Source organism: Plutella xylostella, chromosome 17, assembly GCF_932276165.1.
Source record: "Plutella xylostella chromosome 17, ilPluXylo3.1, whole genome shotgun sequence".
Taxonomy (NCBI): Eukaryota; Metazoa; Arthropoda; class Insecta; order Lepidoptera; family Plutellidae; genus Plutella; species Plutella xylostella.
Genome location: NC_063997.1, coordinates 8770235 through 8911174, shown reverse-complemented (window position 1 = coordinate 8911174; position 140940 = coordinate 8770235). Strand labels below are relative to the sequence as shown.

The 140940-nt window shown below is 38.4% G+C and overlaps 6 protein-coding genes across 7 annotated transcripts; 4 read left to right on the top strand and 2 right to left on the bottom strand.

Annotated features, from left to right (window-relative positions):
- The first annotated feature begins 7742 nt into the window (after positions 1–7742).
- LOC105390645 (PDZ and LIM domain protein 3) lies at positions 7743–13407 on the top strand. 2 transcript variants are annotated; one of them, XM_038109100.2, is made up of 7 exons: positions 7743–7768; positions 8117–8284; positions 10583–10734; positions 11972–12017; positions 12484–12564; positions 12763–12866; positions 13249–13407. In XM_038109100.2, the coding sequence occupies exons 1-7, from the start codon at positions 7748–7750 to the stop codon at positions 13337–13339; spliced, it is 663 nt and encodes a 220-aa protein (XP_037965028.2). In that variant the 5' UTR covers positions 7743–7747; the 3' UTR covers positions 13340–13407. The 2 variants fall into 2 exon arrangements, with proteins under 2 accessions (XP_037965028.2, XP_048482933.1); XM_048626976.1 differs by lacking the exon at positions 7743–7768 and adding an exon at positions 7793–7933.
- An 18017-nt stretch (positions 13408–31424) lies between these two features.
- LOC105390625 (cathepsin F) lies at positions 31425–32019 on the top strand. Its single transcript, XM_048626993.1, has one exon. It carries the CDS (start codon positions 31483–31485, stop codon positions 31861–31863), a length of 381 nt encoding a protein of 126 aa, XP_048482950.1. The 5' UTR covers positions 31425–31482; the 3' UTR covers positions 31864–32019.
- A 4103-nt stretch (positions 32020–36122) lies between these two features.
- Positions 36123–39956, bottom strand: LOC119691591 (uncharacterized protein K02A2.6-like). Its single transcript, XM_048626913.1, has one exon. The coding sequence runs from the start codon at positions 39954–39956 to the stop codon at positions 36123–36125; it is 3834 nt and encodes a 1277-aa protein (XP_048482870.1).
- Positions 39957–42690: 2734 nt separating this feature from the next.
- LOC105390646 (sodium-independent sulfate anion transporter) lies at positions 42691–71159 on the top strand. Its single transcript, XM_048626822.1, has 13 exons — positions 42691–42892; positions 57291–57501; positions 59488–59683; positions 61379–61518; positions 61921–62001; positions 64115–64278; positions 64788–64942; positions 65514–65675; positions 66050–66162; positions 66616–66789; positions 67688–67838; positions 68235–68408; positions 70705–71159. The coding sequence occupies exons 1-13, from the start codon at positions 42876–42878 to the stop codon at positions 70890–70892; spliced, it is 1926 nt and encodes a 641-aa protein (XP_048482779.1). The 5' UTR covers positions 42691–42875; the 3' UTR covers positions 70893–71159.
- A 3087-nt stretch (positions 71160–74246) lies between these two features.
- Positions 74247–83482, bottom strand: LOC105390647 (protein bfr2). The gene is made up of 9 exons (XM_048626912.1): positions 83333–83482; positions 83024–83241; positions 81664–81765; positions 81109–81555; positions 77158–77362; positions 76523–77009; positions 76069–76203; positions 75057–75240; positions 74247–74841 (listed from the first exon to the last, which is right to left on the bottom strand). Exons 2-8 carry the CDS (start codon positions 83232–83234, stop codon positions 75109–75111), a joined length of 1719 nt encoding a protein of 572 aa, XP_048482869.1. The 5' UTR covers positions 83235–83241; positions 83333–83482; the 3' UTR covers positions 74247–74841; positions 75057–75108.
- Positions 83483–100941: 17459 nt separating this feature from the next.
- LOC105390649 (heme peroxidase 2) lies at positions 100942–140707 on the top strand. The gene is made up of 24 exons (XM_038108831.2): positions 100942–101175; positions 114506–114667; positions 115028–115185; positions 122984–123150; positions 125765–125834; positions 126771–126900; positions 130202–130394; positions 130916–131053; positions 131836–132065; positions 132346–132471; positions 132877–133029; positions 133407–133582; positions 133938–134076; positions 134377–134651; positions 135755–135928; positions 136316–136492; positions 136756–136959; positions 137259–137501; positions 137738–137922; positions 138173–138441; positions 138818–138967; positions 139308–139454; positions 139820–139976; positions 140447–140707. Exons 1-24 carry the CDS (start codon positions 101159–101161, stop codon positions 140633–140635), a joined length of 4029 nt encoding a protein of 1342 aa, XP_037964759.2. The 5' UTR covers positions 100942–101158; the 3' UTR covers positions 140636–140707.
- Positions 140708–140940: the final 233 nt, after the last annotated feature.

The following is a 140940-nucleotide window of genomic DNA, read 5'->3' as shown; positions in this document are numbered from 1 at the left end:
AAACTTATAGGTAGATACTTAATTTTACACATAACAGGCATACAACATAACGGTGTGTGTTGTCCAGCACCGAAAAGGCCCGCGCCTCAGCTTACACCGCTTCAAGTGAGGTGGCATCCACCCACCTGACGCGGCACTGATTTTCAGTCGCGTCCTTTGTGACTATCTCCCATCCATGAGTAGGTACCAAGGCGTACACAATATAATAAATACATAATATATGTGATACTAAAATAGCAATACTAACCAAATACAATATAATATACATTAATATAACATACAAGTGAAAGCTATAATAGGACATAATGCAGAATATCTATAAATAAAATATTACCCAAATTGAGGGTATTAATCGAAAAGTTCAAAACAGCCATCGGCGTTTCAGCGGGCGAGCGAGACCGGTTTAACGTTATTAATGTCACATGCTACGACACAAAAATAATGCAGGGTGAAATAATATTATGAACTTGCTTTCGGTTGGCCAATGTACCCGACATACAAAACCAAAATCAAATCAAATAACCTACATCGTTAGGGAAAACTATTCCATAACCGTTTTTTGTTGATTTGAAGTTATGAGGGAAGTGTATTTCAGAATCCTAGTCGTGTAAAAATTTACGTAAATGAGCTTAAGTATCTCAATGAAACCTACCGAGGGACTAGTCTTGAATATCCCTTTACAGGAATCCAGATACCACATCTCTATTATAACCACTATATCTAAGTCTCCAGAGATCTTCAATTATGATTCTAGCAAACCTAAATCGACTAGTACTTAAATATAGCTGTTTCTATTTAAATAAATAAACAGAACTGTAATTAAACGTTATTACATAATTTTATTATGAAAGCTAGACTTTGCTTAAAGGGAATTCATTTGACGAAGTGTAGATATGAAAAATAATATATTTCTCGCTTTTAATACTTAGTTACAGACACAACAATAGTATAATAGTATATCATAACTGCTCATCGTGTAATAGCTATTTTATGGAGTAGAGCAGGCTAACAGTTCCAAACTTTTAAGTGCTATGAAAATTTTAAGTGGCTAGTGTGTGAAAGTTTACATGCAGTTATACCAGGATATTATAGTGAGCCGAAAGAGGATGACTCAGGGGGTTATTTGAACCACTTTTGCTGTTTAACAGTACAATTAACACCCTGTATAGGTGGTAGTAACTGGACACCTTGATTGAGGCCTATGCACAATTACACAGCAGTAGCTGAAAAATCAGCTAATAATTTACAACCGAACTATTTATTTGTCAACACCACCACTCACAGCGTAAGTTCTCTATTTTGCATAGGGCGGTAACTCTGGCTTCACAATAACTATATTTCGAATCATTGCTGAGCTAATCTCGATTCTAACACGTTGAGTTACAGCTCCTCAAAACTTCGTATGTAGGTATTTCGTCAAGAAGCAGTACAGCCCTCCAGTTTAAACGCAATGCCAAGTGTTGATGTTTATTTATCTCGACTAAATAGCGATCGATCCAGCCCGCCCATATATTTAGTACTGCCAATCACGGATTCCGTGCTGTCATCGTGAAGATCAATCTCACTTTAAATATAGACTACAAATAAACGGATGGGGGTAGAACATTGTCGTTGACGCCATTTTTTTACTTTTTTCCTTTTTTCCTACTCAAACACTCGCGAGCAATGAAAAAGTTTCACTTACAAAATTTCCAACACTCAATGCCCTAACCCAATTTTTTTAATACAATTTATTAAAATTTTAATACAATATTTATTTTTTGGTTGGTTATATTCTGGTGCGCTCTTAAATAAATGTAAGTACTTCAATACTGCAGACGGTGTCATTAAGCTAAAGTTTTTCGTTTAGGAACAATTTGGTACTTTTCTCAGTGGAACTTTTTCATTGTTCGTTAGTGCTTACCTACTTAGATCGTTTGTATCCGTCCATGTTTTTCGAGAAAATGACTGTGGCATGATTTATGAAATTTGACACTGAGGTACTGTAAGTACTAACATCTTCCACAAAATTTCCTTCAAAATAAATTGCACGGGCAATGAAAAAGTTCCATTGAGAAAATCATCAAATTACGCGCCTTCTGCAATATTTAAGTACATTTAACGGCGCATCAGAATATAACCAACTAAATATTTTATAAAAAAATCCTATTAAATATTTAAAAAATGGGGTCTATTTGGTGTCTGTATTTTGTAAGTGGAACTGTTTCTTTGCCCGTACAAGTGTATTTATTAGACTGTGTCTTGTTTGTGTATTTAAGAAACTACTATATCTGCTACCTAGATATAAACTTATTTATATCTAGTAGACAGCTCAAACATTTTTCAACAGAACGGTTTCAGAGGAAATTGAAAAACAATACGGAACAGGAAAGTTATGGAACAATATTTTTCATGTGACGTTCGGAAAACACAAACATTACATAATGGATCCCTGTCCAACTTTAGTCCACAGTTCCAACAACGTCTCTCTCAGTTTGTGCAAAATATTATTTATACTATACTACAACATTGTTGTTCTGAATCTAAAAAACAGTCGGAACCTAAGTAATGTAATGGTAATAGTTTAGATAGTAACTGTACTACCGCAAAAAACTTTTACCACTGTTTAATAAGTGTTTAAAATGAAATTTGGCAGCCCTAAACACCTGTTAAATACTGTCTAAGGTTTTTTGGTAAGGCTAAGAATCTATGGAAATTTTAGTAAGTTTTACTTAGATACACTTAAGTAAAACTTACTTATCCCTTAATTCGAGAAAAAAATCCCGCACCCAATAGTTACATTTCGCGCAACCGAAAAAAAACATACCAATCATTCAAATGACATCCGACAGTACTATTTTTTGCCATTTGCGGTTATTGAGAGCGCCCACTTACATTTTCTGCGTCATTGGCATGGATTGGATGGTGACGAACTGACGAAGTGTATATTTTTTCTTCCAAAGGGTCGAAACATGCCATATGTATTCATGGCATGCGGGCTGCGGGTTCATATCGCTGAATGTTGCAGTTTGGCGAGGGAGCGACACTTCTTTTTGACGCTTATTAGCTGCCTTGTTAAATCGGCATAGTTTTTGCGCATCCTCAGCTACTTCCGCGAATATAATACAATCGCGATCAATGGAAAAGTTCTACTTACCCGAAAATGCCGTCACCAAATGGTAACCATTTTTTAAAACGTTAAGGGCGTCTTGCACAACAAAGTTAAATAAAATTAAATAGTTTGTCTTAATTTAATTTAACTTTGTTGTGCAAGACGCCCTTAATATAAAATTTGAACACAATAGGGCAAAACACCCAGTAACTGACCACCTTAAGGGAGTTGTTCCAGTAATTTATCTGTAGCGGGCTCAATTCTTATCGCTTATTAAATTCGATTTTTGTTTTAGAAACTAGAATAACTGAGCTACATTCCTGAGTAAATAGCAAACATGTAGAAGTTACTAATTTTTTTATATATTTTTGCAAACAAAAAGTAGTGATTTTCCCAGTAACTGACCACTAAAATCTAGTAACTGACCACACTCGATGCCAGTAACTGACCACCAATTTAAAATGGTTTAAAAATGGAATTATGATTAAATCTTATTATTATTTATTTATTTGATTACTTCATGTAATAGTACCGATCCTCTGGTCTCTTTTAATGTGTGACACATCACTTTTGCTCAAGGTTTCTTAACTGAAAAGTGCATTAAATTAATTAATCAGATTAATGCATAATTTAAATGATATATTATCCTAATAATCAACCATTTATTTATTAAAAACACAAGTTAATGCATTTTTGTTAAATACTAAAAACAAAGGAATAAACACACATGCACATAGTGAACACGCATTTTAAATTTACAGCTTTCAGGGAGATTAAGTGGCCCCAATGTAGTACCTTCAGATAAGTCACAGAAAGGGCGATTTTGTTTGTCCGGAACAAGCCAGGATCAGTGGGACAGGCCCATGAAGCATTCATGGTGCCAGAAACGAGCATTTTCTTAAATATAAAGTAGCGAATCCAAGCGCTAAAGCCGGTCTTTTCCATATTCGGTATCAACTGATGAGGAGGAGGAATCGTGGCAGATTGTATTGTCGGCCTGGGAAAACATAAATTCTCCGCCGGAAAAGTAGGCCCTTTCCCCGCCGGTCCTTTCAAGGATGTAGGACCAGAGACAGATGGTTTTCATTATTGCTGAAACCCCACCCAGAGACTTTCAGTGCGGCTAAAAGAGTCATTGAGCCTAGCCATTGTAATTATGCCCGAATCAGATATTGGGGGTTGGTTTTTCAGGATACAAAGATGGATGCCTTGACGAACGGGATTTCAATGACTTTGTTGAGGATTCAACTGGAATATTTAGGATGCTGTTGAAACGTGCTTTCGTAGGTAAGTATTTGGCCAAAGACAGGAGTAGTCATTTCTGCAAGGGGGACAGGGAATATTTGCCTCATTGAAGAGGCGTCACTGAAGCAGAACATCGCTGTACTTTCTGCATTTTCCGCTGCTGGACTAATGTGTCTGTCAATGATAGTATAGCGTTGCCAGTGGATTCCGGAGTTGTGGTATCGGTTCCAAATGGCTGGGGTGTTCGTCGTGGTAACAACTTATAGAAGAATGCCCCATTTCTTGTGTGCCAATTTTACCGTTCTGTTTGAAATCCGCTAGCCGTTCATAATGCCATTGAAGGGCGTGTTGGTGCACCGGCTGAGGGTGCTAGCATTGTAGTGATGCTTTCTTTTTCCTATTTTGCTGAAGTGGCTTTGCCTGTCTTTCGAAAAATGTGGAGGCGCGTTTCGTCGGTAACGTATATTGGGGTTGGGTCATTAATAGCGTCATTGAGGTCTTGTTCGCCAAGTGCTTTTGTGCTCGGGGAACCAATTTCATCTGGTTCACAAGCGCTGGCATTGGTTAGGTACGCCTTCAGCTGTTCTGAAGATAGCATTTGAGTATCTTTTCATAGAGTGAGATGGTGAAAGCCATTTGTCTCCTGGTCTTGCATTCTTGAAGGGACTGCTCCAAGGATTATCTTTAAGGAAAAATGGTGACATCTGTCTTTATCCTGGAGAATCCACATTATCCTAGGCTGATAGCGTTTTTATCTTCCTCGTCAGCTAATACCGAATCTGGAACAAACTTGGACTTTGTGTTTGAATTCTCTATAAGTATTTTAAAAGGTGCTTGCATGTCACCCTGAATTATTTTGGAATGTCTTGTTGATCCTAGTTTGTCTCAGACAAGTGGAATTGCCTTTTCTATACTTTTTTTGCTATCTTGGCGCTTCTTCATCTCGCTGAAAGCTGTAAAAATATATCATATATAATAATACCAGTAACTGACCACCAATTTACCCAATAACTGACCACCTATGTCAGTAAATGGAAGGAGTGAAGATAGAATGCTCATATTTTGACACAAGAAAATGGCACATATGAGCTTTAATATTACGTACTTATTTTGCCTAAATTCAGCTTCAACCAAAAATCCCAATAACCGACATAGGTGGTCAGTTATTGGAAAATCGCTGTTTTGTCGTCCAGTAACTGTCCACCCCATTAAAAACAATAAAACGGGAAATAACAAGCTGAATCTTATCAAAAACGTAATCTTTATAATTAAATCTATATAGTATAATTTTTTCTTTCAATGATTTCAATTTTTTTCATGGTAAATTTTACGATCTAAAAATTCACTTACCTTAACAAATACGTTAGTCACAACTGCAATTTAATCGGTTCGCGCGCCATCTGAACTTTTTCGATCGCTCACTATCCATCTGTTGGCGGCTGGCAAAATCTTTTGTATCAGTAATGCTCTCAATGAACCACAAAATAGACTGGATGTTCACTAGGTGGCCCTGCTTGGCTATATTTCTTATTTATTGGAGTTGAAGAGGAAGGTGGTCAGTTACTGGCACATGGTCAGTTACTGGGTGTTTTGCCTATAAACATTTTTAGTTGCTAATATTCTTATGGTGTCAGCCCCACACTCCTCGGAGGAGTAGCGAGATTGAAGAAGAAGAAGAATATTCTTATGAGATCATAAATGTACTTCGGCTGTCCAATTCAAAACACAGTAAGCGCCAACTTAAAAAAAAACGGGTCTTTGATTTATACATTATTTTACGCGATTCCGCACATTCCTGCATTGTCAGAATATCAAAAAACGGCTTAGAAACGAAAATAAAATTTCTAAAAACCTAGTAACTCCACCCTGCGAAATCAAAAATGCCACGAAAACCATTTTAAAACACAGTAAGAGCCACCAACCATTTTAAAACACAGTAAGTGAAAATGACTTACTAGGTTTTAAAATTGTCAATGGCGCTTACTAGGTTTTGAAATGGTCAGCAAAGGTCAATTTTTACCCGTTAATTTTAGTAAGTCACAAATGGCATACCTACATTATTACAAACACTTTTTTCGAAAAAATATCAGATATTTCAGAACCTGTATCTTTGAACCAATGAGACCTAGAGAGGTGAATTAAAAGTAGAACATAAGGAAATTTTGTCTTCTTTATAAAAGCCATAGAGACCTTTCTCTTCAGAACCTTTCTACTAGCCCTATTTTGCATAAACCAAAAAAAACTCACATTGTAAACTAATTTTAGCTCAAAATTTAGGAAATATTGTCTAATTTATGGCAGCCATAAGTAATGTCCACCAACCCGCACTAGGCCAGCGTGGTGGACTAGGCCTAAACCCTTCCTTCATTGGAAGGAGACCCGTGCCCCAGCAGTGGGGACGTAATGGGTCGTGATGATGATGATGATGATGATAAGTAATGTTCGTGTCAGACATGCCTTCTTAATATGGTGATTTGGTTCATTTAGATAAAACTTAAAAATATGCCGGTATTTCAGCTATTACTTAGTGCGGTCGTGTAAAAGTGCTGCAAAATTTGATTTATATTATGTGAATGATCCAAAACATATAAAAAAATAAAAAACATATAAATTATTACGTTATTATTGCAATTTCAATATACTTTACTTGTCTTAAATTACACAATAATGGCTCTTACTAGGTTATAAAATGGTCAGTGAGGGCGGTTTTAGGGTGAGAAAACCATTTAAAACCTAGTTAGTGTTTTCTTTTGTGCATTACAGCAACAATATTAGTCATATTTAAATGAAATAGTATTGTATGTAAAGCCTAGGTTCTGCCGGTTCTTTTAAGCTTACATTCGTTTAGATATGTATCATAGTTTTACCAGGGCATTGAAATGAAGGGACAAAAACGTTTTTTGGCTCTCCTGAACATTTTGTCTCTTGGCTGTTACTGTGTTTTGAAATTGGACAGCCGACTTCAATAATGCAGATAACATCAGCAGATTTTCACACTGGAACTTTTTCATCACTCGTGCGAGTGTATTGAGTGTTGATTATATATTACGATTATATAGATACTTTTATTTTGTTAGTGTGAGACTTATAAGTTTGGCTTATATCATTATTTTAATTTTGTTATCTGAAACATTGTATTTTGTGATTGGATTTTAAAGAGTCGAGTTTTTCAACGAGTCCTAGTTTTCCACTGCGTTTGGTACCTACTCACGTAGTAACTAGTCTTCGATACGTACACGGAGTATATTTTAATTTTATCGACCAATTAGAGTCTCGGCCCCTCCCTCAGTGCATCACATTGTTTTTGTTTCTGAGAGGTGATGGCAGTTTTAATTGATTATTCATGAGTTAGTCGACGCAAACAGTGTTTGCGTCGAGAACTCTGAAATACTCTGAGAAGTAAACAACAAAATGGATGATAAAATTAAAAATGTAAGTTGAGTTTGTTCGTCGCTAGTCTACATCAATATTATTATTGTTTCATTCGTTTTTGCTAAAGTCATGTCTGCAATATGCAAATAAACACAAACTTTGAAATAAAATCAAGCATGTTTCTCGGCTATTGAATACCGCTCTACTACATAGTTCATCAATAAGGTAAATTTTACCGCTCTCATTTCATTATACTTCAATCACTCACTTTCAACATCGCTTCCAAAAACATTAACCCTTCCACGGCTATGGCTATTTTGGTATAATATGTACTCAGAACATTAACCCTTCAACGGCTACGCCTATTTCGCTTATACTCAGAACATTAACCCTTCACCGGCTATGCAGATGAAGCTGCCCTGGGCGCTGGAGGAGGAGCTGCGCAAGGCCCGCGCCCGGCCCTCCTGGGAGTCCACCAACGTCGGCGTGCACGAGAGGGTTAACTTCGACGACACCATATGGGGGTTCCAGTTGGCCGGCGGCATTTACTACAACACGCCACTCAGAATCACTTATGTAAGTTTTTGAGATTGTGTAAGTTTATTTTTATTGCATTCTATTTCATGAAAGTTATATTTTGTATCAGGTAGGTACTTAGATACACTTAAGTAACTCTTCGAAACCTAACGTCAACTCCGTGGGTGAGACTATAGATTTTTAATTTGTCTGGTTTCAGGGACCTTAACCAGTCAATTACTTACCACAAGCAATTAGGTTTTACTGAATCCATTATTCAAATTCAAATCATTGTTCTCACTGTGTATCAAATCAGGGACTGTAAGATGAACTTATGTACCTACTACTACTACTACTATGTACCTACTGTAAGTACATACTTTTTAGTTACAGTAGAAAGTATTCGACATGACTGCTTCAAAAGACACAAAATACATAGGTATGTAGGTAAGTACCTATACGAATATCCGTTCGTAATATACTGTACGTATCACATTCAAACAATTTATCAATGATCAATGAATGAGAACTTTGAACACAATTAGATCTTTATGTTGTATTCGAATCATTGGCTGGTGATTTATGATAATGAAGAATGAAAGACGTCTGTCAATCTTAATTTTATTATTTAATTCAAACGATCCTATAAATAAAACTCATTCAACCTGTTGTTCATGATTCATCGAAACATTCTATCTACATACTAATAAACTTGATAATGTTGTGAAGATAGACTCATTTTATTCTTTGAAAAGATAATCAAAAACTTGTGATTAGGTAAGACAGTCTTGCAGCAATATATGTAATCCTCATGAGAGAACTAGATTTCAGGAAAGTATGTGTAGAATCTAGATTCCAGATGTTAAAATGGGAATGGGTCTTTTGCGAGTGGCTCCCACTCCAGATATTAACATTACACTGTGCTATTCAAGGCACCAATTTGTAAAATTGGTTTGTGTATTTTTAATTTTTTTTAATTTCAATTTCATTTTATTGCTGATATAAATATCCACAGAAAATGTTAATAACAATTTTAACTTACGCTAACAAATCTTAAAACAACAAAATAAGTTAATTATCCGCTTTCTATGGACGTTTTGTAGCTTTATGAAAACGAACATCCGTCAGAATCTCTGTGTAGGTACTAACCACATGTAAAAAGAAAAGAAAATTTACCAACCTTCCTTTGTCGCGGATAATAGATAAGAAAGTTATGTAGGTACAACAGAATTCCATTTGTACCTAGGCACTTATAGTGTACCTATCTCTATCTATCTACATGTTTAAAATATATCCAGGTCTTAGCACGTTCAGTGGACCATCCCCAGAGATTCGATTTAGAGCACTTAGACCGCATTATACGGCACCACGCTTACTGTAAAAATATATGGAGCTATCTAAGAGGTGTTACTTTAGCTCTACATTATTGCGAAGTATTTCTTTGTAAGACTAGCTTTCAAAGGGAATTGTTTAGTTCCGAATTTAGGTTTATGATGCTGAAACAGTTTTTGAATCTAATCTTTAGGAACGAAGTCTTAATACTTACAAATAAACATGCAGTTAATAAAATATACAATATTAGTTTATAATGTATGTAGGTACTTTTCGAATCCATTTGTGAATCACAGTTTGGTGTTAAATATGACATACACTTGATATCTTTGATCATAATAATGTACGTTTTAAATTCTTAAAAAAAACCCAGGTAGCTACACAGCTTACCAACCAACCTACAAGTCGAATACTATACTACAATTTGTGGAAAATTCAACCTCAGAAAGAGTTTTTACTACGACAATTTTATACCGCCGGCGACGTCGAAATACGAAAAGTAAAGTAATACAGTCGGTGGCTCTCAGTTGTGCGCCCCTGGGGACTCCCCGCTGCACAAAGACGCGGGTTAGACATACAGTTTGAGGACCACTGCAAGGAAACTTAAAGTAGCGATTGTGTTTGTTTTTATACGTGCGGACTGTTGAGCAGCATCCCAATGCATAGCGGACTAGCTTATGCTCTTTAGTTTGTGCTTCTTTAGGGGGTTGTGTTTTTAGAGTTCAAATTGTAGATGTGTTGTGTTCACGTGGACTATAGGTATGGGTAAAGTCACTAGTCATTAACTCATAACATAGAGATATTTGATAGATGAAAAAGGTTTTCAGTACAGGAGGCAATTTAGGAACATTGTAGTTTTGTAAAAAGACCATGCAATGAACGTCCTGACCCGCATTGCAAACAAAACACTTCACGTATAAACCCCCAGATTTGAAGATTATGCCCCCAATCCCCGAACAACACATCCTTTCTCCAGCGTCTACAAGTCATACCACACCAGCCATTCAAAACCCCTTCCTCCTTCAGGTGAAAGAAGACAGTCGCGCGGAGCACGCGGGCATCAAGCCGGGCGACGTGCTGAGGAGCATCAACGACATCGACACCTCCACCATCTCTCTGGAAGACGCGCACGCCATGATCCTGGAGTCAGGGCTGCAGATACGGCTCGCTGTCTCCGCGTAAGTCTGAAGGCTGGAGAAACTTTTGAAGTTAAATGATAGCCATAGCAGCCGTAAAGCCTGGTCAGAGGCCTTTGGGCAGCTAGAAAATATCTGACAGTCGGGCTATCACTTACCCGACAACTCACTTGAAAGCTTGCTTGTGGTGGGGTCCCCACTCTCTACACTAGGTCAGCGTGGTGGACAAGGCCTAAATAAGCCCTTCCTTCATTGGAAGGAGACCTATGCCCTAGAAGGGTGACGTGATGAGTTGCGATGACATCACCACGCTTGACTGCGGGTTGGTGGTTTCACACAGCTAGATGTTCTAAGATGTTTCCTCGCGATGCTTTCCTTCACCGTAAGACGTCAGCGCGGCATTTGAACCCGAATCTCTGGTTTGAAAAGCGGGCGCTTACCTGACTGAGCTACCACCGCTGATGAAACCTTCAAATATTAACCAAGTCTCTGATATTCCATTTAAAATATTTATTATAGAGATGGTATGGTGATTGAAAATCCCTTTTTAGGGTTCCGTAGCCAAAATGGCAAAAACGGAACCCTTATAGTTTCGTCATGTCCGTCTGTCCGTCTGTCACAGCCGATTTACTCGGAAACTATAAGTACTACAGTGATGAAATTTGATGGGAATATGTGTTGTATGAACCGCTACAAAAATATGACACTAAATAGTAAAAAAAAAAATTGGGGGTGGGGCCCCCCATACATGTAACTGAGGGATGAAATTTTTTTTTTCGATGTACATACCCGTGTGGGAATCAATGGAAAGGTCTTTTAAAATGATATAAAGTTTTCTAAAAAACATTTTTCTTAAAGTGAACGGTTTTTGAGATATCAGCTCTCAAAGTCGTAAAAAGTATGTCCCCCCCCCTCTATTTTTATAACTACGGGGTATAAAATTCTAAAAAAAATTGAGGTGATGCATGCTAATTAACTCTTTCAACGATTTTTGGTTTGATCAAAGTATATAGTTTTTGAGATAGGTTGATTTAATTGCTGCTACGGAACCCTTTGTGCGCGAGCCCGACTCGCACTTGGCCGGTTTTTAATGTAAGAAAAGTCTCGCTTTTCTCATTGCCCTCTAGGCAATCAGTACCCCATGGCTCTAGATGTCACTTTACAAGAACTATACAAAATTAAACTTAGCTACTCAGAGCACTAACTTGTAAGAGCATCGCTAGTTAAAGAGTGATTAGCATAGAACTTGGAGCTAACGATGTTTTAACTTTAATTCCAGACCCGACGTGGAAGAAACGACGTATTTCGTTTACCAAGACGAAATTGTAAGTTTGTATTTAAAGTTCTTTGTTGTTTTATTCTCCAATTTCGTACTCTAGCATTTATATTAAACCTACAATTCTGCGACGAAGACAGTATAGCTCAGTCGTTAGTAAATGTAACTGTTGTTCCTCGATCCCAGGTTCGATCCCTATAGCCGAGGCAGGGATTTTGGCCTCAAGTCTTAAGTTGTGTTTGTATTTTGTGATATATCCAACCCGCCTGCGAAAAGAGGAGATTATGAATATAACCGTCTAGTTTTGGAGGAGGCCCATAGGCTTCAGTAGTATACCTACATATTTATTGTTTGCGTTTACCTACAACTAGTTACCTTCGTGAAGGTAAATTTAAATTAACCTACCGAAAGTACATAGAATCTAAGTTATTACAATATTTTATTAAGTATATTCATATTTTAATCCGATTTAGGTACGAAGTGAGGAACTAAATTGAAATTAACTGTATTTTCAGGTAGAGCAACTGAGAGAAGCAAAACGACAAGCAAGCATTAAGGCAAAGAAACAACACAAGAAATTCAATGGAGCTAAAACGGTAATTGGACAAAACTTACGAGTAGTAATACTTTTTATTCATTCTTACAAAAAATTTCGTTATGTTAATTTGACAAGATATAGGGGCCCTATCGTGAAGACAAAACGAACATTCAAAATCGAAAATCTTTGTCAAAACAAGTTCGCGGTAGGTACTTATAAAGCTTACCAAACGCCTGCTGAACCAATTTTGTTGCAGAACGACGCGTGGAGCCTGGCGTGGCCGTGCAGCAAGAAGCGTGACGTCACGTACCGCGAGTCCAACTGCTTCCTAGTGCCCAGCCGCTTCCAGGAAAAACACCCGTAAGACGACGTTTTCTATTTACTTTATGTTAGGTATATTTACGAGTAATGAAAAAGTTCTACTTACAAAATGTCGACACCAGACGCAGGCGGCGTCGTTTAGGAGTAATTATTTGATGATATTCTCATTCGAACTTTTTCATTGCTCGTGAGTGTATTATTATGCAGATTGTTGCACCAATCTTAATTAGAATAAAGAAGATTACTTATAGTATGGCAATACATTTTTATGTTAACTTTATAGATAAGTAAATACCGTGCCATAAAAAAAGTAAATGTAAAAAGACAGTGATTAAGTAAATTTTCTAGAACAAAAATGGCAACTCCTCTGAATTTTGTTTTAGAATTTTAAAAAATCTTGTATGTTTTCCCCGTGTTTCAGAGCTAAATTGGAACCACAAGGCCACGATGAGAAGATTGAGAAAATTGTATCTTCAGAATCAGAAAAGATGTCGCCTGAACAAACTATTTGATTATTTCACATAAGTATTATAGAGTTATTAAAATTTAATTAGTTGATTAAAAAGGCAAGTATGTTATATAAAAGCAATTATTTTCATATATTTACTTCTGAACAATGTGGGATGTTTTATTTCATGAATATCTGAACAAATAACTAAACTATAACGAAATAATCACTCCCACTCTTAATTCCCTTTTCAGCAGATATAAAACGAAATATTGTCCTACTCCAGATGAAAAACAATAAGAAAATGTTTCTCCAAACAATGTTATTTATAGAGGTCGAATCATCCCTACTTCCCAGACAGAAGACCTATTTGTTTGTTATTCAATAACACAGAACCTAGAGACGAATCGGCCTATAAATCCGATATTATCGTAAGTGAGAAGTATTGTTTGCATCTGCTGATCGCACGCTTACAGGGCCATAATTTTGTTTATTACATAGATTGACTCTTAAATGTGGGATTGATCATAAGCTAATGTACAGAAGGGATGTCGGAAAGCTTTCAAATTATATCACAAAGAAAGTCAGAGCACGGAGCGTCGCGGCGTTCTCATAAATATCAAAAGTTCCCGGACACGATTCTCACGCCGTAAATCTAACAGTTATTGTTGGGCGGCCGATGTTTGTTCGCAGCCGGATTTTCATGTAAATCCCAGCCTCGCAAACTCTTCATAGGCGGAGTAGGGGATTCCTAAGCGTGACATTTTGCCTTTGTAACCTTCTTCATTCGTACCTATAACAAAGTTCCGAATTGAAGAGTTCAATTCGAGCTAATTTTATTTAATGGTTCTTGAACTACACTTGAAGCTGTAGTAGGTAGTCGAAATAGCTATCTGTGAAATTATAAAGCTACGCTTATCCATTCTGTCCCTACGAATTTAACCTCCTCGTAGAACTAGTGCCGATGATGTACATAATAATAATATTTATTGTCTTTGGATGGTAAGGTCGAAATAAGATTTTTAACATTTATAATATTTTCTGTATCCAACTCGCGGCCCTCGCGCGGTGGCGGCGGCGTAGCAGCAGGGGGGTACATGACGAAAAACGAAGTTTCGGAGCACTGCTGCGCGAGCCACGACTCTACCTCGTCGTATTTAACGTGCCGTTTGCACGACAGCTGCTCTCGTTTGTTAGTTTTTCGTCAGTATAGAGTAACCCTCCAGCGACGGGCAGCGGCGGCGCGGCGCGCGGCGTGCCGGTGGCTGGCACTGATTAACGAATAGCAAGCATACCAGCCGAACAGTCGATGGACCTCGATACACGATGAGTTTAGTAGGTACGTATATACATATACGTAGTACCTATATACGTATACAGTATACATGGTGGAAATTTATTGTATGTAACTACACTATCTAACTCTAACAATCAATCTAAATAGGTAGTATTTAGATTTTAGTTGTGTTGCTAATCTCGCATCACACCAAAACCCGAACAAACAAGTGGCATATAATTACAAGCTAATAAACAGGAAGCCTTCCCAAACACAAATCAAAGAACACCCAAAATAAATGTCAAACAGTGAATAATGAAGTTGGCCCCTTTGTTCTAACTTTAGTCCCAAACAAGTTCTTTATCATGATTACAGTGTGGCAAATTTGCGGTCAAGATAATCTTTGTTCAATGATATTGTGATAGGAAAAAGTTTCCTCTCTATAACATTAATTACCAACATTTAGTTCTCGACCTCAAAGTCTTTTCACTCAAACTTTTCCAATTCTGTGATAGAATTACGGGAAATTTCGTGAAATTACTTTCTTACAGCCATGAATAGCTCTAATATCCAAATTTCGCGATCTGAAAAAATTTATTTTATTGCACAAGTTGTCTTAACGAAGTCAGCCAGATCAATAAATGTATAAATTGGAGAGGATAACGCATAATGAGACATCGAAATCGGAATTAAGTATCTTTATTTCCTTCAGACTTTTCTAGAAGTCAACCCGGTGGTGGATAATTGTACTGAATACCTAATTCTCCTTAATACATATATGGCGCACTATAAAATGTTTGAATTTGGTCCATCCATCCGCCTCAGCGGATTGACTGCACTGCACAAAATATATCTTTTTCAGTTAAAAACTTTCGCATCATCAAAATAAAATTTATTCATCAACCCGTAAGCCACTTCTGGAAATAGTCCTCCATATTAAAATGCATATTGCCATTATTATGCAGTTTGTTGCTTTCGACAAATCTCTATGAGGGTTATAGTAAGCCGCCACCTGTTGGCTTCTAGCTTCCCAACACATTTTCATATTATTATAGAGTATCCGAACACCACTCAGAGCAGGTAGGAAGTGGTGCCTACTTATTGGGAAATATTACAGGAAAGACAAACTATGGGCGCGTGAACCTAAACTAAATCCAATATATTTTTAATTAGGTATTTATTATTATTAAACGTTTATTACGGACCAACGATCCAAAAAAGTAATAGGTACTATTACATTTATCTTAACCTAATGTTAGTTATTTATACACAAATAAAATACAGAATACACTCTATTTTTAATTTGGTAGGAGTGACAAGTGAACGAATCTCAATCAATAAAAAAATCGACGGACACATGGTGTAGTGGTTAGTGATCCAGGCTGCTATACCGAAGGTCCTGGGTTCGATTACCGGCCAGGGCAGATTATGGTTTGAAAACAGATATTTTTATTCGGATCTTGGGTCACTAACAACGTAACAACTACAGCATTCGGTCTTCGTATTAGTTTCGAACTGTTATACGATGGTTCTCGGGAGCCTTTTTAAAAAAAGAAAACTTTATTGACACGGATATTTATTGATTTTAAAAAAAGGGAATAATTAAGAATGGTCGCAACCCGCGCGGATGAAGTGTCTAAAAGGACTGACTAAGAGCGGTCATAGCGCAATACATCTGTAAGAGGGGGGGCTGCTGATCAAGCGGCCCTGTAAGCCAATTAGCTTACATATCAAAGGTATAACAACCCCCCGCATAAGAATAAACTTCGGGGTTGAAAGTCGAAGTTTATGTTAGGAAATTTTATAAGTCATTACGAAGTCTCGGATGAGGAGCTGGACTGGTTTCAGTTTGAGTACTAAGGGTGGAAACATTAATATTTTCAGGAGAAATTTCAGCGTTAAGGGGATAATTATTCAAATAGCGACTGCGACCAAACTTGAACATAAACACAAAAAAGAATACAATTACAAGTACAAGGGTTATCCAGAACATAATTGAATAGTGGGTCCCGTATTTCACCATATGTTGCCTGTTTATCATTTGGTCCAGGTCTTTTAAAATAGGTTTAACTTGAATTTCTGGGAATTCTTTTATTTTTTCTAAATTATAATTATTTAGAGAATCACGGGGCACACTTGTTTTAAGGAATTTTTCCATATTACAACAACTATCATTAATAATATTAAAATTATTCTCTACACGAGTAATGTTCATGCTGTACACAGGGATTGATGGTATAAGTTGGGTGTTTTTACAAAAACCTACACATTGATTGGGCAAGGTTAGTATGCCAGTACCAAATACATTTAATTCGTACATGTTTTCGTGACATTGTATAGATAGTTTGGAGGGTACTGATTGTGTGAAAATCCATTTACTATTTTTCATTGGTTGCCATATATCTATATATCCATGAATGAACTTGATATTACATTGCTTAGGGACAGTTTTCATAGGTTTCGTCAATATTTCAATTTCACAAATAGGATTAGTGCTAGAATCGTGTATTACAAAAATTTCACAAATATAATTTTGATTTATCATATGTTTGCAATGTTGAAGGTCGTCGAAATTAGAATAACGTGTTTTATCCAGAGTAACAGCTATATACTTATAAGTAGGCACAATCATCACAAAAGAATCAGTGAGATTTAGGTTGTGAGGCAAAGGTAACGGTATGCTGTGGTACAGATTATAAATTTTATTTCTAACTAGTGGTATTTTTAATACAAACACAACCTTATTGTCCATATAATAACATAATAGTTTCGAAATGTTTATAAGAGTATTCATATTTTGTAAATACAAATCTATAGGAAGGTGTTTAGAGGTCGGTATATGATGGTGAGTCTTAACCAAATCTTCATACAATTCAGCAGGAGTTATAACAGAAGGGTGCAGAACATTACTACTGATTAATGCTATACTATTAACTACATCTTCAATTTTAAAAGATAGGGTTAATAAACTACTTTCTAATAAACTAAAAACATCGTTAATGGCTGCTCTATAAAGCAGCTTGTTACTTACGAGAGTTAAATTACTAAGTAAAGTAGACATCTTATCAAGAGATATCTTAAGTTTAGCTTCGTTCACATTAATTACATTAAAAGTGTCTTTATAGTTTTGTAAAACACTGTTTGTTACTAAAATATTATTTTTCATTATTGAAGCTATTTTAGTTTGATCGCCTTGTATGAGGTTAATGGCGTCGTCGTATCGGGCTGCGTCGTTCTGATCCAAAGTGCCGAACACATGCTTGAACACGGTGCCTATGCCACCGAACCAAGCAGACCGTTTAACAGGGTTTGGCATAAGATGAGCGATTGCCTCGAAGTCTCTAATGGCATCATGAAAACGCACCGTTATTGGTTCTAACATGTTGTGACATTCCGTGTTGTCAAGGACATCACGGCATAAGAAACGGGTAGTTCCAAGAACTTCATTGAGGTTATTTATATGGGGCCTAATATAAGAAACGTCTATGGGTATAACTACGTCTAGGTAGCCGCCTTGAATTTTCATTTGACCCATGTGGTCGAAATATATTCCAGGTTCTCCAGAGACTGGGTGAATGAAATTATCAGTACCATGCACTTGGGTTATCGCCCACCTGAAAGGTTGGAAAAAAAAACGATTTACGTTACAACAGCTGGTTTTATTTGATCGAAATGATGTGTGACATGTTTCCTATTAATTAGGAGTGTGACGGTATGATTGTTATTTACTTTTATTATACGGAAAGGTCCTTTCCATAAAGGGGACAAGGCTTTCCTAAATCTGAGGTGGTTTTTCAGGTATACATAGTCACCCTTTTTGTATTGTGGAGGTGTTTTTGTATGGGAATCATAATAGGTTTTGGAAGACTGTTTCGACTGGGCGATATTTTCCATGGCCTTTTTCCTTGAATGACGGAATTTATGTTGGAGTTTTTTGATGTAATCTGGATATGTAGTGCCAGAATGAGCATCATATAGGGAATTCGGCAAGAACGGCTTGTGACCGAAAACAAGTTCATATGGCGTGAACTTGGTGGTTGAGTGGACAGTTGTATTATAGGTTAGCATAGCTGTATATACGTAGGTAGGCCAGTTATCTTGGTTGCTATTGACGAAGGATTTTAAATACTCCTTTAGAGTGGAATGGCTGCGCTCTAAGGCGCCCTGAGTCTGTGGATGGTAAGGGGACGACCATAATTGGCGAATTTTGAGAAACTGACACGTGGTTTTGAAGAGATCTGATGTAAAGTTTGTACCTTGGTCGGTTAAGATAGATTTGGGTATTCCGAACAATGAGATAAAATGAATGAGACAGTCACTTGTCTCTTCGGCAGTAGTACTGCGGATTGGATACGCAACGGAGTATTTGGTCAGATCATCTTGTATGGTTAAGATATATTTTAACTTGGCAGTGCCAGAGTCTGGAAGAGGCCCGACTATGTCGAGGGCAACGCGTTGGAAAGCTTCGGATGAGGTGGAAGTGATCTCCATAGGAGCTTTATTTAATTTCCGAAGGGCTTTGTTCTCTTGGCACGATTTGCAGGTTTTAACGTAGGATTCTATATCACTCCGCATTCCCTTCCAGTAGAATTGTTCCTGAATTCGACTGTACATGCGGGACGAGCCTAGATGTCCAGCGATAGGGATATCGTGATTCTCTTTGAGGATTTTAGCTCTTTCGCTTAGTGACGGATATATAATTTGATTGAAATAAACGTGGACAACGATTTCTGTGTTGTGAAAAAGGTAAGTAAGGATATTGTATATTTTTGTATAAGAAAGGGTTTTTGAAATCAGAAATGGAAATATCTGTTGGTTTTTCACTTTCTCTGAGGATATCGTCTCTTGTATTTTTTATTGTTTTGTATATATCCGGATAAGAGGATTCGTCAAAATGGTTGACTTTAGTGAACATTAAGTAGATTATTTTGTTCTTGTACTCGAGTTTTTTGAAAGAATGGAGTTCTCTTTCTGAGTTAATGATTTCATTTTTATTTTCTGAATCTAGGACGATTTCTGTGATATAGGGATTGGATTCGTCAAGGTCGAGTGAAGTAGGAATCAGAATTATCTTATAAGGTGACTTCAAAAGAGTCTCTTTGTGTTCTTTTTGGACAGTGTTGGAATTGGTCTTTGGATCGGAAGTAAATCTCAGGAAGTCAGAATAATCATCGTTATTAATGGGATTGTTTTCCGTATTCGAAGGTGTCGACTCTACAGGGGCCAGTTCGATGAGTTCGGCTCCAGAAGATGGGAGGAAATCATTTGACACTGTGGGATCTACGGTCACAGGCGATGGAAGATATGGAAGGATATTTTCAAGATCTATATTTAGGTCTGGGTTTACTGGACTGACATCTAGATCGAAAAGTTGAATAAGGTCTTCGTCGGGAATAGGAGGGTCAATAGGATTTGGAGTCGGTGTTGGATTTGAGCTGCCACGGATAAGGGGTTTGCCTCCTATGAGATTGTCTTGTACAGGATTTACAGGGTAACGAGATAGTGCGTCTGCATTGCAGTTGACTTTGCCCTTTTTGTACAGGATTTCATAATCATATTCTTCCAATTTCAGGCGCCAGCGCACCAGTCTCGAACCAGGATCTTTACAGTTGAAAAGCCACTGTAAGGGTCGATGATCAGTGACGATCGTGAAGCGGTGCCCGTATAGATAGGGTCGGAATGTTTTGGTGCCAAAGATGATGGCTAGGCATTCTTTCTCGGTGACACTGTAGTTGGATTCGGCTTTATTCAAGTTTTTCTTTGAGAGTGTCGAATGCTAATTGCTGTTCGTTTTTCCACTCGAATGGGATTTCTTTTTTAAGGAGCGATGTTAGTGGCTTTGCCGTTTTGGAAAAATCAGGGATAAATCGTCTGTAATAGGATACTAGCCCAAGAAAGGATTTGATATCTTTAGGGCTTTCAGGAATCGGGAATTCAGCAACAGCCTTTATCTTGTCGGGATTAGGTTTTACACCTTCGTCGCTGATGACATGACCAAGGTATGCGACTTCTTTGCGTAAAAATTCGCACTTATCTGGTTGCAGTTTCAGGTTAAACTGACGGATTCTCTCAAAGACAGCGGATAAGTTATCAATGTGAGTTTGAAGATCATGCGAGTATATGACTATATCATCAAGATAAACAAAACATCTAGTACCTTGAAGACCGGAAAGACAAGTGTTCATCAGCTTCTGGAAAGTGGAGGGTGCATTTTTAAGCCCAATTGGCATCCTATTAAATTGAAAATGTCCTTGAGGGACGGAAAATGCAGTTTTCTTTCCGTCGGATACTTTAATTTGATGAAAACCGGAAGCAAGATCCAATGTGGAGAAATATTTACTTTGGCCTAATTGGTCTAGGATTTCGGAAATTTGTGGGATAGGATAAACTTCTCCAATCGTGACATCATTCAGTTTACGGTAATCGATCACGACTCTCAATTTTTTCTGACCAGATGCATCTATTTTTTTTGGTACAACCCATATGGGTGCAGACCAAGGGGAGACTGAAGGGCTGATTATTTCCTGTTCCAACATTTTATTAATTTGGTTTTCCACTTCTCTCTTATGACATTCTGGAAATCTATATGTCTTGGTGTGAATAGGGTTAGAGGTGGTAGTTTCAATGGAATGCTCTATAGCAGAAGTACATGTCAGTTTGTCTTCTGGCAGGTGGAAAATGTCGGAATATTGTGCGCACACGTCAAGTAGCAAATTGGATTCTTCATCATTTAAGTGATCTGTGCGAAGTTGATCAAGTACTTTTTTAGTACGGGGTCCTACACTTGGGGCGGACGTCGTACAAAAGGATAACATGGGAAATAGTTCAAGAGGTTCAAGGGATAGCTTGAGGTCGGAGTGGATTTCAACTGGTTCCTCGGAAGTATTTATCACCGTAATGTTAACTCGGTTGTTTTCTTTCACTCTGACTATGCAATTTGCCACGAGTAAAGAGTCGGAAATATGTTGATCGACAATTATACCCTCTTTTAATTCAGGGTTGGAAATAGTACATTCAATGACTGTCTCTGTCCTTGGTTGGATGGAATAAATCGGATTTGTGAAAATTAACTTGACTGTATGTTTATCTAGTTTAAGCTTTTCCGATGCATAATCAAGGTAACAGCCCTTTTCTTTCAATAGATCTGTTCCTATGATGCCATCGTGCTCGAGATTAATGTTCTCTACCACGTGAAATTTATATGAAACTGAGTTATGTTTTGGAAATAAATGGACATTGACACTTCCCAGAGTGTGAGTGAGCTCATCACCAGCATCAATACCTTTGAGTTGGATAATTTCTTTTTCAAGTTTAGTTACTGTTGGTATGGACGATTTCTTGACAAGGCAAACAGAGGAGCCACTGTCAACAAGAAAGGACAACGGGGTTTTGGATACAGATGTCTCGACTAGGATATGAGGTAAGCATATTTTCTTTACGTTGGAATTTATTTCATACACTTTACTGTTTTTCTTTTCCAGGTTTGGGTCGGAAACTACGGATTTCGCGCAACTAGGACCAAGGATACTGCTGGTCGTTATACTGCTGGATTTATTGGATACTACGGGTTTCGCGCAACTAGGACCAAGGATACTGCTGGTCGTTATATTGCTGGATTTATTAACACTAGGGCCACGGACATTGCTGGCTACTAGATCATTATCTTTTTTACGACTGGGGTCAAGGATATTGCTGACCACCTGGCTATACGTTTTAGTTTCTGGGATTTTAATAGCCGGATGTGGGCTCTTGGATATTTTATTGGTGCTCGATATAGGAGTACACGAGCTCGAGTCGCACCTTCTCGAGTCGGTGTTTAGTTTAAAATTTCCGGTTCGCTTTCTACTTCTCCTTCTACTTCCTGTTCTTCGAACTCGGACACTGTATGGATTGGACGTTGTGATTGTTGTTGTTGGAAAGGACGTTTGTAACGGTTGTTGTAGAAGGCCCTTTTCTGACAATTTTCGATAACATGACCTTCCTCTTTGCAATACCTACAAGCTAGTGTTGGCTTGGGGTTTTGTTGTAAATTTTGAACAGGACCTGGCCTTTGGTTCTGCTTAAATGGGGGCCTCTGCTGGAAGTTAGACATTTGTTGTTTGTTTTGTTGACCATAGGATGGGACACTAGCACGATTTGATGCCGGACGGGGATTTTTCTTTACCATAAACTGGAAAATTTTCTCTTCCGAGGCTGCCACATTAATAGCCTCGTTGAGAGTTTTTGGGTTACGAACCCGGACACTGTTTGATAATCTAGGATGAAGCCCTAGTAGGAAGGTGTTTAAGGCTATTTCATGCATCGCGGCTGTACGGCCGGAAAGTTCTCCTTTCTTTGGACAGGATATGGTGACCTCAGTCAGGAGTTGTGCAAGACATGTTTCTAATCGAAGCGCAAATTGAGTCGCAGTTTCATTTGATTCCTGATGGCACTCCTGTAAGTCCATCAGCAAGTGGGAGTATGTTTTCTTCTCCCCGAATTGGATAACAAGAAAATCTTTTAATTGATTCCAATTGTCGAATTCTTTGATTGAACAGGCAGTTTCCGCTTTGCCTTGCAGTTGGCTAACTATGTACTGGAAAAGGATTTGCTTTTGGAAGTTGGATGCAATAGCCATTGCATTATTGCAGTTATTAATAAAGGGTTGCAACGTTTCCCTAGATCCGTCGAAAGGTTTGACAAATCTCAACAGGACATTTAAATCTATCTCTCGTACATCGAGAGTCTCCTGAGAATTCGAGTAGTCGCTGCTTGTACCGGCTTTAGCGGTAATTTTGTTATCAGTAGACATTATAAATTAATTGTTTAGACTGGAAATATGAGTGGGCGACGGGCAGAGGTATGACTGCGGTCCGATACGACGACGGATTATGAACGAGATTAAATATTAAATCAGACTGGATGTTAGGAATTTTCGGAAATGCTTAATTACACGTGTTGACAGTATGATAGTTTGAATCGACGGATGCACTGACACACGGATGCAGGTTGCACTGAAGTTAAATGTAAGTTGGAAACGACTCACAGTAATATGTAGATGTAGGACATGTCCACGAAATACTGGGTACCACAGGATGAAGTTTAGCTCGTTCAGGGTTCTCGACACTGGATAATGGGACGGGATACCGAGACTGCATAAGCTGCAACTGTATGTATACGGCCTTCCTCAGGCCAACTGGGTACTGGATATTGGATACTGGATACTGGATACTGGATACTGGATACTGGATACTATGCACAATTTGATTTGGTACACTTCACTTTTCACAGGATTGAATATTCGAGTCCTCGGACGCGTACTTGGGTTTGTGGGATATCTGGGATTTCGTATCCCACCGCTGCCACCAAAATGTTATACGATGGTTCTCGGGAGCCTTTTTAAAAAAAGAAAACTTTATTGACACGGATATTTATTGATTTTAAAAAAAGGGAATAATTAAGAATGGTCGCAACCCGCGCGGATGAAGTGTCTAAAAGGACTGACTAAGAGCGGTCATAGCGCAATACATCTGTAAGAGGGGGGGCTGCTGATCAAGCGGCCCTGTAAGCCAATTAGCTTACATATCAAAGGTATAACAGAACGTTACCGACAGAATCTTCATTTATTTCCTATTGAGCACAACCCTGTATCCCTTACCTACTGTTGATGTTTTGACTACAAAATACTACGTAAATAATAGAAGCTCATGTTATTTAAATACGTACACATTTTTGTACAGTACTCGTGTTGTTGCTCGTAGGAGGGGGTCACTCTATATGTCGAAAAACGAAAACTCGGAGTTCTGCTGCGCAAGCCACGACTCTGTCTCATTGTATTAAACGTGGCGATTGCACGACAACTTTCGTTCGTTTTTCGTCAGTATAGAGTAACCCTCGAGTAACGCAGGAATAACACGTTGAAACATCGTCAGCGACGCGTAGCGTTTTTATGGCTCAGATATGAGTTATGAGATAAAATGTTTATCTCCTCTTTCCACGATATTTTACGCCTTCGCTCCTTTACGCGAAAATACCCTAATGTTCAGCCTTTACTTACATCGCACGAATCTCATTAAAATATTTAAGTACTTACATTCTTACTTAAAAACCTATTATACTTAATAATAGTGAGCTCAATCAAAATCATTTCCGTACGAACTTTATGCATACACAATACAGTCACCTGCATAAGTAGATGTACACTTTTGTATCTTGTCTAACTCACAAACTGCCTATTCAAATATTGATGGTTTATTATGTAGTCAGTTTAACAAGGTACAAAAGTGTATATAGCTACTTATGCAGCTGACTGTACGTTATGATAATAATAATAGCAACTTTTCCCAAGCAATAGCAACGTGTCCGTCAGTCAGTGTTTCCATAAATACTGCGTTATAATGTCTTCATTTTATTCCATATTCTAGATTCTAGAATAAATAGCCGCATTTAGTACAAAATTAATACGTTGGTTTCATCAGTACGTCGGGACAAATGGCTGGCAATCTACGGCGGCATTTTTCACGCGCCTGTAATTTGCGGAAATACTCCGGTATCATCATATTTCAGTGTCTTTTTATTTATTATTATAGGGAATAATTTTATTTGACTGTCTAAACTCATTTGAAGGCTTTGTTATTATTACTATCCTATTGACTTAAGTTCGTTATAATTAATAGTAACAAAAATAATATTGTACCTTACTTCAATATACGTATCTTCAATGTACATCTTATTAGATGGATAAATTCAGTACAAACTAAGTAGAGTCGATTTAATGTACAGTCAGCTGCATTATAGTAGCTCTACACTGTTGTACCTTGTCAAACTACCTACTACACAAAACGTCAGGCCCGGGTCTCCTATTTACGCCGTAGATCGCGTCCAGCGTCACGCCGTGGGCCGCGTCACAAATGCTCATTATGTCTACGCGCCAACGTCGGCGTGTGAGGGAGACCGCATCAGTACATTTCTATAGTGGGCATCGTGACGCGGCCTACGGCGTGACGCTGGACGCGATCTACGGCGTAAATAGGAGACCCGGGCCTCAATGTTTCAATGAATGAATATACAGATTGTGAGTTTGACAGGGTAGAAAAATGTACAGCTACTAATGCAGCTGATTGTACTTTATTGATCACTTATTTACGTGCCTGTCCTTATCTCCAAAGATAAGCCAATCACGGGGTAGTTTAACTTGACAGCGCTTCAGTGACTTAGTGAGAAAAATCGCAACCTTGAAGGAAATCCATGAAATTATGCGGAAAATCTACCTTTTGAGGTGATTTTAGTCGACAAATCCTTTTTATTATAACCTGAGTTCCTGACAAGAATACGTTGAAACAGGGACACAATCCCTTTCTTCTTTCCTTTGTCTGGTGGCTGTATGGGAATAGGTACTTACATACGATAGCTACAGTCTAAGTACTGTGTACCTGTTAATCCAACTTTTCAGTTCAAATTTAACCCTTACCGTGCACGAATTTAGACCGTCCAAACTGTACAATGTATATAGATATATGTGTCTGTCGGTATTCTGTGGAACTTTCCTCGACACGTATTCCCATAGCACAGCTCCATTAGAAAATGGAAGAATGTTTGCTTTGAGCGAAAAAACAGTTGAACCTCAAGTTACATTCTATCCCCTGTAATATAAGCCTGAAAACTACGTGTTTGAACAAGTCAGAGCTAATATTAGTTTAGGACTAATGATTCATTTGCCCGACTCGGCGTAGTGGCTTGCTGGGTACACAATTTGTTGCGAATGATAAAACACCCTCACAAGTTTTCCCTTTTACCAGCGTAATTGATGAATACCAAGTAAATACTGCGGCACGATTTAAATGTTTACAAAGCGTGATTATTAATTTGCCAACGCTTTATTTATGATTTAAGTTTCCAGGTAATTTTAGGAGTTATTGAACTAGATTTTGCTAAATGTCGTCATTTCGTTTAGGGCGATGATGTAAACAAACTTTTTAGTTGACCTCAATGTTTGCGATTCACTCATACATTGTACAAAAAAAGAATCGCATATTATTGTGTTAGTCAAATAATCATGAGATTGTTTATAATATTTTTTGTACAAATGAGAATTAATATATAATTATTCCAATCGTGTTCATTTAAAATTGATGCGATAAAATCTAGTAAATCGCCCTATATATCAGTTTGGTTCTGACGGTTTGCAATACCCTATATAAGCAAAGGGGAGCCGTGAGTCGCTGAGATGAGCTGATTTCGTTCACAAACAAACGCTGAAACAGGCGTCAGTGTCGTCTCACAAGCGTCTCTAGGTACAATCACTACACGTTACAGGGTACCAATGTTGACTGCGTACCTACGTATCTACTACATTCCTGTATAATGTGGTAGGTACGTAGGTGTACGGAATTTGACGTTTTGGAATTTTATCAGTGACATTACCATTTAAGGTTTTTCTCCTGTATAAAAAAGTACACTTCTAAGCGGAGCGGCTCCAGCGACACTGACGCCGCAACACAGGAGAGTTACTCTATACTGACGAAAAACTAAATAACTAACGAGAGTTGTCGTACAATCGGCACGTTTAATACAACGAGATAGTGTCATGGCTCGCGCAGCAGCGCACCGAAACTTTGTTTTTCGTCGTAGGTATAGAGTAACCCCGAGCCACTTTTGTTCGACCGAAGTGTCATAGTGACAAGTTTCATACAAAAGTTACTGTCGGCGGCGTCAGAGTCGCCGAAGCCGGTTGTCGGCTTGGGAGTGTACAGTCAGCTGCATAAGTAGCTATACACTTATGTACCTTGTCACTCTGAAACCGTTCTGAATATTGACATTTCGTCACTTTGACAAGGTACAGTACAGAAGTGTATAACGACTTATGCAGCTGACCGTAGGTACCTTAAGGAAATGGTGTAAGAGAATAAAATACAACATTCCGGACACCTTTATAATCTGCCAATGGACAGTTTTTTGCCCTTCGAGATGATTGAGTCTTTAATTATACTTAGGTATTATATTTAACAGTTTACCTCCCAACCCTCCCTTAACTCTCGCGGTGTTTACCTACAAATGTCACAACGGAACGTCTCTGTTATGTTAATTCCAAATCCGGGACAATCAGCGCGCGGAATTCAACAAGACATTTGAAATCTTATCTCGTCGTGTTCTCGTTAGACTCAAGCTATCCCGCTGAATACTTAAACGACATTTATACTCACTTTACTAATCAGCTGTAATGCTGTTCGGACTGGAACTTATTTATTTTCGGTGGATATACCTACTTATACTGATGATGCTCATGCCTGGTAAATATACTTAGTTGTTTTCCCTCGGAAACGAATACAATATAAAATTCAATGTATAGATTTTACATCTATAATAGTCATAAGGCATGCTACTACAAAGTGTAAGTAAATAACCGTTGGCACCATGATAAGATGGGTCTCGGTAGCAATCGATGTCACTAAGAACTAAGAAGTATATTTACGTGTACCTATGTAATGCTCACTACTCTATCGCATTCTACATACCTACAAGAAAAAGTACGTACCTAATAGTAAGCAATAAAGACAAAAAAGCTTGTAACATTAGAGTGAATGATATAAGTTGCGAAACGAAGAGAGTTCTTGAAGCGAAACATTGGCATACACGAGCGGTAAACGAGCCCGAAAATTGTGAGCACTTTATTCGGTTCAAGGATGACCCGTAAAGAGGGGCTGGCGTTTGTCACTCAATATATATTATTTACTCGTAATTTTCGCAAATGACGTCAAGAAAGCCGCAGCGGCTAAAGTGTCCTTAGCGCCTGAGTAATTTGGATCACAAAAATAAGATATAATCGGATCTGACAATAGACCCCTTAGCATGAATTTTCATCGTGAACGTGAAGTAAAATAATTCATCTAGTAATTTTGTATGGAAACATGAACAGCGCCCCTGGCGGTCGGTAGCAGAACTAAAATTTTCCTACAAAATTCATCGATTAATTTTTACTTCACGTTCACGATGAAAATTCATGCTAACGAGTCTGTTAGGTGTAATTAATATACGATTGGATATAACTTATTAACGTAAGTTCCTATACCTACTACCAGAGCCTAGAAACAAGTGAAGAACTCTTCTTGTAGGTAGGTACTGTCTTATTGCATTATAGTTAAGTTAATTTCTCACAAGAAAGGTTAGGTACATTAAATACCTACTTATTCAAAAGTTAATTGGGCACTTTAAAACTGCCTGAACTTTACCACTAAATTCGACAACCGCGCCTGCCTCTACCTCTTTGCTCATATATTTTATGTTATATTTTATAATAGGTATAACCTCTCGCTTATAGGAACTTTCGTTCTACAACATAATTATTTATAGGCCTCCCCCAATGATTCCCACCTTGTCCGATCGGAGGCGGCCCGCATCCAGTGCTTCCCCGCGGACTTGACTGTATCGTCCGTCCATCTCGCGGGGGGCCGCCCAACGCTGCGCTTGCCGGTACGTGGTCTCCACACGAGGACTCTTCTGATTACATCAAATTATTTTTAAAAACGGCGGCACCCAGCGTTAACCCAGGTCTTCAATGGGCTCGTTTATCCTATTGCACCGGACATCGGTTCTTTTTCAGCATATACAATGAAATACACTCACGGGCAATGAAAAGGTTCCACTCACAAAATGCCGACACCAAACGACCCCAATGTCATTTAAAATTTGAACAAAATATTATTGTTTTTAGTTGGTAATATCAAGAAGATCTGTTAAATGTACTTCAATGTTTCAGAAGGCAGCATTTAGATTCGCTTTCCGTTGAGGAGTAATTTGGTGCTTTTCTCAGTGAAACCTTTTCATTGCCCGGGAGTGTATACAATACAATAAACGTTCTTTGCACACGATTACACACATTAATTAATAATAAAAACTTACAATAAAACATAGGTATGTCTATGTTCAATGGACGGTCTTATCGCTAAAAACGATGTTATTCAGATAACCAATAATAAAGAGTGTTGTGGCTCTGCTTGGATTGACGTCTACGTCCAGCCGTCGATGTTTACAGGCTGATGTGCTGATGTGATGAGTACAAAACACTAACATAACTACAAAAATGACCCCATATCTTTTCATTGCTATCCTATGAGACATATTAGGAGACTCAAGACTGAAGAGTGTGTTTATGATTTCGTGTTTCGTCTGTCGAACGCAGCGCCAGTGAAATAAGACGGGTCTCAGACGGACCCCAATTCAATTTTCTAGCTTGAGAAGCTAGACTCGGTAAAAACATATTGTAGTTCGTTAATTAAATTTAACTGAGCAAAGTCATTGTCTCAAGATAAATAAACGGCATGGCAGTCCCATCGCTGTACTTTCAGTGCAGGACTTGAATATTTCAGTCGTATTCAAAGGCTGCTCGTTTATTTATGCACGCGGGTGATGCTACAGAGGATAATGGCGAACTATAAGCTTAAAGTAACTGCACGTAGAATATAGACTGTAAGTAAAAGTCTGTCTATACTGGTGGTTTCACAACTAAGAACGTGAAAAGATAAGCACAATTTAAAGTACCTACACCTACTCTTGATGTATTTATGATAAAGTGTTCCGATAGCTATGACAGGAATCGCTATTTTCTTAACTCTTCCTTACACGTTTTTTTATAGATAATAACGATCAATTATCTTGTTCATAATTAAACACTGTGTTTATACTTAACTACTTTAAAAATTTACTTTCATACTTAGCTAGTATTGTGCTCCTATAATCTATCTACTACCAAACATTGAGTATCGAGTATTGCCTCCGTAAGCTGAACACTTTCAAATCCTAGTTGTTCAATTCAATATCCAGGACAGGCTCAGGTGTTGGACCCAAAAAGACATCAAGGATATAATGGAATAGGCGCATGAAAGTACGTAATCCTTTGTTTTTCCAACTCGTATATCTCGTTTAGAAGAAATAGGGAAATTTGTTGACTGCGTTGATCCCGTGAAAGCCGCTGAAAGGTTTTTGTTGTCTGCAAACATTTTATAATAACTCGTCGGATAAAAGGTCTGCTGACTTCATTTTATGGCAAGGTCAGTTTATTATACGGCACTTTATTCAATAAACGTATGACTTTATAAAAGTTTTACAATATAAAAATTAAATAAAACAAAGCTCCTGATTGAAATAGATACCTAGTATCGCAACCGATCTTCACAGTTATACCTAGATCAGTAGGATACAATTTACAAATGAGTCTACCTAGAGGTAGGTATCTAAAAAAGGTCCTACTTCTGAGCTCAAATGCGGTTTTTTAATTCATTTTGTTGGAGGAAATGCCGACCGTCCGGCGACACCGCAGCGTAATTTAGCCGTCTCAATCTCTGCGGCACTACAGTTCACAGATAAACCTTTGTTGTACGCTTATCTGTGATGCCATTTAAAACTCGGCGTCCCGGCGACTCACGACAAAGCGCGCGACGCCTAACATCTGCTGAAAATTACCATTTTCCGCGGCTTTAATTCTGAAAGGATTCTTGGCACCGTGATTAAAACAAATAATTAGAAACTTTCCTTTGTAAAGGGCTTCTTTTGACTTGTTAAACAATGGTATTTTATTAGGTTGCCGCTGACAATAGCGGTGTACTACCGACGGTTTTGGTTTCCTCTTCAATTATAAATACAAAAGACACACTTAATTAACTTCCTATAACAACATTATCTGTTATCGAATACGCAATGTCGTAACACCGCCGCCGACTATCTGTTCCGATCAGCGAAACGAAAATTGCACGAAAAAGTGGAACAAACTCATTTCTACGAATTAATAGAATGCAACAAAATACTTATGTGTGTGAACATATAACTTAGTTACATAAGACTGACTCCTCGACCTATGATATTACAGAACTGGTTCTACGAGGTCACTTCGACCAAACACTTACGATACACCCAGACATCGTCCGCGCATCGTCTAAACCTATCGTGTTACCAATAAAATGAAGTTCATTTACTCAGTCGTGTTGTTTACCATTCTACTGCAAGTGACGTTTGCACTCGAATACAAAGACTACTGGGATGAAGACTGGGACAAAAAGGATGACAGTGTTGAGTCGAATGAGGGCTACTCGGATGACCCGAAACCCCCTGTATACGATGTGAAACAAGCGCCAGTGTTGTTCAGACGGTTCGTTGAAGACTATGACAAGCATTACAAAAATGAGGAAGACTACAGGAAGCATTTCAAAAATTTCGTCAACAACCTGGAGGATATAAACCGACTGAATGCGGAAGGCGGGACTGCTACGTTTGATATCAACATGTTTGCGGACTTGAGTGATGATGAACTGAGGGAACTCAGGGGTCGTGAACTGAACTAAGTGACGCAGCATATTGATGCTGGTGAGGAGTTGAGGAGCCTGCGCTAATCTCAGCGACAAGGCTGCTACACTTCCTGCTCTTGGTTCCTGCAATAAACCAATAAAATTATAAAGTGACTGTGTTACATTAAAATAAAATTCAACAGTTGAAATCAGTCTAGTCGGCTAATTTGTGATTTATCTCCTTAAGGGTTTTGAGAAGGTTTTACAATACAGGGCTGAATTTTATAAGTGAACTTTGTGAAGACAATCCGCGTGGCAGGATGTTCAATTACAAAAATCCTCCCTGTAGTGTAGGCGGATGGCGGTGGTAGGTGTACCTACTTAAAGTCAAAAAAATATGATGTCTCTGTAGGTAGATACCTAATAGCTACATAGATATTATATGATTGATGAGACTGATGAGCTCACTATAAATACCTAATACTACTTAGGTGTAACTAGGTAATTTAATGTACCTAAGAAGATTTTTTTGCATACTTAAAAAATACATATGAAAAACCCATAAATAAGTACATAATTTTACATGTATTAAAAATAACTGAATAAAATTATAGTTGTGTTCGTGTATGGCTTGATTTTATTTTTGCAGTTCCCGATATGAGCATACTTACCCATTACCTAATTCTAGTAAAGGGCAGAAAGACCCCTGACCCTGACCCCTCTCAGAAACATTGTTACTATGAGAGGGGGGTCAGGTTTCTCTGCACCTGACCGTACCTGTAGTGTTAGTCCTAAAGCATACCGTGGGAAGACCAGCTCTACGCTTTAAAGACTGCTGCAAGCGTGACATGCATAGTTTCGGATTACAGACAAACAGCTGGGAAACACGCGCCGAAATGAGATCTGAATGGCGCCGCGATATTCAAGCAGGCATGGCGAAGCATGATGAAGACTGGCTTGAAAATCTAAAGCAGAAAAGAATTCGCCGTGCTATGTCTCCTCCGTTGGAATCGCGTTACGTCTGCAACCATTGTGGCAAAAAATGTCGTGCTGCTATTGGACTATACAGCCATCAACGACGGTGCGGCCGTCGTAACTCATAACCCACGAGCGCTGCAACAATCATCTATATAGATGCTGTGGCCAATGATGATGAAAGCATACCTAGCATTTTTAAAAATCCGATAAACGATAAAAACAACAACACACACACACACACACACGCACTCACGCCTTGTACTAATGTACTCCCTTGCGGGGTAGGCAGAGGTGCATTGCTGCACCCACTTTTCGCCAGAGTGTTATGTTAGTCCCAATGTAATAGGGGGCGGGCCTATTGCCATTTTACGGGCACATCCAAGACCTGAGAACAAATATCTGTGTTTAAACAAATATCTGCCCCAGCCGGGAATCGAACCCGGGACCATCGGCTCAGTAGTCAGGGTCACTAACCACTACGCCATTCGGTCGTCTTAAACGATAAAAACGTTTTGATTTTCAAATTTTACCACCATATTTACTACATAGTTACTACCTTTTCCCCCTACCCTACCCTAATTTTGATAATAGGAGTAGATAGGTACTTATACTTATACTTAATACTTCTATTACACAATTTCATCATCATCACGACCCATTACGTCCCCACTGCTGGGGCACGGGTCTCCTTCCAATGAAGGAAGGGTTTAGGTCTAGTCCACCACGCTGGCCAAGTGCGTGTTTTTTTGACTTTAATTTACAAAAGTAAATTATAGTATAGTTATGCAAAATCAGGTGGACTTTATGCTAAAAGCATTTTCTATCAGTCAACCTGCTTAACTACTTCTGTGACGTTTCAAAGAATTTATTTAATAAACAGAATAACGTTTTATCCCGTGTTATCCCCATTATACTACATTATACATTATACTTGAATGACATTACCCCACTTACCGGTGGAGTTTTCAAAAAACATTATTTTTCTCGGTGCCTACGTCATACAAAGAACAATCCCTGTAAGTTTCAGACAGACAGCTAGTGATCTTAGATATAAGTCCAATACGTGGCCAGATCATAGATGGGCAAGATCAAGGCCTCTCATGTTCCTTCTTGGAAGCTTAGACTTGCTGGTATTGGTCTGGGAGCAAGAGAACGAAAGAAAAGGAAGGTATCATAGATAAGTTTTGATGACAAACAACAGATGGCGCTCGGATCTCAATACAGTGTACATGTATGGAATCGAAGCAAATAACTATTCATGAAATCCTACATGGCGGGTTATTGAAGTATTGAAGTTTTTTAGTAAAATTCCAACACAAATTCTATTTAATAAGTTGTAATAACTAAGTAAGTATGCTAAAAGATATCTTAGCCGTAAAAATTGTTTCCATTATGTACCGGCCAGATTTAGGCCTCTGGGTGATACGTTCAGTAGTTTTGGTGCTCCCACTTCCACTAAGCTCTCGGTAGTACATCCTCGCAAGTTTGTATAGAAAAGAGCTAACTACCTTGTTACCTAGTATATTTTTTGGACCTGCAACCCTACATAAAATATGTAAAGGAAAGCTACTTGGGGGGCCATTGAGGGCCATGTATTACGATAAGTGGAGTCCCTTTAAATCCATGGTAGGTATTTCTAGCCTGGCTATATCTGACATGTTGTGGCCTTAAAATAAGGAATCAAATGAGATAAACAAAACACGTCACGACACGTGCGTCAATGTCACTAAACGAACGGACCGATGTCTGCTGTCAAAACAGTAAACAGTGTCATGCTGACAGTGACAACGTCAGTCAACAGTCAGTCAGTCAAATCAACTCCTTGCACTTGCATGCACTTGGATGGATTGCTTTGCAAGTTTCTGGTGTTTTTATTTATCCTAACTTTCTCTTATTTCGCATTCTTCTAACATAACATGTTCTGGATATAGCCGTAATAAATACCGCGAGAAGTGGTTTCTTGTTCACCGGCTGCTACTTTAAAAGGCAAGTGTTTATTTACTTTCTTTCACTTTAAGCGATCAATAATAACATTGCTGGTAATCCACATTGATCAGGGCCATATGGTCAATTGGAGGTCTTTTATAGTAAACCTGTTCTAATCAACTATGATTAGGCACTCTGAAGGTCTAATCGGCCTTTAAATATGCAATAAAACACCTTGTTTACTACTTCACTCACTCTACTTGCAATCCTACTAGTAGGGGTAAGTTTCAGCTTCTTACTTTATTATTACATCAATTAATTAAAAATGTTATATGAAAATATAGAAGTAAAGTACCTAAGTACTAAGATTATTTGTCAAAAACAATAGAAAAAGGGAGTTCTTAAAAGTATTTAAAATGCTATCTTATTAAAAATAATTAAGTGTAAGTATGTAGTTAAGTTAAGACATTAGGCATAGTTTATATAGCTTGTTTAGAAAAAGTCTATCCCAATTTAACACCTACACTTAAAACACAGGATAATGCGCCTAAATTAAATATAAATGGTGACTGAGTTTTGATAAGGGTTTAGTAGATTTTGTATTTATGTGCAAAACAAGTTGTTGACTGTATAAATACTTAAAATAAATATAATTATAAACAATCAAAAAACCCGACTGCTCGCTAAAAAGATGAAAACAAGCCCCAATGTTAATGGAAAGTATCGCAGGCGGCAACCAACAGAGGGTTCACCATTTAGCTGAAAGTTACTTAGGTGTGTGGTGGTCAAGTTGGTTGTTTTCATCTTTTTAGCGAGCAGTCGGGTCTTTTGTTTGTTTATAATTATATTTTTTTTAGTTGTTTTTATTTTATGAAATTTTATGTTCATGGGGAGTCAAAGCGTGTCTCAAAAGGCTCGTTTGGCTGTTCATGGGGGAGTGTTGGTCCCCACGCTAATGTATGGAAGTGAAAGCTGGGTTTGGCAGAAGAAGAATGAAAGTAGGGTAAATGCTGTTGAGATGCGCTCTCTAAGAAGTATGTGTGGACTGAAACTGAATGATAGGATAAGGAATAGTATTATAAGAGAGCGAGTTGGAGTAAAAGAAGACGTAGTGACTAAAAGATACAACAATATTGTAAGTTGAAGCAAAACTGATTTATTATTCAAGTACCCTCTTATACAAATTATCATATGACTGTTCAAATACACAATATACCTTTCTCTCATAATCAACAGGATTGAAATTAGAGTCAACAGAAAATTTACATTATTATCGCACATAATCAATAGACAATATAATGACAGTTGGTTAATCAACACTAAACAATAAAGCTCAGTTCATATGTAATAAGTTAAACATAAATCATCAGTAACTAAAGTTAGCACAATAATCAACACTAATAAATCTTAAGTCAACAAGAATTAGGTATGCCAATAACATCAGGCCACATATCCGGTGGAGGTATCACTATAGGTTCATCAGAGGTTGATGGTGAAGATGGCATGGAGACAGCTGGTCTGTGCATCTCTATTGGTGGAGTCTCCGCTCTTGGAGTCGGCACAGCTCGAGCTAACATCTGGTCAGCGTGTCGCCGGTGCAACTCCCCATCTTCCGTCCTCACCATGTAGGAGCTCGGTCCCTCCACCTGCTCGACCGTGGCTCTCTGCCACTTGTCTGGTGCCTGGTACATGCGCACGAGCACGGGCTGGGCGGGCGCGAAGGTGCGCGCGGGCGCGCTGTGCGCCGCGGCCTCCGCCTGGCGCGCGGCGGCGCTGGGCGCGGCGGCGGGGTGCAGCGCCGACACCGCCGTCCTGTACTTGCGTCCGTTCAGCATCTCCGCCGGACTCCTGTTGGTGCAGCTGTTCGGCACCGTCCTCAACGCATAAAGCGCTTTAGGCATCTTCTCGCTCCATGGTATATCAGATTCGCTCATTTTCTTGAGCTTATTCTTAAATGTCTGAATAGCCCTCTCAATCTGCCCGTTGGTCGCCGGGTGATAGGGCGGGGAATACAAGTGCCTGATCCCATTTTTCTTTAAGAACATGTTGAACTCAACGGAACTGAAAGCCCTACCGTTATCGGATACCAGCACATCAGGCAGTCCTTGTGAGGCAAATATTTTCCGCATAACACTTATAACGGTTCCACTGCTCATAGATTGGATTATTTCTGCCTCGAACCATTTGCTGTAGCTGTCTATCAGAACAATGAATGTTTTGCCTTGAAACGGGCCAGCAAAGTCAACATGAACTCGGCTCCATGGCTTTTCAGGAACAATCCAGGCTTGAGGATCTCTCGGAGGATTGTTTCTCACGGCTTGGCAGGCTTCACATTCAGCCACCACTCTCTCAATCTGATGGTCCATACCAGCCCACCATACGTATCCTCTAGCATATGCCTTTGTTTGGACTATGCCGGCGTGCGGCTCATGCAATAATTTTAGCACCTCTTGTTGAAGTGACTGAGGTATAATGACTCTGTTGCTCCACAATAAACAGTCTTTATCGTGTGAAAGAGCCTCTCTGCGCGTCCAATATGGCTGCATCTCTGGATCCGTATTCGCTCGTGGCCAGCCGTGTAGAACGTGAAACAAAACTTTACGTAACACGCGATCCTTTTTTGTTTCAGTCGCAATCCTAGTCACATCCAGGTTCCACCCCTCGGGTTGCTCCGCCAGTAATAGAACTTCGCCCAGGGCATCCTCCTTGTTTCCGGAACCATTAACAGCGGTCCACCTACTGAGGGCATCAGCTTGTCCAATCAATTTGCCAGGTCTATACTTTATGACATAATCAAAACATCCAAGTTTCAATGACCATCTCAGCATACGTGGTGATATAAAGTCGGGAATTGCTTTATCAGGATTGAAAAGTCCAACTAGCGGCTTATGGTCCGTTATGATGCAAAATTTGCGCCCAATCAGAAACTCACGGAATTTTTCCAACCCATACATGATGGCTAACGCTTCCTTATCGATTTGCCCATATCTGCGTTCATGCGGTTGTAAGGTTCGGGACGCCATCATTACTGGTCTCTCAGACCCATCTTCCATAATGTGAGCTATCACTGCCCCAAGGCCATATTCAGATGAATCACAAATGAGCAGTAGCTCCTTATTTAAGTCGTAGCCAACTAGAGTCAGATCAGATGCTAGTAAATTTTTCGCATCCTCGAAGGCTTTCTGTTCCACATCGCCCCAGGCCCAAGGTCTCTTTGATTCGAGGAGGCGATACAGTGGCTCCAGTAATGTTGCTTTATCTGGCAGGAATTTCTCATAGAAATTATACAGCCCCAGAAAAGCCCGCAACGTGGCTTTGTTTGTAGGTGCCGGTTTTTCTTTAATTTCACGCACTTTTTCAGGCGACGGGTGCAAACCTTCGGCATCTATCGTATGACCCAAGAAGTTGATGCTGTTCGAAGCGAATACACACTTCTTCAGATTGAGTCGAAAACCCATGTCTGTCAGTTTCTGTAGCACTGCTCGTAGCCTCTGGTCGTGCTCCTGCGCGGTGCGGCCCGTCAGCGCCACGTCGTCCAGCAGGCACGCCACGCCCGCCATGCCCGCCAGCGCCGACGACATCACGCGCTGGAAGATCCCGGGAGCCGAATTCACACCGAAGGCCAGGCGGTTCATCCGCATCAGCCCGAGAGGCGTATTCAGTGTTAGGAGCATTGCTGTGTCCTCATCCACCTTCATCTGTAGGTACGCATGCTTCAAGTCGAGCTTACTGAAGACTCTTCCTCCACTGAGGTTCACGAAGGCTTCGACGGCGGCTGTGAGTGGGTACGTATCGACATCGATAGCAGAATTGACGGTTGACCGATAATCGCCACAGATACGTAATGCGCCGTCATCTTTCTTGACGAGCCGCAGTGGGGTCGCCCACTTGGAGTATCGCACCGGGGTCAGGACACCGCTCTCCACCATCCGATTCAACTCCTCTTCGACTTGTTTCTTCAAAGGAAACGGAACCGGCCGTGCTTTCAAAAACCTTGGTTTTGCATCAGGACGAACGTGTAAAGAAATTTCAGGACCTTTATATTCACCAAGAGTCTCTTTAAATAAATCCGGGAACTCACTCATCAGCCTTGAAATTTTGTCATCAGTCCAACACAGTCCCTCAACATCCAAACACAACGCTTGAAACCAGTTCCTACCTAACAAGCTCGGCCCTTTTCCCGACACTACTAACAGTTCACACTGGGCCTCCTTGTTGCCTAGCACCACGCGCACGTGCGTCACACCCAACACTTTCAAAGGTTCACGAGTCCATGTCACTAGTTTTACATTGGTAGACTGCAGAGGTGGCGCCACCTGCCACAGCTTGCGGTAGGTTTCTTCAGAGATGATGCTCCTCGAGGCACCCGTGTCCACCTCCATGCTCAGCTTGGCGCCGTCGATGGTCAGCTCTGCTGTTATCGGTGCACGATAACTATTATCTGAGCAGACGTAGACACCCATCATATCTTCTGAAGGCGTCGTCGGCTGGTCGTCACCTCCCACTTGATGCACCTTGCCCGATTTCTTCATGCAGGCGGAGGCAATGTGCCCAAATTTCTTACAATAAAAGCACTTAGCTTTCATGAAAGGACACCGCTCTCCAGCCTTATGACTCTGTGCACAATGTCGACATTCAATCGATTTTATTCTACCAATGTCCATAGGTTCACTGACACTGGACGGAGTTTGCTTCATCTCGCTAGTGTCGGGGTACAGGTCATGGAACGCCGCCTGGTAGTTGAGACAGAGCTGCACAGCCCTCTCGTACGTGAGGTCCGTAGTCTTCAACAGGTCGCGACGCAGGCGATCGTCCCGCACGCCCAACACTAGTCGATCCCGTAACTGTCGTTTCAAATCTACAAAGTTGCACTTAGCTGCCATGAGGCTTATGGCCGATACAAAGTCCTGCACGCTCTCCCCTTGTATTTGTAGGCGTTTGTGAAATTTCCCGGCTTCAAGTATTTCATTCACCTCAGGTTCATAAAATTTATCTAACACCAAGAGAATGTCATAAAACCCAACACTGGTCGGTCTTTTCGGCACTAGGAGGGACACTATTAGTGAATAAGTATCTTTGCCGCACTGAGATAGGAACAATGATCGCGCTTTTTGTTCATCCGCCGGCTCCGCGGACACCCCCGCGGCGTCGAGTGCACACAGTAGCCGCTCCTTGTATTCACACCACTTATCAGTCTTTGGGTTAAACTGACCAGGAAACACAATATTAGATAGATTTGACGCCATTATCCTCACAAAAACAATTAATTTACCGAAGTCGCCATTAAAAGATACAACAATATTGTAAGTTGAAGCAAAACTGATTTATTATTCAAGTACCCTCTTATACAAATTATCATATGACTGTTCAAATACACAATAGTGACCAAAATTGAAAAAGGAATGTTGAGATGGTTTGGTCACATTGAAAGGATGGATGAAAGAAGACTGACGAAAGAAATTTACTGTGCAGAGATGAATGGTTGTGTCGGTAGAGGACGTCCTAGGCGAAAGTATGTCGACCAGATAGGCGACATACTCAAGAAGAGCCAAATTAGGAGTTTCCGAAACCGACGTGCGTGTATGAAGAGACTAATGAATGTTGAGGAAGCGAAAGAAGTATGTCAGGATCGTGGCACGTGGAGATCCATAGTCTCTGCCTACCCCTCTGGGAGACAGGCGTGAGTATATGTATGTATGTATGTATGTAAATTTTATGTCAGTCATCGGGTTTTACTTTATTAAATACCTATATACATTTTAATGTGACGTCACATAGCCTTTAACCATCGCGCAATCAATACGCTTCTAACGATAACTCATACATCAAAATCTATCAAGCCATTTAGGCTACAGGAGGCCACAAAAAAACATACAAACATACAATCGAAAAACATAACCCTCCTCCTTCGGCAGTCGGGTAAAAATACATCCAACCATCGGTTGATATCTTCAAGCTAAGCATAGATATTATAGCAAAAACCATGTAATATACATATAATATATATGTGAACCATTCATAATGATAAAAAATAATATGCTATAACTATTCTGTATTTGCAATATTAGTATGGTATGATTAGGTATATTAAGTAGGTAGGGGTATGATATTATGATGAATGTTGAAGAGCCAAACAAACATTAATTTAAATCAATTGATGGAGTGCCAATTGTAGGGATACTAAATGAATGGCTGACCAATGTAGAACTAAATGAATTAAAACTTATGAGCAATGCTTTACAACAAAGTAATTTAAAATAATATGATGTGTTATACTGTATGTGCTATTATATTCTCTATGGGGGAGCATTGGTGTAGGTACCTGTGCCTGGCTCTCTTGAAGGGAACCTTTGTGGATATCCCCAAGACCGTAACTTCTTTTATTAGCTTGGACCATTTCCCACCACACTGGTCCACTGCGGGTGGTTAGATCACATTATATCTAAATGTGCTAGATCTAGATGTGTGCCTCATATTTTTTTCCTTTCCCATATGAATAATATAATATAATAATATGTGGGGACTTCTCACACACGGCCATCCGACCCCAAGCTAGGCAGAACCTGTGTTATGGGTGTCGGACAGCTGATATATCTACACAAATACAAATATAGAACATATACAAACAAAAAATATATTAAAACGTTATTTCATCAAAGAAAAGTACGGTCCGTGTGTGTCAGACAGATCTCCTACCGCTCCACCTCAACTAAACTAGATATTACTGCCTACTTCAACATGTTCCTCACTTTCTGTTATAAAAATGATGTAAACCTATGTAACTACTTGTATACTGTCTGTGTACTTACATAAAAAAAAAGTTCCTAACCTTGATGTCTAAATTAATAAGTGTTCCTAGGTACTTGTACTTGTACTTACCTACTTATACATACATAAATGCTTATTTAAATAATCCTTAGCTAAACTTACCGTATGTACCTGCATACATCTACCAACGTAATACTAACTTGCATGGTGTGTGTAGGTGCATAACTAGGTTGTTTTCTGGTATTGTTTTTGTTTTTTGCACTTAACGCTGCTACTGAAATAACTTTTTATAACTAAGTATAATGTTAATTTATATATTTTTTTACTTATACGCTGTTCTAGGGTAACAATCTAAGGCTATTATAATCTCACCTAGTAAGTAGATTAAGTCCTTGGATCTTGTAATTCAAAAATTACTTATTTTCTTGAAATAAACAGTTTAAAAAAAAATAGATAGATACTAAATATAAATATCAACACCCAAGACCCGAGTACAAATATCTGTCTTTAAACAAATATCTGCCCCAGCCGGGAATCGAACCCGGGACCTTCGGCTCAGTAGTCAGAGTCACTAACCACTACGCCATTCGGTCGTCCAATCTTATGGGTGATTCTTGTGGTGGTTTACGCACTGCACTTAAATTCTAACTAACTCATTGGTTGAAAGTACATAGCAATATTTTTTTTTATAATAATGAACTTCAGCATAAAAAGTTTTTCAATAGTCTAATTGTGAGCAGCCCATGTTGGCTAGCAAACAATGATTCACTGAATTTTCCTACATTTAAATATTTATCATTATTAATTATGGGCTAAATTATATTAAATTCAGAAAAACGTAGCTGAAACATATTTTTTCTTTAAATTCTCGTATACATATATTATATTGAGTGTAACTTTTTTAAGTAAAACTTATAGTTTGGCATTTTTTTTAAATGATTCTAAATTTTTCATAGTTATAGAGTCATGACACCCATTTTATTGTGCGAGGTAATGAGAATACAAATAGCGGGTCTATTGGGGAGCGACATAGCGAGGTTCTGGCAATCGTATTCTCAATAGACCTTGATCAGTATAATTATGTATACCTTGGTATATTATCATTATTGTGTCTGCATTTTATCACCGGAACAGGCGAAGATTATCGCTGTATTATCGCGAATATGAAATATGTAATACCTAACTGCCGGCGTCGCGTGCGCATCGTAACGTGTGATTAGACAGTCGCCGGCCGCCGCCACTCGATCGCTGCTGGCTGTATGATAGCGCGGGTAAATGCGGCTATTTAAAAAAAACAGTTAAATTATTAAAAAAAAACATTAAAAAATAAGAGTTTTTTAAAAGTAGATTTTTGTTTTAGAAAATATTGTGACGTTCTTTATTAATATTATACTACTATGGGTTCCGAAAAGCGGTAAGTTGCTTTTTTTTTCATATTCTAACATTTATTCACTGTTACATTACTCGAATAAATATAATTATGCTAAGCACTTTACTACAAAAAATATGGTTTACGTAGGTACCTACAACCAGTTGTTCTTATAGGTATCGTATCTTCCTGCCTTCATAAGCCGTAAACTATCATTTCTCGCACAAAAATATAGTTATTTATAATGACTAATTTAATAATATTTTACCTAGGTAGTAGGTACCTAGGTAAAATATTTTACTTAGGTAACTTCATATCACTAATCAATCATTCCTCTTACGAATAATTAAAAAATATAGTTGTGCTAATTCAAATAGGTAGATGATAACATGCCTTAAACCATAGAATAACAAGTACATTTATATCTAACTATATTATTCTATGGTTAAACTGTATAGTCGTTGTCGTTACGATACAGCGTTACGCACGTTTAAAAGAAAGAAAAGTACCATAAAAGACCTATGTTAAAGAAAGAAAACATAAATTAAGTGGCGATTTTTATAACAGTCTTTATGAATGCCATTTCAATGTACCTTAAGTGGGATGTCTCATTTGCATATCAAACCACATAAAATACCCCCAAATCATTTGTTTATCTTAGAGTTCAAGGACCCCTAACAAATTTTGGTCCGCTTTATTTACTATCAAATTTTCTATTTATAATAACTTTAGATACTCTAGTAGGTCAGTTTAACCCGTAAGGAAGTTTAATTATCAACTTATGCGGCGAAATGTACCGTTGTGTCGTTTTTTTTACCAATTTTGTGCGAGTCACCTTTTGCCTAAACGTGCCTTGAATTCACTCAGTAAATTTGGGTTTTTAGGCAGTTTGACTCAAGGTAAGTTGTTAAGTTATAAAGTATACTGTTTGCCTAGTTTGCAAAAAAAAACTGTTACTTTTTATAATGTATTTTATAAGATTTTACTTCTCTTAGAAAGTATATATGTACCTGGACTTCTTTCGAAGAGAATATAATCCCGATTCGATAGTTTTGGATTAAGATGATAGCAATAGGTACTAAATTTATTTATTTAACTCTTTATTGCAAAAATGTGCAATTATTGCCAAAAGCATTTTCAACCTACAGCAGGTACAAGAAAATCAGTAATAATATTAAAGGCTATCTATATAATATATATGTCGCAGGCAACTGGTTTAATCTCCTGTTTGATTGAACCACTAGCCCGTTCATTGGATGGCGCTATTCAGTTGTATGACTAAAGGACAACTCGTCAAGTCGTTGATTGTAACGTTCGACGTCTTGACTGAACGTCATTCAGCGAAGTCGTTGAATGGGATATAGTATAGCAACTTTGTAATGTCTGGTTAGGGTGAATATCACCAGACAAGAGTCAACAAAAAGACTATGTTACAAAGCTCTTATCTCACAAATTAACTAAACAATAACAATAAACGTACCTTCATATTGTTGTTCATAATTATCCAGTTTCACCACTTTTTTTCTTTGAAACTATCCGCCCGCGGCGTAATAATAGGTAAATCCATGTTGTCACACTATTTTAACACAAATAACGCACTTTAAAGCTAATTTATTTGCAAAAAAATAACAATATAGGTGCTTTTTGTGTCAGCTGTTAGCTGTTAGACGCCATATTTGTTTTATTCACCACCTGACTGATTTTAAGTCAGCTAACTAGTTGGACGTTTTGTGACGCTTGTACAATCAACGTTCGGCCTAGTCATACAACTGAACAGCGCCATCCAATGAACGGGCTAGTGGTTCAATCAAACAGGAGATTAAACCAGTTGCCTGCGACATATACATTAAATGTATTGGAACCGGTCACTTAATAATGAACTACTACTATATCGTAAACAGAAGTGTTCCCGCCTGCCTGCAACATTGTTGGGCCACCGCTAGTGGCAGGAACCTAATTTGGCGTAAAAAGCGTTCCTTTGGAATTAGTTTATTCGAAATTGCTCCAACTCTCTTTTGTTTTGCTGCCTTGTTAACGAGTTTTGTTCGTTTATAGCAAAATTCGCTTTAGCCAAATTACACAAGACGATAATCGCTTCAATAAGCACACTGTTAATTAAATTACTGAAATAAATTGTTTCAGCTACTTCCTGCCTTTGGTTAAAGGGTTAAATATTGCTAAAACCAACGTAAAAGTTATAAGTAAGTAAATATTATGTGCTTACTATGAAAAATTTAGTCATTATTACTTTCGTGTATTTCATATTATGACAATATTGATTGTATCCATCGTATTATTAATCTAAGGTGCCAATACAACAATGCCTGTTAAATTATATAAAAAACATATATTTATGTGCAAATCCTTAAATGTTTGAAATAACGTAAAGGACATGCATGTTTCTGGTGGTTAACGTTTTAAAATTTACTTATCTGTTTTCTTTTGAATACTGCTATTGTACGGTAAACTTCAGAAGTTTGAAAATCCTGAATATTTATGTTTACTTACATTTGAGTTTATCTTAACATTCGACGAGATACCAACACGGCACCATTGATACCAATAAAAACTATCATGTCCCAACTACCACACATACCATACTTATTTCTTTGAAATTGGCTATCTGTAGTTTTCTCACAACACGTGTGTGTTTTCTAACAAGCTGTAAACCATTTTTCATCAAACATAAAATACTTTCACTACCCTCATTATATATCTTCGAAATAGCCAAGTTTGTAAGGAACAATATGCAGTTATTTAAACAGGTAAACGAAGTCCATAAAATTAACACTAGGAACAAAAATCAACTATCAGTGCCACAATCTAATATGCAAATTTTTAACAATAGCCCATATTTTAAATGCATAAAAATCTATAATAAACTTCCAACCATCATTAAATCTGAATTAAACTATAGTAAATTCACTTCCAAATTAAAAACTCTACTAACACAGAAATGCTATTACTCAGTAAATGAATACCTACTTGAAAATTTAAATAACTAACTATAAATACCTATATCTTTATTATGAAAAAATTGTTTATTGATTCTATTATTACTTACTACATGTTAAAGATTATAATATTACGAATGTTAAAATTTTTATATAGATTTTATATCTTTATTATGTAAGCAAATACCTAAAAATTTGTTACTTTGTATTACTTAGAATATTATTACCTAGATATAAGTATTCAACTTGCTATGCCCTACAGGGCACTATGTTAAGGACCATGTGTACATAATATTAAGACCAATGTAAAACTTACATAGTTGCAATAAATATATTACTATTACTATTACTATTACTATTCTCCACTTCCGTTTCCAATATTTCCTTTTGATTTATACCAAAGTTGGCGAAGAAGCTGTAGGTACCGTTTGAAATTCCGCGCTGTAGAGGTTCGTATACGTGTTTTCGCGTTTAGAGCTGGAGATTAATTCGGGTGTTGATCGAAAGCCAGGTCGTGTCGGCGGCGTCGATAGCGGTGACGGATCGGACCGGGCGTCCGGGATGGATGGCGCCGGGACGTGCCCGCCCGCGCCCGGCATCATTAATCTCCAACTTGTAATCGACGAAATAACACGGATCGCCCTATTTGTTACGGGTCGTCCAGACGCGGGCGGAATAAGACCCTGTCGGCAGTGATGGTGCAGTTAAGACCCTTGTATTTTTTATCCCGGACGGAAAAACAGGTTTTATAAGTTTAACGTGTGTGTACCTGTCTGTGGTAGAGTAGCTCCTAAACAGCTGAATCGATTTTTATTGTTTTTTTAGGGTTAAAGGTAATGTTACCCCGTCCCCGAGTATTTAGCCATGTTTTATAAAAATTGGCCAACCCTATTCTGCAACTCACAAAATACTAACACAGCAATTTCTTAAAGCTAACCCTACGTGTAGATTTGATAAAAAGGTACGAATATACGACGTCACTCTCTACTTAAAAACATCGACCTACGGGCACGGCCTCTGGACAAACATATTATGCGTAAAACTTTTAACACCCCTTCGTTTTCGACTTGTTTTTGATGGATCCTATATTTCGCTAAAGACGAGGAAAGTTCGGCATTACCGGCTGAATGTCTAATACAAAAAGGGTGTAAAGTTATTCTTTATTCTCCGTATGAGCTTGTGGATCGTGTGTTAAACATCAGAATCTCATGCTGCGGAGCGTATTAACGACATCGCTACGTGCCGGCCCGAGCTACACGAATACATGTTTTGAACACACGCCGCCGATATATTTTCTGAAAAGTTTCTTACCATGTTCTGATCATTTTTCATTTCTTCTTCTTGTACCTTTTTATATACCTACTTCTAGTGCAATGTTTGTTCTGAAAGCGGAACTGAGACACGAAAAAAAAATTAATGGTCACTTTGTTTAAAAATGTTTTGATGTTTTTCTTTATCTACATTTCCGCTTGACACTGTCTACTGAAAGTAGAGTTTTTATCGAAGCTCGCGGCACGTGTGCTGTGATAAAAACATCCTTGTCAAAGTAATTAGGTCATTTAAAAGAAGTGTTGACCTTAAACTATAAACAATAGTCAATGAAAGGAGATAAGATTTAATTAGAACAGTTCATCCACTTTTTATCGTATTTGTTTTGACTTGGCAAATCATAATCGTAATGGCGAGATTATTGACCTTAACGTACCTAATAATATTTTTATCGTAGTCTTGACATTTAATGAAATCCGTACAACGAATGCCTTTTTATTAATTAATAACATTCAGAGTCTCTGCCTAGCTTGGAGTCGGGTGGATGTGTGTAAGATGTCCCCACATATTATATTGTACGCACAATAGGGAATATGCAAGTGGTTCAAATAAAGGTCAAATATTATTTATAATAAACTTTCTTGTTTCTTAACTACGACTCCATCATTATTTTTGATTATAATTTATTTTTGAGCAAGTAAATGAAGTTGAAAAGTACAAAAAAACTTCGGTAAATTCTAACTTCCGAGAAACGTCACCCATTTTCTTAGGGCGGATGTGACGTCATAATTCTTTATATATCAATCTCAGAATAATAACTTCTTTGCGTTTGCGTATAGTTAAATAAATGTCAACTGTAAACAAAGAAATGTTAATGTCACCGAGTATTTGTGATGCTCGTTGTGATCAGATACGATGGATCACATAAAAATTCTTCCAATACGAGTAGATCCTAACCTCCTATAACCTCTCCACTTCTTGTTTGATATGCTTGTTTGTTTGCAAAGTTTAGGTCTTTTTATATATTTTTTTGGTAGTGTATGGGCTGCCACTAGTTGTTCTATTGAAATGAGGCGTAAACAGCCATTCGCTAGTCAACGAGCCACTCAAATATGCTCCATATTGCAACACAATAAAATTAAATTTGTATTGTAAGTATTATGACATGAACATGACACAAGTTGCTCTTTCTACTTTTAGGTTATAATGGCAGTCGTTAGTATATTTCAAAAGTTGTTATTTTTTTCTAAATTAAGTTATGGAAGAATTCTCGTAATCAGAAGAACTGGACACATTAAATTTATTACGCAGTATGAACGAGTAAACTGTGGCCAGCTGCGGAAAAGGACAGCAAAGACTATTGAAAAGTCGAGAGCCGTGTGCCCAAATATTAGGGAATATGCATATATTTTTATACTCTTATTCGATAGTTTAGATAAGGGGGTTTAGACCTTTGAGATATGCACAATGGTTCCATTCAAGAGAGCCAGGTGCAGGTTCTTACACCCCCACAGATAATAGAATAGAATGACCCACTAACCCTAGTCTCTCTTACTGAGAACCAAAGTTACAGTAAGTACTTACATACAATACAAATATTACTTTATATTCATATTGCCATAATAGCGTAATGTTGTGTACAAAGGTCCTCTGGTTTGCGCGCTCCCATTTCAAAAGAGCTACTAGCAGCTATTTACGAGCTCCCATTACAAAACAGCCACTGGTCACACTTTATACACTTCCTTTTTCGTTTGTTACCATGACAACATTGGTTTGTTGAAAATACAAAAGAACTCTGTGATTACTTGATTAGGTAAAAAATCTATGCCGACTGACGGGACTCATTATTCTGAGCCGTGAAATTAAACGATTATGACGTCACGACAGCCCGCCATCCTGACGGGAATTTCAAAGTGGTCGTGATGGTTGTAATTTTTTAACTTTCTTTAAAATACCTTAAATTACTTATTTTGGCGTTGAATTTTTTTTTTACTATATTAAAGTGATGTAAAACTATCCAATAAAAGTATAAAAAAAAATTACGCATATTCCCTATTGAACCTACATTGAATACCCGCTAAGCTATTCTATCTTATCGTAGACGTAAATATTGTTATATCATAAGATCACACCATCATTATGTTTCCCGTCTAGGTTCTTTGTGATTGTGACACAATTTGGTTCAACTGCAGCACAGCCTCTGCAGGTTGAACAGAGTTAGTAACGAGTTCTAGGAATGTTCCAACAGTTCCTGGCCACATAACCAATTATCTATTTATCTATTGGTTTACCGATATTTATGTTAATTAAATCGAACAAACATTATGCAGCTAAATATGCATTTCATTACTAAGCCCTTATCGTGAACTTGTTTTGAAAATGATTTTCGGATTCAAAATATTTGCCACTAATTACTTTGTAAATTATACTTAGTTTTGACTTCGCGATACCCACTCTGTCGTTTAAAAGAGTAACTGTCACTTATTTTGATTGTATTTGTGTGAATTCACGCTATTCTAACCATGTAAGTAAATACGAGAGCGGGACCTGGCAACAGTTCCAGGAGCATTTCCACCGCAAGACAGCGGGAATATTAACCGCATTGTCGGAACAGTTGCGACTGGGGGTTCGCGATGTTCATGAATCATTTCTTAATCTCGTGCCCGCGGCCATGGCTGGCAGTTTTATAAACCGATATATTCTCTACCCTGACTGCATACAAAATAAATATTATAAGGAGTAAAGAATGGCGGGATTTTCAATAGTTTTTGTCTCGGATGCTTATTACGATATACCTAATCTGCCTTTAATGCAATAACAGCATTAAATTGATGGTAGACTATGTAAAATTGTGTCGTTGGAAGAACTTCGTCGCATGTTGAAGACAATCTTGGACAAAATGGTCAATAATGTTCGTGATAGGTGGTTTCCTTTCAAAGTTTTCGTGTCATCGATGTTATGTAACAAAGCAGCGATGGGAGAATCCTACATAATACATCTTTGAGAATGTCAAGGATAGCTTTAATAGGCAATCAGCCAGAGCTACCTTCACGGCTCGACCCAAATTAACACTGCTCAGGACTGTTACCAAATTGTAAGAGCTGCCTCAAGGTACCGCATTCACCCTTAATAGGTAATTTTCGCACAATAGTTATTCGGGAACCGAAGAATTGATAGTAATTGGTTTGTTTCTCCTTAACTGCCCCCGCGCCTCGAATTTATTTCCTGCAAAAAAACCTTTGCAATTTTCTTTTGTATTCTCTCAGCAATTTTATTCCTTTACTCGGAGACGATGTGATTCAATTTTGTCACCAATACTTCTTTTTTAATATATATTGACAATTCTTCGGGACGCACAAAGATATTGCTAAAAAGGACTTTATCGTTCAATATCTATCTTTGTCCGCTTGAATAACCACTGATCGGAGTTAGCACCGTAATAAAGGAGTCACTGACATAAATGCTGTCGCCTACATCGCCGCCCTACAATCCTGTAACAAAATCACGTGTATAGGTATAGTGACACGCGGAAATACAGTGTGAGTTAAACGGTACACGAAATTCATACTATGAATGCATAGGTTTACGCCTTAAAAGGTAATATAGGTACATAATTCCGGGTAATAAAACATGAGGGATCAGAATTGATTATGCGGGCCTCCCCTTCCATCAGCCGATGGTAGCCCGCCATTGTTCTAGCGGCATATTTAGCGACGAGCGGGTGTTAGGTTATTTGGAAATGTGCGGACACAAAGGGCCTTAAATTAAATCAACTGCCCCAATATACGGTACAGGAAGGTTCGGGCAGCCGAATTGCCGCCGCCTAACGACTCCATATTGAGCGAAGTACGCTCGGACACCACAAAAATATAATATTACTTCTCGCTCGCTCTGGCCGCCTGGTACCTCACTATCGAAATGCTACACGCTTCCTCGAGTAACTCGATTCTCCGTTTCGCAAGTTTCAGCGCATAGCTGTTCATATCCGAGTAAATTAACTACGAAACTTATTTCAAAACCCAGCTCTTTTATTTCGTTGAAAATAAAACTTCGTGACAAAACTAAAGCAAAAATAAGAACAGACGAAGGAAATGTTATGAACTTTCGTCGCGTAATTTATTGTTGAGCCATGTTTTTCAGAAGTTGCTCCTTCACTTCTGTTTTATTGCTCCCATCATTTTGTTAACTTTTTTTTTTTTATAATCGTTTATTGTTGATCAGAGTATAACTTACAAATTACATATATATACTCCCAAACTGCAGTACAGTTTAGCGGGAGACAAAGACTCGCATTTATACAAACAAATTAGGTAAGTTACACAACTATTAGGTATATATATCTATTACTAGTGTAAATTTAGTAACTTATGCTATTACAAGTTATTATTAAAGATTACATAGATGTACTTAATGAACATATGCATTTAGTGTACTTATAATACTCATTGCAGGTAGCTTAATCTTGTAATAAATGATATTTTATTTTATTTTTTATAGTTTTTTTAGAACATCTTAGTTTTAATAAATTAGGTGGTAAGTTATTAAATATAGTCGGTGTTAGGTATTCTTTAGTACGTTTGCCATAAAAATTGTTTATATTCGGTTTGATTAATACACTTTCTTTAGATTGTCTAGTAGGATACATATGAATTTTAGGTTTTTTATATTCATCGTTACAATATTCTTCTATTACATTAAATAATAATATATGCTTTTTTTGAACAGGTAACACATTACATATTTTAAATAACACATCATACTTAATCACTTTTACATTCTGAGCGAGTTTTCTTATCAACTAACAGTTTTAGGAATCTAATTTGGAGTACTTTTATCTTATTTAAATGTGAGATAAATGTGGTGCCGTAAGAACCCGACCCGTAGGTAACAAATGATTCGACAAGTGCATGATATATCTGGTACATAATACTTTTTGGTACATAATATTGTAGCATGCAGAATTTACCTAATATTTGCCTCATTCTTGTGCAAATAGTGTCAATATGTAAGCTCCAATTGAATCGTTGGTCTATTGTTAGCCCTATATACCTATAGCTACTTACCTGTTCTATAACCTGACAATTACAAGCTACATCTCCGTGCAGACACTCGAAACTGTGGCCTTTTAAAACTAAAGGGTGTTGCGAATCATTGGATCTAAGGTAACTTGAACGGATGTGCATCGTTTTGGTTTTCTTCATGTTTAATATAATACCGTTGTCATGAGCCCAGCGGTTCAAGTTATCAAAGTCATCCTGTAGTTCATTGCGGATTTCCAATAAGTTATGGCCAGAATATAGTAAGCAAGTGTCGTCCGCAAACATGTATTTGTCACAATTTTTTATAGTATTAGGCATGCTGTTTACATGCAGAATGTAGCAAGTTGGACCGGTCACTGAACCCTGCGCCACACCAAATAACAGCTGCTTAGGTTTACTTAACGAGTTGTTCACCTTTACTACTATAGATCTATTTTTAAGATAATCTTGGAACCATTTTAGAACCTTACCTCTTATTCCCGATTCACTCATAGCTTGCAGCAGTATAGGATGGTCCAGAGTATCAAATGCCTTCCGGAAATCAATAAATAGAACAAGTACATGCTGTTTTTTATCTAGGTAGTTATTAATTTTATTGCTAAAGTGTGAAAGAAGTGTCTCTGTGCCTATTCCTTTTTGGAATCCATATTGTGATGAATGAATAATGTTATTTCGAGATAAGTAGGTGGATACCTGTGACATAATAGCTTTTTCAACTATTTTGTTAATAGTAGGTAGAATCGCTATCGGTCTATAATTACCCGGGTCCATGTGGTTTCCACTCTTATATACTGGTCTTATAATTGAAGTTTTTAATTGGTCAGGGTACATACCTTTTGACACGGATAGATTAATGAATTTTGCTAAGACGGGGCTAATTTGTGATTTGATGTATTTTATATCACACATTCGTATGTTATCCACTCCCGCTGATTTCTTAACATTTAATGAAGTTATAATTTTTTCTACAACATCTGATGTTATCGGTTTAAAGAATATAGATTTATCTACTTCATTTACATAGCTTTCTCTGATTAATAATTGCCTATCGCAGTTATGTTTAATTTTTACTATTTCCTCTGCATAATTACATACAAATAAGTTACATATTTCATTTTCTGTGTACGATTTCCCCATATACTGCATTATAACTTGATCTAGTGACAAATTTTCCTTACCTAGCCATTTATTAATTAGATTCCATATTTTTTTGTAGTCGTTACCTGAGTCTAACAGTTGCTGTTTTTTATATAAGTTTTGTTTTTTATTTATTAGTTTATTAGTTTTATTACGCCATCTATTGTACTCTAATCTATATACCTTATTATTAGGATATTGTTTACATCGTTTAAATAGTGCATCCTTATGTTTAATCATATTTTTTAGATCTAAATCCATCCAAGCACAGGATGCCCTAAGAACAGTTTTTTTCGACATGCAACGTGTATTTTTATCATATATATCTTGAAATATTTTGACAAGTGTATTATACAAAACAATTGGACAGTCTAAGTTTACCAGTTCACTCCAGTTGACGGCGATCAGATCATTCTGTATTGATTTGTTATTTAGCACTGATATAAAACTTAATAACACATCACTTTTGAGTAACAAATCTTGGTACGATACGCTAACAAAATAATGGTCAGCTAACTTATGGGTAATAATACCGGACAACACTTCACACTTTTCATTTTTCACAAAAATATGATCCAGACAAGACTGCGACAGTATGCCGTTACGAAATTCTTCCCTTGTATAGCCATAGATGTAACGCTCATATCCGTAGTTACTAAGCAGGTCCTCGTATGTGTTTACAATCGTATTACTCCGTTCCATAAGGTCTATATTGATATCTCCCATGAGGATCGCTCGCTCCCTCTCTGGCGCGTGACGTAGTAGTTGGTCGAGTTCTTGAAGAAATACAGTTTGTTTTGTTTGCGGCGGCCGATAAATTATATAAATATGTATATTGTCTGTCTTTGTGTGAATGAATCCAGATAGTAATTCATAAGATAAAAAGGACTCTTCGCTAGACTTTTCAAAAATGAGTGATGTCCTTATGTATACACATATACCGCCTCCTTTTTGTTTTTTTCTAGTAATACTGTATGAAGTATAATTAGGTATTTGGTAGCAGGGTACTTCATCCTCCTTAATGTTTATCTCCGTAAGGGCTATTATATCCAACTTGTATGAGATTTTATTTATAAGGAGTAGTAGCTCGGCGAAGTTCTTCCTCATAGATCTTATGTTTATGTGAATAAAGGTTAGATTATTTGCACATTTATTATAACAATCTTCAATCCACAATGATAAATCGTTATAGTTCGTCGTTTCTTCGGTATTAAGAAAATCGAATTTTTTGTTTGTGTAAATTAATTAGGCATATTTATAACCCTTTTTATATAGGTTGACTTTAGGTGGGCGTCTGTGAGCTGGTAGGTAGAATTTTAGCTTTATCTGCGTATGTTTGTATGTCAGCGGCGCATTGGATGATCAAGGTGCGCGACATTTCATCTGTTTTACATAAAACTCTTCCTTTTTTGACCCACACAAATTTGAAGATGTTTTCTTTCTTTTTTTGTCTTGCTTGCCAGAGAAGATCCTTATTATATTTCGTGAGGTCTTCGTTGATGTATATTGGTGTTAGTGAGTCATTTAGGAATATATCAGAATTGTTCTTTAATAATCGCCGATTTTGCATCCACTCACCTTTCGCGGCTTCACTCCGCAGTTTTACAATGATTGGCGAGGGTACTTTCGCGGCCGGCTTGGTCGTCAGGTTGCGAAGACGCCAAGCCCGTTCTACTTCGCTAGTACCTACGTTTATCTTTGTTGCAATCTTCGTTATGATATCTTAACTAATGCAGGCAAATATTTTTACGCCACTTCAATAATTTTCTTTGAAGTATTGTCGATGTTTAACTGTACCGATTTAGGCAGCAGTAGCGATGACTGAATTGATATTCAAACTAGAGAGCACCGGTCACCGTGCGGCGAGGCCCTCTATAATAGCCCTCCTCCCCAGTTAACTACATAAATGTATTCGCGTAACATTTCCTACACTAATTGACTTCCGTAAAAGATTCTTAAAATTACAGTTTTGTTACCGGCGGCGATAAGGCTAAGTAACATATATGGGACTATGGTCAACGAATACTACTGCACAGGGACACAGTCGCATACTTGACATTGCCAAGTTGTCGGCTCCCGGGTCCACTGAATGCAGCGACACTACTATAAAGACGTTTATCTTCAACAGAAGCTACACTATCCAGCGAGATCAGTGTGGCAAATCAGACGAAAACAATTACGACATCAATATCTACATTGACGGAGCCAAGAACAAGAAGGGCAGCGGTGGAGGTGTCTTCTGCCCGGAACTTAATTTACAATACTCTGTCAGCTTCGGGAACAAAGCTACTGTTTTTCAGGCAGAAGCTGCCAGCCTACTTGACGGAGCTACACAAATAAAAGACACAAAAAATAGCAATATCTGCTTCTACACAGACAGTATGGCTATTTTAGGTGCCTTAGGCAGAAAAAAAAAAAAAAAAAAAAAAAAAACTCGCACTCACGCCTTGTACTAATGTACTCCCTTGCGGGGTAGGCAGAGGTGCATTGCTGCACCCACTTTTCGCCAGAGTGTATGTTAGTCCCAATGTAATAGGGGGCGGGCCTATTGCCATTTTACGGGCACATCCAAGACCCGAGAACAAATATCTGTGTTTAAACAAATATCTGCCCCGGCCGGGAATCGAACCCGGGACCATCGGCTCAGTAGTCAGGTCACTAACCACTACGCCATTCGGGCGCCCTTAGGCAGAACTGTAACAAAATCTAAATTAATTTTAGAATGTCACAGAACACTGGAAAACTAAGCATTTCAAATAATGTAACAGTACAGTGGATTAAAAGTCATAACGACGACATAGGAAATTGCGAGGCTGACCGACTAGCAAGAATGGGATCAAATACCCTACCAATAGGGCCTGAACCATTTATTAGTTTGTCATCAAAGGCAATAAGGCAAGTTCTCACCGATAAAACACTATCTGAACACAATCAGGAGTGGAAAAATCGTGTAGATTGCAGACAAACTAAAGCGTTTATTTTATCACACAACCATAAACTTACACGCTACTTACTCAACCTGTCCCGTAGTAACATATCATTAATGGTAGGATTAATAACAGGACATTGTTGCGTGAATAAACACTTATATACCATAGGTAACTCAACTAGTCCCTTATGTAGGACATGTAAGGAAGTAGATGAGACGGTTGAACATATTCTGTTAGCTTGTCCACCTACTACAGAAACAAGATTATCTATTCTTGGACCAACAGAGCGCCTACCTCAGCTATTACAACACCCAGGCCTGCTACTCCAGTTTACTCGGGAGCTAGGCTGGCTGAGCTGAAATCAAGGGGATATGTACAAAGGTTCCACTCGAGAGAGCCACGTACAGGAACTTCACCCCCTATGAGAATAGAATAGAATAGAATACAGTTTTGTTGTTTATATTTATCAATAATGCTTGCCTCAATGATTGTAATTAATTTGCTGTTGTGTGTTATGTAGATTTTCATTTAAGTACAACTTTTTAATAATTTTCGATAAGCGTTAGATTTTACTAAATCACGCAGGCTTTTACTATTTCACTTCACCTTTATATGTATATAGAATGTATAAGTACGGATAAAGGTACTATATTACGATAACGATGGTATTTGATACCCCACCCTTTATCCTACGATAGCGACCGCAAAGTATCATCTTACGCTGATAGACTATGCAGAATGGTTCCCCATTAACCACCCTTTCCATTAGGTGGTTGCTTTACTATGCTGTCGTCGTAACTTAGCAAATATGCCCAGCTAATCGGCATGTCTAGCCGCCTGAATAAAAACTGGAAATTGTAGGCCCTGATATACTGTGGTGTTTGATTTTCTTGCGGGTGCCATAGGCGGGTAACAGTGACAAAAAAACGAATTGTAATTCCCAAAGTAACAAAGGTCAGCGAGCCATTGAATTTCCATAATTATTACATATTTATGAATTCCACATCGTTTGGAACTTTATCCCATTAAGGACGAGAAGCAATAAAAAAATTTATGTAGTCATTCCCTATTAAGGGTTAAAGCCCCTTTCCTAACCCTTAATTTACCTCCCCAGACTGGCCGCCATGTCCTCCCCTTCCAAACACCGCTACAAGAAGCAGTCCTGGTGCCGGCGGCTGCTGCACAAGCGGGTGCCCATCTCGGCCTGGCTGCCGGGGTACAACTCGGAGAAGGCCGCGGCTGACCTCATAGCTGGGGTGACTGTGGGTCTGACAGTTATACCACAAGCGTTGGCGTATGCCACGCTGGCTGGGTTGGATCCTCAGGTAATAATGATGATAAAATGTATTTGCACAGCTTAGTACAAAACTTAAATCTAACTTTTTTTTTACATAGCCATATTATTGCCCCTGTTTTTGCCGGATTGGCGTCAGGTGGTCGATAGCAGAGACGTGCGGAATAAGCATGGGGAGGCCTTTGCCCAGCAGTGGGACACTAATACGGCTAAATCTAACTTAAAATAACAGAAATACACAAATGGCTAATAGCGATCTCTTCCATAAACCGTTGTAAAACCAGAGTAAATCACAGGAAAAGGGCATTTAGGTATACTTACGAATCTTTTTTTAATCGTGATAAAATCTAATATACTTCGACAGTACATAGTATAAATAAGGGGCAGGCATTGAGTTATAAATTAATATAAGAATGTAAAGTGGCAGGCATAAATTTAATCTCGATTTCAGGTTTAAAATATGTAGGTACAGTTTTTTTATCGGGAGTAGGATCCGTATAACGCGAATGAAAAAAATCTGCAAAGATAATTGCTAAGTTGTCCACTTGTCCAGCCACTGAATTCAGTTAAAACTAGCCATAATATTATATTAATTTGAGTTACTTAATGAAAAACGAAGTACGTAAGAATTTCTAAGTAACGTTAAAATTCCCAACTTGACGATAATTTTCATTTACTGACTGAGTATGTACTCTTTGTACCTACATAACTTGCTCGTTTGATCAAAGTAGCAACTGCCATTACAAACTTCTTGAATATCTATTCGCCTGATGGTAATATATGCCGAAGTAAGCCTCCTGCCTGCCTACAATTAGGGTGTGAATACTTAGACAAATCGAATCGACTGAGCAAAGTTAACAGGCAACAATATCACAAAGTCAGGCCCAAGAGAGTTGGATATGCATATTCATCACTAACTGAAGTTAAGGAGAAATTATTCCGTGCGGAGTTTGCTCAGTGCAGTCGTTTGGTACCTGCGGGGTTACTTTAGCTTACGGAAAACTAATTTGTGCTACGCTGCTGCGCTAACCACGTCTCTATCTCGTTGTATTAAATGTACCGATTGCATCAAAGCATTTTGTTGTACGTTTCTTGTGATACTAGAGTGACCCCTCTGTTTATGGAAAGGTGCAGTTCGTTCGTCTCGGTGTTTTGCATGAATGTTCAGATATTCTCGGTTTATTTCAGTCGACGAATAATTGGCTGCTAAGTTGTTCTATGTTAGTTAGAGGTATACTATTTAATTCGTAGCAATAAACACAAAGAGGGTGAGTCAGCTAGTCATTCTAAGCAACTTTTGTGTTCTGACGTAAGTAAACTAGCGCATTGTCTTTTTTTCTACGTAGACACTTTCATCATACACTTTTAAATATGAGGAGTTGACTTTTTTTCAGTTGCCATTGGAATGACCATTGTAGTCACATTTTTCCGGCTCACATGTTTCACCACAGTAGAAAAGTTTTAGAAAATGTCTCGTCGAGTTAAGTCAATCTAAAAGAATTTATTAGAACCGTGAGTAATGTTTAAGAGCAATAAAGATCTAAGTTCATCTAAAAGTAATCCTCCACCTATCGATATCGTACGTATCGCACCAAACGAATTTTCATAAATGTATGGAGAAACGGCTTCGGCAATGCTGACGAAGTGGTCGCACTTGTGTGAATGTCTATAAAAATAATACTGAATGCGATGCGTCCGTTGCGTACGATGCAGAAACGTGGACGCTTACCTTTAACGACCAAATCTGAATCCCCGATCTCAGTAGATGTATCAGTTAGTATAATTTAAAATAAACGCATCTGTCAACAAATCTAATATTTAGTGCCAATTTCTTCATAGTCGGTTATCTAACCGACAGGGATTGATTTATAAATTAAACGTCATCTCCATATAAAATTCATGACAGATGTGCCATAAGTCAACCACTCCTCACTGGTTATGCTCTAACCGACTATGGAGAAATTGACACTTCCGCAACAGCACTGACAACACACTGTATGTATGTTCTTGTCCACAGTATGGGCTCTACTCTTCCTTCATGGGGTGCTTCGTATACATGGTGTTCGGGTCGTGCAAGGACATCACGCTGGGCCCCACGGCGCTGCTGGCGCTCATGACGTACCAGCAGATCCAGGGTCGCAGCACAGACTACGCCGTGCTACTGTGCTTCCTCACCGGCGTCGTGCAGGCACTCATGGCTATACTGCATTTAGGTAAGTAGCTAATGTGTTTGAACGCAGCTAATGGTTGCAAGGTTGCCTGTAAAAGATCGCTCTTAGCGATAAGGCCTCCATTTCATTGGTCCTAGTTTTTAAGTTTTTTTTGTATGTTTTACTATTTGTGGTGGCAATATAGTCATATTCTATTCTATTCTAATGTAGGTATTCTAGCGGCCAAAGCAGTAATCTTAATATGTGACAATATTTACATAGCTATGCAGGCCTATCGGCAAATATGCCTATCATGTCAATCGTGACTTGAACTGTACGTTTACTAGAGATTACAAGCTTCACCCTGAAAAGTGACAAACAACTTTCATTCTCTACGCATACCATGATACCACAGACAATAGAAAAGGCCATCGTGCGCTTGCGGCTATCGCCTTGACCCTGTGATCTATGCCACAGATTACTAAATAGTTGTCTATGCCCAATGCCCATACGTAATATCATAGACCACGTGAAAATGTAGAGTCCGTGCCACCACTGAAGTCTTACGGAAAAATCGGGAACTAACCTGCCCTGAACTAATCATACTACATATCTAACATTTAGTTCTACGAGTGCAAAGTAGTAAAACGCTGCGGCAATTGGACTTTAGTGCACGGACAATATCTATTTGTTGAATGTATGAACCGTATTTCCGTGGAAAAGTTCTAATTTTATAATAGAAGGCATCATTTAGATATGTGGTGTGAGACGACAGTCATTACAATAACTAATACATAACTGTTTATGTAACTGTATCGACATAACGTGATACGACACGTGGGAGCAATAGGATAGATTACATTATAAGTTCAATAGTCACAACAAACATACCTTTTAAGTTACCTTAAAAGCTAAACCAGTTTGTTTTGGCCGCCCTTGTATCACAATGTACCTACTAATGCGGTTTTCAAATGGCGAAGATATGCAAATAATTGTAACTGTTTTCCAAGGAACTATCCAATTCAACATCGTCTGACCATTGAATGCTGCTGATATTTGCCTACAACTTAACCCTAGTATAGCTGGAACAATACCGACAATGCAACGTCTAACTATTGAGCCTTTTGATGGTATTGTCTATTATTGTGGACTAGTTGCCGCAATACAGGGCAGTGTTTGAATTGCAAAATGGTGGCGATTGTGTGTCCGGCGGAGATGTTTGTTTGTAGACAGTCAATTGTTTGTTTACTTGTCGCCATTTACCCGGCTCGGTGTTTACGTCTTCGGGATCCGTTGGTAATGCTAACGTATTTCGGAGAAACTTAGATACCTCGCATCCATAGAATAGTCTAGCTTTTAATTTAAATCAAAGACTAAACAAACACAATTCATACTTTTTCTCGGAATTTTAGTGGTCTAATTTTCCCTATAAAGCGTAGGTATTAACAATCAATATTAAAAATACAGCTGCATTATGGAGTTTCTCTGTATCTAGGTACTGAAGTTATTGACCAGGCGGGTCACTCTTTAAATCTGCGAGCGAACAATCGGCACGCTTAATACAACGAAACGAGTTGTGGTTGGCGCTGTAGTTTGCTTTTTCAGAAGCTTCAGATCGCTGCGCTTACCAAGGCTCTATATCGTTGTGTTAAGCATACCGATTGCGTGACAATTCACTTTCGTTCGTTAGTCGATTTAGACAGTGACCCCACATTCACTTTTACCACCCATTTCACCAACACCTCCCCATTCTTCCAGGTGTCCTCATAGACTTCATATCGGTCCCGGTGACGGTGGGCTTCACGTCGGCGACGTCGGTGATCATCGCAGTGTCGCAGCTCAAGGGACTGCTGGGACTCAAGTTCAAGTCTGGCGGGTTCTTGGACACTGTCAAGAAGGTGAGGGTTGTAGTGTGAATGTGTCTTTACTACCATCATCATTCATCAGACATGTGATGATCACTGCAATCGTTGTTAAAATAGAGATTGTATAGGTGATTTTTCTGAAATATTATTATCCAAACATGATTACTGATAAATCTGAAGCGTTTTCCCAAAGACGTAACGTACCGTACCGTAAAAATTAACCTTTTTTTCGTTCTTTTTTCGAACCAACCTAGCTTATAATTTTTTTATAGTTATGCAATGTGTAAGTAATCTAAAAAATGAATATTTTCCACGATATGTTTTTTAATAGATCATATGATTTAGTTTGTCCCTCTTTCCGTGCTCAAGAATTAGCTTCTCTACCGCCTGTGGTTCTTGTCACTTGAATTAGAGAATACTGTTTGTTTGTTTCAGGTCATAGTAAACATTCCCAACGCTAAATTGGCGGACAGCTCTCTGGGCATTTCGTGCATCATCATCTTGTTGTTAATGCGGGTAAGTCGCTAATAATACACTAATTATACTTACGTAATTATTCACTCAAACAATACACAATGTACGTATGGCACTGGCAATTAATACCTTAGAATAATGATACCTGGTGACACCCGCAATGACGCAATGCAAGTTACAAAGAGATTATGGAGGAAAATTAGCCTAATAAACTTTGCGGAACTGATTTTGATAAAATATTCTCAACCAGTCAATGCCGAAATAAAATAAAAACCACTTTGAATCAGTACAATACATAGGCGAATGTTACAAATCGTCTTCATATTTAACTGTGTGCTGAAATTCTGTGTACTTACATTATTGTACAGTTATATAAATACCTGGCAGTCTTGCATGAGAGGGAACCACATTCATCTTTTTTTTGTTTGCAATAATATAGTATAAATAGTATAATACAATAACCATGACACTGTAGTTTTAAGGCATATATCAGTATTTTTTGTCTACGATTACTTGTCCAGTTGTTCTCGATATTTCCACATAATTTCTCAGTAACAAATTAATATGTTAAAATGCACAGTAAATATATTATTATGGATTTAACCTGAAAATATCGTATTCACTTCCGGTATAACTAATTAACAGCTGCAATCTACAGATATTATAAAGCAATTTGATGGAAGTAGATACAGCTGTTTCCTGTTAACTGTAATAAAATGAATAGATATTTAAGGCACACATGATTTTACAGTAAGTACCTACCTATTATTGCATTCTGGTGAATTGAGTACATGGGTACTTACGTCAAAGAAAATGTCCTTGGAGAAAAAGTATCTAAACTTAAAATATGGGAGGTGTTATGAGTTTGTAGCTATTTTCCGTCCGTAGTTCCGAAACAGACAGACCAATTTAATTGCCTTAATGAAACAAATACAATCGGGGTGATTCATAGCTCTATTTTGTGAAAATCTATCCAACTGTTCAAATATTATTTTATAGTGTCATTTGGAAATTCACGTGACTTTTTAGTAGGTATGAAGTTATGTAGTAAGTATGTAGCTATGTAGATGCTACAACAGTTGTTCATTATGACGAGCTGAGTTACCCCTTATGCGTCAATTCACACGTACCACAACCACACCACGTCGCACCGACATAATGTGGTCAAGCTGTGGTTACGTGTGAATAGTGTGACAGCGGCTTTTTGCAGTTGCGTTGTGGCAGCGACAAAATGTCGATGTGGTTGTGTTGTCGCTGTCGTTGCGATGTGGTAGCCACGTGGTCGTATGCATTTAATAGGGAGAGGAGGTGGCCGCGGTGCCGCCGCCGCGTGGCAGCGTTGCCGACGCGATGTGGTTGCGATGTGGTTGCGATGTGGTCGTATTACACAGGTGGTCGATGACAACGGCAAAATGTGGATTATTCATTTTCAATACAAAATATACGCCCGACCACACGGCTTCGTTGTGGTGTGGTTGTGGCTGTGGTGTGGTTGTGGTACGTCTGAATTGACCCTAAGTTGTTTGAAAAGTGATTTAGTAAACATAGGGTCAATTCAGACGTACCACAACCACACCACAGCCACAACCACACAACCACGCCGTGTGGTCGGGCGTATATTTTGTATTGAAAATGAATAATCCAATTCACACGTGCCACATTTTGCCACATCGCAACCACATCGCGTCGGCAACGCCGCCACGCGGCGGCGGCACCGCGGCCACCTCCTCTCCCTATTAAATGCACACGACCACGTGGTTACCACATCGCAATGACAGCGACAACACAACCACATCGACATTTTGTCGCTGCCACAACGCAACTGCAAAAAGCCGCTGTCACACTATTCACACGTAACCACAGCTTGACCACATTATGTCGCTGCGACGTGGTGTGGTTGTGGTACGTGTGAATTGACGCTTATATTCATCCACTAATATAATATGCGCGTAATAGTATAACTTTGTATGAATGCTAGTGGCTTTTTACGGGTAAAGGGCTAAATAAATATTGATGAAATTTGGTACGTACATAGCTGACACGCAGGGCTAACATAGGATACTTTCCCAGAATTCCCACGGGAAAACTTAATTAAGACGAACACAGTTTGCGGACAAAAGTACGGCAGTATTACATAACCTTGTTTCCTCCTCAGAAAATGAAAGACCTGAAGCTGCCAGCCAGTCAGAAGGGCCTGAAGAAGACGCTCTGGCTACTCTCCACTTCTCGCAACGCCATCATTGTGATCTTGTGCTCTCTGAGCGCGTACCTGTTGGAAACCGAAGCCGGGACGCCGTTCCAGCTGACAGGCGCTGTCAGGTTTGTTTATCGACCATATAATATGGACCATTCCTCCATAGTATAGTAATAGTATTGACCAGTTGACTACCATAAACCTAAGAAGGTCTTGTCTTTCTGTTTTTCCTCTACAAACAAATTTGCTCAGAGCTTGAGTTGCGTACGGGATATTGTTTGGAAATGAAATCATCATCACCCTAAAGGAGGTTTGAGGCTTTCTCCGGGTGCGCTACTACACTCTGTCCTGGGCCTTCCTCATCCAGCCTCTACCTTCTACCTGTCTAAAGTCTTCGGTCCAGAGAACCGACAGGGTTCACACGCTACTCTAGCACAGGTTTCATCATCAGTTAATAACTAGGTATTATCGACTTCTTCCATTACTGATTATATAATTAGATGCTTAAGTTTTTAATCTGAAACACAGGAATAACTCTGTTATTTTCTATTTCAGAGCAGTATTTCACCTACCTTTAGCATTAAGAGTTTTGCTATTGTAAAAATACTGTAATATTGTTATATTCTTATTACAGAGCCGGCCTCCCGCCCCTCCAACCGCCGCCCTTCACCACCACCATCGGGGATAGGAACGTGACGTTTATAGAGATGTGCTCAGACCTGGGCTCGTCTATTGTGCTGGTGCCGATTATTGGAGTGCTGGGCAACGTGGCCATTGCTAAGGCTTTCGGTGAGTTATAAGGCTTTATTATGTACCTATATCAGCTGTAGTTACAATCGGCCTAGTACAGGTTTAATAGTTTATATAAAAAATAAAAATTATAAAAATTTACATTTTCTCGCATACAAAGTGGCGACTCTAGTGAAAACTGTCATGAAAGTTTTGATAATAATGTAAGAAACCTAAACTTTTTCGTTTTCTCAAAATGCGATAACCCGTACAAGGCCCAGGGGATTGTATGACGGTTCTCTTCCGTAAACGATTGTTGGATGATGATAAGAATATCGTTATCATTATCCACAAATTATTACTGAATAAAAAAGACTACGTTGCGTACAAGACACCTTTGCTCCGCTAGGATTGGAGATGTTGGGTAAAGCGCGAATGGAATGTATCCAAACCGCTCGAGGAAATGTGTAGGTTATGTTACAATTTCTCTGTTACGGTCATGACGCGAATACTCTATGAATACTCCTCCTTATCATGCGTTCAAAAACGTTCCTATTTTAAATTTGTGATGAATATCTGAATATCAATTATGAAACATTTAAATGAATGTTAGTATTATTTATCTTTCCAGCCAGCGGCGAGTCAGTAGACGCGACGCAAGAGTTGCTAACGTTATCCCTGGCCAACATACTGGGGTCCTTCGTGAGCGCGATGCCCATCACTGGCTCCTTCTCAAGGAGTGCTGTGAATCATGCTAGCGGGGTCGCCACGCAGATGGGGAGCGTGTTTACTGGTAATTGTACCTTATATCTATATTTATTTATTTATTTAATACTTTTTTGCTATCTATAGTGTTAAGGCTAAGGTTTAGTTTGCATAAGTAGTTCGCTACGTATAAAAAAAAGTTTTATACATCAGAAGACACATCTGAAACTTAGCTGACCAGATTTAATCCAATTAAGATGGGTGCTCAATACCATCATCAAACCAACCTTCCTTGACCACCTATCACCTGACATAGTTACAGTCAAGGACTTCGTAAAGTCCATGGTTACAGTTATCTGTTTTTCTTACCTTACTGCAAAAGTCTACAGTGAAATCAATGAAATAAAATTGTGAATCAATAATTATTTATTTGTTTTTCAAAATGGTATTTTCTTCTTCCAGGCATTTTAGTGCTACTGGCGCTGAGTCTGCTGACCCCGTACTTCTACTACATTCCCAAGGCGTCTCTGGCGTCAGTCGTGATATGTGCTGTGATATTTATGATAGAATATGAGGTAAGGAAAAACTATATATATTTTTATACAATTGATAATTATGTATTTAATCGATAGTAATGCAAGTTTGATTTTATTAAGAGCGATGCCACACGGGCGTAGCGTACCGTAGCTTCACTGCAATGATTAAAATGCAATCTTAGATAATGCAGTCAATCCAATGCCAATTTTGTTGAGATTAGCTATTTGCGCAGGAGTGGATTATCTATACAGTGCTGTAACTGTACCCCACTTATGTTTACTGTACAGTCAGCCTGTTAGTTTGACAATCTACGAAAATGAATTATTATTACCTAACTATAAAGCTGACCAAACAAACATTGAAACCCCCCTAACTGTAACCCACTTAGGTATGTTTACTGTACAGTCAGCTTGTTAGTTTGACAATCTACGAAATCGAAAATTAATTATTACCTACTTATGAAGCTAACCGTACCACTATTTCTTCCGCAGGTAGTAAAGCCGATGTGGCGCTCGCGGCGCGCGGACCTGGTGCCCGCCTTCGCCACCTTCGCCACGTGTCTACTAGTGGGGGTCGAGCTGGGTATACTGGCGGGGGTGGCCATCAATGTGCTGTTGCTGTTGTACCCGAGTGCTCGGCCGCAGATGGACGCCGAGATTGTTACTGTGAGTACTAGGTATAGTGCTGTCTAAAAGTTCCGCGAGACGGACTGATGGTGACAAGATGGCTGTTTGACGCCAGCGTACCTCCTGGTGTTATATCTACATAGAATGGAGTACGCACCGCATGGCGAAAACATCTCCCTTCCACTCGCAGATATACCATATGAGAAAGCGTGACGTCAGAAACTCGCATCGCGCTGATAATTAGGTACTCTGAACGACTTTAGTGAAGTAAACAAAGAACGCATCAGTGGCTGTGTAGTAAAGACCTGGTGCCCGCATTCGCCACCTTCGCCACGTGTCTACTAGTGGGGGTCGAGCTCGGTATACTGGCGGGGGTTGCTATCAATGTGCTGTTGCTTTTGTACCCGAGTGCCCGGCCGCAGATGGACGCGGAGATCGTTACTGTGAGTACATATTGAGACGCAGATTGTTATTGTGAGTACTATAGTGCTGTCCAAATACTATAGGTTTATCCAGACAGACCGTGAAGACTGCTGTCCACAGGACACCGACGCGACGCCAGCGTATGGGCTCACACACATAAACCCGATGCGACGTCACGTAACGTCTCCTTCGCATACCCAGAAGGGCTAGCACGGGGCACAAGACGCGCACTTCAAAACGTGACATAAGTTTTGCATCGCACTCAGTCACATCGCACGGCCTCGAGAGCGAGTTTGACGGAGAACTTTGCGTTCTGCGTGGTAACCCTTCAGGTGATTAATGACAGAGAGCGAGAAAGTGAAACGACGCCACATTGTATCGTATTTATGTGTGGGAGCCCTTCCACGGGGTGTTAGGTTTTTGTAAGCAGTAATCCAAAGCTGGCTCTAAACCAGAGCTATGTTGTAGATGCTAACTATCTAAATTCTAAAGCTTTGACTGTCATTTGTTCCAGAATGCGTCCGGCTTAAATTACCTGCTGGTGACAGTGGGAAATAGCCTCTATTTCCCCGGCGTAGAGTACATTCGCCAGTTCGTGGAGCGAGCGGCCAAGAAGCAGGGCGGCTGTAGCATGCCCGTGGTTATAGACTGTCGATATGTTCTGGGTAAGTTTTATAGTTTTTCTATTTTAAATAATAAATTTACATGAAAGTAAGGAAAGATAGAAAAAGAAAACATAATCTGGCTTTAATCAAATCTTGCCAGAAACCACTTCGTAATCCCAAATCATCCGCGTAATAGATGAGTACAGTACTTATGTCATTGCGTTACACAATGTATTAGCATCTCGTCTCAGGCACCAGTGTCCGCCTAAGGCCAAATACGCCACTAAAGATCGTAATATTAAGCAATGTGAAACTTAGTTTCGGTGCCAGAATGCTACCTGCTTATCTCTAACGTATACAGACCCACCAGAGATGTTTTCAATTATTTTTTTAAATTTAAAGACTAATAAAATTATTTTTTTAATGAACTCATTTTTCCCTACCATCTCTCCCCAGGCGCAGACTTCACCGCCGCCAAAGGTCTCTGCGCGCTCTCCTCCTCGCTCCTGTCCCGGGGGCAGCCGCTAGTGCTGCTGGCGCCGCGGGACAGCGTGGCCGCCGTGTTCCGCGGCGCCGGCGCGCGCGTGGCCGTCGTGCGCGCCGTGGGGCAGCTGCACCATGCGCTGCAAGGTAATGTAGAGCTATCTAGGGTGGAAGGGGTTATGGTTTAAAATTGCGGTAGTTCACTCTAGATCGAATGATATAATAATATATAATAGAGTAATCGGGACGCTTCGATACCTCGATATCAAAAAGCGACCGAGAGGCATAAGTTATTGAACCAAAATGGCGGACGCATGAATAGCGCTCTTTCATTCAAGAACGAATGATAATAGAGAACGAATGATACTAGAGAACGAATGATACTAGAGAACGAATAATACTAGAGAACGAATGATACTAGAGAACGAATGATACTAGAGAACGAATGATACTAGAGAACGAATGAAACTAGAGAACGAATAGTGACCGAGTAGCATAGAGGTCGCTCAAGCTTGACGCTAGTGAACCAAAATGCCGTCGCATTTGAACGAATAAGAGCGCAAGAGGGGGCGGGAGAGACTTCACCGCCGCCCAGGGTCTCCTCCTCGCTCCTGTCCCGCGGACAGCCGCTGGTGCTGCTGGCGCCGCGGGACAGCGTGGCCGCCGTGTTCCGCGGCGCCGGCGCGCGCGTGGCCGTCGTGCGCGGCGTGGGGCAGCTGCACCACGCGCTGCAAGGTAATGTGGAGTTAGTCTGGAATTGCGCTCTTTCTTTAATTTAAGAACGAATAGTGTCCGAGTAGCTTAAAGGTCACTCAAGCTTGACACTAGTGAACCAAAATGGCGGACGCGTATACGAATAAACGAGTGATAAGACAGCAACGGAAGCGAATGATATACAATAGAGTATTCGGGGCGCTTCGATACCTCGATAGACAAAAAGCGACCGAGAGGCATAAGTAATTGAACCAAAATGGCGGACGCATGAATAGCGCTCTTTCATTCAAGAACGAATGATAATAGAATGATATAGAATAGAGTAATTGGGACGCTTCGATACCTCGATAGACAAAAAGCGACCGAGAGGCATAAGTAATTGAACCAAAATGGCGGACGCATGAATAGCGCTCTTTCATTCAAGAACGAATGATAATAGAATGATATAGAATAGAGTAATTGGGACGCTTCGATACCTCGATAGATAAAAAGCGAACGAGAGGCATAAGTAATTGAACCAAAATGGCGGACGCATGAATAGCGCTCTTTCATTCAAGAACGAATGATAATAGAATGATATAGAATAGAGTAATTGGGACGCTTCGATACCTCGATAGACAAAAAGCGAACGAGAGGCATAAGTTATTAAACCAAAATGGCGGACGCATGAATAGCGCTCTTTCAATCAAGAACGAATGATAATATAGAGAACGAATTATAATAGAGAACGAATGATAATAGAGAACGAATGATAATAGAGAACGAATAGTGACCGAGCCGCATAGAGGTCGCTCAAGCTTGACGCTAGTGAACCAAAACGGCGGACGCATGAACGAATAAGAGCGCAAGAGGGAGCGGGAGAGACTTCACAGCCGCCCAGGGTCTCCTCCTCGCTGCTATCCCGGGGGCAGCCGCTAGTGCTGCTGGCGCCGCGGGACAGCGTGGCCGCCGTGTTCCGCGGCGCCGGCGCGCGCGTGGCCGTCGTGCGTGGCGTGGCCCAGCTGCACCACGCACTGCAAGGTAATATAGAGCTATCTAGGGTGGGTTATGGTTTAAAATTGCGGTAGTTCACTCTAGATCGAATGATATATATATAGCGACCGAGAGGCATAAGTAATTGAACCAAAATGGCGGACGCATGAATAGCGCTCTTTCATTCAAGAACGAATGATAATAGAATGATATAGAATAGAGTAATTGGGACGCTTCGATACCTCGATAGACAAAAAGCGAACGAGAGGCATAAGTAATTGAACCAAAATGGCGGACGCATGAATAGCGCTCTTTCATTCAAGAACGAATGATAATAGAGAACGAATAGTGACCGAGTAGCATAGAGGTCCCTCAAGCTTGAGGGTAGTGAACCAAAATGGCAGACGCATATACGAATGATAAGACAGCAACGGAACACACATGTGACATACGTTACGGTGCAATATTGCGGTAGTTCACTCTAGATCCAATGGTATTAGAGCAATCAGGACGAATAGCGACGAAGTTAATGCGAAGTTACAGTGTAAGGAGTTACCATAGCGTATCAAGCAGATAGATCGCAGGACCGGTGGCAGCTGGCAGCAGAAGTGGCTGTAAAAAAATTTGATAACAAGAAATAAAAATACGTTTTAATAAGTAGGTAGATGGCGCCACCGGCTATTAAAAATATTTTAGTGTAATAAAATGTATAGTGAACCTGTAACTTAAGTACTTATGTAATTTTTCTTCTTTACAGATCTCACCGGACAAATACCGTTGCCTGTGATAAACGGCAACGGCACCCAGGTGGTGACCCCGCCTCCTTCGTACAACACTCTGCAGATGGAAGATGACAGCATAGAGGTCGTCATACCCGAAGACTCAAACTCCTCTCCGCTACTGACCACTAACAATAGTCTGAGCAAGGAGGTTCGTGATACGTGACCCGATACTTTAATGTAGATAGGATTTTCAAATTTCGAATATGCGTGCCGTGACGATTGATCCCAGTTTGAGTGATATGTGAAAACGTTACCGTTGTTAATGAGTACAAGATGCTATTATAAGGTTGTGGATTTTTTATTATTAACAAAACTACGACTGAAAAACTTAGAAATTTTAAAGGCAGTCTAATGCAAAATATATATGCGGGTTCCCAAAAAGTTACCGACATCTTCCTTTTCCTCTTACATGTCATTTAAAGTGCTTCATTAGTCTCTCTTATGTAAAAAAAAACGAAAAAAACATACTTCCACACTGGGAGATTTTCCAGTAGTTCCAAAATCGACCAATAGATGGCATTCGGCCTGTCGTTTTTAGTAGTGAGCTACATTCTTCTGAGGAAACGGAGATGACAAATGTCATTATAGTGCCACAAACTTATCTGTTCCGGTGAGAGCGAACTAAATTGGTCCATATAATCTATGTCAATATGAAATTCATTAGTACAGTAAGTAATGAGGTATGGACCAATTTAGTTCGCTCTCACCGGAACAGATAAGTTTGTGGCACTATATCTATTTGTTTCCACTGCAATGACATAAACCGGACCCAAGTAATGAATATGTTCGACACTTGTTTTATAGTGATATCATACATCATAGCTATTTCTTCAAAAGTATTATGTCTCCTCAAGATTATCAAAGTTATAACAAAGAATTCAAAAGCATCAATCTCTTCAGGAGGGGGACAATAGAAATACTCAAGCTTATGTGCACATCGCCCTAAAGTGTTAAACACAAGAACTAGTTTACCAAAGTTCTCAAGCCCGGTGTAGAAATGAACAAATTTATCTTTGCCTTTGTAATGGTGGATACTAAAAACTATAGGTTTGTGCTGACATATCTTGTTTCTCAATATTATTCAATAATCTATCTTCGATGACTTTTGATGATGGTATTGCTAATTCTTCTGCAATATCAATTTCTAAGGAAATGTGTTCTGGCGTACCATCATTTGAAGAATTATCAAGGTCTGAGTTTTCAAAGTTCATGAGTAAAGGGTCTTCATTGGAGGAACATGAAAAAATGTTATTATATGGTTGCTATTCTACAAATGCAACTGGAGGAGCTGTAAATTATAATTTTTGTAAGTAAGTATATATACTTAGGTACTTAACATAATGAGCGTGTATTGTCTAGCATATAACTGAATGGTCTGATGGGAGCTATATACAAAGTTAAGTTACAAGATAGTTATAAGTAAGTAAATAATATGTGCTTACTTCTTCCATAGGTTTTTTTTTGGGTTGGGTCTTCTTTAGTCATTTTGATTGAATAATCCCAAAAAAATACACTTGGAACAGCTTCTTTGTTTAGCATTTTCCTTGATTTACCTATAAAATAAAATGCCTCAGGTTTAGTTAAAGATAATAATTATTAAAAAGTTTGTTTTAGTTACCTACCTACTGAATGAGCAAGAATAAGTAAGTAGTATTACCTAAGAGGTAGTCTGATGGTTTGAAGTGGCCGGGGCATATTCTTGAATGCTTTTTTAAGTTTAATCCAGGCTTTAATTCTTTTAATGCTTCCATCCATTTTGCCCGTCTTGTTTCGTTTTGTGGAATTTTGTGCACCCCCCTTTCTCTACAGTAAGCTACAATACAACACGACGACATATCTACTATAAATGCTATTCAGAGAGTCGGAAAACTTTAGTTTTGTGGTGTGGGTAGAGAAAACTAAGTACCCACCTACTAATGTCTGCTCTACCATAGAGAAATCATTACTTCCAACGTGCCTCAGAATAATTATGATACTTACACACGGCGGTCGCGCCTCGGACATGGACAGAGGATGCAGATGATCTCAACTAGTTCACACTTAATATTATGTATAACTACATATAACAGCAATTTATTATTATTAGTTTGCACGTTCTCAACAAATACCAGTTATGCTACGAAATCATTTGTATTTGGCAATATTTGCCTAATAGGCCACTTGTAGGCAAACTATTTAATCATAGTATTATTCTGTGGAATAAACATGGATTTTTGTACTGGCTGAAAGGACTCGAATCCATGCCGGCTATAAAAAAATATGCAGTCCTGTTCAGTATGAAGATTTACTAGCGCCATCTATTGTCGGGTTTTGTCTATGGACGTTGTCTATGGTTGAAAACCTCCCCTTGGTCAAGGATAAAAAATTACATATCAAGAGCAAAGTGCAGCAGACTTATCGAATCTAGCACTGATTTAGTTTTTTATATCAAATCAAAGCTGGGCCAAACAACCATAACTTTAGGTAGTAAGCAACTAATTTAACTTATAAACTACTTAAGAAATACCTTATGGTATTATTATATAGTATGCAAATGGTATAGTGATTAAATATATTTTGAATATATTGTATTCCCAGTAGTTAACCAAAGATCTGAATATACTTTGAGATCCACACAACATACATGGATCTCTTGCTCTAAATACAAATGACAATATTTATACCTATCTACTATAATTTAATGCTGAGTCAGAAAATATAAAAAAGCTTGACGAAGGGTCTCTAGATCCTAAAAAAAACTAACATCAGTTTTTTTTGTGAGGGTGTTTCCCGTCGATTTTTTTTGTCTATCTTTTGAGACAATGTATTATTGTGATAAGTGTAACCACAATTTATAACTATATGATTAATTAAACAGTGTACCACATTATAAGCAAGAGAAGCATTTACCCGATTACTTGGAAGACCCAGTGAAAAAAAACAATTTTAAAGTACTTACGAACACATAGATGTTTGAAAATACCTCTTTCAGAATTATTATTAGTGCGAGATATGTGTACAAGAAATATGAGTATCTATAGTATTGTATAGACATCTTAGACCAGTTTTACTTTAACTACTAAGCCTCCTAAGGTTGCATACCGTACCATTGGTGCTTACCTGTTATTTTTTCCTACCCTGCCAGGTATTATTCATGTTATTTAAGTAAATACCTACTTAATTATTATTTGTTATGTTACCATGTTAGAGTTTATTTTTTAAATTTACTGTGAATAAACATTGCACAAGTAAGAGAGTAAGAGTAATCAGTTTTTTTTTTAAATTTAACCTGAAAATAATACTTTCCTTATTCGAAGCTTAACTTTAATCCCAGGAAGGCACTCGTTTGACGCGACGACTCACAAGCGCCATCTGCCAGGTGAGACGGAAACGGAAACCGAACTGCAAAAATGCTACGTCATGCATAATACATTCCTGTAAGTACGAATTTTGCAGCCGCTTATGGCCTAGATTTATATTTTAGCTGAAGGCGATGTTTCATGACGTAAAACTAAGCATTAGAAATAAAACAACGTCCTATATTTAAAAAGTTTATATTTTAAAATGTAAATAATTTAAGAACCTATACTAATAAATGCAATACTCTCTCATACACCTACTTAGCACCATTATTTATGTACATTGTAACAAATGCACCGTGACACTAGATAAATTATGAGTATCATAATATTATCAAAACCCTTTAAATATACTCGTATCGTAACCATGTATGACATTAAAATAAGTATGTAGATCTGAATATTACAATAACAACCTAACAATAAAATTAGAATGTTCAAAATCAGTCTGAATTTCAATAAATAAAAACATTAGAATATTATTCGTTATCTAAAACTCTGCTTAAAACCTTAACAACTACCTACTGAATATTATAAGAAAAGTAATCATTATGCATCATTTACACGAGTTTGTCTTCTTTGATGAATTTACCTATAATCCCACAAGATAAAATATGTAATTATTTAATCTATATCATGAACATGATACTAAATATACTGGGGCTGATCAAAGTTTTCAAACCTAATTTCTAACCTTTTAAAAGCTTCAACAATGGGATGCTGCCTAAACAGCCCTATTTCCGAATTGAGGACTCAACATTATCAACCTATATATAGTGCCACAAACTTATCTGTTCCGGTGAGAGTTCACGTAAATGTCTAATATTTCTTAATTGTATAAGATTTTAAGTTTGCCAGTAGTGGTAATTCGCTTTTGTGGTTTTAATAAACCCATCTAATCTATATCAATATATAATTCATTAGTAAGTAATGAGATATGGATCAATATAGTTTGCTCTCACCGGAACAGATAAGTTTGTCGCACTGTAGCTATGTATTGCTTCAGAATCTGCTACACTATTCCTCATTCCTGGTCGGTCTTTAGGCTAGTGCGGGATGGCTGAACATGGGTTTGGAGGCAGCCTTCAGCTTCTCCGACACTAGGTGAGCGATGCGCGCGCTCCGCTGCCACGCCAGCTCCCGGGTGCGCTCGTGGTTGCTGTCGACTCGGACCTGGGGATGATGATGGGTGTTAGGAGAGATTGTCATACCCTGATTACACCTACCGAGTAGAATGGCGAGACAGTAACCTCGGCTGAGCAATCTTTCAATTGCTAGCCGTTCATTGGCCGAGAATACTGTCTCGCCTCAGCCTCGCCGCTCGGTAGGTGGTAATCATGGTATAAATGATGGTGTGCTATTTGGGGAGACAAGGGTTCATTGAGGAAATGAAGGATAGATCAGTGAAGACGGTTTTTTATATATGTTTATTGCCTAGGATTTGAAGCCAGAACTGGAAACTACTGTATAGGAAGTGAAGATTTTGCATTTCACCATCGATCAATTACTGTATTACTATAATTATATATATAACTAGCTGTCCCCGCGCGCTTCGCTTCGCCTTAAAAAGTTTTCCCGTGGGAATTCCGGGATAAAAAGTAGCCTATGTTCTTTCCCAGGGTCTAGACCGTATGTATACCAAATTTCATTCAAATCCGTTCAGTAGTTTTGTCGTGAAAGAGTAACAGACAGACAGACAGACAGACAGACAGACAGACACAGTTACTTTCGCATTTATAATATTAGTTAGGATTGTGGTTTACTTGTCTAAGTTGTATAGTTAATGAATTGATATTGATTCAATTTATCAGACTTCATTTGTTCAATCAATAAAATGATTGAGGAGGAAGTGCTTCCTACGCCACCTCTTCAACGTATATTTTAATAAATTTAAATTCTAAAACACCAATAAAAAAAACAAATTCAACCGATTCGTAGGCGTGCAAAAACGATAACTTGTAATTTATGCTTTGGAGAAATATTTGGGAAAGTGGCAAATACCTGTTTGGGCTGCAAAACTTTGATGGAATGTAAAGTAGCTATGCCCTGGTCGTTGACTCTGAGTGTCAGCTTTCCCATCATTTCCGCAGTGGTGGCCGTCGCGGATTTCACCTCTTTCTTGCCATCGCGACCAACCTGCAAGGAGAGATCTTTCTAACTACTTCTTCATCATAACTGGATGGTAGGTAGGTTGGAACGTAGAACAGGATGTAGATACCTCGTTGGAACAGATACGAGGTTGCTGTAATAACGCCAGTGCTTATTTGAAACACATCTATTGTAATCATAATATGTACACATCCAAAGTACTTATCTAAAATTATCTTCCCTAGTATTTAAGTATTTAAAAAAAAAAATAACGTATCTATTCATTGGACCTCAGACACGACTTGGCTTGGCAATAGGTATTTAGAAACAAAGTACTTAATCAAGGTTAACTGTTGAAATCACTCACCTCCTTCTCGACTCTAAGAATGAGAGGTCCAACAGCAAAATGGCTCTTGACAGTTGTGTGGTCGGAGAGAATGTTGACGGCCACGTCACCGGTTCTCCTTAACGAAGACAATCCGTATAGAGTTCCTTTAGCCCTCGGCTTACTCTTCTCTGAACCAGCTTTCACTTTGTTGTTAGTAGCAACAGGTTTCTTAGTAGATTTAGCCGGTGCCTTCGTTTTAGTAGGAGCCTTAGTAGTGCTCTTAGCCGGGGCCTTAGTAGGCTTAGCCTTAGAAGGTTTGGGTTTAATAGTCTCAGGTTTCTGCTTAGTGGCTCTAGCCTCTGATGCTACTTCGGGGGTTGTTAGTTGATCTCTGACTTTGTTGTTGCCTGGTTCGGTGGTTGCTTGTTCGAGTTTCTCAGCTTTTTCGGCTTCTGTTGGGATTTTGTCCTTGTTTTTGGCTTCGAGCTCGGCGCGTGCTGCTTCCTTCTTCTTGTTGGCGGCCTTCCTGTAAATCGATTAACTGTCAACACTATTCCAATAAATTACATAGTAAGTGCTATTTGAAAATAACCTGTGCCATTATTTACATTGTTGTCATTAATCAATGAATACCTTAGTTTTTTTTATGTTTTTTTACTTGTTTCTAAACTTACTTCTTGTTGTTCTTATTCTTGTTCTTCTTCGGCTTCGACCGCTTCTTAGTCGCATCAATAGGCTGCAGCTTCACACTCACGGGGTCATACGACTTGCGCAGGATGTCGTTCATCTTCTCGAGGATGTTGTCCACGAACTTGTTGTACTTGGCGATGTAGATCGTGGGGACGGCCGGCTTCTTCGTTGTCGTCTCTTCGAGCGCGCCTAGAGGAAATGTTGCAGTCATTTTACTCTTTGGTTTTTCGGGAGTAAGTACCTATATTTTATGGATAGGTACACGTTGTATTGGAATAACTTAACCGAAGTTAGAAACATCCTTTATCATTAAGAAATAACGTAACTAATATAAGTGAAACAATTCGTGCCTGTTTGATTGGTTCTGGATAAAAGTTATCTGTAGGATAAAAAAATTGATGTCTGATTGAGAAATCTGTTTTAAAATTACAGGTCCATAGAACGAAAATCTAATCATAATTAGAAGTCATAACTTCTTAAATGAATTTCGACCAATCTAATTGATTTAGTATTAATAGTGTATTCAATTGGAAACGGCTACCAGGTAGTCAAGCCATCCTATAGAAATAGATGGTATATAACTATTTGAGAGTTTAAACGGCTATTTAACATGCCATTTGACAACATCATTATCTAGAGTCCGACAACGCTCTTTCGCTTCCATGTCCTATGCCTATTGGCGTGTGAAAACCACCATGGATCCATCAGGACCTAAGTAAATTTGAATGTCCTCCCTCGGAACCCAAAATTGGTGTAGGAAGGTACTTAGACAGACAGTTCTATCTTGTAACACTGCCATTCTCACGTCACGATGAAGTCGGGTAGGATCTGTTTTATTGTTTGTGTTAGTTTTTGGACAGATATTATTTCTCACATCACGGACTCACCGATAAACGGATTTCCTATTAGTAGATAGATACTATCCATAATTTTAATTAAATAATTCAATGCTCTCTAAGACGTAACTCACATACCTACATAGAATATACCTAAAAATCTCCAACAGTCTTATTTTTGTAAAGTGTCGATAGAAAATTATTTGTGTGTAAGTTTGCAGATGTTTGATGTCTGCGTGTAGGTGAAAAACACTACATATATTATTATTACTCGTAATTAAGAATCTAAATAAGTAGGTATTCCTACTTCAGCTACCTAAAGCCGAGTTATGGCTCTAAAAATATTTACTTACCAAATTAGATTGGTTCACATTGATACCAATTAAATTATGTTTCGAAGAAATAATCCCCGTTGCGTCTGTGCTAGCCATTTTGATGGAAATGAAATTGATTGTAGAACACAATCAATTTCATGTTGCTACTTATTTAGCTACTAATTATGTACTAACTTTTCACATAAATGTTTGTTTCAATACATCGTATAAATACTAAATGCCTACTATATGAAACTGCCAAGGTATAGTTGTCCAACTTAGTAAGATCGGTACGTTAATAGAAAAACTGTGTAAGTAAACTAACTGTATCTTCTTTTCACGCAAGTTTGATCAAGCAAGAACACAATGAACCAACTCAACCTGCCTTTGGATTGTTATGATTGTAATATAAGCTCATTAATGTGCAAAGTATACAAGAGCCCACTCTGTTCCACCACTCTCATAAACCAATAGAACGGATTACCGGCACGACTGGAGAGAGCTAGGAGCAGGATCCACTACTTATGTCCATCCGACAGCATTTTACTTTTCGGGCATCAGGTGACCGATCTTTTATTTATGTCGTAGCCAAACTTTAATCACAAATCAGAAAATATAAATTCTGGGTCGAGCCGGGGATCGAACCCGGTACCCCAGACCTTCGATTACAGAGCCAGCATACAAATGCTACCTAAGTATAACTAACTACCTATGTCAAGCAAATGTCTTGTTTAATCAGAAAGTTGATTTTCATTATCATAGCGGATATCGGCATCTCTTTATCCGTCTATATTTAACTTACAATGTATGCAAGTATGCCAAAAGTATGACATAAAAGTTGTAAGTTGTAACAATCTTCTCAAAGACTTTCTGTGGCTGAGAAAACTTATTGTTCAAAGATCCTTGTCACCTATTGCGTCACCGCCGCAGGGGAAACTGCATTATAAGTACAAATATTTTCTCTTTCAACCGTCTCGACGTGACATTCACTTAAACCATTCAATTAAATATTTGGTTGTAAGTTTTCAGTTTCATGATGGCACGCACGTATTGAGCGCGAATTGTTCGAGCGGCGCATTATTCATACGTTGGATATTATTCGAATCGCGTCGCGCCGGCACGCGACCGACTAACAGTATATCGGTATCATCGAGTCCCACTTGAATTCTAATAGAGCGGGTTCCAATTAATACGACCACTCAACGGTGGATTTTCTATTTTCCACACGTAAAAGAAACTGCGGCGGCCGCGGCTCGGCGGCGAGGAAATCTAAATACGGCATCGATTTGACGCGCTCCGTGCCGCCGCTGCTGCCCACGCAGCCGCCGGCCGTGGAGCGTGCCACCGCCGCACAATTACACCGGCTGATCGCCTAGAAACAACCTACTTTACCAACGGATTTCAGATTTACACTTCTTTTAGAATGTTCCCAAGACCATACACGGAAGTCGACGAGAGACCGGCGTCCAGCTGAGAGCTAAACGAGTTTTAATTCGGTCGAATGTGACTCCTCACGACTCTCCCCGCATTTCACAACCGCAAACATTTAAAATTTCTCTTTTCGCATCTCATTAGTCGTTTTCACTTATCCGTACACTCGGCATGCAAATTTAGCAGCCGATTGGGCTTAGTGAGAGTAAACAAGGGAAGCAGTTTACTTTCTATCAGGTGAGGCGATGTCGAAAGGCGGTGAGATCGCTCAAGGTCGCTCCTGGTCGTCGACAGAGCAAGGTCAAAGAAAGTGTCAAGGCTGTGGTCGAGGTAGAAATCGGGAGGGTTCATCGAACGGGCTGCGCCGGGAAAGTAAGCGCTCGTCGGCATACCTGGGGCCCGACCGCCGCGGGCGACCCGCTAACACAGATCGACAGTAAACTAGTCGCCCGACGCATCCGCCGCCGCGTCGCCGGATCTGCTTCTAGAAGCCGCCGTATCTCTTAACGGAATCTGGCTCGCTCTGACCATCACTTGTTACCTCTATGTTAGATGGGATCGGGAAAGGTAGACTGCGTGTGCGCTAAATCAGATAGAATATAAATACGATATCGGTCAAAATGCTAGCTTTACAGTTAGATACCAAAATGAATCTTAAGATTCTACTTATAATGCATATAAGAAATGAAATATGAATAATAGATAAATGCACAATACTAACAGGCATATACATGAATAAAGATATAGTAATACTAATGGATGAAGGTTAAGGAAAATGTATAAATACATACGTGGTTGACTAGTATACTTTTATTGTATCAAACAAAATTAAATTAACATTGCTAGATAATGTCACTCTATAAACAATAATGAGCCGGTTAAAGTTAACTAGTATTCTGACCGATGCATGTATCAAAGACATCACAAAATGCTGCCAAAATCTTAAAGCAGACGCACATGCGAATCTAAAGGTGAATTGTAAAAAACTTAACACAGTAAATAAGAACAACAGATTTATTTCCAATAAATTGCCACGAGACCAGTGTGACATGATCTAGACATTAATTTAACTTCAACTCTCTCTGTATCATACACTTGCACACTTCAGACACACTCACTTAATAAATAAAATAAATTAATAGAATAAATAAATAGTCAATAAATAGCTAAGCTAGAGGAGGGTCTCAGGTGGAGTGAGGGAGCTCCGGCGCTACTCACTATCTGAACTTCTTGTGCTCGGCGACGGCGGCCGCGGCGGAGGTCGCTTTGGTTTTCTTTACTTTGGCGATGTGGTTTGCTTTTTTGCCTGACTTTTTAGCGTGCGCGACGCTGGATTTCAACTTTTTGGACTCACGTTTTTGCTTTTCCAAGTGTTTCCTTCCGAGCAGTTCGTCGTCATCGTCATCGTCGTCATCCTCGTCATCGTCGTCATCGTCATCATCATCGTCGTCGTCGTCGTCGTCGACTCCGATGTCTACGTCCTCGTCGTCGTCATCGTCATCATCATCCGCGTCAGAGTCATCGGCGGCGGGCGCGGCGTCGGAGCTGACGGCGGGCGCGGCCTCGGCCTCGGCGCTGGCGGGGTCTTTCTGCACGGTCTCCGGCTCCTCGCCCTCCGCGACCTCGGCGTCGGCCTCCACCTCGCCCTCGGCGGCGGCGGCGCCCTCCTCGGCGGACGAGGCGGCGGCGGCGGCGGCGGCGGCGGGCGCGGGTGCGGGCGCGGCGGCTACTGTGTCAGCGGCGGCCACCACGGGCTGCGCGGCTGCCGGGGAGTCGTCATCATCGTCGTCATCGTCCTCGTCTGCAATCAAACAAATATTATTAAACTTTGTTGCACTAATGTTTCCTATACTATCATTTCATATAAATCATAGCGACTAAGCAGTATCCCACGGGAGTAGTAACTTACCGACGAGGCCGAGACCCTCGAGCAGCCTCTCGAGGTCGTAGTCGTAGTCGCCGCCCTCCGAGTCCGCTTCCTCATCGTCATCATCATCGTCATCGTCATCGCCTGGAACAAAATACCCGAATTACCATGACGGCTTCACTTAAGCAATTGTCTATAAAACGTTTAATTCACTAGTCGTGATTGCCTCTGTATAAGAGGTAGCATGACGAATAGCCGCGCTGATTGTAAGCCAATCGAAGTAGTAAAGCAAACTGGTCAAGTGTGCTTAATCGATGTGATGGCAGCAGTGCGTGACTCGCGAGACTTTCCTCTAGAAAGCCAGGGGAGCGTCAATTTCTCTGATTGACGCGTTCTGTTTGCATTAATTATGTATCGAGCACGGCCGCCGCGCATTCCGTCCCATCCCACCTGCGTCCTGCTTCGACCACGATCCACCGACACCAGTTATGACACTTTCCCGACAAACTTGAACTTGAATTTCCATTCTACGACTAGCATCCAGTATTCCTACTTCGTAGTGCAACTTTTTGTAATAAAATTAGCATTGGAATCTCAATCTCCATTCGATGCCATTCATGCAGACCCATTCGATAGCTTTCTACTTGAACCTGTTCAGTGCTAATGGGTTTGCTAACTCGGTTTTCCAAATGTAAATGGATTTATTACGAATATGGATTTAAAAGCTTTCAATGAATAATCTCGTTGGCTATTTATTGACGATAAGTGGAAATGTTTGTGATGCTGTTCCATATTGCATGAACTTCAATAACATTTTTATGCGTAATTGCGTTGTAAAGTGTCCATTACATTCTTGAATAACCATTCCATAATGAATGAATTATTGATAACACTATTTATAAACTTCTACGACTCTGCTCGTACTCATACAGTAACAATTAAAGTTTATCAGATGCTAACAGATCTAAGATGGCTTGATATACTCTGATTGTGAGGAATTATCGACGATGTGTTAAACAGTGGAGCGGATCTTTCAAGATGTTTTATAGTGACTACCGTTAGTGTTCCTACACAGTGGAACGGTACACCTCATCAACAGGTCACTATACTCTATTCATACGTGAAGAAAAGAAAACTTATTTACTAATAGATTGTATGTAAACACGAATTGAGAACTCTAGTTTCAGCTAGAAAAAAATCATGACTGGCCTAAAGTCATATTCACCGTTGGTAATGTGCTTTACTTAATATTGTTACAATTGAGCTTATGATTGTTCTGTGTTAATCAATGCTATCGGAGGTAGCTTGATTGCTCAAAGCATCAACAAATTCATTGATTAATGTTACAACTGGTAAATGCAAATACAATTGGACTGGCCTATTAAAAAAAAAAGATCCTTACCTGCAACTATATCGCCGACATCGTCATCATCATCATCGTCATCATCGTCGTCGTCGTCGTCATCATCATCGTCAGACGCCGCGGGCGCCGGGGCCGCCTGGCGCGCCACTGCCTCCTCCTTCGTGTCCTCAGCCTCCACCCTGGAGACAGGGCTGGCATACGCCGACAACACTAGGCAGCACACCGCCGCTAATAGAAATAACGATCTCATCTCGTATCTGAAACAAACAACGAGCTTTGTAGTACGCGGTCCTGCGCGGGCGCCGTATCACTGAATCCACGATTCACTGCACTGATATCACTATTCACCTTGTGTTGAACTAGTGGTCACTGAGTCCTGAGCGGGAGTTCCGCCCGCGTCCTTGGTCCCGTGTGTGAGGACGCGATGGCCGGCCGTGCGGAAACAGTATAGCGGCGGCCTCAAGACCGCGCACTCTTTTATAGCGTTACGTCATACGGAGGGAAGGAAAGTAGTGATGGCGCTGCCGCCGCGGCACAGAGCAGGCGGGTGCAGATGGGCTTTCACTCCGCAACTGTACCCACCGGAGATGCGATCAGTACGTTTCAGCTGTAGGAATGAAATAGAGATCATGAACTATCGTTATAAAAATATTGGATCACATTTTAATTGCTAGTAATTAATGGTCTGAGTGATTTACACCGACCTTCAGTTAAACAATCACCTTGTTACCAATTAATGATGATCAAGATAATCGCCTCAAAATATTTTTCGTGTTAGCTAGAGTAAAGGATTACGTTATATCATTTTTTTAAGTGTTTATAAGTTTGAAAAATATATGCCATATTGTAATCTACTTAACCTAAAAGACGCAAATCTGCAATAAATTTTACCAACTGAATCTAAACTTGAGTCAGGCACCCAGTATCAACATGAGCTCAACGCGATCAGTAGTTAGGTAGAGTAGGTAAAGTTCATCAAAATGTCGTGTCTACGTATGCATACTCTATGACATAGTAAAAGGGGTGGCTAAGTTCGATTGATTCATATATACTCAAAGGCCACAAGACGTATCAGAGAAAAGCTTTAACCGACCTCCGATAGACGAAATCTTGAGCAATTTTTGACATCAGTATGTGTGGGCATGGGGTTGTTCCACACATACTAATGAGACTTTCACTTGGGAGTTATGTGTATGTAAATGTATTTCAAATGTATGTAATTGATAACGTGACGTAAAATGCCTGATCACTGCCGGACACTGGCTAGAATATTGGCCATACACGTTACCATACAACTAGACGAGCGTAGCAGCTTTATTTCAGCCATTCCGCTGATTAATGTCTAATTTTGTGGTTGTTTTCAAAACAAATGTAATATATTTATGACATACAATTTAGTAATTGTTATTTATTATACATATTATAAATATTGCTATTAATTGTGTTGTATACTGTTAATTATATGTACCAATATGTGTTTGTTAATAAATAAATAAATAAATAAATAAAAAAATTCTCATAATTCCATAGTAGTCGACTTAAAATTAGTTCGTTAATTTAATAAATCTTTATCTGCGAAGGCTTAACAGCAGGATAAGCATAATTATATACTATAGGTACATGTAAAATTTTATGACAGACTGCTCCAATATATGGCTCTGAAACTTATGATATTTTGTTATCGTGTTTTTTAATATTTTTACCTTTATTCCTTCGAAATAAGCTAATACGTTTAATTTAATGATCAAACCAATCCATTGCATCTTATTATTAAACTCTCAGCTCTTCTTGTAAAGTCTTCTAAAACACCCTATCATCTCCGATTAAAAACAGCTGTTTCATACTTAATTAGATTGTTGAAAGATAAACTTTCCTCCAATTTATCAAACGGTGAACAGTTCATGGTCGATTGATAAATAATTAGAATCAAATTTAGCCATAACAATTGAAAGTTTGAGGAAATATAGGGTAACGTAACGTACCTTGGGACGCTTGTACCTCGGGACATTGATTGTATTTTAAAAACCGGCTAAATAAACACATTAAAATTCTACCCTAGGCATAGTATTTTACTCGCTTGGCAAAACTAGTGAGTCTCGTGATCATACCAGCATCGAGTGTGTGGTGAAGACAGTATGAAGTTTTTTGGAGTCAAAAGTAGCTTTTGTATAGTTTTTTGTGTTGCTTTATCTCATTGAGGCATGCTCAAAATAAAGACATGGATGTCACGTATAACTTTTCATTTATTTAATTTTATGACATGGCAATTATCTGAAAGATTCCTATTTATTAAAAATAAAGATATTTAAATTTTGGTTAAATATTGCTTTTTTGTACCTTGGGACACGATTAAATTTGTACCTTGGGACACTGTTTCCTATGGCTTTGTACTATGGAAAATGCAAACATCTAAATAACGCCTTATATCTCTGTTCTTCTTAGTGCCAGAGTGAAACTGGACAGAAGAGAGATGCAGTAAATCAATAAGAACAGAAATATAAGGCGTTATTTAGAAGTTTGCATTTTCCATAGTACAAAGCTATAGGAAACAGTGTCCCAAGGTACAAACGTGTAACGTACCTTGGGTCAAAACAAGCATTTTTACTTTTATCTTAATTTAATAAAATCTTTCCACACTAAAGCTTTAGCACAAATACTAGTGATAATAGATTATATATCCTACCGAATAAAGAAAATTTCACATTAATATCTTAGTTGTACGCTGCGATAGCTTCATTCAAAGTTGGGGTAGTCGAAAATGTCCCTAGGTACGTTACGTTACCCTACCTAATTTCTTTTTCCGCTATTAATTAACATTATTTAGATTTCTTTCTATATCCGAGAGGATATAGTTAAATTACGACATTCGGACATTTATCTATTACCTCTTGTTCATACGATATTAATGACTTCTCTTTGAATGGCTAAACAATAAATAATATATATTATAGTTTATATATATATATATAGGTATATATTATTTATATTATGTTTATTTATATATTCATAACTTATATATAGTTACGTATTTTATATTATATTTGGTAATTATTATTAAGTGACTTGTTTTTAATTTTGTAGTAATAGTGTTGTTTTCTTTTTGCACACCTTATAATAAAATTTTCTTGCACCTCCTGTGGGTTGACTGGTAGAAAATGCTTGTAGCATTAAGTCCACCCTTTGTACACTTATTTTTATATTTGTGCAATAAAGGATTAAATAAATAAATAAATAAACTGCTCATGAAAGTCACTTCCAAATAGTTACCTAATTGCATTCAATTTAGATTCATCCGAAATGAACTTTGTCAGACACCTGCTTTCTTTCAAATCTGTTTGTGGACCAAATTTGGTGATTATGCAAGCCAGCTTCTGCTACTAGCAGTAAAACGTTGCCTACAATTTCCCTGCGCTCATCAGCTCGTGAGGAAAGGTCTAAACCCGTTCTCTGTACCGTGTATGAGTACTGTAGGCATCCACAAATATTTGTATGCGGCCCGTGAATGGTCACCGAGGACTTTCTCCGCCCCGCTTCGGAGCCGAACTTTACTCAATGTACGCCGGAAAATAAACATGTAATACACTGATACGTATGTATATACATGTATATGTTATACTATCTCTTGATGCGTTATCGCGTGCCCGCGCGTCATCCATTTTGTGATCATTAATCTACCGAACCGAATACACATGCTCTTATCTCTCTCTTGTCAGATTTCTTGTACGAGAAGTGACATTAATCCTCCGGCCATTTAGTCCACTTCAACATCCGCTTGTGTTTTAATGAATAACGAAGAAAATGAAAGTTGTTAACCCGTTCCTTTAAAATATTTTATAGTATTTTTATTCATATTGTCACAATTCCATTGGGCAGGATCCGATTAAAAGTGAAAGAGGAAAGGATCAACATGTCAAACGATCAGTTATGTATATTTTGAATGCCCTACTAAACTTATTGTTAACCCGAATAATTTAACTTTGTCCCAATAAGCGTCAACTCGTTCCAATGACCGTTACAAGTACTTGCTGACGAGGGTATATGGCTGTCGCGGTAAGGTCATCGCATTCGCCACATGGCACACTTCCATTACATTCCTGTGCAGGCTTTGTTTCCGTCGCATTTAGTGCTCGCGTTGCTCAAGTCTACCACTCATAGGTTCATTGTAGACGCCTCAGTCAGGACAGTCGTGACCAAATATGTGGAATGGAACCATTGAAGTGTCACGGTAAATGCTCAGAGCATACATAATAATGACTACTCAAGGAGATGCAACAAAAATGTGATGCAATATTTCTTATGAAATTTATATTAATAATTTCTATGAATCGTATGCTTTACCGTTATTCTGTAGCTACTCTACTTATAATTGTGTTTTGTACAAAACCTTTGTGCATGAAGTATATTATAATCTTTGACATGAAATGTGGTCTACTTAAGTCGTGATTATTTATAAAGAAACGCCACGAGTTTGGAAGCGAATAAAATTAGAAATTTAAAAGTTCAACAACTTTAGAATAACGGAGTCTTATTGATGTAAAAAATATTAATACCTAAATGGTTATAATTGAGTACACGTTGCATCTATCAATTGCTCGTGATTAGTACAATAATTACTACACGACATTAATATTTAAACATTGATTATCGTTGTACGAGTAGAATTAATTTAGGTAATTTGTACATAATATAATGTATACGACTTCATTTTACGTACAATATACCTAAATATTAAATATTCCCTTTATGAATTTTATCCTAAACATGTTCATAAGAATATTATATAATATATGTATTTAGTTATTTTCTTTCCCACTTTTTTCATTCGGATACAATTATATAGCTAATAGCAAAAATTTCAACCATTTTCTTTTAAAAGATCCGTTACCAGTGTTTATGTAAGTTACCCATCGAGTCATAAGACAATACAACTTCTGCTGAATGTAATAATTAGCGGTTTTAAAAGAGAGAGCTGATGCAAAATGATTTATGTAAATATTCTAAGACATCGCTTAAGAAATCGAACTTTTTTCGATTTATGTTTTCTTTACACTACATAGCCTAAACGAATAATAGTAATCATCACCAATGAAAAAGTTCCAGTGATATATGGAACGTCAATGGCAGATGGAACTTTTTCGTTGCTCGTAATTGAAATAGCTTGATTGAGAAATAGTTTACTAGCTGTCCCCGCGAGCTTCGCTACACCTTCAAAAGTTTTCCCGTTGGAATTCCGGGATAAAAAGTAGCCTATTATGTTCTTTCTTAGGGTCTAGCTACCAAATTTCATTCAAATCCAGACGAACAGACATTACTTTCGCATTCATAATATTAGTTAGGATATTGAATCTAGACTTCTAATTAACTAGCCCTATGGATCTTTAATAAGCTATGTTTAGAAGACTGAATAGAAAGAAGAACTAGGATGATTGCGGAGCCGGTTGAGGGCAAAGAAACTTCTTCATTTTGCTCCACGTGGATTCAACATCGACCTTACTTGAAATAAATATTGATTTAAACTTAAAACTTAAAATTAAGATAGTGTACCATACGAGACCTCGACTCACTAAATTACGAGCTAAGTGCCTGGATAAGTATTAATTCCTATGAAAATTTGTACCCAACACACAAATTGCTATTTATATTTTACCTCTTTATAATTCATCCAACCATATTCACCACATGACAAGAACAACATATTTTTTTTATTAGAAAAGCCTTTTAATAGAATATGGCTTAGAAAACTCCGATCATAGATAATGTTAGCCGAAAAAAACTAAACTAAAGTTGGTTCAGCCATTTAGAAGCTACACTGCCACAAAAAGATACACGCAGACACGTTATATTTATTTATAACATCCTTTTTTTTGCATCAAAAGTTTATAATAAACTTTATTAAAACCGAAATCGAAGTCGACACATTTTAGAATATCGAAGTGTCCCGAATCGGGGGGCAGGTGTGGCCGCGGTGGCCCACTGAGGGGACCGGTTGGTGCGCCGAGTACTTTCTTCGAGCCTTCTCACTTCCGGCACAAGGACTTTTCGAGCCACTCTAATTAGTCCAGCGGCCGGCGGAATTCGAATCAATCACATAGGTATTTACCTTCGTGTAGGTAGAGAAACCTATACGAAGGTAGAATATTACTTAGTTTGAATGCGCCTGAAATACTACAGTTTATGATTATTATGATATTCGTAAGTTTCGCTACGATATCGGCATAGTTTGAACGTACTTGTAACCTGACCAGATTTTTCTACACGCCATTAAATTATGTAGAAGTAGTACAGAAAAGTACTTACGCAGTTTATAAAAGTGTTCAAAAGGGCCGCATATGGGTCGGAAAACCAGTAATCATAAAAAAAGTATGACGAGATTAAATTTAGTTTAGAATTATGAGTTTGATAGCTTCCATAAGATCCAAGCCATCAATTTAAACATAGATACAAAATTATAATAACGTTTTAAGTATGTTGAATTGTGAGCTCATTTTTGCCATACAAAAGACATCAACGCGTAGCGCAAGTTCCGATTTCTTCATTTATTTTTATTTTGTGTCTTCACTTAGAATAACTTTACTGTTCTACTCATGTCATCTTTTATTATTTTATAAATGATAAATAATTTACTTAAGTAAATAATACTACATAAGTACTTAATTTGGAAAGAAAAATATCTGCAGTTTTGTATTACAAAATGTATTTTTATCTAAATTACATAAAATATATTTACCGAGGTGTATGAAAAATAGTATTACCATGAACATATAGACATTATACTGGTTTCTATAAACAAAATGATTGTATTGTATTTATGTATATTTTAAGTGTAAACGCCATCTAGTGGTTACTAGCCGAATTAGGAAAACCATCAAGTGAATGAACTGCTAACAGACCGTGTGTCTGCGCAGTAGTTTTCCCGTTTATTTTCTGAGTTTCATTGCTGGGTTGTTTCGAAGATAAACAGTAGATGGCATTGTTACTTAAAAGTTTATTGACATAAAACATATGTTTAAAATATCTATTGATAAATATAGTTTACTGCCGCTGCCGAGAGAATTATAATTTTCACATACAGCATTTATTTAAAACATTTATAGGTGTAATGCTACCATAAAAACAGGTTATAGAAGTTTTACCAATCTATATACTTCTTTATACTTTTTGAACTGCTGTTAATAAATGTATCTTGATACCTATTCGTATATAAACTGTATTTTTCCCCAAAATTAAATAAACACCAAACTACAACATCTAAAAATAGTTAAGTACTTAAAAAAGCTTACAAGGCACTGGCCATTATTAAATGCTGATGTTTAAAAAAATAAACAAAGATACATATGGAGCGTCAGTAAAACGAAATGAAATGTCCGAACTTGGAACTACCTGTTCAAATTGGGATCATTTATTTGGACCTTAATAAACTAAATGTCAAATAAAACCATTTGCTTGACACCTGCAACAAACATTAACGACAAAAATGCAACAATTAAAAAAGTCCACTCCTAAAATGGTGACACCAAATGGCACCAAACATTGAATTTAAAATTTTAACAAAACAATAGCCTAAGTTATACGTTAATAATATCCTGATGAGCTGACAAATGTACTTCAACATTGCAGACGGCTTCATTTCTAGTCATTTTCGTTTAGTTTAGGAGTAATATGGCTCTATTTCACTGAAACTATTTCATTGCTCGTGAGTGTACTACTTAATGATTTTTTTATTCGCAGTGACACATAAATCCGGTATGGGTTATACGAGTAGTACTTCCATGTGAATAAACCAGTGCATATAACTCCTCAGTAAAACCCGGTAGGTAATACACTGCTCTCATCGAACGGCTTTTTTTTCTTGTTGGAAACGCTCTCACGGCAGGGACGTCTTGTCCGGGATACATAAAGCTAGTTTTGTACTAAAACTATCAGTTTTCAGTTTGGTCATTTTTTTTACTATTTGTAACACTGAAACACATACCTCTTGTAAACAGGGCATATTCAAAGAAATTTTCGCAATTTTTTCCACCTAAAATCAAGCTACCCTACTACAGGTGATATTAACAACCCGCTGAGCAACAAACCGAATTATTCAGGAATGCCGGATAAGCTTAGTCAATATGTGGAATTAAAAATACCTATAACGCGTAATATTTATAGATATTTGTGTGTTCTCGACCTGGCAGTCATGTGACTCCTCAACAGTGGGGCCTTGACATTTGGATGAGGACGCGGCGATACCGGTTGCAGGCTTCGCTACCAGCGGCCAAATCTCCTTGTTTTAATAAAGGGGAAAGAGCCAGGTAGCTAAATGTGACTGTAGAGACATTTTATTTCCATGTTTGCAACTGGTTCACTAAGCAAACGTTTATGCCATGGTTTCATTGTTAAACTTACAGGAAATATGCTATACCAGCTTAGGTACCTGTACGAAGTATAAAAATTGAGACTGTAATTACAACTTCCAACCTAAAAAGCTCGATGTCCTTACTTATAGTATTGTTTGTATTTTTTACGCACGGCCAAATTTCCGATGTTGATTATAAAATAAATTTTGTAGACAAATACTTAAATAATTTCAACTATATTTTACTTCTTATTTTCCTTTTATGCATACGATTCAATTAATATGTACTTCGTTTATTTATAGGTGTATTCTAGTTTACCATTATAATAGTCAGTGATTATTACACATCGTGACTAGGATTTACTATGGTCTATTAACTTATCCTAGGTCCTGTTTCTAACGATTTTCATATTATGATGTCACTTTTAAATTATAGTAAGCATTACATCTGTTGCTAAGCGACTCCGTGGCCTGCTCTATAATCGTCCATACACATTCTTGTTTGTTAACCTTTAAGTATAGTTAAACAAACATATCTTTAAAATACTGGTAATATTATATTGAGCATACTGAAAAATATTATCTGCTATTAATTAACACTGCTGGGAAAAGACCTACCCTTTTATTGACTTTGTTAAAATTAACACTATTAACATCCTATCAATAAGAAATCTACCTTCGCCTTAAAAATAATTGAATATCGGACTTACGACATAAATAAAATACAATTAGTAACAAAAGGTATTTAGAAGCAAAATATCTACAAAAAAAACTTAGAGATTAGGTATATCACGTGAGGCACTCAGCTCATCTTACAAATTTTATTCGGAAATTTACTAAATTGCTCACAACCTAAGGACATAGCAATTACAATATCTAACCACACACCTTTAGATAATCTCGTCTTCATATAACAACCGTTTTATGCGTAATCGGTCATTAGGGTCACACTATGTACCTACTACACGATAGGTGAAGGCCAATTTTAATGCACACTATTCAATGTAGAGTTTATTGTTTAAACGACTAATTATTATTGTTATAAACATAAACTGGTAGGTGTTGTTGCGCTTATGTGGCTATGGAGATGTTACCGCAATTAAGACACATCATAGTTTCTGAAATACAGTGCATCTTCAAGATTACAATATTTTAAATTTACAAAGTATAGGTACATTTAGTAGATGAGTTTTTCATTCAGAAATGATGTCTTCTATTCCTTTGTATTTTTGTGGACATGGTTATAAAACGTTTTGTAAACTTATAATTTAGGTAACTTTAAGATCCTACACACCACATTCTAATAATGGTAAAGAAGGAGGTTAATTTCTTTACACTTCATATTTTCAACTATCTAAGTACTCGTACAGGAACAACGATATTTTAGTATGAGCTTGATGGAATATCAGTGCAAAAGAAACATCTCGACAAATACCTAGGTACCTAACACCCCACTTCCATCACTGGTACAATGGTTTCATAAGGTTGAACTGAAAACGGTTTGATAGTTATTAGCTTTGCTTTTGTGTTTAACAGACCATCTTGTTTGTATATTTTTAATCTAAGTACTTACCGAAATGTTGAAGTTATTCTCAGAAGCAATTGTAACTTGAATCCTGGTTCGCTCTTACCTCACATTACTCAGAATGTGCGATGTCCCGGATCTGAACTTGAACTTAGATAGCACTTACGGATGTTATTGTGTTTATGATGTAACCACATGTATATTTTATGTACAATTATACATACGAGTATGTATTTACACCCCACGCACAAGGTACCCATCAGGTTTTTTTCGACCTATTCCAAATAATATAAAATAGGTAGAGCATAGTTTTATTTTATTGACTTTTTCATTTACATATGCGATTGTATTTTATCGATATTAATTATTTAAATACAAAATTAAAGTCATTTTAAATGTACAAAAACATACCGCACCAGAGATCGATTGAAAAAATTAGAAGTTTAGATGTAGATTAGATTAAATATAAAAATGGTATTTCATGATGAGGCTGATAGCATATATTTTCAAATATCCTTCAGCAAGACCTGCCCACCGCGACCAGCGATAGCCTTTCAGTGTACCAGGGGTCACTCTATGACGGAAAACGAACATTTGAAGCGCTGCTGCGCGAGCCACGACTCTATCTCCATGAATTAAACGTGCTGATTGCACGACCGCTACCATCCCTTCGTTTTTCGTCAGTATAGTATAGAGTAACTCTCCTGTGCCAACGTGGTCCCCCGCACGCAAACCGGCCATGTTACATACGTGCTTACGTAACATGAATCACAGGCATTTTATTACTATCTCGAACCGGTTGGGTTATTTTACGTGGAATGAATGGGGCTTGATAACAACTAATGACGGTTTATCATAAGCATCATCGTGGGTGAAGAATCTTCAATTATTATTAGTGTTTATTAGACTAAATCGTTTTGGGGCAAAATAATTAATTTATGAAATTATTTAGGACATATTGTTGTACAAAAAAACTTTAAAACATAATATAACATTAATTTAACTTCATACGAAAAAAAATAACCTCGTTTGTCATAAAAATCATAAAGAGCTCCCTTTTTATTTATTTCTAAAAGCTTCTCAAACAATTAAAACTCCAACCTTCAGTAAACTTATTTAATGACCAGAAAATAAGCAAAGCATTTGTGCATATAACTACAATTACCTGGGCCATAAAATATATTCAAAGACTCCTTTAGCGACTAAACACTGAGTATGAGTATTATACCAAAGGTAGCAATTCTTATTTAGGTGTGCAGTGGGCCGGTCATATCTGAAGAACCGGTGCCCATTACGAGTTCTCGACTGGAGACCAGTAGCAAGCTAACGTAGAGTAGGGAACCCTTCAGACTACTTTCAGACAGATGGTTGGTAGTGGCTGGATGAGGAAGCAGAGGACAGATACTAAAGTCTGTTTTTTAATCTACAAAATACTAAATTGTCAGATTCTTAACGGTTCATCAACAGTCGATTCAACCGAACCGTTCAGAATCTGTCTATTTAATATCTGAGACTAAAAACAGACTTTAATTGGGAGCACCCGTTGTCTACTGTTTACTATCAGGCGATTGCGTTCTGGTTATGGTGTATAACCTACCTCTATTCTAAACAGGTCTTAAAAATGCATCGCTTCACAGAATAGTGCATAATTTGACTAAGACCGGGTAACAATAAATGATGGTCTAAGAGTCACGAGCTACATTCACGACCATCCTTGGTGCTCAAACTATTGGCCCTTCTCTAACTTATAGGTCACTGACCTTGAACGTTTAAACGTGGTTTGTAGCAGACAAAAAAATACTGAAGTTTATTTAATTCGAAATAATTTGAGCAGCTTTTTGTTTCGAGACAGTGACCTTTCGATGGAATATTTTGTTTAATTTAGGGTGAGCGATGAAAAAGTTAATATGTATATTTATATAAAACCTAAACATTTTCGTCGTCATCACAATTTTGCAAAAAATATATAGAAAAACTACGTAAATAAACAGGCCAACAAGACAATTTTCTTCATCCTAACTAATATTATAAATGCGAAAGTAACTGTGTCTGTCTGTCTGTCTGTCTGTCTGTCTGTCTGTCTGTCTGTTACTCTTTCACGCCAAAACTACTGAACGGATTTGGATGAAATTTGGTATACATACGGTCTAGACCCTGGGGAAGAACATAGGCTACTTTTTATCCCGGAATTCCCACGGGAAAACTTTTTAAGGCGAAGCGAAGCGCGCGGGAACAGCTAGTAATTTATATTAGCCTGTACCCATCACATTGGTTCGTATAGTATAAAAACCCCTCTAGCCCCTGAAGAGGCCTTAACTATACAGTATATTTAGAAAACGTGTCTATCAATTTTAATTTCGGTATGCAACAAAGCCCCTTCGGTCGTAAACTATTTAAATCCCTTCACCTCAAGAGCAACATGATGCCCAAACACGGCAATATTATTAATATCATACTGTCACAATATCACTTGTTAGTAATAAATACATAGAACAAACACGGTGCTGTGGCACAAACAGCTTGATGTATATTATTAAAAAGCTGACTGTAGGTTACATCTGCAAAACAATCGGAAACTATAGGTTTAATAGAACATTCAATGTATCAAACAGTATTCGAAATGTGTCATAGATATTTTTTCCAAGAATTTGAACAAAATGATGCTTTGTGTTATAGTATCAAAACCACACATTTGCCTATTTATTTAATGTTTGCCCAACTGCACCTACATACATAAGCTTTTAAAATAATTGCTTAAGTAACCGCAAGCATAGGCCGGTGTTGTCAACCACGCGTGCTTCAATGATTAGGCAATTTTCTTGTGGTTGTTCTTTATAGAGTACCTACTACTTGTTAACGAGTAATGTTATTATTGGAGAAAGTTTTAATTCGATGTGACTTATTATTATAATGTGTAAAGTATTCACTGGCCAATAAATTTAAGTTAGTTTACTGCCTAATGTTCTCTTTTGCTACCCAGCAGTCCTGAAGTTGCTATAGCTATATAAAGAGTCTTTACCGTTTTGGAGACGAAAACTAGAGCTGTAGATGTAAAGGTAGTTTACTAAAACAAAAGAAAGCTGTCATCCGATCGTTATGCTTAAAAATCCAAAATTCAAGAGGTCTGCTAAATAACGCAAGAAAAATGATTGTTACAGACATCGTATTTTTCCTAATATTTACCTAGGTCTGTAGGGTTATTTTCCAGTACCATGAACAAATAATTTCCTTGAGGCCTTCCAGGACGTTACAGAATACCTCTTCATAGTCTTCATAATTATAAATGTATTTCCAGTCACAGTGCTTGCTAGTGGAAACAAAATAGAGTGGGTGTCAGCCATTGCTGTTTGTGAGGTTATTGCTTTGGCGTAGTCACGTGAAAATGTGTAATCCTACCGGTTTCCCAACCGTCCTTACTGCAGTCACATGACTAGAACACTGTTTACTAATGGTCTCATTATTGCCTTCACGAAATACCACCAAGGTTTGTGGAAAACTTATTAACTACGTTTTAATTGGGCTATCAAATTTAGTAACTTATATTAAGACTGAAGCTTTTTTGCAGGTTTGTAATAAGAAGAATATAAATATAGTTATTACTAGCGAGTGTGTTTTATATGTTTGGGGATAAGTAGAGACCGGCAAAGAAAATTTTACATATTTTAGATCTCCGATACACAACTTGCATTATTTATTACGTACTGAATTGAGCAAGACTAAGTTAAATTCAGTCAGTTGTAAAACTGCATACCTACCTACTTCAATACATCTTCACAGTCATCCATTCTTACTAAAGGTACCTATGCAAATCTGCTAAATAGGTGTGTTGAGAAAATTCGCCATAACACTATTAATGGTCACTTCACATTTGTGAGGCTCCACGACTGGCATCAGTCGAGCTTGAAAGCAGAACGAATGTGTGTTCTTAGACAATACGCGTGGCCCATCCGGCACACGGTTGAAAGTGAAATTTTTCGTCAATATTTATTCTTGAACCACTTACACAATTTCAAGCTCTCAGTTACGCAACGGCACGCAACCTCCGGCTTTTTGCGAAGAGAGGACATAGTGTAGGTTTTTCATTACCGACCGAGCAGCGAAACCAACGCAAAGTTGTATGGCGCAGAGCTTGTGCAACTACACTCACGGGCAATGAAAAGGTTCCAGTGCAAAAATCAACAAATTACTCCTACACGAAAAAAGCTAACTCAACGACGCCATCTACAATATTTAAGTATATTTTTAGGCGTATCGGGATATAACCTACTAATGGCATCTCTCTCGCGCCATACATATTCACGTTTACTCGCCGCCGCTCGAACGGTGTTAAAACTCGCACTCGTCATTCAGTTTTTCGTTCGTGAGGGCCCGCGGGCACCGCCATCGGAAATTATTATAGTTATTTTCGGCGCTTCTTCTCGGTGTAACCTACTTACGTATTGGACCAACAGCGGACTTTGACTGTGACATTATTAAAGTAATTAGGCTACTTATGCATTTTTAGCAATAACTAATTAAAAGTACCAAGGTGCAAACGCTAGAAATGTGGTGTATACCTACAATTATACACATCATCGTCATTTTAAATTATCGCCATGTCACATAAATAAATACGTAAACGAGTACTGTACCTCCTCGTCATCTGCCCAGTGTCAAATCACAATCCCAAATCAAACAAAGAACATTAATTTTATCGTCCACTTCCAATCTACGGAGCCTACATTTCACTTCCAGGTCAAATATATCTGACACCATCGCTGATCCCCGACTTTCACCGCCATGTGACTGTTGCGTCAGCGCCGTCCTATAATGGCATAACCATAAGGCTTCATGACACCTGCTGACCAGTTCTGAGTTCCTGGTCATCATGTGATTGCTTTGCAATCAATAAACTGATTAGTTATTGATTGAGAATTATAAAGGGGAAGGGAAACCAGATACTTACAAGTTATTTTATTTATAAAAGCAGCTATTATGAAGAGGTGTTTAATTAATATGTTTGTATTAAATAAAGAAGAAAATTTTTCATACATCGTTAAGTTGGTTAGTAAACTCAGTTCAGTAAGGAGGTGTCATTAAATTAAGTTTTTGAGCACTTACACTTTATGTTTATAAAGCCTTTCATGAGCTTATTTTAACTTACCTAAAAAAAGAGAGTTTTTTGTTTTGTCACGAAGAAAATGGGATTTAAAAGTACACTCTGGGATTAATCCAGCTCAAAAAAACAAGTAGATTAATAACAAACTTACCACCCGCACCAGCGTGGTGGGAATTGGTCCAAGCTTAGGAAGGCAGTTTAGACCTTGGGGACATGCACAAAGGTTCCACTCGAGATAGCCAGGTGCAGGTACTGACACCCCCACAGAGAATAGAATAGAATAGAATAACAAACTTAAGTTTCTAGAAATGCTGATCATATAAAACGGGTAAACTTTTTGGTAGCTCCTTGTTGCAGAAAAAAATATAAACTTAATACAGTCAACTATAAATCAGTAATTTTCACAACTTTTACCCGATTCATTAAGCAAAATATTCTAATTGTAAGCAAAACACACCATTAACAGTGCAATAGTTACAAAACCACACGTTACGGCCCATTGTTGTATCTTATCTCAGCCGCATAAAATCAATACGTTATACAATAGAACACACATATTTTTTTACACACTGGTGTGGCTTGAATGTTGTTTAATAGAAAGATCAATGAATGATCGTACAATTTATTGAGCCACTTGAAACTTCTTAATGAATTTACCTACTAATTTTTATAACGACACGCTAAATTAATACACTCGCCAATATAGTATCTGAAACAGGCTTATTCTAATACCGCTTAATGAAAATCCGTTTAAACGTAATAAAGTGATTTAACTTCGTTGTGTTTGGTTTTTGGCTAGCTTATATAGTCTCTCATGAAAAGCATGCTCAGACCTCAGACATAGTATTAAGCAACGCCATCGCTTTGAAACACTCCGACTGTTGATGACCTTCAGAAAAAATGGGTAATTAAAAATCTACGGATTCCTGTATTCACTAAGTAAGTAAGTATGTAGGTAGGTAATATGCAACCGAGTTACCAACCCACTCAGAGAGTCGCGATGATGTTGTCATTGCCAGACTATTCCGTACATTCTCACCTCAAAATAGATTAGTATTCACGTTCAATGAAAATATTAAAGAGAAAAGTGTTAAAATCCTACGGATCATTTTTGTTTTATTTGAAACTTATTTAAACTGGTCTCATTAAGGTCATAATTAATTTTACTGTGTATTCAAAATAGAATATGCAACTAATATCCAATTTGTAAAAAAATTCTTAAGTTAATTGTTGTCAGGTAGGTATATAAGTCGTACTTATGTCACTTTTATGCCTCAATATGTACTTATGCCACTTTTATGCCTCAATTCCATTTCTAAAGTTAAGGAACTGCCATAAAACACTATCCTCGCAGCAGTTACTTGTTTACTCTTCTTATCCATATACAAATATCTACGTGTAATACGAAATATTGCCGCTATCCTCGTGCTCGTGGAAACTGGGGGTCACTCTTTATGACGAAAAACTAAGTTTGGGAGCGCTGCTGCGCAAGCTACGACTCTATCTCATTGTATTAAACGTGCCGGTTGCACGACGGCTTTCCTTTGTTACTTTTTTTATCAGTATAGAGTAACCCTTCTGCCCCTACAGAGGCTTCGCATCACATGACCTGATGCAACGTCGTTCGTTTTACAAACAAAACAACGCTTTACGCCAAAAGTGAAAGTCGTCTCACTTACCTTTTATCATGTAAATATTTTTTGTGTTGCGTAACATCTGATCAATTACATTATGCGTATTCGCACTGTCTGATCCTTATTTAATTAATATAATCAGTATATGACATTCACACCTTGTACTTATGTATACGACAGTGCTACGGTCAGCATTTGTACGCTTTTGTACCATGTCAAACTTGAAATTCGTACATTTTTAAAATAATAAAAGGTGTCTTGTGAGTTTGACAAAGTAAAAGAGTATATGGATACTATACTTATCAATAATTAATTGAAGATGACTGTACCATCAGGGAAAATCATTCTTGTCCTATTTCAAAGAAGTCATGGTGTGAGCGTCTGGTGTAGTGATCTCATCACAAATCCTCCCTTTTAGCGTTTCTAAGCTTGATGTTACTCATAGTCTCCGATAGTAAATTATGTAAATTACTTCCCGCCCTTTAAGCCAGTTTGTAGCGGTGTGATAAATAGGGGTTAAACCGATAGGCCTCATCCAAGACCCAAGAACTATTCTGTGTCATCCTGATGGCTCATGCAAGAATTGTCTCTTAGACAAGAAAAATCTAAAGAAAATCTTCCCCGGACGAAAATTAAGTCTACGATGTGTGTACTAACTACTGCACAGATCGAATGTGTAACCTTGTTCAATTATAATATGTAATTTAATCAAATATTTATTTTAAAAGACATATAAAAACATAATTAGATATGATAGAAATAGCCCGCCCCAGGACGCACCGAACCAAAGGTTCCCATTAATTAAAATTTATCCTTGTTTATATTTGTGATACAATATAATCAGTTCGGTGAATTGCAGATAAGTTTGTTTGTCCATGACCACATGCATGGGATTCCCTGAAACACGATTTTAATGTTAAAACTGATATTAAATAAATATTATTATGAATAAATGTTTATGTTTGCAAGAATCTAATAGGTATCAAAAAAATATTTACAGTTCTACCTTAAAAACAGGACATATGTTAAACAGACGTTTAAGTTAGAGAACCGACCGCTGTATGGTTAAGACTACTTTAAGTTTGAAATTAAAAAAAAACATAAATGGTAACGAGGTTTAGTGAGTGTACCTTTGTTAAAACGTTAAATAATTAAAAAGTTCATTCGAATTACAGAAACAAACAAAGAAAACAAGCCAGTAAGTAAGTAGGGCGAAAATACAGTTCAGCGTGTCAGTATCGGCGCTGGGACACGACAATTTTTGTCACCGAATACGCAATCGCGCGGCAGAAACGTAGCGTCATCGTTAAACGTAACCGCGAAGTTTGATAACTCCAACTTTCTCTCCAGCCAGCCCGAGATCGAGCCCGCGCCTCCTTGCTCGCTCCGCGCCTTCATTCGAGTCAGCACGTTCGAGCGAACGGCGCGCGCTCGCGGACGCCCCCGCCTTTCGGATACGTTCCAAAATTAAATTTTAAGAAAAAGAAAATTGTGTTTTGTTTTTTTAGAACGTGACAGTGAACGAATGATTATTTTTATTGATTTGGTGTTGACTTTTTAAATCATATCCGAGGACAACATGGGAGCGATTCGAACGTAAGTTTTTGTTGTGTTTATTATATTTTTATCCTATTTATATTATAATGAGACGTCCAATGCTAAATTCGTCTAAAATAACAATGTAATTAATTTTATGTTAAATATTAAAGTTTAAAGGCTTAGTGCGAATTCCTCGAGACGAGGACAAAGTAGGACAATGCCAGCCGCGAGAACGCAAGTTCAATCCAAACTTAATCATTTAGTAATATTGGCATTATAACATCTCTATAATATATTTTTATACTTTAAGAACTAAAAGTAAGTACGCTTATATATGATTCATTCATATGCATGTTTTTCTGCAGACTTAAAATAACTCAACATTATTTATTATAATTCTTCATCATTAATGAGATTTTAAAACAATGGAAGTACCTACCTACTAGGCATTATCACATAGTTACACCATTACTATAATTATGATCAAAATAGCTTTTTATTTGGATCCATAGCTTTTTATCTCTATTCACAAAACTTATGACTGCATTACGAAACTAACTCGATTACTAAACGATTTGACCGTTCGCTGCTTAGATCATCGTAGTTTACGGAATTACAATAGTTTTTTCTTCATATTGCCTTTGTTTCAAGGTGCTTAATTACCCACAAAAAGTTAATGGACATCTGTGCAATTTTGGTGCTAAATAAGCACGAACTTTGAGTCATGTGATCATGTTTTACGATCGTAAAAAACCTTTTTGAAACGTTGCTAAGGTGCTGATTAAGATCAACAAACTCACTTAATCTTAATTATTTGTTTGTTGAATAAGAGTTTGTTGGTTTTTAATGGTAAAATGTGTGTTTGTTTTATCAATCTTCAAATTAGGTATATATCATATTTTATTTTATTCTTACATTTAGATGTGCAGATTGATGAAGGTTCTTAGGAGTCCTTCATTGCTTGTCAACCTGGACATGGGTGTCTGGACTCTGGCATAACCCTCATCCCGTTAGCACATAGTCTATTCAAACTCATTTTATATTTAAGTATACCTCGTTCTCCCATAAATGAAAAAAATATTTGGCTTTGTAACCTAACACTCTGCTGTCAAATTTTCAACATTTTCAAAAAATCTAGCAATAACATGTCAACCACATGCAACTCCATTAGTTAACTACAAAATTATAAAAATGACCTAGAGTATCTTTTGCAACTCTTTGTTCAAACATTGCCCAAGTACAATTTGTCACCTCCCTCTCACACCTCTTAAAAATTTAAGCAGACACTTTCAATGCATGGCATTATACAAATAGGTTAAACATCGTATTCTAAATAAATCTTCAGTGGTCATTTATAATTATACAATACAAAATCAAGGTAACCGGATAGAGTTAAATATGAAAGAAATAAAAAACTGAGTTATCATTGAAAGTAAACAAAGTATGTTACTGTACTAATATTTAATTTTAAAAATAGGTCATAGAAATCAAACTTTTTTTTCGCAATTCCAAGTTCAAATTCAGGTCAAGTATGTTGGGACCCCGTGCACGAACGCTGCGCATCCAAGTATTATGCGCGTACGCATGTCGTTAACGTAACCTTACGCAATCCGTGCCATTGCTACTGCTTTGATTGATCCAGCGTGACTTCAGTGGTGGCCTCCTTTGATTCGTTTATTGCCTTTTGTCTCAGAGAAGATCTGTGTTTCGAGAACACCTGATTACAAAGATTGAAAGTACTTTTAATTTTGGTGAGACTCCGCGTTGATGTCTTTTGTATGGAGAATGTGGAGTAGAGCGAATTATTGTCATTTATTGTCATTTATTTTTAGATATTTAAATTTTTTAATAAGAGTTTTGTTAAATAATTTATATTTTAGGAACATTGTATAATTTTCTTAATTATGATAAAAACTATAATACAAAAGAAATGTTATTTTCTCATGGATTTTCCGGAAACTAGATAAATGAAATAGAAAACTAGATACATGTGGCTTTTTCATATGAAATGTAGAGTTTCTTGATTGTCAACTTCAAGTTTTATAATAGTTAGGTTTTATAACAACTGTTATCTATCTATTCATCATGTTTCGTTTAACAAGTTAGTTTATCAATTATTTTTGTCGAATATTTAACATATAAAGGTCGACATACATAAAAAAGTCTAGTCAGTTGCACTATTATAATTTTTTTATCTACTTTAGAATCATATAACTTATTTGATTTGTGTTTCGTTTCATCCAATCCAATGCAATATATAATGACGACATACGGATACGATATGAATAAAACGGAAGACATATTGTGCTATGAAAATAAATTTCCATCATAGACTTATAAGTAACCTGTACAATACAGAAATAAAAACGGTCACACGCCGCAATATTTTTATGAAGTACTTATTGCAAAATATAATAATTTTAAAAGGTTTGATGGTGTTATGTGAAGTGAAGTACGCGCGTGCCACCGCGCGACATTTACGCAACTCCTTCGTTACCTCACGTCGTCGGTTTTCGATTTCAACGCGTATTGTGAAGATATAGTCAGCAAAAGAGCTACGTTGTCCACCCCAGTGTCTTTTGTTCACAGACGGGTGACAAAATACTTAACTTATAGATGTTAATTGTATATAATGATAAAATATAATTAAATAATATTAAAGGAATATTTTTTTATAGACTACTTGCATTGAATACAAAAGGAGAGATTTCAACCATACCAACCAGACTTACCTTAATACCAAAGGTAAAACTGTATAACAAAGTCGGATTATTAAATGTTTACCTTCACTATGTTGAATGAATGCTTGCTTCTTGAGGCAGATTCACTTTCGTTCAAAGACTTCTATAAAGATACAACTTTTTAATCCATCTATTTATCAACCTTTCTTTAGTTTGTTAAATAAAATAATTTGGTATATCAAATGCATCTTCCTCATAATCCTACCATGATTAATTATCTAGCATTTAATATCACATGTGCATTGAAATTATGAAAAACATAGTCTTACTTACTCTACTTAACTACTTACAATCTTTATAAATTGGGCTAAGCATACTATAATAAACACTAATACTTAAGGTACAAAACGGAAATGGAACTATAAAATTAAAAGGATTAACCATGGTGCCAGCTCTGAAACTGAACATAAGTAAGATAATAAATTCCGTAATCGCCTTATTAATATACCTTACACGCGGAACAACGTTAATTTTGGGACCAACTCTAAAATCGCTGGTGTGTCGGGTACATTCCAATGCGAAGTTCACGGATAAAAATTACACTCTTCATATTTTACAGGTAAACATTTTTCCTACAATATTTCCAGTCACCAAGAAACATTCTTAACAATAACAAAATGACACACACTAAAATATTGCGTGCCGCGGGGTCCACGACCCTTTGAACTTCCGATAATCATAGTTTCGTGTAATCTTCAGTAAATTACGCGTTTACACCGTCCACGCGTCAGTGGGTCAGTTGCATACATTTACGACAATCCACGTAATAATTACAATACACTACACTCGGATACTAGCTAACGTAACACTTTACATACTACACCGTCTTTAATTTGAGCGAATTAAGGGTTAGATTCGAACAGCTTGGGTTGCTTTTAGGATGGCGTCAAGTGTAGTTGGTGCTTACACCTGTTACCCACACGCGAATACCACGAGGTATCATACTTACTATGTAATATGTAACGTAATTTCCTTCCTTCAATTATTACAGTATGTTATCGTACGTACGTTGTGTATATTGTTTTAATAAGTCTTTGCATTAATTGTTGTACATTATTAAGACAAGTCTCTTGCTAAAGATCTATACATCTTAAAAATGTAACTAAGCTGCATTTTCAAAATATTTCGAAACAAAACTTTCTTTTTTCTGAAAAGGCGGACGTGTATTTTTGATTGCTGTATTTTATGTTTTAAATTATGATACTCGTAACCTGAGGACGGAGGCTGTTCAAATTTAACAAGGTCCAATGTTCGAATTTGTGTCGAAATAGCTGTGGCCAAGTAGTACAGAACCTGTTGCACCATCAACATTGTACATACTCATATCGATACGTTCACCATAATTACAATAAGAAAAGGTACAATTTTACAAACACCATTAGAAAAAATCATTAATTATGTTCAAACTTCAAGGTCACTGCAAGGACTATCCAATAAATGAGATTAGGAAGTAATTATCGTCGGTCATTCAACTAATAATTATTGGCAGAAACATATTAGGCAATGCGCATTTGTCAAGAATAAGCATTTAAAGTACTTTACAAAAATAATCGACACCACCACGTCAATGATACAGAGATTTTTTATAGAAAGACCTTCTTTTCTTTATTTACTTACTCTGCTTCCTTTATTTTGTTATACAATATAATGAGTCGATAAAAGGACAGAGTAGTAACTGAAATAGGAAGGTATTATTACACTTAGACCGCGTAATCCATTAAATTTAATTTTGAGAGTATAAAATTTTAATTGAATTCGTGATTGACCCATTAATTAAATCGGAACAGGTGTTGAACAGATAAATATCTGGGGAAGTAAACTAACCATAACTAACATGTATGGTTAATTAGTCAGTAATTTTTTTAAACGTTAGGCTGCTAGCTGAATTTGATTTTTTTAATAAATTAGTTTATTATGTAGCACGTAGAAGCGGGAAGTTTGAACGCAATAAAGGGGCTTGCCTAACCAATATAAAAAGGTCAAAGAGAGTATAACAATTTACGACTTGTATAGAATAACATATATTATAATATGGATGCAATGTGATAATGAAACCTCAAGCGAAGCCAGTAGGCCCATTCAGATGATACCTACATAATTATAGATAAAATATATCAGAAATCAAGTGTCTGCTTCGATTCATCTCGTAGGGTCATTGTCGTCCCGTCGTCTCGTGAGAAAGTATTTTCCGTTGTTAAACTTTTTTATTTATCTTCTTCATTAATTACAATGATTTGTCGAAGAGTGGGAAATTGTTTCTAGTAAGTGTTTATTTTATTAACGTGATAGTTTAGCTAGGGAAATATATCAGAAACGGTGGTAAGTATAGTAATTTTACTATACGGCAAAAACAAATGCATAATTCAATACACCAAATGCACAATTTGAATCAAAAATTCTATTATACAAAATGGACAGACTGAAGTACTTACATATAAATACATGTTATCAATAAATTATTAACACCACCACTTTTCACTCAAGGGTTAACATTTTCAAATGGAAAATTGAGTAGTCCAGCAACTCTCTCAGAATGTCTATTTAATCTCGATCCTCGGATCACGCCGTTTAGTACACCGGCATAGTCTACATTGTCAGGGGTTGGGTAACTTTTCCCCGAGGTGGTTTTCGCAAGCCATTGCCTCACGTGAAGCTATCGACTCTAATTGCCGTGTTCTAGGGAACAGATCACATGGTCGTGGTAGACAGAGCCAGGTGATCGTGCTGTCTTTTCATGACAAGTGTGGTTGAGGCAACAAAGTACATGAGAATGAAAAAATATTTATTGAAATTAAAGATTATGAAAGTTACAAAAACATGACATTATATGACGAAAATGTATTCGATTCAAATTTAAACGCTGGGTTGATATTTTTCACAAAGTTACCACTCACATAAAAAAGATACGATGTGATAAATACACTCTTTTATTGATTGCGAGTTTAAATTGCAGTGAATAAAATACTTGGCTGTCAAAGGGTTCAAAACTAGTTAATATTTGAAATTTAAATATTTGGCACAGAGTATTAGCAGGCAGCTTCCATATACATTCAAAGAACTAGGGTAATTATTCATAAACTATGCAATCTAGATCAGCATAGATCATAGAAAGGGTCTTTAGCTAAATATTCACTATCATTGCTTAAGACCTGAATCAATAGGTTGGTATCTAGAATTTAGTACCCAGGGTTTCGACATATGAAATTTACATAAAGTGCAATACTAGTCACTGTACCTACTGATGCAAATGGATTGAATTATAACTGTATTGTAATGGATAAAAAAATAATATTTTCAAAAATATTTAGCAACATTAGGGTCACTAAACTATGAAATACATGATAAAACTTTGATTAAAAAAATGCAATATTTCTAATGAATTATGAATTAGAATCATAGACTGCATGTACTAGGTGAACGACTGATTAAAATATGGTGATGATGAAAGGACAATGCTTCTGATGGAAGAAACATCCCATCAACTGTTTGCGCCGGTTACTTGCGACGAGGACCGAAAACGTTTTCAGATGGATATTGATGGAGTTCTGGAATGGAGTAAAGTGAATAAGCTCGATTTCAATGTTGCAAAATGTAATATTATTAGCTTTAGTCGCAGTACCAACCCAGCTCACCATCGGTATACTCTGGGAGGCAGTCCTCTGTCGCGAGTAACATCGGTGCGTGACCTCGGGGTGAAAATGACGTCTGATCTTTCCTTCCGCGAACATGTTGGGGATATATGTAAAAAGGCGTACAAAATATTAGGATTTGCACTACGAACGGCTAGTGGGTTCAAGAGTTTTGCGGCAATAAAAACCATTTTCAACTCGCTGGTGCGCAGTAAATTGGAGTTCAATGCTGTAGTCTGGTCACCCTACGAAGCGAAGTATACACTGATGCTTGAGAAGATCCAGAATAAGTTTCTAAGATTCTTTTATATGAAACTATATGGTGTTTATCCCGGGTATCCAGCGCTGTACCCAACGCTCTTTGTCCTGGGCATGGTGGATTATAATAGGTTGGAGGTTAGGCGAGATCTGACAATAGTCTCATACCTTTTCAAGTTGCTGCGAGGTAGGGAGTCAAACTCGGTCATTTTGCAGCAACTGAACCTAACGGTTCCGAGAGATTATTTGAGGCGACGTCTGAACCGAACTTTTGACGTTCCGAATGGCAGGACGAACCTCCTCCGGCAGGCTCCCCTGACCCGGGCCATACGGTTGCTCAATGCCATAGATTATCGACATATTTTACTGCTCCCTGAGTGAATTTACCAAGGCGGCTCTTTATATTATTATTTGTTATAAGCATGTTTGAAATGTTGTTTTTATGTTGTTATGTATTTAACTACCTATTATATAAGTACTTCATATAATAAGTAAGAATGTTATAATTTTGTGACACTAAACTATTGCATTGGTGAATAACTGTCATAATAGTATTAAGTGTGTGTGTTAAATAAATAAATAAATAAAATAAATAAATAAATAAAATAAATCAGACAATGACTATTTGATGTGAGGTGTAACGTTATCATAACGTACTTCTTCACTCTCTACATTCTTAAATATTTCATAGTTAGGTAAATACTATGTTATCTCACTAGAGAAGCATTAGCGAAAACTAGGCAAAGTCACAATGATGTTACCCAAGCGACCCGCATGAGAGTTTACCGATTCATACTATTGTCTCTTAGCTAGCTGCACAAAATGAGCTTTCTACCGATGCGATAGTGACGATTATTGTTTGGAAGTTGAATATGTCAGCGGACATATATAAGTGTGAATGCACATTGCATCATCATCCATTCATTGACTCGTACGGAAATGTTTAACTGTACGAAATATCAGCATAAGATCCTCTATTTACTCGGCAAAGCAAAAAGGAGGGTTATTGTTACGCATATGACATCTAATTGATTTTCAGTGAGATAAATATAATGACTAAGGGAACAATCGCTGAAGATTTTTATCAGTTAGATATCACAGAATGTATAATTTTCCGATGTTTACCTACTCAAGCTCAATAACACCAATTAATGAATAAACATTATACTTACAATCATTTTGTAGCCAGTTCAGAGATGTGATGATCCATAAATTAATTAATTATCATACAATTAAGTATACAAGTATAAGATATTATACAATAATACGTTTCCTTTAAATTGTAAGTTTAATAACCTAAATTAAATTTAACAATAAATGTAATGATTAACATTGAATTCTCGCTCCATGTGAGCACGAATCAACACAATAAAACGATGTAAAATTTACGAAGTAATTGGTGTCAAGTCGAATTAAGTAGAATTTGAATCTAAAAATCGTTGTCAAAACAAGTTCGCGGTAGGGAGCCAGGTCATGTCATATCATGCTGTAATCAAAATTCAATGTCAGTCACCTAAGGGCAAAGTGATGCTCTACCAGTTGTTGGCTCTTATTTAATATCTTAAATAAATAAAATAATATCGTAAATAAATAAATATCTTGTAAATGTCACGCTTGTTGCTGAATAGAACACCAAAGTATTCATTTAACTGAAGTCGTATCGTTTACTAACTAATTTTCATTCTATTAACGGGGTTATTCATACCTAATGGTGATTTCAAATCAACGATCAATTTTTACCTATAATTATAGGTACATTATAAGAAGATCAGAGTTAAATATCCTGAGGTCTCTGGTTCACATAGTTGCAACTACAATGTATAATGTGAATATGTTTCGTACTTCGAGTATACACAGAATGGTTCGTGTAACAAATATAAATGTGTAGGAACTATACCTACGTACACTTATTTAAGATTATTTTTTGTTCTTTATATTAACAAGCTCATAAAAAATGTATATCCGATTCCATCAATCAATCAAGTCGGCTCCAAGTACTTAAGTGCTAATAAAACCTTACAAATTGTTAATAGCTTCTTCCTTACAAATGGCTATAAAAAACAAATATGCTCTCTATATAAGGCTCAAATAAATCGTATGATACGGATATAACTGACGTTATTGAGTTATAAGACCAAAAGAAATATCAACGATGTAGATAGGAATGCTTTATTGCAAAACGTACATGAATTCTTGTCTCGATAAACCATTTAAGTGTTTATCTGTCTATTTGTAAAGTATTTGCAATATTCAATGTTGTAGTTAGGTGATATGGAAATTAGTTACGGTACTTACTAATTACACTGATCTACCATATTTTAATATTCGAATGTATTTTTTTTATTTAGGTACTCTTAAATTATACAAAATATTTCTAATTACAGTTGTGTGCCAATTTGTTGTTCGGATCGTGACAGTGACAAACACAAGAGATAGACTAGGATTGTCACTGTAGTGAAGTGTAGTGATAGAATTTACCAGATACATTTGCGTCAGTTGCTGACTGCTCAGTTTACGCTGATAAGGGACAGGTGATACGTCATTCTAGAAGGATCATTTGTCCACCGCCTAAGATTATAAGAAACAAAGTATAAATAATGCCGTATCCATTTTTATTTGCGTTGAGTTCGCTCGCGCATCAACAGCGTTCAGGATGTGTAGTGGAAAGGTCAACTGGTGTCTGCTAGTGAGGTCATTCTTTAGCGATCTCTTCATAATGGCTGGCTGGATTCCTTTAAATAATAAACTTTTAGGTATTTCGGTATTGGTAAATATAGGTATATTTAAAATTTACTAACCATAAGGAAAAGTAACTTAGGCCAGTGCAGTGGCTTTAATCACAAATTTATCAGACAGTGTCTTCTCAAAAAAAAATACCCTCAATTATACAGGTTGTTGCAAACATGGTATACTCATCCCAAAGGGGGTGACTCAAGCGGTCAATCTAGACAACTTTTGTAAATAAATAAGGCATTTAATTTACCTACGAATAAATGAAATTTTATAATTGACGAATTATTTAAATGTAAGTTCTGGCATCCCGTTGAATTCTTTTGTACGAAAATTCGTTTAATGTAATTAACATTATTTCATTAGCTTTCAATGACGGAGGCAATGCTGTGAATTAAGATACTTAAAATTAAAATCTAATAACTATCTGTGTGTCTTATTTGGGAATCTTAGTTAACATACTATACTCAAGACAACGTCTCTACGGTTGTAATAATGGTGAATTGGGGTGCACGAAAGTAACCTGACTGAGAGACGCCTCACCTGTTCATGACATAGGTACGTATGGCACACCCGAGGCATTCAGTTACTGACGCTAACCTGACTGGCCAACCCTTAATCATGGTGACTAACCTAGCCTAGCATTTATATTTGTCACCAACACGATAAGAATAATAGGCAATTTATATACCTACATATAGCATCTCACGAACACTTGGTAACTAAATCATGTAGATACAATTGTCATACAATTTCTCAACCGTGACCTTGTCGGGTAGGACATGTCTCTGTAATAATTAACTACCCTTTTTGGTTATCAAGCTTCTAAGTCACGTAGAAGTTGCTTTCACTGTAATAACGTCTACCGGTCGAGGCCGAGCTAAAACAATTTCGATTTCGTTTATTGACAGTGAGTATGGAGGTATTTCCCAGTGTATGTGTATATATGTTCGCTTTTTTATATATTTTTTGAGTTGTTTTAATCATTGATTATAGTAAGATATAATTGTAAATTTTAGTACCTACTTACAGTTTTATATTATTAACTAGACGCGTACATTGAATTAACTCATTACTCTCATTTGTATATAAATAGGAGCTAGTATGTTCAAAAAAATTATCTTTATGTATTACATACATACAAACATCTCTTAGGGTCTGTTCCACAATGTCTGGTTAGTGGCTACCTGACGGATAAAATACATGCTGTCACTCTCTGTTATTATTTTTTAGACAGTGACAGCATGTATTTTATCCGACAGGTAGCGACTAACCAGACATTGTGAAACAGGGGCGTGTATTAGGTAATTGACAGAAAAAACATACACCTTATAATTTGGGTAACTTGAAATGAAGTAGTAAATCCATAAATTAGTATACCTTTAAATAACTCATTAAAATCTTCTTGGTTACAACATGTTTAAGTTTAGGGCAAACTTAATGTTATTCAATGTCGAACAAATTAATATGGACTCGTTTTAGTGGAATAAAATTGACTCGGCAACACCAGTCAATGATCTTTAAACAAGGTACAGGTAGAAAAATATATTCAACTTAGCTCAAAACAATATTTAAATATATTTTTTTATATTTATAAAATTATCATTTATTCCCTTTCAAGTATATTAAAGTATTTGCGGGTACAGAACAACGTACTGAATTTTCTTCATTACTACATTTAAAAAATTAACTAATCCATTGTTTTGTAATGTGGAAAGGAGATATACCACATCAGTTTCGTGGAAGTGATCCAATCTAACCCACATTCCAATGCAGTCAAGTGTCAATTTTCAACAGCAATTAAGCAAGCGGACCTCCTACTCCATCTTGTCAAATCTCAGCTATTGTGCAAATTAGTGTTTCCCAGGCATTTTGTTTTTTAGACCTACAATCATTATTTCCACTTTCTAATTGAAGAGAAGGTTTTATCTTGCTCTCATTAAGCAATGCGTTGTATGTGGTATGGCGTTATTAGTCGTACAGTCAGCAAAAGACAGAAGTGTCAATCTGAAAATCTACTGACGGAATGATATATGATTCGTAGAGATCCTTTTCATTCTCATTTAATGTAATTTTTATATAGCTACTTTTGTGTAAAAAATATATATTTTTTAACTCATTTATGCATGCACTGTAGCTATTAACGTATGCACTGGCGGTAAATACATATTAATTTTGTTGACTGTACATTAGTTCATGAGACTTTATTGAGTACGTATGGAAGTGTTACGTATGTGATTTAATTGCCTAATACATATTAGCCATGCTTAATTTAAGTAAGTTTGTTGGATTCGCGTACAATTTTTCTACAATATACACTCACGGGAAATGAAAAGGTTCCACTGAGAAAAGCACCAAATTACTTCTAAACGGAAAAGGCTAGCTTAATGCCGTCTTCTGCAACATTGAAGTACATTTAACAGAGCATCAGGATATTACCAACTAAAAACGGTAATATTTTATTCCAATTTTAAATTAATTCTTTGAAAAAATTGGGGTCGTTTGGTGTTGGCATTTTGTGAGTGGAACTTTTTCATTGGCCCGGCAGGCAGTGTATTATATGAGATTCAGTCAAAATTGGATATTGTGGATTCTAAATCATTCCATGAGTAGGTATACAAATACAAAAATGTTCACGATGATTTAAAACCTTGCGCCGTATTTAAATATCCGAGTGCACCAACCTTCACACAGTGAATTATAATTAATCTCGAGTCATTTTATAATAACTGTTTCATAACAGCTAGTATATTTCAACTGGCAACAGTGGAGGATTTAAGGCTGCTACTGTCAAGAGGAATCAACGAAATTATGCAATCCAACTTGATCTCGTACCGGCTTGTCTACTTTCAACGAACTTCACGTAAATTTTAGAGCTACTTTTTTTATAATTCGCTTTGGATTTAATCAGTATCTGAACCTATATTCCCCTAAAAAGGTGACGCACCTGCACATATTTTCATGTATACAGGGTGTTAAAAAAGCAAGCCGAAAAGGGGTGACAAAGTTTTGTTGCTTACACGACTTCTGAAAAATCGGGAATAAGGAAGATGATCTATTTCCAAAAAAGACGTAGAGAAAAAGTTGTATACATATCAAGTATTTTTTATCAATCCAGTCCCTTTGAATAACAACAATATAAAGCCACGGGCAATGTGATATATTTCTGAGTCAATTTACTAAGAGGAAACAATTTATCAAACCGCCCCGATTAAAGAAAATGAACATAGCTATTGTGGTAACGTAGGTTACGTGGAGATTTAGCTTATCTTTAGTTCATAAGGACAGTCAATCTATTTTAATAAGAGAAAGTTCATGTGGGTGAATGAAGTGACACTAAAGATTACGTAACGATATTAAGCCTATATTGTATTAATTGAAACAGGTGGGCCGATATTACGGCGATCATTCATTGAAAATAAATGAAATAATTTAATTGGTTATTTTATTCATTAACTTTTAATTTTAATAGTGACACGATGTTTAACATAAATTCCTAACCATTTTATTTGTAAAAGCAGTATATATGTGCGCAAGAATACTTTTTGTTTTGTAAAATAAGATTTAAATTTTACTTAGGTATTATGTGTTTTATGTGCAAATAAACATTTATTTTTTTTTACTTTTACTTTACTTTACTTTTATATACCCTTAACATTTCATAGGAGAATTTATCTCTTTTTGCTTAGTCTCTTTTTTACGTTTAAAAGAGGAGGAGGAGAGAGGAACCGAAGAGAGGTTTCAATTACCTTGGAAAAACGTACATACGGAAACTGCAACACCGAAGTTACTCGTGTTATGGCAATTGTATGAATGTAGTGTTACGTAGATATACATTTAGGATGAGGCCCCATTGGTACGTTGCGTTGCGTTATCCAAAAGGTCGAACGGTCGAAAAAAATTATGGTAGCGACGACACAACGCACAGTAGGGCTCGCACTTACATCGCTGGCCATAAAAACGACTATCTACGTAATGTACGTACATAAACAGCAAAGGAGACTCTAACCGTGTCTTCCATTGTTCCAGGCTCTGGCGTGGTCTGCTGCTGGCATGCTGCGTGTTGGCCGCTCAGACCACTGCACAGAACAGGGCGGACCTGGAGAGCAGCGCCGTGCCCAGTGACTTAAGGCGCGTTGCCAGTGAGGCCATCGCCTTGGAGAGGCGCTTCCTGCTGGGTGCTAGCGATGCGTAAGTACCTAGATACTTAGATATTGTGGTACACTAGATCATGATCCATTTATATTGATGCACAGGCCCTTGTACCCTTAAATCTGCACTCCGGAAGATTTGCTCTATGTCAACTAGAATGATAGAAAAGTTTTTTGTTTATCGTCTGTTTTTTGTTAGCATCTATGAGACGTATAAACATTTCTTATACTTGATCTTTATGCAAGATGAATGAAAAAGAAGTTACCCTAGCCCTAGTTATTGTACTTTCTTCTCTATGAACTTTGAACAAACTAGCCACTGTACTATGTGGCCGTCATATTTAACATTACATTTCCAAACCTCTAAAGACCCCTTAAAAAACCTTGACACCTCCAACAGACACAACTGCTCAAGCGTAGAAGAGGAGGAGCGGAGCACCCCGTGCCCCCCGAGCAAGTACCGGAGCGCCAGCGGGGAGTGCAACAACGTGCGCCACCGGCCCTGGGGCCGCCGCGGCGACGTGTTTCTCAGACTACTGCCGCCCAACTACGCTGACGGTACGTGCAATGTAGTATACACTGTATAAAAAATAAATTAGTGAATGAAATATATAGGTTTTACAGGTTCAAGAGCGGTGGTAGCTCAGTCGGGTAAGCGCCCGCTTCTCAATCAAGAGATGCGGGTTCGAATCCCGGCGCTGACATGTACCAATGAGTTCTTTTAACTTAAGTACAATGTATACCATCGCTGTTACGGTGAAGGAAAACATCGTGAGGAAACCTGCATATCTAGATTTAGCACATCTAGATATGTGAACCCACCAACCCGCAGTGGACCAGCGTGGTGGGAAATGGTCCAAAGCTTAGGAAGGCAGTTTAGACCTTGGGGATATGCACAAAGGTTCCACATGAGAGAGCCAGGTGCAGGAACTTACCCCACAGAGAATAGAATAGAATAGAATACAGGTTTTTTCAAGCTTTGTAGGGTAAACTGTAAACTGAATTTTCAGTATTTTTAAAGTTCCCTTTGTACTGTTACCTAGTACCTACCTCTCCATTCAAGTTGTATATGTGATATTTTGGTCAATGACATGCATAAAATTACCCATCTTGTTTGGGAAAATCCTCACACGATGACTTGATGTGTTAGTCATATTACGGATGATATTATATATATACCTATGTAGTATTAATTTACCTCTACATCTACAACATACTAAATGCTTTCCAACCTATTAAGTTCAGGTCGTGATGTATTCAGATTTTTTGATAAGTAAATACTTTCTAATTCTACATTTATATTTAACTATAAGTACATCTAGTAGTCACGATAGTAAAGGTACTTCACTTCATCATCAAAACAATGTGAAATTACTTTTGACCCATGTAAAGTCAAGAATATTATCTGGATTCGCTTTATACAGCAACTCCATCAGATATACCTTGTTAGGGAAAATACTTAACCATAAAAACTGCGTCGAGCGATGAGGCATGATAATGATAACCATTCATCAATACTAGTGATTTGTCTTGCGTTTAATGTGTCTCGCGGAAGCTACTCGGGACAAAGAAAAAACTATTTATAAGAGGATAAAGTATTATTAATTACAGGTTATTTGAGTTCAAACTTTAAACCAGTTTAACCTTTTTGTTACACTGTGCATGCCTTCTTTTGAGAAATGTCCAGATGTTATCAGGTCAGGTGATTCTTTGGTTTGGAATAAATGCATGCTGGTTTCGAAAGAAAATCTGGTTAATGGACTGTTCAATGTTTGTTTATTTAAGTTTTTTAAATTAATTGGGTACGTATATACCTACTTCTTTTTAAAATATATTTTAGAGGAAAAATAAAACGAATTTGTTATTATTATCTCCTTCCCGGATGTGCATTTTTATGATTGTGACAAGATTTTCTATTAATACATTTTATAATAACTGATTACTAACTTAATCTCACAATATTATATATTTTTACGTTTATTAGTATGTTGTTAAGAACTCTTTCACGTAAAACTACCTCATGTATTTATATAAACGTTTTCAGTAATATAATATTGTTATGAGGTGGTCCTATCGTGGGAGTGGTAGATAGGAAACACACAAACTCAGGGTATACAAACGTTCACTGTATTTCAAGGTTCTTCAGACACGTAATATTATGCAAGTGAGGTAGTCTTTGCTTACAACTAGGTAATAGTCGCGAAGGGGATGCAAGCGAGCGTGATCCAGCCGGGAATACGGTTTGGCGCCGACTGCCTGCGCGGGCTCCGCTGGCCGGTGGCGCGAGCGGGTGTGCGCGGGGGTGAAGAGTGAGCGCGCGGGACGCGGTATGCGCAGAGAAGCTGCGCGAGAAACGGTGAGGCGGGCGTGGGACGCTAACATTTTGGCGCGCGACTTAATTTCGCGGTAAAACTAAAGATAGTGATGTTACATCCTCCCCCTCTAGTCCGAACCAAGCGCCCTCGCGTTCGGAGTAGCATACTAAGCAGCCCTGGTCCTCCCCCTAAACGGATCGTCGTCCTCGAGATCCTTGATGGTCGGACGGTGGGGTGGTCTGCACGGGCGTTCGTGATAAGCCTCCCCCTGAACTAGGACAGGTCTGAGGTCGTGGTAGAGCCGAACCCGTGGGTCGTGTTTCCTCACAGGGTTGGTATGTAGCCGGGCGTCGCTGGCGTGGTTCGGTATGACTCGCCTGAACCACGTAGGAGTCTGCCGGTGATGGGTAATACTAGGTGGATGAATACCTACCTTCATGCGCGGACCAATGTTATGGCCGGTATTTGTACGAAGCCGGACCGAAGTCTCGAACTTGTACTGACGTTCAGGTGCGTCGCCGAAAGTCCAAACTCCGTGTGCTAAGTTTAGCACTATGCCGGCGGTGATGATGGCGTCCCGCCCCAGCGTCGTGCGGGTGTTTGACTCCGGGAACACGAGGAATGAAACTTGAAAAGATCTGCCTTCTATACTTACCTGTGTTGCACCGACCAACGTTCGTTTCAGCTGTCTCGATCCGTCGGCCAGGTACACGGTGTGAGAAGTTTCTTCAAATTTCACCCCCCTGTTGCACATGATGCCGTATAGCATGTTACTCGCTATGCTATGTGTGGCACCTGTGTCGAGCACGGCTGCACCGAGCGCACCGCAAACTCTGATGTTGACCAGTGGGCGCGGGTCGTACTTACCTTCAAATTCGGCGGATAAAAACTCATGCTCGCCTCTTTGACTCCGGGGACTCAAGGGAGGGTTACCGGGGGTCGATTCTACAGATTCGCGCTCCTTTGTTCTACAGTAATCGACGTGATGACCAAGTCTCCTACAGTATGCACAACGCGGCCGTACTCTGGTAGCGCCGTTCGGGCCAGAGGAGGAGGAGGGCGTCGGTATATTATGTACTGGTAGGTATGTCGGTCTGTCAGTCAATCTATTATGGCACACGGAGGGGTTATTTACATTTATACAATACGCCGCACTTGGCGGGTTAAAACAATTATGGGTCGCGGTCGAAGGGTTAACATTACTATGAGTGATATTCGAGGGGTTAAACTGATTCGAACTGCGCACCTCGCGACTCGCCTCTTCAACCGCCCTACATTTAACAATAAGCTCATCAACGCTTGCAGCACCTTCGCGGGGAATGCGTTTTCTTAGGTGGTAACTTAAAAGTCCATAAATTATATCTAACTTAGTGTCTTCTAATAGCTCGTACGGAAGCTGTGCCAAAAGGGCGCGCACTCGCGATATGTACACATCAGACCGCACTTCATTTTGTTCACTCGAAAATATCGCGCGGAACACTTTGTAGGCTGGGAGTGGAGTGCCGTACATGGCGCGCAGGCGCTGCAGGGCCGCGCCCCAGCCGGCGACGGAGGCGCGCACGCCGCGCCACCACACGGCGGCGTCGCCCTCCAGCAGCATGGGCAGCCCGCGCAGCGCGTGCTCGTCCGACACGTTGGCGCACTCCTTGAATACCTGCACCGCGTCGATGAAGGCGTCCAGCTGGTCCGCGCTGCGGCCGGCTCCGTCGAATCTCGCTGTGCACTTGGCGAACGTCCCCGGCGGTGGCGTCTGGTAGGCAGACGCGGTCGCGCGCGCGGGGGGGCTCGCGGCGCCGGGCGGGCGGCGTGCAGGTCCGGGGGTCGCTCGACATCCTCTCCAGGAGGACGCGGTTGGTCTCGGCGGCCTTGGCGATGGTATCCAGCAGCACGGAGAGCTGCGCCGCGGTCACGCAGGCGGGCGCGTCGGGCGTAGCGGCGGCCGCGGCGGGGGTAGCGCGCGCCGCGGGGGGGCCGCGCGCCGCGTGCTCGTGGGGCGCGTCGGGCGTGGCGGGATGGTCGCGCACGGCGGTGGAGGCGGCGGGGGCGCGCGCCGCGGGCACGCTGGGCGCGCCGGGGCGGGTCATCACCGTGGTCTCACCGGTACGGCTGCGGTCGTCATCGTCGTCGAGGTTGCAACGCCTCGCTCGTCCTCTCTTCGGTGCCATATTGTTCTTCGCAAAAAGACACTCGCGCACACTTACTATACGTATCTCCACTAGTTGGGCGCCACTATGAGAAAGTCCTATCGTGGGAGTGGTAGATAGGAAACACACAAACTCAGGGTATACAAACGTTCACTGTATTTCAAGGTTCTTCAGACACGTAATATGCAAGTGAGGTAGTCTTTGCTTACAACTAGGTAATAGTCGCGAAGGGGATGCAAGCGAGCGTGATCCAGCCGGGAATACGGTTTGGCGCCGACTGCCTGCGCGGGCTCCGCTGGCCGGTGGCGCGAGCGGGTGTGCGCGGGGGTGAAGAGTGAGCGCGCGGGACGCGGTATGCGCAGAGAAGCTGCGCGAGAAACGGTGAGGCGGGCGTGGGACGCTAACATTTTGGCGCGCGACTTAATTTCGCGGTAAAACTAAAGATAGTGATGTTACATTGTTTCAAATCAAAATATCACGTTCGGAGCAATATATAGAGCTTTATATTATTTATATTTACAACCTTTTAAGTAGCGAAATATACCTACCTGTCCCAGGTAAAAATCAATTGCAACATGAGTCCGTTCAGAATGGTGATCCAGCCAAAGTCTGGAACTTCCTCAGGTCATTAGGAGTTGGTAAATCGCGCTCTCAATCTATTCCCAAAGACTTGGATTTAAATCTTCTTAATCAGCATTTCACGTCATCAGTAGCCATGGATAGTGCCACTAAAATTAGAACATTGAATACTCTTTCTTCAAAACCAACTCCTGACTTCTCCGAATTCAACTTTAGTCAATTTGCTGATAGTGACGTTGAGAGAAGTATACTCGCCATCACTTCTAACGCTGTCGGTAGTGATAGCATAAGTCGGAAGATGGTGCTCCCTATCCTGGACATTATCCTTCCCGTTGTTTCCCACATACTCAACTTTTCTATATCCTCTAATACGTTCCCGTCCACTTGGAAAGATGCTCAAGTTACTCCTTTGCCCAAAAAATCCAACCCATCCTTCTCCGACTATCGCCCTATCTCCATACTTCCTTTCCTTTCCAAAGTCCTCGAACGTCTAGTCCATCATCAGCTGAACAAATTCCTGGTTCGCAATGATCTGATGAATCCTTATCAGTCTGGCTTCCGCCCAGGTCATAGCACGGTAACGGCATTGGTGCAAATCACGGACGACGTTCGCCAGGGTATGGAGAACGGTGAGCTGACTGTGCTATCACTGCTCGACTTCAGCAACGCCTTCAACACAGTGGATTTCGATATCCTATTGGGGGTATTACGTTCTCTTAATGTATCTCCTACGGTAATTGACTGGTTTCATACTTACTTGCATGGCCGCCGGCAGCGAATCCGCATCGAAGAGTCCAACTCTGTCTGGTGTAGCACCACAGCCGGTGTCCCGCAAGGTGGCGTGTTGTCTCCTCTTCTCTTTGCTATATTCATAAATAGTATTTCCGACAATATCTCTTCTTCCTACCACCTTTATGCAGATGATCTACAGATATATAACCAAGCGTCGATTTCAGACCTACCACTTGCAATCCGCAAAACAAATATTGACCTTGACCACATACTATTATGGAGCAAAGATTACGGTCTGAAGGTAAACCCGACCAAAACGCAGGTCATAGTTTTAGGGAGCCCCAGATTTACGTCACTCGTTGACCTAAATACCCTGCCTCCAATAGTTTTTAACGGAGTCCACATACATTGGAGTAAATGTGTGAAGAATCTTGGGGTTTACATGGACAGCGCTATGACTTGGAAGAATCAGCTCGACGAGGTGAGCCGGAAGGTGTTCGCTTCTGCAGGCTCACTCCGGAGATTGCGAAATTTCCTACCCACGGCCACCAAAATTGTTCTTTCTCAATCCTTACTTCTTCCTATTCTAGATTATGCCGACTCTTGTTACACCGATCTTACCGAAGAGCAACTTAACAAACTTGAGCGCCTCCAAAATGTTTGCATACGGTTCATATTTGGCTTACGCAAATATGACCATGTTTCTGAGTTTCGCACCAAGCTCAAGTGGCTCCCCATTCGCCTCCGCCGGAATACCCACATTCTTTCTCTCTTGTATTCAATACTGTTTAACCCATCATACCCGGCTTATCTTAAAGAGCGCTTTCAGTTCCGGTACGAATCACACAACCGCACACTGCGCTCTGCTCACAACTTACGCCTAAATATTCCTCCCCATTCTACAAAATTTTATAGTAATTCGTTTACTATACAGGCGATCACTTTATGGAATGATCTCCCATTAGACATCCGTAAAGCACCATCATTGGCTTCATTTAAAAGAATGTTGAAGGAACACTATCTTAGTATTTAATTGCATATGTTGTCTTGTTTTTGGAGCTCTTATTATATTATTTCAGACTTACGTATATATATCCTATTAAATCTGATTATTATATTTATGTAGGTCTATGTAGTCTATTATAAAATATATATCCTTATTTTAGGTATATAAGTATAATTACATGTAAGTTTATAGATTTAGTTTGTAGGGACTTATAATATAATAACTAAATCATTATTTTAATTTTTCCTTTACATTTCTTTAGTACACTTGACCCCTCTTTAAACAAAATATCCTTCCACCCTAAGGTTGTCTTGAAAAAATCGCTTTAAGCGATAAGACCGCCATTTTTGTACATATTTGTTAGTATTTAAGTTTTTGTAAGTTTCTTTTATGTGTACAAATAAAGAATATTCTATCTATCTATCTATCTGCAACTGACTAACTGACGAAATAATATAGTAGTGCATAATAAATATTAGAAATAAACACCCTCATATTAACTTTCGATTTTAAGAACCCACTGACATCATTCATCATTGTGTATATAATGAGCACTCGAAAACATCCTTGTATTGCCATTATAATAAACACATATTTACAAAGGTAATTATTACCGAAGACAAACACTTTGCCATCAATGATTACGATGTGATTACGATCATGAATCACGAAGGTGGGTACTCATGAAGTTTTTGTACTCATGAATTAAATTCAATAATATACTCTCAGATAAACATACGAGTACTTAATAACAGCCTTTGAATCGAATACTATCGTAATTTATTGATTAATAAGTAGGTATTATAAGTTTCTTGGTAAGGTTTTTTTTATATCGTAGCGGCGATAAGAGTTGTAATGTAAGGTATAAAATTTATAAATATGAGGAAGTATATACTTATTTACATTGTTTATGTAGATAATGTTTGGTTTTATTCATTTGGAAAGTAACTAGCTTTAAATTTAAGACATTCAAATTTAGAAAAGGCAAGCAGCTCCCATTATTTTTTAAAATTAATATTTACCTATTAGAATTGAAGATCATGTCATGTAGCAACAATGTCCAATGAATGGTCAATAAGAGGAAAACTACCGACTTCCTTCCGAACAAAAATGTGGTTTTCCCACTAGCGCAGTTCCACGCATATCCATTATAGGCATTTCAGAATTTATGGATGTTACTACATATCTGCGTTACACGTATGTAAGTTAGCTAGCCCAGTTCATGTATTATTTAGTGACTTTGTTGGTTTGTCGTTGATACGATAGGAAGATGGAGAAGCTACATAGCTGGAGGTTTAATATTACTATACACCGCCGACAAACGAACGAACGAGAGCATTCGTACAATCGGCACGTTTAATATAACGAGATAGATTCGTGGATATACTTTACGTTATTATATCCTTATTCTATGCTTTATATATTTTTCTTCCACCCAAAGGTTGTCTGAAAGAAATCCCTTTAATCGATATCACCGCCATTTATCTTAAACGAAGTCCTTTTCACTGTCTGCGTCCGTATTTTTTGTGTTGAAATAAAGAATCTCGTTTATTATTAATCTAACCACCCCTCTTCCTCAGGCGTGGCCCAACCCCTCTCCACCCCCCGTCTGCCGGAGCCCTCCCTGGCGGTGCGGGCGGCGGCGCAGCTGACCGCGCCGGCGGACCACGACTACGTCACCAGTATGTTGGCAGCCTGGGGACACTTCGTCGTGGATGACCTCGTGGGGACTGCTAATGGGAATAAGGTGAGCTTGGATTTGGTAGGAGTTGGGTCTGGATGAAGGGTAGTAGGGTCTTAATTGTCGTGGACTTTGTACGGTTCTTGATTTATAATTTAGCATATATTTTATCGGGATTTTGTAAAATATGTATATTTTATAAGAAAAATTATAAAGTGAGAATTTAACGTATTCAGTAACCTAAACCACAAGGCACAAAAAAAGGATATACAAAGCAGTTTTTTTTTCATCTCATAATAACTTTTTGAGAGTATTATTGAAAGTATTAACCCCGATTAGCATAAACAAACTCAGCTTGACCGACTTAGTTCAGCTTAGCCTGAAAAATAATGATCTCCTAAACAAAGCAATTGAATTAAGCAAAGTTTCTTACTAACCGTAGCCGGTTTTAAGGTTTAACTAACTGTATAGAGCTGAATCAAAGAACCAATTTTTTTCGTGCTTGAGCCGTAAGAACGTATGTTATGGCATACCTACTACTTATTTGTAGATTTTTTAAAATATCACCTATGTTAACCGGCCCATAGTTTGTCAGTGACAAACATTAGTCTAGGCTTTGTCACTGATAAAGCATCACCCTGTATAGGCCAGATCTTACCTCATTGGCTCCACTAAGCTTCACACGTCGTGGCTAGTGCTGTGAAGGACGGCGGATGCGTGTTTTTGTATAATATCTCTGAGAAGCGATGGTGGGTGTCGTAAAAGCAAACTTTATGTTGTAATTACATTTGTTTTGTTTGGTTACTTACCCATATTGGCAATTATACCTACAAGGTGTCAAATAGTATTGTAAGTCGAAAAAGATTACTACGAGTATTGAGAATTTGTATCGCGCACCTAGGTCATAACTTTAATTAGGAAATTGGACTATTCTTATATTACGGGAGCAGGAGTTAGACACAATATTTGACAGATGCATTGAAGGTATATGTGTTTTGTTGTATATATGCCATAATCAAAACAACTTACTATCGTTTCAACCTAGTAATAGTATAAGTATAACTTAATTTAATAAACCTAGAACGATGTACCTGCCAGGTAAAGTAAACTTCGATACAGACAGAGTAATAATGCGCTTAGTTTATTATTATTGAGTATAACAAATTAAATCCAAGCTATTTTCTTAACGGCTCGTTATAAGTAGGTCAATCGGTATGTTTTACGAAGTTATAATATTATTGGCTGACAATTTGCACTCTAATCAAAGGCTTCTTGTATAGAATAATAATCAGCCCTTATAGAAGAATATAAGTACAACTTTAAACTGTAACTACCTATAAGATAACAAAATATGTAACCTAATACAAGCAATACCTAATTAAGTAAACAATTTTAAATTAGGTAAGTACATCTATGGGTAGAAAGTTTATTTTCCTACTGTAACAAACTAAAATAACAAAATTTTGCATTTAAAAAATCAAAAAAGAGAGAACTTATTAAATCTAAAATCTATGAATGAATGCTCAGCCATATCTCGTTTAACATGTGCCTTTCAAAAACCTACACTATTAAATTTAACACGGCATTCACCTTTCGAGCACTTTAGTAGAACGAGCGAGTACCATACACCATAAAACAATCAATTTTCATACAATTTTCTACCACTCACTTAAGGGCACATCCACATTGCTTAAAAAACCTTAGGAAAAAATATTAAATTGACCTAAATAAAGTATACTTTATAGGTACTTAACTGGTATCTAACAATTTAAACTGCAATTTTTTTTCAACTTCCCTAAATTATAGAAAATAATTTATTAAATGTTGTAAGAGCGTAAATAACTTATTAGATAAAGCTTAGTGTTCTGAACAATCATCTAACCGTGATCTGAAAAATCTTATTTTTTTGCCCTCAACCATCACAACCATTTGTCATCGCTCGCCCCTACAACCGCCAGCCAGTACAAAAGTACAAAGGTGTGTTCATACGGAAGTACCGAGATGCTTGTTACTTCATCGAGCGAGTCTCACTTTCACTATTCGATGAGTGTGCACACGTAACCTTTCTTCGCGTGACCTCGCGAACCATTACAGCACTGGAGGGCCACTCTATACTGACGAAAAACTAACGAACCACTGTCGTCCAATCTGCATATTTAATACAATAAGATAGAGTCGTGGCTCGGGCTGCAGCGCTACGAAACTTAGTTTTTTCGTCATATAGAATGACCCCCCAGTTATCGCATTGTATCGGAGCCGCTATGGACGGATCTGATTGCTCTGTCAGCCGATATGGGTTTAATAGTCGAGTAATCAAATGTTGGTTCTAGTAGCGCAATGGGTAAAGGTGGAAATTGGCAGTGAAAGGCTAAAGTTCAACTAGAGTCGATTGATTGCTGCCTTAAGGTGATAATTGGTGGCACACGGCACTCTCGTTCAACTTTAGCCTTTTACAGAATACTTTTTTATTGTATCGCGTTTCACGCTTATCTTGCTTCTACGTATCGAATCTAGACATGAGGTCGAACGGGTCAGATCGTTTTATCATTTCGATTCTAGGTTTCTTTTACCTTGACATATTTTGAACGAAAATTAAAAACGAAAATAACCAAATTTAACATGCGCAATTATGTTGTTTGAGTAGTTATGTATTGAGTAGTAATAATATTGTTTGTTGCAGGAATGTCAGGGTCCAGAGTGCGACTATTACAGATCTGCCCCAGCAAGAAACATTGACTCTTGCAGGTTTGGTGAGTACACTTTTTAAAATAAATCCTTTATTATTTATTAAGTAACGTGACCTAAAAAGTTACTTTGGAAAAGCATTTTCCAAATTTTCAAAAGTCGCTCAAACGGCATTAATAATACTTTTTACGTACACTTGTGTTAGATAATTGTGGAAACTGTAGCTACCGACAGCGACGGCCATAATGATGACCGAGAGCTATATTTCTGACTATATAATAATTGGCATAAAGTTAACATTGTAAAAGTAAGAATTAAATCAATTACAGCGTATTTTAACGAAGTGAACGGCAAGAAATAACCGCTTACTGGCAGATTTAAAACAAAAAAGTAAGACCCAAATATGCCAGAAACCAGTTTGTACACATATATGGTTTATTATAATTAAAACCTGTTCAAAATTTAACTTATTATAATGTTGACATAATATTCACTTCCGCTTAAAATCATTGAAGTGCTATCAATAGTAAAGAATGTAGACTAATACGAGTATGATAATTCCCGTATGTTAGCAAATTAGTATGAATAAAATAATTAAACCACGCTAAAATATATTTAGACTGGGAATTTAAATTTTAGTTCCTCTACAATTTAAATTAAGTGAATGAAATACTATTAACTCGTGTAGGCTAATTCTTCTTCATAGCACGTCGTGACAAATCCTAGAGCTAGCTTAGGGTTTATGGCTGACTCCTCAGGGTGTGCCGGACGTACAAAAAGCTGACAGCTATGCTGAAAGACCTGTATTCGATCCCCGACCGGGGCAGATATTGTCTTGAAGAAAAATATTTGCTCTATTCGGGACTTGGATGTTCAATGTATATGTTTTTTGTCACATGACAATATTACAATAAAAAAGTGTTCCTGATGTCCCTGCTTTCATAAAAAAATCATTGCATTTTATCATAACACCCTGTACAACAGTCCCCCTCCCCCCACAGAGCACCGCGAGCAGATGAACCTGGCGACGTCGTTCCTGGACGGGTCCGCGCTGTACGGCAGCTCCGAGAAGGAACTGCGCTCGCTGAGGCTGTACGACGCGGGGAAACTTGACCTGGAGTCTTGTCACAAGTATGTTATACATTATAGTTAACACTTCTCTTTTTCCATCTGAGGTTAAAAACGTCGGCTGTATGACGCAGGGAAACTCGACCTGCAGTCTTGTCACAAGTATGTTGTCGGAAGAATTGGCGTACAAAAAATGAGGCCTATACCCTACAGTTGGCGATAGAAGGCTGATGATGATGATGAATACGTAAAATTTTTCATTGGTCTTCGTCCTTAACTCTATGGGATAAAATTCAAAACGACGTGAAATCCATACTCATTCTGTACATGTACAATTATGTGTTAAAATTTTATTTTAAAACTGTGGGCTGTGTGTGAGCTGTTTGTACATTACTTATTTGTAGTGACATCTCCCACTGCCAATCCGTCTAGTGAAGATCATGACGCGTCGGAGGATGGCTATGTATATCTAACAGAGGATTGATTTTGGAAGGGCTGTGAATATGTGAAAGCATTCACGATTGCCACGTTTCATTCTAAGTAGTTGAAGTACGTAATTACAGTCATTCATCAATTCAAATTGGAACATTCTATAATTTCGTAACTGCAGATAATATTCAAATTATAGCAAAGCGCGTTACGCTCGTCTTGCACGCGGATCAAATAATTCGTGCAGAACCTTCTTCCGATTGCGCAGGCGCAGTTAGGTTAAAAAGTTAACAAATACTGAGACTGAAGGCGTTAAATCTTAAATTTAGAAATTTGGCTGTTGCCATAAAAATAAATAAAAAGAAAAATAGGCATATACGATAAAATCTATGAAAAGTATAATATCATGATATAGTCGTATAGAATAGAATAAAATAAACATTTATTCAAGAAAAACAACTTTTGATAAGTACATACATCCCACAACACCAAATGTTAATAAGGTTTGACTGTGGTGAACAAAATGTATGATGTGATGACTGACTCCCAGTAAATTTTCAGATAAACTCTTTATAATCGGTATAGACAGATCTGATATTACTATATCATTCAAAAATAAAGCAACTTCCTTAGATGTTTTCCCATCCCACGATCGTTCGTCAACTCATCAGGATAAATGGAAATGTATCTACAAGACGACATCGCCATTAAAACGTGTAGTTATGTGAACAAAGTTGCAATTATCCGCGCACGTCTTCACGTATATCCGTAGAAAGAATTAAATTTAATAGACGATTTATCGTAAAACTACATCCTCCTGCTAAGTTAGTTAGTGGCGTATAAATAGCCGTTTCCCACATTCGCCGTCCATTCAAACTAATCAGTCACGAGTCTAAAAGGTTTATCCATTGTTTTGTTTGACGTCCTCGATAGAAGGCTTTATGAATTCTTTAATTATAGAGGTTTACAAAAAGGTGTTTTAATATTTGATAGGGTTTTTGTGATTGCCGTTTTAAGGATGCGAGTGTCAGATACACGTGAATCTTAAATTGATATCTAGTACCTACAAGTACATACCTTAATAACACTATTCAATTACTTAACCTGAGTAGATACCTACAAAACATTTTATTATTTCGCACTTTTGTTAAATGGTTATAATAAAATTACATTAATCAAATCTTTGTTCTGCAAAAACGAGCAATTCGAGCCATATATGTATTAGGGTCTAGAATTTCATTAAGAGATACGTTTAAGGAAATAGGTATACTAACTGTTCCATGCCAATATATCTATGAAAATATTATGTATGTTCGTAAAAACTTAAATTCATTTAGTAAAGTAGGAGCCACTCACGGTATTGAGACCAGAAACAAAAATAAGTTGCTTTTCCCCACACTCAGACTTTCGAAAACAAACACATCATTCATGGGGAACTGTATACGTTTTTATAATAAATTATCAAATGAAGCAATAAACCTTACTGAGCAAAAATTTAAGAATTATGTTAAAGCTACATTATGTAGTAAAGCTTACTATAGTATAAATGATTATTTAAACGACAAAAACGCGTGGTCTTGTCCACCTCAGCTAAGGCTATTGAAAAAATGAAATGGATATAGGTACTTAAGTAAAATTGTAGGTACTAGATATAAGTAAAAATTGTAATAGATTATAAGGAAAAAGTTGAAAAGATGCTCGAGTTTCTTTCGCCATTTCTTTCCTTCTCAATGACGGGGCCTTTGTGAAATGGTGGTAGATGACTATCGACAAATAATTGTAAAATTTTACGTCGATTAAACCATTTGAATTTGAATTTGAATTTGAAAAAAACTCTGGTCGTCATAAAACTCAGAGCTCTGTTTTTGTCGGTGGGTGTTAAACTAATAGGTATAAACAAAAATATAATAACAGTAACTAATAGGTCATTAAATTCGTGTTTTTAACATACTATTTTAATTATGTTTAATTAGATCAGTTGCAGCTAAACAACATCAAATAAAAATGAAAAAAAAAACATATGTCAACCGTCGAGATGGAATTCCGAGGTGTCGTCACTAAAATGGATTGTATGCAAATACACTCTCAAGGATCCAACCTTAAGATTGTTTGCATTCACGCGTGTAGACATTGGGTTTTATTTCTAGCCTGCCTAAGTACATACCTTATTCTTACACTAAACCAATCATCTGTAAAGAATACCGTCAGTTTTTTATGAATTCATGATTACAATGAATTGAATGAAAAATAATATAAAATACAAAAGCACGAAATCAAAAACTAGAATGACACTGGAAATACTTGTATTCTTTAGAAATATTTTATAAATAAGAATCTGAAACTATCTCTACCTATCTAATGTTGGTAAGTAGGTACGTACCTATAAAGCACTCTAGTGTTTTGTTCAACACTAGATACCGATAAAACTTTCAGATAGAAACGATTATCAGCTCCACATAATATCATAGGTAACATACATACCATAGCTACTAGGTACATACAAACATAGGCATATTATTTGCCGTGGCGGTCGTGTCAGGAATCTATAAACGTCGGCATGCGCTTTAGGATGCATCTTGTACATACTGTTTAAATTAAAATGCTTCCTTGATTGCCGATTGCCGGTATTGGTATTTAAGTCTTACTACAATTTAAATTCCTGTATATTCTTGAATGTACTAGCTGTACTTAGGCTTTTATATAGTACCTATTCCTATAGTAGACCATATTATTGTGTGTTGCCCTTTTATTTCACATTTATAATTTCACCCCTTTCAGCAGCATGTATATGCTGCTCAAAGAATATACCCTTTCAAGTAACCTGTCCTATCCCGGGAAATCGGAGACAATTAAAATCGATATTGATGGCAGTGGTGGACTAATAGTCCACCACTGCACAAACGCCAACAATTAACCACATAACCCTCATTTCCAGATGCAAAGACGGTTCGCCCAGCGCCCCGCTCTACAAAGTGCTCCTACTGGAACACAACCGTATAGCCGGGGAACTGTACTCTATGAACCCATTCTGGGACGACACCACTCTGTTCCTGGAGGCAAGAAGGGCTATTGCTGCAGTCATCCAACACATCACTTACAACGAGTTTTTGACCGTACTTTTGGGAGAGGTGAGTTGGTAAAAACAAGTCATGTTAATAATAATAATAATTTATTAAATTTTCAGATATTACAATCCATAAAATGTTAATGACGACATAATTATGTTATAGGTAGGCAAGTTTACGATGTCTGAAAGGTGGCAAAGCTATTCTGGGCTTATTAATTTTTTATCTACTTGACAAAATTAGCTTAGCAATGCAAGAATCTATAGAAAATCGCGCTATTTATAGTTGTAAGACACTTATAAACACACGTATTGTGCTGTCTATCAATGCAATCTGCAAAATGCTAAATGAAATGGAAATTCACAACAGTAAAAAACATGCAGGCAAATTAAGCTTTTTAATATTCTGTATGCCCTCTAAATTCTACTAAGCACACTACTAGATAAATATATAGGATATCGCAAAAATGGTACAATTAGCCGAAAGGGGGTGACTCCGATAATTTCAAAATCTTTCTAGGATTACAACCTTTACAACACCCTGTATAACAAAACACTCACTCACTCCTCACCTCTTGGTACCAGGTCGGCATGGCGAAGGCGGAGCTCAAGCTGCAGTCGCTCGGCTTCTGGCGCGGCTACTCCAGCAACAACCGCGCCGGCACCTACGCCGAGCTGGTAGCCGTCGCGCCCATCTTCAAAGCCATGATCAATGAGAAACTGGTGAGCTATGAATGTAGATAATTATAGATAGATAGAATACTCTTTACCCTGATCTCTGCCAGACAACCTTTGGATGGATTCCATAAGAGATTGAGAATGTAGTTTTGTATGAAGGTTTAAACCTGGCCTTTTTTGTATACTTCATTCGTTAGGCGTTTATTCGAAGGGGATTCTTCCTACCTACTCTGCCAGTATTCTTAATCCAGATTCAGCCACTGATTAGTGATTAGGTGTTTAGTGTGAGCTACGTGAAGATTAGTAGACGTAGAGGTACGTTGCGGAACATATATAACACTCACTTACTTAAATTCAATCCCCTGTGTGTTTACATGTAGATTAGTGTTGGGATTTTTAAAAAATATCTTCAAATCTACTTACCTATGTACGGTGGCCTGCGCCTAAAAGTATACAGGCGGAGTTTTAAAAATAGCGATCCCTGATGATGAAGGGACCAGCTACATCTGTTATAAATCCGGGGACGTGTTGTGTGTGATGTGTGTAGCAGTGGTGTTTATGTGGATGTGCTTGAGCAGCATGTGAGCTTGAAATCGCTATTTTTAAAACTCCGCCTGTATACTTTTAGGCGCAGGCCACCGTACAACTACATAGATAGATTTGAAGATATTTTTTTCCCAGAGTGGTTTAGGTACTCGCCCTAATACCTATCGAAACTGATATCACTCGCCCATTATTCTTTACTATAATCTCAGAAGACATCTATCAGCAGGATAATCCAAACTTCCTTTCCACACACCACTAATAACCCAATCCTTTCTCCACAGCAAAACAAAACCATCACCCTCCAAGACCTAGTCCAAACAGTCGCGCACGGAGTCTCCCGATTCCCACCATCATCAGCGTTCGACATCCAGCGCTCCAGGGACCACGGGGTGCCCTCCTACCTGAGGATGCTGCGCCTGTGTGAACCCACGTCTGGAGTGAAGAGTTACGGAGACTTTGATAAACTGGGCTTCGATAGAACGCAGCAGGAGATGATGGCTGATATGTACAGGTGAGTTTAAAAATACCTACATTGTTGGATTATAATATTTATAACGAATGTTTTGTTTTTACAGGATAAATAAAAGTTGTAGTGAAGTGTTGTAGTGGTACAGACCAGGTCAGCTTTGTTATGTTGTGTCCTCCCTGTAATAACTCAACAACATAATAACTACCATAAGAATATATTCTACGTTTCTACTTTCTTGGCTTATTTTAAAGCTATAATAATAATAATATTGTTTTTTTTTTCTTTACTTCCATTTTCTCTATTCTCACGTTTGCATCCACAGGAACGCAGAAGACGTAGAGCTGATGATCGGTGGAGCCCTAGAGAAGGCGGCGACGGGCGCCGTGGTGGGGCCCACGTTGGCTTGTGTGTTGGCGCTGCAGTTCGCTAACTTGAAGAAAAGTGACCGGTAAGTTAATTACCTTATACCTATGACTCTTTCTAAATGATGGACTATTACTTGGCCGCTCCTAAATTAATTTTTAGAGCAACGAATCGGTTTCAGGATCAGCTCGTTATCACGATTTTACATTTACTGTACTTACTATAATCCATATTTTTTTTACAAATATCTAAAATGTTCTTAATACACTAACGTATTTGCTCCATTTTTGTATTTGCAATGTATTTCCTATAAAACGCTAAACACAATTGAATTTTATTATGTACACACTTACGATCTGATTTCACAGGCAAACAAGGAGATAATCTAAATTTTTTTACACGACAGACGCACCCCCAGTTATTTACACCTAGTAGTTGCTTATAATTGAAACCTTCCTATCAAGTCGCTTATAATAGACTCTCCCCCCAGATTCTGGTACGAGAACGACATCCCGCCCTCCTCGTTCTCCCCGGAGCAGCTGGCCGCGCTGCGCCGGGTGTCGCTGGCCGGGCTGCTGTGCGCTGCTGATGACAGCGTCACTGACATACAGCCGAGGGCCTTCGTCAAAGAAGACCCTTACTTGTAAGTATTTGTAAATAGACTTCCACCACAGCAAAAAATATAACTACCTAATTACCTACTTATTAAAAAAAGCCATAGGTATAAGGAAAACAAGGAGCCATAGGTATAAGGAAAACAAGGTTGTCAAATGAGCTAAGGAGCCAGGAGGCCATATACCTACGGTACCTTCAACTGGTTGCTATGGTGTTTGGACTAAGAAAACCAAGGGCAGAATGTTATAACCCTCTTTAGGTGTCGCCTATGTGCAGAAGTGGCTCAGATCTAATTAGCTAATGAAGATTTCGTTGCCTTTCGTTAAGGTCAAAGCCTCTTGCGCCAAAACGTGCTGGCGCTCCTAAGTTTCCTAAACAATTTCTCACCGCCCCCTCCACAACCAGGAACGCAGCCCAGCAATGCCCCCAACACGCGCGTCTAGAACTCTCCGCGTGGAAGGACGAGACCGGCGCGCGCGCGGCCGAGCGGCTGTCGCAGGACATGCTGGCCGCAGCCCTGGAGAAGGCCAAGCAGGAGATGGCGGATAGGAAGAGGATGGAGTACATGATGTGGGAAGCTCGTGAGTGTTGTTTATTAAGCACATAATCGTTTAAATAAGAAACATTAACTTGATTTACATAAAGGCAAATATGCACATAGTTATAGCAATCAATAATATAAGTCTGGATGATAGGGAGAAAACCTGTAGATATTTATTTGTATTGGCATCACCACCATATAATGTGAAATCCTCTAGCTAAGTTGGGGATATGCAAAAAAACCAAAAGGTTTTCAGTAGCTGACTAAAACTGGGTGCAAACATCAGCTTTTGATTACGTTCAATATCATGAGATGGGGCCTTTAGATGACTAGCAATGGCGTGAGAGAAACGTACATACTGAACCCAATTTCATTTCAAATTGTTTGATTTTCAGGCGGAGGAGCGGATCCCAAGTCCCCAGTCGGTACAGCGGCCTCTTTCTCAAAGGCTAACAAATACGCCCTCAAGCTGGCCAACACGTCACTATACCTCGAGTTTGCGACCAACGAGCTTCTGAACACTATCAACAATGGGTATGCTTTATTGTAATCTTACATCACTGTCATAATTAATTAATGGATAAAAGTGCGAAAAAAAACCGGGTACAACATCAATATATTTAATATAATTAACAGAAGGGGACCCCATAATGATACTTGTGGAACACTGGACTTTTTGAGTTTTAAAAGTTGTATTTAAGAGTAAAATTGCTGAAGTAAATGATCCCGTATTATAGATAAAAATGATGAAGTTTATTAAAATCTCATTATCTTCATAATTATTATACATAGGTATGTATTGCATATCTTATTAACTCCAACCTCTTTCAACAGCCACCGCCGCAAGCGTCAAATCTTCGGAGGTGACAACCTAGGCTTCGGGACCAACAATGACTTCGTCGACGCACTACAACAAGTGGACATCAGCGGCTTCGTAGGCCAAGACCAGCAGGGACCCACGATAGAACCTCAGTGTGACGACAACGGGCCTTGTGATGCCGACAACCCGTTCCGGTCCTACACTGGATACTGTAACAACCTAAGGAACCCTAATTTGGGCAAGGGTCTGACGACGTTCGCAAGATTGTTGCCGCCCGTTTATGAGGATGGTGAGTTTTTCAAACAGTAGGGTAACGTAACGTACCTAGGGACATTTTCGACTACCCCAACTTTGAATGAAGCTATCGCAGCGTACAACTAAGATATTAATGTGAAATTTTCTTTATTCGGTAGGATATATAATCTATTATCACTAGTATTTGTGCTAAAGCTTTAGTGTGGCCAGATTTTATTAAATTAAGATAAAAGTAGAAATGCTTGTTTTGGCCCAAGGTACGTTACACGTTTGTACCTAGGGACACTGTTTCCTATAGCTTTGTACTATGAAAAATGCAAACTTCTAAATAACGCCTTATATCTCTGTTCTTATTGATTTACTGCATCTCTCTTCTGTCTAGTTTCACTCTGGCACTAATAAGAACAGAGATATAAGGCGTTATTTAGATGTTTGCATTTTCCATAGTACAAAGCCATAGGAAACAGTGTCCCAAGGTACAAATTTAATCGTGTCCCAAGGTACAAAAAAGCAATATTTAACCAAAATTTAAATATCTTTATTTTTAATTAAGGAATCTTTCAGATAATTGCCATGTCATAAAATTAAATAGCTGAAAAGTTATACGTGACATCCATGTCTTTATTTTGAGCATGCCTCAATGAGATAAAGCAACACAAAAAACTATACAAAAGCTACTTTTGACTCCAAAAAACTTCATATTGTCTCACTAGTTTTGCCATGCGAGTAAAATACTATGCCTAGGGTAGAATTTTAATGTGTTTATTTAGCCGGTTTTTAAAACACATTCAATGTCCCGAGGTACAAGCGTCCCAAGGTACGTTACGTAACCCTATATCTAAAATATTGAACTTTGCTTGTAATTTTAAACGGTTTATTTACCCGCACGGTATTGATTTGTTTGGGTAAATTTTTTGTTATTAAAACTATATTTGTATGTCTAATGTCCTCAATGTAATGCAACCTCTTGAAAAATCTGAAATCATGGATTAATCCCTATGTATAATATTCAAACCTTTCCATAGTCAGTGATATCAATGTTATATGTTATCTCTTATGTTAATGTTTGTTAATGTTATATGTTATCTCTGCATATTTTCACATACACCTAAGTATAAACCTTTTCCCCCATCCCAGGTGTGAGCCGCCCCCGCATCAACTCCGTGACCGGGGCTCCGCTGGCGTCCCCTCGAGTCATCTCCACGGTGATCCACCCCGACATCTCCAACCTGCACACTCGCTACACGCTCATGGTCATGCAGTTTGCGCAGTTTGTGGACCACGAGCTCACGATGACGCCTATTCATAAAGGTGAGGGATGGTTAATGAAAAATGGATAGGTTTGATTTTTGGCTGGCGTTCGGCTACGCTTGATGAGATCTAAAGTTGGAAGGGTGATCAACTGATCAATTATTTAAATTGTGTGACTGAGATCTCTGAGTCACACAATTTTGTTGTATTCGATTGCCGATATATTTTTATTATAGATAGATAAAAATCGGGTCAAATAACTATTGACAAAAAAATGTAGGTACTTACAATTTTTTCATACAAAAGAATTCAACGCGCTGCCAAAAATTCATAATTCTTTTTATGTTGTTGTTACATAAATTTTCTTCCGTCTTCTTCCATACCCATTTTGTAGTCCTTATTAATTTTGTTTCTTTTAAAAATATTATTATATGACTTCTATTTTAGGTTTCCACGAATCTATCCCTGACTGTCGATCCTGCGACTCGCCGCGCACGGTACATCCGGAATGCAACCCGTTTCCGGTTCCGAGAGGTGACCACTACTACCCGGAGGTCAACGTCACTTCCGGCGAGCGGCTCTGCTTCCCATTCATGAGAAGTCTGCCTGGACAACAACAGTTGGGTAAGTGTGTAATTTCATCAGTGAACTTCCCAAAGGCAGGTTTATGAACCCGCCATACTGAAAATAAAATACATTATGGGACCAACTTTGCAATCACGTGAAACTCATTGATTAAATACAAAATATGGAAGTTTTCAACATTCAGCTACAAAAGAACTATATTAGAAAAAATTGTAAAGTAAAATGTGTTTCCATACAATAACTGTCTTAAAATACTCCCACCATCTACCCAAAATATTAACCTAATCCACCCTCTCCCCCAGGCCCCAGAGAGCAAGTGAACCAGAACACAGCCTTCATCGACGCGTCCGTCATCTACGGAGAGAACCCGTGCATCGTGCGCAAGCTGCGAGGCTTCAACGGACGACTGAACGCGACTATTCACCCGCTTGGAGGAAGAGATTTGTTGCCGAGGTCCGACAGCCATCCCGAGTGTAAAGCACCGTCTGGGTACTGTTTTATTGCTGGTGAGTTGGCTTTTGTATCTACCTACCTATAGTAAAATACGTATAGGTATTATTGGACAGCGTCTTGGATTGGTTTTATCTAACGACATGAAAGAATTCTAGTATTCAGAATATTTTAGAGATCGCTTATGGAAAGTGGACATACATAATAAGTACTAGGCACTTATTATGTAAGTATGTGTTGACGAATCCCCTTGCATTCGAGACTCGAGGGAAAAAGACAATTTATCTTAACTCACCGAACTGACTACTCCTCTTACCCTAAGATCCCACCCAACTAAATCTAATCCTTTCTCCAGGCGACGGGCGAGCCTCAGAACAGCCAGGCCTGACCGCTATCCACACGATCTGGCTGCGCGAACACAACCGCGTCGTCGAAGGCCTCCGCGGCGTCAACCCGCACTGGGACGCCGAGCTGCTGTTCGAACATACAAGACGGATTGTGGCGGCCGAGTTCACGCACACGATCTACAATGAGTTCCTGCCGCGATTGCTGTCGTGGAACGCTGTCAACTTGTATGGATTGAAGCTGTTGCCGTCAGGTAATTTATCATCCCTATATACCTACCGTTTGTTTATGTAACTCTACTGCTCAGAATGTTTATCATTGTCAACCCGTACCCGATCGCAATTTTAAATTTTCCACATCCAACGGCTATCTGTCTAACCTGGAGGGCTTCTCACTCGTCTTCGGTTCGAGGCTATATACGAATATAATCGGCATATTGCCACTAGTTAACTCGTTGAATTTTAATCTACTTATCCCTAACTATTCCAGGCTACTACAAAGAGTACTCCCCCACTTGCAACCCATCAATCGTGACCGAGTTCGCGGCGGCGGCCTTCCGCTTCGGGCACTCGCTGCTGCGGCCGCACCTGCCTCGTCTGTCACCCACATACCAGCCCGTGGAGCCGCCGATCCTGCTGAGGGACGGGTTCTTCAGGCCTGACATGTTCATGACTGTGAGTTCTATGCATCATCATTCTCATCATCAGCCAAGTAACGTCCACTGCTGAAAAAAAAACCCTGCCAAACACACTATGCTCAGCGTTCAGTTCTTGGTTGCGTTCGATCTTTCTTGTTTCCTCCCTATAATGGTTATCGGTGGTTGGAAAATACGGAGCTATATCCACTTCACTTCAGCTTGCTGATTTCTAAATACCTACCTTAAATATTATTGCTCCATCACTGATTACCCAATTTATTCCACAGCACCCAGCAATGGTAGACGAGCTGATGCGTGGACTCTCATCAACTCCAATGGAAACCTTGGACCAGTTCATCACGGGAGAAGTGACCAACCATCTGTTCGAGGACCGTCGCATACCGTTCTCTGGTATCGACCTCATTGCCCTGAATATACAGAGAGCTAGAGACCACGGGATCCCCAGCTACAATAACTACAGAGCGCTGTGTAATCTGAAGAGGGCTTCTACGTTTGAAGACTTGGCGAGGGAGATTCCTGATGAAGTTATTGCTAGGTGAGAGATGTGACATTATGAACTGTACCTAGTTACATAATAATATAATTATATACCTACTACATAATTATTGCTCATATCTGTAGTCGCACCACTTGTTCTTGGCGTTCCCGTTGACGAGTCCAGACAAGTACCTATTGGATTGAAAGCTACAAACTGAAGTTTAGAATTTACACACCGTGTATCCTCTTAAGTACTCTTCGCTTTAAGTATTCCTCCTACTGCCTGAAATTACGTTTATTTTCGTCCACCATTCAGGGTCACGAGGCTAAAGTAACAAACATGATTATTTTCTTGCAACCCCTATAAAACATTTCCCCATATCATCATACCCCACTGGTCCCTGTAACTCACCACCTCCTCCCTCTCACTCCAGACTGAAGCGCATCTACCCCACCGTGGACGACATCGACCTGTTCCCGGGCGGCATGAGCGAGCGGCCGCTGCAGGGCGGGCTGGTGGGGCCCACCTTCGCCTGCATCATCGCCATACAGTTCCGCCAGTTGAGGAAGTGCGACCGGTTCTGGTGAGTTTGTTGAACATTGTGAATCTAGATTAGTGGCTTGCTTCAAAGCTTAAAACTGCATGGAGTTACCAGCGTATTCTCTACATACACATAATATTATGATCTAACGACGAGTTGTGAGCTGAAGAGAGGATTATCTCTCTGCTCTGCATAATCAGCCTATAAATATATTACTATTACCGTAACTGTCCACTGTTACGTATAAAGGGCCTCTCCTCATAAGCGCCACAAAACTCTGATATCGTCCTTCCTCCTTCCTACTGGCTAACTGGATGCTGATTCAGTTGTAACTAGATAGCAAAATTGAAACCCCAATTTACTTACAAATTCCCCCTCCCAGGTACGAGAACGACAACAACGCGGCTAGGTTCACGGAGCAGCAGCTGAGCGAGATCCGCAAGGTGACGCTGTCCAAGATCATGTGCGACAACTTCGACGTGGCGAGTGATGTCCAGCGAGCCGCCTTCGACCTGCCTAGCAACTTCTTGTAAGTGCCTTATTCATGACCATCAACCTACTATCAACCCCTAATCGTCTTACTGCTGTTACTGACAGGTATCTTATCGTCATCATGACTATCAACCCTTAATCGTCTTACATAGAGTACTCACAAAGAGCCCCACAACACTCTGTTCTTGGATTTAATCATCCAACTACTACAAGCTACCTTTCTAAGGTCGTAGGCACAACTGGCCGGAGTGCGAGAACTCTTCAACGGTCATCGGTGGTAAGGCCATCTATATGACCAGTCCACAGTCTCAACCCGATACCATCAGAAAAACAGTCACTATATATTGTCCATTATACACCTATCAAAAACTTTAACCCTAACCCACAACCCTCCACCCGCAGAAACCCCCGCGTCCCGTGCTCATCGCTGCCCAAGCTGGACCTGTCTGCGTGGCGCGAGAGCTCGGCGCAGGGCTGCCTCATCGCCGGCCGGAACGTCGCAGTGGGAGACTCCGCCTTCCCCTCGCCCTGCACCTCGTGTATATGTACTGCTGAGGGCGTAAGTTGAAGTTGAATTTGTTTGCTAAATAAGGATGTGTCTTTGGGTGTTGTGTCAACTGTATCTCATGTTCGTCCGGCACACCCTAGGCAGTCAACAACTAAGAACTCTATTCCGGTGCCAAACCCTATGTCAGTTTGTCACTGTTACACTAAATGCTTACATTGCGGTAACAAACCCAAGTCCAGCTCTAGTGTTTGTCACCGAATACGAATAAGTTACGTTTTCATCGTCATCATCGTTCACTGCTCTTTTGTTTAATACGTCTGCAATGGAGCGACGGAACAGTTTCCTTCTACAGTCCTTATAACATGAAACCTATATAGTTCTTTCCTGATAGACTTTGTCCAACTGTTAGTGGCTTGAATAGTTTCATTTAGGTATCAAGTAAACTAACTAGTTACTTACTTTAAATGTTACTAGTCTTACTTTTGATGCAAATAATTCTTACCATACCTCATCCCTACCAGGCGCAATGCGCGTCGCTCCGCATCACCGACTGCGCGCAACTGCTGCGCGAGTGGCCGCGCGAGGCAGTGCTGAGAGACGACGTGTGCACGGCCCAGTGCGGCGCCGCGGCCCCGGACCGGCCGCGGCAGGCGCGCCGCCCGCCCCTCAACTTCAAGTTCCCGGACCTGTCGCCTTTCATCGCCAAGTGAATGTGTGTTGCTGGGTAGAGCGGTTGGTTTTGCGTGCTCGTTTTGGTGGCATAGAGTAAAGAAGGTCTGATTCCGTGGGGTTGGCATATGTAATTTTGGTGTTGCCATACAGGTGGTTTTCTAATTTAAATATAAACGTGTTGCTAAAATCAACGCTATAATGCGCATCAATAGAAACTATAGTGCCACAATCTTATCTGTTCCGGTGGCGACGTCGCTGTCATTGAATCCAGTGATGCCATCGATTAAATTTTGCCTATTTCTGGTTTAAACGACAACTCATTTCTGCTATTACCTATTTTTAT

What these genes read in the sequence shown, in the direction of transcription:
- LOC105390645 (XM_038109100.2), top strand. Translation starts at nt 7,748, where the DNA reads ATGGATGATAAAATTAAAAAT. An exon ending in AATTCAATGGAGCTAAAACG is followed by an intron (nt 12,565 to 12,762) that starts GTAATTGGACAA and finishes ATTTTGTTGCAG; the next exon opens with AACGACGCGTGGAGCCTGGC. An exon ending in CGCTTCCAGGAAAAACACCC is followed by an intron (nt 12,867 to 13,248) that starts GTAAGACGACGT and finishes CCCGTGTTTCAG; the next exon opens with AGCTAAATTGGAACCACAAG.
- LOC105390625 (XM_048626993.1), top strand. Translation starts at nt 31,483, where the DNA reads ATGAAGTTCATTTACTCAGTCGTGTTGTTTACCATTCTACTGCAAGTG.
- LOC119691591 (XM_048626913.1), bottom strand. Translation starts at nt 39,956, where the DNA reads ATGGCGTCAAATCTATCTAATATTGTGTTTCCTGGTCAGTTTAACCCA.
- LOC105390646 (XM_048626822.1), top strand. An exon ending in TGGCTGGGTTGGATCCTCAG is followed by an intron (nt 57,502 to 59,487) that starts GTAATAATGATG and finishes TCTTGTCCACAG; the next exon opens with TATGGGCTCTACTCTTCCTT. An exon ending in GATGGGGAGCGTGTTTACTG is followed by an intron (nt 65,676 to 66,049) that starts GTAATTGTACCT and finishes TTCTTCTTCCAG; the next exon opens with GCATTTTAGTGCTACTGGCG.
- LOC105390647 (XM_048626912.1), bottom strand. Translation starts at nt 83,234, where the DNA reads ATGAGATCGTTATTTCTATTAGCGGCGGTGTGCTGCCTAGTGTTGTCG. An exon ending in ACACTTGGAAAAGCAAAAAC is followed by an intron (nt 77,363 to 81,108) that starts GTGAGTCCAAAA and finishes CATTTCCTCTAG; the next exon opens with GCGCGCTCGAAGAGACGACA. An exon ending in AAGTTTTGCAGCCCAAACAG is followed by an intron (nt 75,241 to 76,068) that starts GTATTTGCCACT and finishes CATCATCCCCAG; the next exon opens with GTCCGAGTCGACAGCAACCA.
- LOC105390649 (XM_038108831.2), top strand. An exon ending in GCCGCCCGTTTATGAGGATG is followed by an intron (nt 134,652 to 135,754) that starts GTGAGTTTTTCA and finishes CCCCCATCCCAG; the next exon opens with GTGTGAGCCGCCCCCGCATC. An exon ending in GATGACGCCTATTCATAAAG is followed by an intron (nt 135,929 to 136,315) that starts GTGAGGGATGGT and finishes CTTCTATTTTAG; the next exon opens with GTTTCCACGAATCTATCCCT.